General features: G+C 37.1%; 3 protein-coding genes across 8 annotated transcripts; all 3 read left to right on the top strand.

The window, feature by feature from the left end:
- Window positions 1–23,400: 23,400 nt before the first annotated feature.
- Window positions 23,401–73,858, top strand: LOC308659060 (mdm2-binding protein-like; the record flags this gene model as incomplete). Its single annotated transcript, XM_081312056.1, has 13 exons — window positions 23,401–23,407; window positions 25,469–25,613; window positions 26,573–26,690; window positions 28,484–28,618; window positions 30,407–30,501; window positions 33,371–33,443; window positions 37,591–37,708; window positions 52,766–52,939; window positions 54,867–54,974; window positions 62,774–62,935; window positions 67,514–67,631; window positions 73,276–73,431; window positions 73,759–73,858. The coding sequence occupies 13 exons, from the start codon at window positions 23,401–23,403 to the stop codon at window positions 73,856–73,858; spliced, it is 1,509 nt and encodes a 502-aa protein (XP_081168182.1).
- A 3,199-nt stretch (window positions 73,859–77,057) lies between these two features.
- On the top strand, window positions 77,058–127,635 carry LOC308658981 (transport and Golgi organization protein 1 homolog). 6 transcript variants are annotated; one of them, XM_081311934.1, is made up of 24 exons: window positions 77,058–77,257; window positions 79,430–79,533; window positions 95,227–95,358; window positions 97,620–97,641; window positions 98,566–98,654; window positions 99,262–99,339; window positions 99,440–99,538; window positions 113,681–113,752; window positions 113,932–114,036; window positions 114,670–114,792; window positions 114,891–114,996; window positions 116,016–116,071; window positions 116,160–116,250; window positions 116,422–116,560; window positions 121,327–121,428; window positions 122,275–122,335; window positions 122,452–122,487; window positions 122,565–122,632; window positions 122,752–122,852; window positions 123,034–123,171; window positions 124,144–124,220; window positions 124,348–124,419; window positions 125,829–125,991; window positions 127,002–127,633. In XM_081311934.1, exons 1-24 carry the CDS (start codon window positions 77,206–77,208, stop codon window positions 127,319–127,321), a joined length of 2,406 nt encoding a protein of 801 aa, XP_081168060.1. In that variant the 5' UTR covers window positions 77,058–77,205; the 3' UTR covers window positions 127,322–127,633. The 6 variants fall into 6 exon arrangements, with proteins under 6 accessions (XP_081168060.1, XP_081168062.1, XP_081168061.1 ...); XM_081311936.1 differs by lacking the exon at window positions 121,327–121,428 and having other exon boundaries at window positions 99,428–99,538; window positions 127,002–127,635; XM_081311935.1 differs by lacking the exon at window positions 124,348–124,419 and having other exon boundaries at window positions 99,428–99,538; window positions 127,002–127,634.
- On the top strand, window positions 100,690–110,828 carry LOC308658489 (A-kinase anchor protein 9-like; the record flags this gene model as incomplete). The annotated part of the gene is made up of 7 exons (XM_081311209.1): window positions 100,690–100,968; window positions 101,359–101,422; window positions 101,555–101,676; window positions 102,507–102,698; window positions 102,920–103,108; window positions 106,548–106,692; window positions 110,557–110,828. The coding sequence occupies 7 exons, from the start codon at window positions 100,690–100,692 to the stop codon at window positions 110,826–110,828; spliced, it is 1,263 nt and encodes a 420-aa protein (XP_081167335.1).
- Window positions 127,636–144,179: the final 16,544 nt, after the last annotated feature.

Raw genomic sequence — 144,179 nt, 5'->3', positions numbered from 1 at the left:
CTGGCGTGGGGACAGCAGCTTCTCTCAGCTTATCCCTCAGCTCATCCTGAGTCCTTCCCCTGCCTTGAGCCCCCAGGTGTCCTTCTCCCTGGGGAAGGACGGCTCAACCCACCAAGGGCACCCCCAAGTCCATCTTGCCCACCGAGCTCCATCTGCTTCCCAGGAAGCCACAGCGATGTGACGCCAACCCTCAGCTAACCGGAGTCTCCCTTCTCCTGTCTCTAGGGGACAGAAAGGAACACAAGGAGTGAGGACCACTTCACGTTCCTCTGCTCCTGGGGGGCATTCTGAGCTCCTCCTGCACCCCGACCCAGAGCCAGCTCTGGGTTACAGAGGGCAACGTCACGTCACCTACCTACACCCTCGGAGGTCCAGGAATCCAGACGGGGAAGCTGTTCTGCCCTCCATTTGCCAAAGCAGCCTTGCCCTCCAGGGGATTCTCTCAGAGGAAGACGCTGGGAGACATGGGGCGCTAGGCAGCATGGGAAGCTATCTGTCCTGCTCATCCCAGCCAAGGGGTGGGGAAGCGACATGGCAAGGTAGGAGGACAAGAAGGAGTCTGCGGGGACTGGAATCGAGGTCGCAGGGAATCCAAGAATGATTCTGCGTGTCCCCACAAAGGGTCACTGTGGCAATCAGCCAGGGAAGTCATTGCACGCACTATAAAATGTGGGTGCATGCTTAGGTAAAGAGGTGCTGAACTCACGCAGCCTCTGTAGGGAAGAGTTAGCCTATGGGTGGAGGTGCCATCGCAGAGTGACTTCTCCCCCTTAACCACTGCTTGCCAAATCTCTTCTTCCTTCCCAACTCCAATAAAATAATAAATGCACCAATAAAAAATGTGAAATTGCTGTGAATTGAATCAACATCACGGGGCTCTTGATGATCAGTTATCAAACTGTTGAATGGGGTGTGGTGACACACACCTGTAACCCCAGTGTCTCAGGGGCTGAGGCAGGAAGATTGCAAATTCAAAGCCAGCCTCAGTAACTTTACGAGGCCATAAGCAGCTCAGGAAGACCCTGTCTCTAAATAAAATATTAAAAAGGGCCGGGGATGTGGCTCAGTGTTTAAATGTCCTTGGGTTCAATCCTCAGTATTTAAAAAAAAAACCTGTTGACCCATGAGGGCCCTGGGAGGGCCCTTATCTTGGGAACAGCAGGCAGGCACTGCTAGGGGTGCCAGGTGCTAGGGGAAGCTGAATGTTTAATGTGCTTCCTGGATACAAACTTTCAAAGCACTTCTCTGAATACCTCTTTCACAAAGTGGCTAGTCTTGCACCCGCTGACCAGTGAGCCAAGACTAACCATTCAAGGGGAGATGGGAGCTCAGCTTGGGCCAGCAGTGTTCACCCCTGCAAATCATTAGCCTTTCCTGGGCCTTTACAAAAAATCCAGAAGTCCCAGCCCCATCAGAAAGAGCCAAACTAGATTTTCTGGCAAAGGGACCCTGACATCAATATTTATTTTCAAAAGTTACCTTCCCAGGTGATTTTAATGCAAAGTTAGAATCAAGAACAATGGCTCTGGATTCCAGGCCAGAGCCTGGAACTTGGAGCCAGGCAACTTGGAGAGAAGCTTGATGAACAAATCAGCTGTCCATGAGGAACTAACTGGATCTCTGCAGCTTCCTCCCAGGACAGAGGAGGCTGAGATGCCAGAGGAGGCAGTTGGGAAGAGTCACTGTAGGAAGCGCATTCTATCAGAGCAAAGGAAGCTGATGGCCACGGCCTTGCAGGACCACCAAGCACAAAGGTCCCATGTCACAAGCAGGCGAGGCCATGCGGCAAAGTCTGTGACCTGGGCTTTGAGACCAGAAGTGTGAGTGGGTGTCCAGTATGCACCCTGCAGCCCAGGGCTGCCCTCTCCGCAGGGTGCTGGGGGTACTTCGTGCCTTGCGTTCTCTGCCAGGGGCTAGGAGTCGTGTAACTTGGGGCCTGGTGGGGTACCAGGGATCCCCTGGAGGAAGCAGCAGCAGGGATGGTGGAGCTGCTCAAGGAAGGAGCCAAGTCCCCAGTGGAGCAGCTGTTCCAGCCAAGGACAGCCCAGCCGATGGTTGCATGAGACGTAAACTCCGCCTGGTTTGCATCACAGTTATGTTTGGAGTCAGTCAGAGCCACCGACCCTGTATTCCAATAAATAGTCAGCTTAACCCTCCGTGACCAGGAAGTTGGCTTTGTGCAACCCGCCCTCACGGTGCAGGGCATACTGGGTAAGACAAGGGCCATCTTAGACTGCACGGTGCTGAGGGTGACTGCCACTTGCAGAGTGCTGCCTGCTCCTCCTGACCCCCCCCCCAGAGAAATGCCCAGTGTGACATCTCGCCTGACATCCTGCCTTGGCCTGTGAGCCCCAATGGGGCAAGGACATGGCAGAAATCAGAGGCTCAAGGATTTGCCTCCACGCGGCCTCCCCGGCTGCCCTCTCCCACCCTCTTCCCAATGCAGCCCAGAGCAGCCTGGCGACCCTGAGCAAGGCAGGAGCATGAGCTGCGCTGCTGACCTGCCAGCCGGCTCATATCTGAAGGGCCCCTCCTGGTCGCCTCCTCCAGCGAGCACCGGTCCCCCAGTCTGCGCTCCAAGGCAGGCCTACAGGGATGGCTGTCCCGGCCCCTGCCCACTGTGGCGGGAGCTGCCCTCCTCCCCTCCACTGGATGCAGGCCCCACAGGCAAGACCAGGCTTCCTCAGCCAGGCCAGGCTTACCATGGTGTCCAATAACTGCTACAGGTTGGAATAAGGCCAGGGGTGACCGACCGGTCGGTGCCCGGGTACAGACTCACCAACGAGCCGGCAACGTGAAAAGTGATCTAATCACCTCAGGAGCTACCTCTTGTGAATATGTACCTCTGAAAATGTGTGTGTGGAAAAGGAACAGATAACATTATTCTAACAACGAGGACGACAAACACGATTAACACAAATCAGACATTGTCCATCTGCCGCAAGATTTTTCTGCTTTTCTGTCTTATCATTCCTTACCACCCAGGTGGATATGTGTAATTATCTCAGTTGAAGACAGTGATGTGCTGAGAGGTTAAGTAACTTGCTCTGGATCACACAACCTAGACCCAGGGGCCCAGGATTGTGATGGTCTACCCCATGGCAGTCTATACAGGACGGAAGGATCCAGTGGAGTGAGAAGCAAGAGTTTGGCAGGAACTGACTCCTTCTCTGGTTTGCACCATCCCCCAACTGCCACTTGGTTCAGAGGAGTTTGGGCCAAAGGGTACATCACCTGTGGGCTGCTGGGCCCAATAGAAGCACCTGTCCCCCCACAGGCTATTTCCTGATTCAGAACTTATCTGGTGAGACTCTAAGTCGCTTTATAAGTGGAGATCATAAAATACACACGGTGGACAGACTGTTACCCTTGGCGGAAATAACCTTTGGTAACACAGGAACTGCCCAGGGCAGGTGTCTGGGAGGACACAGACCAGGCCCGGCCTGAGCCTGTGCTTCGGGGCTCACAGAAACACCCATGCATTTGTGGCTGTGCAGAAGTGGTCAGGGCTCCTGCGTGTCCAACGCCTGCAGGCTCCTCCAGGGGTAAACCCGGGAGCCTAGTTCTCACGGCACAGTGGCGAGCATCACCAGATCCAGGAGGTTCGTGGATGCACCTGCCCCACTGCCCGCAGGGGACAACTCTTGGCTGACATGTCTAGTGCCAGCTTTACACAGTGTGTCCACGTTCTCTAGCAAAGCAGGGGGAGGCCGGGCATTGGAGCCGGCCAGGGCATGCATTTCTCTTAACTTCGGCCACTGCCCTCCTTTCTAGGCAAGGGCTCCCGGCTGGGAGGGGCTGCTGTCCTCTGCTCCATGCAGACAGAAAAGGCCCAGTCAGCTTTAATCAGGGCAATAGACACCCTGGGCCGCGAGGCCAAAGTCCAGCTGGAGTCCATGTGCCGTGCGTTACAGGACACAGAGCCTGACCCCCTGTCCCTATGCCTCTCCGCTCCTGGCCATGCTGAGAGAGGAAGGGACTTCGAAGGGTGCAGGCATGCAAATTCAAGTTCAAATTTCATCTCTGCTGCTTAGACTCTGCAGCCTTAGGCAAATGTCCTGTGGCCCGAGCCTGAGCCTCTACGCTCTTCCCTCTGGTCACCCGGCTCCTGCCTGCTCTGAGGTCAGGCAGGTGTGGCCGCCTGGTCTAGAGCAGAGTGGAGCAGATGCCGGCAAATGGGGGCCACTTCTCCCCACAGAGATGCTCAGAGGGAAACGGGCAGGTTGAGTACCTTCCTCGGGATGTGGGGGGGCTGGGACCTGAACCCCAGGACTCACACTGCCAATGCCCACACCCCCTCTGCCTGTAGCACCCCAACTCAGCCCTCTGGGGGTGTCCACGTATCCCAAGGAGAACAGAAGCAGCTCACAGGTGGCTGAACACAGGTGGAACACGGGTACAAGCCACCAGCTATGGGGGTCCTAAGAGAAGTCAGCGCCATGTAGAGCAGGGCCCAGGTCTCCAGGAGGTGGAGGCCACTCAGGACTGGCCAGGACAATGGGCAGAGCAGAGGTGTCGGGTGCTAGGTCTGGCAAGTGGGAGCCTTGCGGAGGCTTGGCAAGGGGATGACCCTGCAGTCAGCCTGGGAGAGGTCAGCCCGGCTGGACTGGAGCTCTGTGCTCCTCCCCCTCCCAGCTCCTCAGTCCTCCTGCCCCGCACAGCTGACCCCGAGTGACCCTGCATTGGTAGGGAAGCCGATTGGGCACCTCTTGGCTAGGCACTGATAGACAGGGTCTAAACAAAGCCCCGCAGGGCAAAGGTCAGGAGTTGAAGAGTTGCCTGGAGTCCTGGGGAGGGTAGGAAGGAGCCCCAGAGCCTGGACTCCATCCATCTGGGATTCCCAGCCCAGCCTCCCACTGTTCAGACACACTCCCTTGAAAACCAAAGCAGGTGGAGCGGCAGGACCCCCTAAGCAGCACAGGGGACCCTCAGTGGCTAACTGCAAATGCCTGTCAAGTGCGTGTTACGTAGCAGGCACCCCTCAAAGGGGCTTCAATATTTTAACTTAGTTCTCACTGCCTCTGCTCTATAAGGGAGGCACCATGATTATAAGCTTCTATTTCACCCCGGGAAATGGATAGAGTATAAGTGGCTTGTCTAAGGTCACCTGATTAATGGGACTTAAAGGTTGGATTGTAGTCTGGGCAGCTGGGTTCCAGCTTACTGCCCTAACTAGAATGTGTGAGATTGTTTAGGCTGCACACTGCACAAGGACACCTGGCTGGAATTCTGAAATCCAGTTGGGATTCTGTTCTTTGATATGCATGTGCTGACACAGGGCTGCTCAGAAGAAGGGGGCACGGATGTGTCACTTGGACACAGGACCTCCAGGACAAGCTGGCCTCCTAGGAAGCTCAGCAAACCACAGCTATTGTTTGCTTGTTTTTTGTTTTCAAACCATGACCTTCTCAGAACCATCTAAGAGCACAGATAAAAATGCAAAATGCCTGAGTCTGTGACATGGAGCCCTGCCACCAGCCCCAGTGGGAACGGCCTGGAGCCAACCCTGCCCCTCCCAGGTGGTGGAGGTGAGCCCTGGGATGTTGCCCGAGGGTGCCTGGGCAGGTCTCCCAGCTAGGCCTTGCAGACCCTCAGCCAGCCAGCCTTCTTCTGGGAATCAGTCCTGCAGAGATGCTTGGCAGCCTCTGCCCAGAACTCATTGGAAACATTGTTGCAAGAGCAGAAAACTGGAAACCACCCATGAACCATGGGAAGGAGATAGGCAGAGTCAACTGTGGCCTGCTGACACTCCAGGGCCCACCTTGAAGAGAAGCAAAGCTTCCCTTGCAACAGTGAAGCAGTCCCATCCACCTGCAGCAGGGCCGAGTCACCCTGAGAACACCGCAGTGGACAGATCTCAGTGCAGGGCACATTGTGTGGATGGTGGGGGAGCCGGGACTGAGTTCAGTGCTCTAGAGAGGCCGCCTGATGCTCACCCTGGCCCCCACCTTAGCTGATGGCTACAGATGAGTCCTTTGACTTGACTCATGTCTGGGGGTCAGGACTCAGGGCAGGATCCAGGGGTCTTGGGTGTGAATCCTGGCTGGCCACCTCCTTCCCACGTGTCTGGCTTGTGACTTGTGACTTGTCCTTGCTGGGTCATTATCCCCTATAAGAGGGACTCGCAGGCAGTGCTTGCTCTGAGCAGCAGGCATAAGGACCAAAGAAGAAAGCCTGTGCTGTTTGCTGTTTGCTCAAGGCCAGGAGCACTGGGCGCCCGAAGGGTGCTAGTTCTCCTGAGCTGGAAGAAAACTGCGCTAGAGAAACTTGTGCTCTCTCAGGACTCACCCAGTTCGTAGCATTTGATGTTTTTGAAAGGAAGAATGAATTGCTCTTGCAGTCAGGAAAACAAGTCTGTGTGTGGTATCAAAACAATGGCTTTGGAAATGACCGTCTTGGAGAGGTCCACTCCCTAGAATAAAGGGTGAAGGGACCTAGGATTCAGGTTCCCAGGCAGCTGTCTCTGTGTCCCCTGCCCCAATCCCTTGCCCTATCCCCTGGCCTGGCTGTTGTCACTAATCTTCCCCAGGCTGTCCCCTTGCAGGGCAGCCACCCCACAGTCCCTGCCTTTCCAGGACCGGGTTCAGCACCAGGCACACAGTGGTGCTCAATAAAGACCTGCTGAGTGCTTGAACATGCAGGTGCACCCCAGGGCTTATGGAAGGAAGTGACTTCCACAGCCCGACAGTAAACATGCTCCCTCTGACCCTCCCGGAACGCCCTTGGCTCTCGTCCCCAAGTCAGGCCCTCAACGAACACTGTGTGAATCACACGATGAAACAACACATTCCAGACTCCACCTTGGGCAGCTGACCCTCCAGGCTGCCATGCGGTCAGCTGGCCAAAGGCAGCCCAGGATCCCAGGGGAAGGGACCTCCAGCCCCCGCAATAGCCACCAGGCCTCAGAGAGAGCTGGAGGACCATGGGGAGGAGGGGTGAGGCCACAGTCACGGCTCACTGTGTGTTAAACAGGGTTTCAATCTCCACAGAGCAGGGGACCCACGGCCCCTAACAATCACAGCAACACAGACAAGATGGAAATGGGGGGAGGGGAGGGGGGAGGGGAGGAGGGAGGGAGAATGGCGGGGAGAGGCCCCCACACACTCTAGCGAGAGGTGGCATAAGAGTTTTGCCTTTCCTGTAAAACTCACCAGAATGCGTGTGGACCAGGTGGCCACGTCACACTCAAGGCAGAGGGAGCAGGAGGCTGCAGAGCAGGGTCCCCCACACAGGTCCCTCCAGCCACGTCTGCCCCAACAGCTTCCCCTTTTCAAATATCAGCCAGAGAGCTGGGGGTTTTCACTCAAAACACTCGGACATCTGTTTATCATATCGTGGTTATATGGGGTGGGGGTCCTTGTAAGAATGGGACACACAACTCTGACTGTGGCTGGGGGAGCCCAGGAGCTCGCTGCTGCACCCTCCTCATCTCACAGGCCTGGAGACCAAGGGAGTGTCTGGTGGAGGTTTCTGGTCTCTCAGCCCAGACCCCGTCTTTCTCGGCCCCCTGTGGCCCGGGGTCTGTGCACCTGAGGCCTGTGTGCTCAGGGAGAGGTCCCTCCTCTGGCTACGTCCTCCTCAGGGCTTGCACATCAAGTGCCCTTTCAACAGCGCCCAAGTCAGGCTTCCAGCCCCGGGAGGAGTCCTCAGGTGAGGGCCTGTGAGAGACCCTGGGGGTTGGGAGCTGAGCCTCTGACATCCCAGGTCAAGGGCAGGAAAAGATGACGGCCTTGGAGCTGGGGAAGCTGAGCTGGACTCCGGGCTTTCCCCCTCCCAGCTGGGTGAGTCTGAGCAAGAGACAGAAACACCCGGCCTTGCTATACTCAGGTTTAGAATGGACTAGCACCCAAAGCTGGGTGCAATTTTAAGTTCATATCAACAGAGCTGCTGGCCCCAAGCAGGTGCCCCTTGGTACGAAATTTCTGTCCCAGCTGGGCTTGGCTTCTATAGGAGTCCTGTGGATAGTCAGCTCTTGGTTTCTGACCAGCACCGGGAAAGTGCCATTCTTCTTCACGTTAAGACAAAGAAAGACCAGCTCAAGGCTCACAAACTCAGCTCCCCCAAAGTGCAAGGAGGGGAAGTCGTGTGGGGAAGGGAGGCTTCAGGCCAGGGTGGGATGAACACAGGCCATTAGTCATGTCTCTACTCAATTAGCTGTGTGATTTTGGGAAAGTCACTTAAACTCTTTGAAATTGTTATCAGAACCCTAGCAGGGGAAACAGTATCTTGTAGGCTGCTTGAGAAGAGTACCAAGCATGCACAATGCCTATGTGACTCTCAGGGCCCCACTCTGCCAATACAACAGGTTGAGGATCCCTTATTCACAATGCTTGGGACCAGAAGTGTTTCAGATTTGGGATTCCCCCATATTGGAATATTTACGTATGTATAATGAGTCATCTTGGGGAAGGACCCAAGTCTGAGTCCTAAATGCATTTGTCTTATTTGTATCTTTTTTTTTAAATTTTTAGTTGTAGATGGACACAATACCTTTATTTTATTTATTTATTTTGAGGTGGTGCTGAGGATCGAACTCAGTGCCTCACATGCGGTAGGCAAGTGCTCTGCCCCTGAGCCCCAGCCCCAGCCCTCGTTTGTATCTTATTCTCAGAGCTGAAGGTAATTTCACACCATCTTTTTGATGTACCAACATGTTGTCTGTGACCTGTCACATGAAGTCACTTTCCACTTGTGGAGCCCTGTTGGTGTGTGACGTTTCAGAGCCAGTGACCAGCCTGGGGGGGACTTGTCAGATGCTCACGTGGCTACCCCCGACTGTGCATCCACATGACACGGTTCTCCTGGTCTCCAGAAATGCCCCTAGGTGTGCCCTTGTTTTGACATTACAGATTTTACAGCCAAGGCCCAGAGATGTGAACTTACCTCCCCAGAGTCACTCGGCATCAAGAGGCTGAGCAAGAGTTAATCCTGATGTCCTTGGTCATTTAGTCACCGTCTGCAGGGACTGCCATTTCTAGCTTCAAAACGCCCCATCCCGGGGCCATGGGTGTGGTTCAGTGATGGAGCACTTGACTGGCACATGCGAGGACCCAGGTTGGACCCCAGCACTGCAGAGCAAAACCAAAGCCACCCAGGCGCAGCACCCCATCCCACCATCCTGTCCAGCTCCCCACTAGTGTTTCCCCTCTCCATGATTCCCCACCGTCTCTCCCCCTCCACTCGGAGGCCTGCTCCTTGCTTTGGCCCTTGTGCCTTGAACTCTAGTCCCCATCTGTCAGGAGGATCTTTTTGCAAAGTAAATCTGGCGCCTTAACCCTCAGCTCATACCCTCTGCTGGCCTCATACAAAGTAAGAGCCAGGCCGAGGCTCCAGCTGGGCTCCCCGGGCCTCCAAGCCCTGTCTCTGAGGGTCGCACGGAAGCCCCAGTTTCCTCTGTTGAAATCCTAGCCCCAGCCTCAGAACACGGCTGCATTTGGGGACAGGACCTTGAAAGAGCTGGTTAGGGTAAAAGGAGGTCATTAGAGTGGCACTAATCCAATCTGAACAGTGTGCTCATGGGAGAAGGTGATCAGGACACTGGGGTTGTGGGAGGACCAAGTGGAGACACAGGGCACCGCCTACCTCCAAGGAGGCTCCAGGAGGAACCAGACCCCACAGCTTGGTTCAGACACCTCTCAGGTGTCCCAAGACACCTCCTTGGTTCAGACACCTCCCAGAGAATGCATTTTTATTGTTTAGGCCACCTGATCTGTGGTACTGGAGACCCCTGTTTCTATGTTACCCGTGGTCAGTGGTCCACTGCAGTCTAAAAATATAGAGGGAAAATTCTGGAAGTAAAAAGTTATGAGATTTGCATTGCCCAGGGCTCTGAGAAGTGTGAGGAAACCCCGAACATTCTCACCTGCTCTGACCCGCCGGACGTGAGTCACTCCCCCGCCCAGCTTATCCACGCACCCACGCTGACTGCCTGTGGGTCACCAGCAGCCGCCTGTTATCAGTTAGTGTGCCAGTGTCACGGTGCTGGTGTTCAGGTAGCACTTTCTGAATCACTCCTGGCCTCAGAGCACAAGAGCAGTGGTGAGCAACCGTTCCGGCGGCGTGTTCTTAGAATTCTCCTGTCTTACTAGTTGCCATTCATCTCTAACCGAGACTCATTTATTAATTGAATTTAGTCACAGGTGTGTGTGTGGCAGAGAAGATGGCGTGTTTAGAGTTCAGTACCCTCTGCAGTTTCAGGCAACCTTGGGGTCTTGGAACGTCACTTACGGCAGCCCAAGTGATGGACACCTGTCCTCAGCTCCTCTCCACTCTCTGCTGGAGCCACACTGGCCTCCTCCCAGTTGCTCAGGCTGGAGACGCCCCTGCACACCCACAGAAAGGCAGCTCTGGGGTACCTTAGCCTCTGCTCCCCTGGGGCCCTGCGCTGAGCCAGCTCTGGGGCTGGCTGCAGAGATGAATAAAGAAGCTGCCACCTCCTGGGGATAGAACCTGGTGGGGGGGGGATGGGGGGTCATGGAATCCTTTAGACTTAGAGGCTGCTGGAGTAGAGATTTTGCAATTGGGTAGGAAAGAAAAAAGGACCAAGATACCTTCATGAATGGAATGTGTCCACCCCAAAATGTCATGTCACAGCGGTAATCTACTGTGACAGTGTTTAAAGGAGGGGACTGTGGATGCTGATGAGGGTTTGAGGAGTTCATGAGGGTGGGCCCTCATGATACAATTATATCTGTGGAGTGACAGCAAGCAACCTGAGACCACTCTCTCCTCCACAGGAGGACACAGAAAGATGTGGCCATCCGAGACCAGAGATGGCCTCAGTGGGCTCCAGTTGGGGGCACAGGAACCTGCCCTGGGGGGTGGAGGTTTGCGGGGCAAGCAGCCTCGTGGGTGTTCCTGCTACAGCAGCCAAGCTTCCTGGCATGGGGGGTGCAGCCCCAGCTGGGGTCAGGGGACTGGCTGGCACCTCTCTTCAGCTAAGGCCTTGCTAAGGTGGGACTTCCCTTCTCTGGCCCGTTTCCTCATCTCTGGACAAGAGATGAAAAGCCTTATTGCTAAGGGCTTCTGGCCTCGGAGCAGAACCCCTGTGTGTCTCAGCTGGCCAGTGCCCTGGACTGGACGGGAGCTGCGGGGGGGACCACATGCGGAGCTGGGGCAGGGCCAGTGGCAGGAGGAAACCCCACGCAGCACTTTTCTGGAACACCTGAGGTCATTGCTGGGGCTGAGTCCACAGCTCTGGGGAAGCGCAGGACTGACCTGTCCCCTCTCTGGTTAAATATTTGCCTGCTCTGGCCCCATTTCCAGAGGACACTCACAGCCAGCTTGGCGAATCTATGTGGACCTGGCCGGGGTACACGTGGGCTCCGGGCTTAAACAGCACTTTTGTCATTGGGTTTTTATTTAACCAGAAAAGAAAAAAGTAGGTACACAGTCCCTGCCTCCTATCATCCCCACCCCCCCGCTGACCTCGGCCCCTCTCAGGCCCACAGTAGCCCAGGGCGGCTGAGGCCAGCCCCACGAGGACCATAGCAGCAGGCTCCCCACAGAGAACGTGGACACCAGATCCTCCTTGGCTCTGAGGTGGAGCATCGCTAACTATCCCTTGACCTCCCTGAGCATTGAGGGCACCCTGCAAAACCAGGGAGCCGTTTCTAGGCCCCAGTCCCTGGGGTCTCTGTCCCTGGTACACCCTGCCCTGCTCGGCTAGACACCCTACAGTTCTACCTGCTCTGGGCCTCAGGTCCCTGCCTCTCTGCTGGGCCCCTCCCTGGCTGTGACAGTGAGGCCTGCTGCAGGTGACCGCGCTCCAGAGGGGGCGCCTGGGCTCAGATGTCACTGTACCTTTTTCTTATTGGGGGAAGGTACCTAACCTTTCTCCACAGGACGTCCGGTTGGTAACCTGGGGGCCAAGAATGAGAGGGGGGGCTCCTGGGGGGAGGAGGGGAGCTACAGTTGCCCTACTGTTGGGGGAAGGGCTTGGTAGAGACCAGCACTGCTCTCTGCTCTTCGCCATCCCACCCTGGCCCCAGCCGGCTCACATCCCTGCCTGTACCACCCTTCCTCTCCCTTCCCTGCCCTGGGTGGGGTGCAGTGCTGGGCTTGCATTCTCCAGAGCCACCCCCCCTTTTCTGTGAAGCACCTGGTGGGCCGGGCATTTAGCACCATGTTGGTGCAGGTGGTAGTGAGTGCTGAGCCCAGGGGCCAGTCTCGCTGACCCTCCAACCCCAGGTCAACAGGCAAGTGGTCACAGAGATTTTCTAAATGAATGAATAAATAAACTCCCAGTGACCTTCCAGCCCCAAGGGGGAAGTGCTCCTGGTCTCTATCAATCAATAATCATCCATGACCCCATTTCCAAGCCACGCCCTCGAGAATGATTCCAGCCTTCAGATTCCTGACTGTGCTCACTGGAGCAGATGGCCTGGCAGGGTGGAACGGGAGGTCAGGGAGGTCATGTCGGCCAGGCCCCGCTGTGGATGCCTCACCAGGGCATAGGACATGGTGCACACAAATCCTGCCCTCATTAAACCCACCCAGGTGGCCGCCCCTGCTCCCCAGGCCCAGAAGCATGCCGCTCTCATCTGCGGCTCCCTGGGTGAAGTTTTATGCTGCACAAGGTCTGGAGTTCAGATCCCTCAAAGGAGAACGCACCCCTTCCACACCCAGACCCTGGGGGAGCGGCCACCAACCCACTGAGACACTCACCCTGGTGTGGCCTGCACCCCAAAATACTGGAGGGAGCCTGGTACCTTCTTAAGGGTCCCAGAACACCAAGACAGGAGTCAAGGAGACGGAACCTCAAAGTCTGAACGTCACAGATCACCAGCAGACGTCCTTTTCCCTGTGCGTCTGCACTTTAACTTTTCCAGGATACATTTCCAGAGGTTGGCAAGGAGCCAGGCACTAGGCTGTATGCTCGTGTGCACAAGCTGATGGCCAGGAGCCCTCTCCTTGGGCAAGGTGGCTGGGGACAGCCCAGGGAGGACAAGCTGCCCTGGGAACTGCCTGGACACTGCTATATAGGGGCCTCTCCTCTGGGCCACATCTTCCCAGTCCCCCTGCCAGGTGGGTGGGATGGATGCAGCTCTTCCACCAGGAAACCGAGGCTCAGGGAGCTTAAGTCACGCCCAGCTTCACCCTGGGAACACACGGCCAGGCCCCTAGGAGCTCACGTCCCGGCCTGTTTGACTCCAAAGTCCAAGGCCTGGACCTGTGTGCCCTGCAGTGAAGGAGGGCTGCAGGGGGCAGGGACGCCGACTGCTGTTGCAGGGACAGAGAATTTCCACAGCAAAGCCAGGGCGGGGAATCTCCCACAACCCTCCCGCAGGATAGCACCTGGTGCTGGTGTTCTCGGGACACTGGGGGCTGCTGGGGTGGTGTGCAGTAGAGCGGCCTTCATCTTAGGTGCCGGCTGCACCACTGCCAGGGTGACCAAGGACAGGTGGGTCGGTGTGTCGCCACCTCGCCCCCTTCCCCTAGAGCATTGGCATTGGTCCTTGGAATTGGACCACTTGGAACTGGGGACTGGCTGCTTGCTATGGTCTCCATCTTAAATGCCCCCAAGGGACATGTGTTAAAGACTTGTCGTCAGCTATGGCGCTGTCGGGGAAGCTGGGCCTCCTGGAAGGAAGCTGGGTCACTGTGGCTGGCCCTGGAGGGAACCTTGGCCCCTTCCTCTCTCTCTGCTTCTCGGCCATCAGGAGGTGACAGCTCTGCTCTGTCACATGCTGCGGCTATGAGGTCCCCCTCACCACAGGCCCCAAGTGATGGATCCAGTTGATCATGAATTGACACCTCCAAGACTAGGAGTCAAGGTAAATCTTTCCTCCTCCTAATTGCTTATCTCAGGCGCATTTTTTTTTACAGCAACAGAAATTGAACACACTGCTGTCCTAGTGTGCTTGGTCCACCACTCACAAAGTCCTAGAGATTTAAACAACACAGACAATTTTATCATGATTCTGGAGTCGGAGTCCAGTCGGAGGCGTCCCAGGACTGGTTTCTTTGGAGGCCTCTCCTTGGCTGGCAGATGGCTGCTCTCTCCAGGCGTCTGCGTGGCCCCTCCACGTCCAACTCCATCTCTTCCTCTCCTGATGACTCCCCTCTACCCTAGGCCCCTGTGGGACTGGGGTCCATCCAGATGAGCTCATTGCAGCTTACTGACCTCCTAACGCAGTCACGTCCTGAGGTTCTAGGAGTCAGAATTTGAACACGTGACCTTGGGGATGAGGAGGTGATGACTCCCACCCCAGAGCATCGCTCAACCCACACCGCAGGCAGGCACCTTCCTGGGCCATTGAGTGAGCACAGCTAATGGCAGGAGATTGACCTCACCGACAGCCTGGACCAGAACACAGACTCACCGTCCCACTGTGGGATGAATGACCCAGAGAAGCCACAGGCTCTTACAGACTGGGGCAGGGTGGCCCACCCAGGCTGGAGGTGTAATGAGAGAGAAGCACACTTCCTTTTCCTAAGCCAGAGATTGGAGGCACAATGCCTACTCACTCTGGTCTCATGGAGAGACAGTCCCTGTTTGTAAAGACACACCAGCCAGACCTTCCTCACTGTCCCCTGAGACCATTAAGACCCTTAAAGTGAGGTTAGCACAGGACCCATTAGCATTAGTGCCTCCCTGGGGAGACAGCAGGCCACTGGGCATCTCTGCTGAGCTCAGGCTCAGGAGCCTGGGTTCAGCTGGGTCCTGCAGCCACTCCTTGGCCCGCGCGGCACCTGGCATCAGACCTGCCCTCTAAGGAACACGGGGTCTACCTGGAAGGCTCCCAGGGGCTCCAGCCTGCTCTCTCCCCTGAAGACCGGACCAGCCCAGCCTGCTCCCCGCTCCCCGAACTCGGCTCCTGCAGCAGTCCTGACGCCCTACCACGGGTCACACATGGAGGCAGGGATGGGACGCCTCGAAAACCCCAGTCAGGAAAAGAAAAAAGCAAAAGCAAAATCCACCCAACGGTGATGCCTCTATAGCAACAGAACCGGAAAGCTGGGGTGGGTCAGCTGGGAGCAGGCCAAGGGGGTGCTGAGAGAGGAACTCCCTCAGTCCCACTTTGATGCCGCTGGGTTGGAGTCAGCCGCTTCCTCTACTTCTCAGTTTCATCCTCTTTAAAATGGGTATATTTTCAGTTACAAAGGAGATGGTTTGCATGACCTAATTTTTTTTAAAATGTTTCCCATGGATGAGTTGACACACAGATCATTTGCCAAGTAACCAACAAGAAACTACTAGTAACATACAAATTCACTTTTTTTTTTGTACTGGGGATTGGATCCAATGGCTTAACTCCTGAGCCACATGCCCAGTCCTTTTTGATATTTTATTTAGAGACAGGGTCTCACTGTCCTTGAACTCACGAACCTCCTGCCTCAGCCTCCTGAGCCATTGGGCAAATCCACAGTTTTGTTTTATCTGTCCACAGAGTTAGAGTCCCAATGCACAGAGCAGAAACCATACCACGTGTCCCCTGCAGTGCCCCCTCCTCCTGACACATGAAGGGCCATGCTTCCCAGTCCCCCTGTTGTCATGTTGGGGTCATGTGGCCAAATGCTGGACAATGGATGGGCTGGAATGTACCTGCCTCTTCACAGGGTGGCTGAGGAAGTCCCCAGGAGACCATGGTGTCCTCTTTACCTGCTGTGGTGACTATGGTAGCCAGATGTCCAGTTGGTGATGGCACAAATTTTGGAGGGAACTGGAGAACTGGAGGCTGGAAGACCTCCCAGGAGACAATTGCCCTGACAGCTGTCTGGCCCACATCAGGCTTTGCTTGTGCAAGAAGCAAACACTTGTGTTCAGCCCTGAGATTTGTGGGCTCATTTGTTCTTCCAGCATAGCTTAGCACAAACTGACTAAAAGGCCCTGGGTATGTTTTAATGACTTTCCTCCACATATTACTCACTTTGCATTGTTTTATGTTATTTTAAACCCCACTCATGTAGGGTAGGCAATCACTTAGGGATTTAAAATGCAGAAGCAGACAGGTTGGGCTTCTGCTCTCAGCTTTCCAATGTAGAATTATGTGTTTCTCCTATGCCTCGAGCAAGTTCCTCACGCTTCTCTGAAACATACTTTCATGATCTATAAAAAGGGAACAATGAGGATATTAGTAAGTACTTCATACTTCTTGTGTAAAGAGTAAACCGCATAATGCACATGGGATGGGGAACACTGGGTTAAAATACCTGAAAAATCTTGACTCTCCAGATTGCTCTCAGGTGTCCCAGGCAGCTGCTTGGCCTCTCTACACCAGCAAAGGCCGACAAGCCAAGGGCTAAAGGTCTGTCTTGCTTCCTGACTGGATCACCAAGGTGTTTCCAAAGCTGAACCACTTTTCCCTTTGTGCAGAAGGCCAATCACTGACATGACAATTTCAAATTTTGCAAGGGATTCTTCATATATGAGGAGGTGGGAGTCACAAATATGACTCCCTAAGGATAGGATTCGGGAATATTTATCAGAAAAAGAAGCAGGTTGAAACAAGGCATGGGGAAAGGCCATAGGAAGTGACATATTGAGTGGCCTGTGCATGTGTTATCAATCTTTGTGACCCCCTCATGGGACACATATTCAGATAATGGCAGTATTAGTCTGAGGGGAGAGTTTCTGGTCCCCTGATGTCAAAGAGATTACCCCCAGGCCCAAACGAAGAGTTAGTAGTTATAACAAAAGCAGCTTCGAATCCTGAAAAGTAACCTAGGCAGCTGGTATCCTCATAATGCATGTGTCAGATGTGTTGTCTACAGCAATAATAAGTTTTGCTCAGCCGCAGGACCTCCTAAATTAGTGATTTTTAAAGTCAACTAAAAGCAAGTGAAGCTAGAGGATTTATTCAGAGTTCCCCTCACACTAAGTGGTGATCTTAGCTTGTTTTGGAAGTTCCCACTTAATCTTCTGCCACTGTTTTTATTTATTTATTATTTATTATTTATTTATTTGTGGGGGAAGGGTACTGGGGATTTAACTCAGGGGCCCTCGACCACTGAGCCACATCACAGCCCTATTTTGTATTTAGAGACAGGGTCTCACTTAGTTGCTTAGTGCCTGGCTTTTGCTGAGGCTGGCTTTGAACTTGGAGATCCTCCTGCCTCAGCCTCCTGAGCCACTGGGCTTACAGGAGTATGCCACCATGACTGGCTGGGGATGGTGTTTTTACACAACAGCATCACTGCCAGTTTCTCCCTCTCTGATCCTGCTTTCTTCCCTACCTTTGCACTGATGTTGATCCCAACTATACTCATTAATAAACTTCTTAAACACTCACCTTTGACTCAGGGCCTACTTTTCATGGAAACAAACATGAAATATTTGATGTCAGGAAAGGTCCAAGAAAGCAGATATTGGTTGGATTTTGGAGTTGGTCACCTGTTTTGTCCAGCAATGAATCAGTGGTGTCAGGTGCAACATAGGTAACATAAGCAAGCAGGGAACTGATCCTGTGCTGGGAAAACCACAGGGTATACAGCAAAACTGGGTGCAGTGTCCTCAAGTACAGGGAAAGGAGTAACTATAAAGGGACTGGAGTTTGATGCTATTGCTAAGTAGAATTGAGAGAGACAATGAAAGCCTTAGAGTGATTAGAGCTAAGTATGAAAATGAGAAGCCCTTCTGAGGAGCAAGGAAGGCAGAGAAAACTGAGGCACAGTGTCAGGACTTACATGTAATAGTAGCCAAGCGTGGTGGCTGGAAGATCCCAAGTTCAGAGCTAGCCTCAGCAACTTAGCTAGACCCTGTCTCAAAATAAAAATAAAAGTAAAAAGGGCTGGGGATGTGACTCAGTTGTTAAGCATGGCCCTGGGTTCAATCACTGGTACCAAAAAACAAACCCCAAAAAACAACCACCACCACCATAAAAGCAACTTAAACATGATAGTAGCAAAAGATTGCCAGGTGTGGTGGTCCATGCCTGTAATCCCATGTCTCTTTTCTCAAAAAGCCTTCCCTCATTCTCAATCTGTAATCCCAGTAGCTCAGGAGGCTGAGGCAGGAGGATCGTGACTTCAAAGCCAGCCTCAGCAATGGTGAATTCCTAAGCAATTCAGTGTGACGCTGTCTCTAAATAAAAAATACAAAACAGGGCTTGGGGTGTGGTTTAGGGGTCAAGTGCCCCTGAGTTCAATCCCTGGTGCCCTTCCCACACACAAAAAAGAAAACCAACAAAATACCATCCCCAGTACCTGGGCAGTAACTCCTAAACTTGTAGAATTTCCTGAGTGATATCTTCATTTTATGGTGGGCCCTTGGGCCCCACCTGATTGACTCTAACCAGGGATGGGGAGCTAGTCATGCCAGAAAGACCAACCACATGATTTTAAAGGGTTGAAGCTTTGAGCCACATATCAGCCCAAACCTCCTGACCTTTAAGGAGGTGAAGGGGGTTAGAAATTGAATTCAGTCTTGGGACAAGTGATTCAGACAATCACAGCCATTATAATGAAACTCCAGTTAAAATTCCAGACACTGAAACTCAGTGGAGCTTCATGGTTTGTGAGAACACAGATGTGTGGGAGGGTCACATGTCCTAATGTCAAGGGGACACGGAGGCTCTGATTTGTATCCTTTATAATAAGTACAGTGCTTTTCTCGGTTCCACAAGTCATTCTAGCAAATTATCATATATGATGGAATTGGGGGAAACCCTGATTTTGTAAACTTTATAGAAGTACTGCTGGTTTGTGGGCCCCGGAATTTGTGGATGCTCTGATGTGAGGGTATCTTCAATCTTGTTAGGGACTCTTGTCTTTTAACTTGTGGGGTCTGAGGTAGCTCTGGAAGGTTAATGGCCAAATTGCCATTGTGGGCCACAGATGCCACCATAAGAAAGGACACAGCTGATTCCCCAGGGAGCTCAGATTCTCCAACACACAACTGCCTGGAGTTTGGGAGTGGGGCCAAGTCTTCACACCTCTGTCATGTGTTCTGGCTGCCCTTGGCATAGCAGCTCTCTTTAACCAAGAGGTTTTCTGAACACAGCTGACAGCTGGGGGCTGTCTGTGGGCAGCACTGTGGGTTGCTGAGCCGAGTCTCATTCTCAAGTGGGATTTCACTGCAAGTCAGAGCGCCCACTATATTTTGTAACTATTTCTATCTCTTAAATAGTAGAGAGGATACGGTGATTAAAAATAGTACTGAAAATTATTTCAAATTTGTTAGCATTTTGTAACTAAAGATAACTCAAGAGAGGGAGATTGGTGGGTTGATCCTGGCAAGTCTTTGTGAGTGATCATATTGTCTTCCCACTTAAATCATTTTGCTGTCTTCCAATTGTTCAGGGATCGTGTCTTACATCTTCAGCAGGGCTCCCTGGGCTCTGCAGGACGTAGCTCTTCCTTGCATCTGGAGGACCACATTTTCCTCAACTCATGGCACACAGGGCATTCTCTCCATGGGTTGCACATGACTTTTTGAAATTTCAGGCCTCTGCTTGGAATGTTTGTTTCCCTCTTGGCCTAGCAATTTCTTTTCCCTCCCTCCCTCCCTCCCTCCCTCCCTCCCTCCCTCCCTTCCTTCCTCCCTCCCTCCCTCCCTCCCTCCCTCCCCACCCTCCTTCAATGTCTCTTTTCTCAAAAAGCCTTCCCTCATTCTCAGTCTAGATCAAGGCCACCTGCTACACTTGCTCATGGTGCCTGTCCTCTATAGATGGCCATAGCTCTACCAACAAAGAGACTAGCTAATTACTGTCTATGTCTCTCTCCCTCCAACAAGTTTCATGAAGGCAGGAACTGTGGCTATATTGTTCTTTTTTCTCAGCACTTAACTCAGTGTTAAGTGCCTAAACATTGGAGCTTAAAAAGTATTTGTTGCATCAACAAATAAATCAAGAAATTAAGGGACGGCAACGACAATTCAGTGTAGTGGTTAAATGTGTGGGTTCTGAAGTCAGACTGGGTTCTAATCCCCCAAATATTGACTCATCTACTGAGAACTCTCAATATTAATTCTCCACTTGGACAATACTGTCAATTCACATTGACGATATCAGACTGGGAGAATTCATGTTCAATAACCATATCTTAGTAGAATAATGTAGAATGAGAATATCTACTTAGCAGGCAGCAGCTCAGCACAGCAGTTAATCTCACATACTACTGGGCTGAATCCCAGAGCTGTCTGTTTGGTTGCAATACTTAGCCTCTCTGTGCATCAGTTTCCTCACTTGTGAGTAAAACTCACAGTACCTAACTATGAAAAGAGGATCAAATATGCAAGGAAGGGTGTCTGGTTCACTAATTTAGGTTAGGACACCTCTGGCTTGAAACCTGGAGCTCATAAGCAGCACAGAACATTTCTATCAGGTGACTAAGTTCAAATAATAGATCAGAGGGTTGTCTAGTAGATAGCAGGAGTACAGGAAATAGAATATACTCTGGAAATTTTCCAGCAAGCTGGGGCAGAGCATGGTGGGAGGCTCTTCTCTACTCTAAGGATAATTATACCTAAAAATCCAGTATGGTTTATTTAGTCCTGGGACTCTGCCCCTTCTCCCAAGGAGTGTGAATATCCTGGCAGACTCTGGACCTCTGTACCTTTTAAATTATGGATTTCAGAAAGACCACTGTCCTTTCTTCAATCATTCAGGTTACAACACAATTGGTTAGGATACTTTTCTTTAGACAAGCCCAAGGTCCAAGGGAAAAATCTCATTCTTGATTTCTGTCCCCCTTTTACCAAGTCTCCTTGTACATTATTGAGAGGCTGATTCTCTTATGTTGGGGAATATCTGCAGGTAGAATTCTTCATTATTCTCCTATTTCTCCACATTTTAGAGCACTTTATAGCAGCTCCCAAACAGAACCTGGAACCTGGGACTAGACTAGTTAGTATGAAATCTGGATATTGATTCTGTCTTTGACACTAATTGGCTATGAGAACATGGTATTACCAAGAAGATTGCAGGTTCTCTCACTGGTAAAAATAGGGCAGAAAATCAGCTGGTAACTTTTGCAGGATTACAATCCAGTGATTATTCATCATAATCTCTGACAAAAGACAATACATGTAGTCAATGTAGATGTAGGGTGGAAAGCTGTACTGAATATTTTATAAGTTAAAAAAAAGGATATTCACTTTTCTTTGTGCCAATTTTGGTAGGTGGATTTGGTGTAAAAATAAAAGTCCTCTTATCAGTTTCAGTTGTATTTATCTTAGCTAGTTCAGTTCTGAGAATTTGCTGAGAACCAGAGTAACAGTCTTCAGGGGAGCAATCAAATAGGCTCCTGTGAAACACAGAGACTGTGGCTGGGGATGCAGCTCAATTGATAACAGTGTTCAGCTAACATGCACAAAGCCCTAGTTTTGATCCCTGGCACAGCAAAAAATTAAAAGTTTAAAAAAAATTATAAGGGTTAACTCTGCTTGGGTTAGTCCATAGACCTTTTTCTCTTCTTTGAGAATGAATGCAATGAGCAAAGCAGACAGATTCTCCCCTCAAGTCTTAAGGGTCATCCTGCCCCACCAATTTGCTCTCTTTAGGGGCAGCCATAATGGCTGTGTGATTTATTGATCTCCCTTAGCGTTAACACGTCCTTGTCTATGAAATACCTTGCAGGGTTGCTGTACAAAATGAGGACGGAGGTAGGGCTAACGCTGTGAAAGTGCATAAAAGGCACACAGGGAAAAAAAAAAGTAAAATAAAGCGAATAGTGACCCTATAGATAACTTTCTAGTAAAAACATCTATCTACAGCTTGCATACATGTCTGTACTAGGTTAAAACAGGACAAAGTGAATTATGGCAAGTCTTAACTCTCTTTTCACCTCAGTTTTCTCATTGCAATTAATGTCTGGTGCAAGCCTGCAAGTTCTAGGTCTGGAGTTATTAAATAGTTGTGTTCCAATTCTGCCTTTGCCACTTATTGGCTGTTTGGTCATCATCAGTTTCTCAGCCTCCTCGGATCTCAGATTTCCCTAAATCTAGGAGATACAGATGGGTAAGCCTTCCTAACTAGGACTGTACTTTTTCAACTTCCCAAATGAGAGGTTGAAATGGAGTGTCAAGGCCACCAGGCGCATCCCCGCCCTAGCAGCGGCTCCGACTGGCTCAAAGCTCGGGGAGGAGGGACAGGGCGGGAGGAGAGGAGCTATTCTGACCAATCCTGTGGCTGGCGGGACCGCAGTTCCCGCCTCTGGGTGGCGTGGGCGTGCATCACGCACGCACGCTCAGCACGCACGCTGCGGAAGCGCGCGCGCAGGCCCAGCCCTCGTGGCCGCCGCCATTTTAGCTCCTGGTTCCGGCCGCACGGTGTGGACCGCGAAGATGTCCAAGCGGCACCGGTTGGACCTGGGGGAGGATTACCCCTGCGGCAAGAAGCGTGCGGGGACCGATGGGTAAGCCAGGCCTGGGGCGCGAGGCAGCGGCTCGGGCTTTGTTGGGGTCCGGGCGGGGAGCGGGCCGCGGGCCGCGACCGGCGTGGCCGAGCAGGTCGCGGAGCCCGAGCCTTTGTTTTCTTTGGGGCTCCGTTCAGCGGCGGTCCGGGCGGAGCGGCGCCGGTTCGGCCCGGCAAGGGCGCCGCGGATGTTGGCGGGGCGGGGTCGGGAGGTGGAGAGGCCTGTGGCGGCCACCAGGGCGCCGCCTCCGCCAGGCCCAGCCTGCCAGAGCCATTTTGGACGGAGCGGGAGCGGAGCGCGGACCTCGTGGCTTCGGCTCCCGACTGAGGCCTGGCGAGGGTGGGGGAGGGCGCGGCGAGCGTTCGCGCCCAAGGGCACCGGGTTCCGGGCCGAGGGCCGGGAGAGGGCCTGGGAAGGGGACGGCGCCGGGCCGCGAGGGCGGGGAGCGCGTGGGTTCTCGTGTGGGCTGCGGCGGGGGTGGCGGGAGTTGAGCGCGGAGTCGGGGGCAGGGGGAGCGGAGGCCTGCGGGAGGAAGGCACCGGAAGGCTGCCTGGTGGGCTGGGGCCTCGTCCCGGAGCCTAGGGGCGCATCGTGGCGGGAGAGCGCGTTCCTCCGTCCATTCAAACACTTCAGAGTAGACGGCAGGCAAACTTCCGTCTGCCGCCCACTCTCCCGCCATCTCCTTTATTTCCTGCTTTGGTGAAGACGGTGCTAGGGCTAGGAGTTGGCAGGCATACTTTTCCCCCCTAAGTTTTTATTTGAAGGGGCTTTTGAAATACGGAGACTTATTCAAGAAGTGGTTTTCATGCTCATGGCAAAATATCGCCATGTGGAGGTTGAGAAATACAAGATTCATAGGGTTCCGGATTCCTTTTCCTTAGCCATTCTCTAAAGGTACCGAGGAATTTAGCAATTAACTTGAGGAATTGTATCACAGTCATTTTTTGGTCCAGTCAGTGTGTGTTTTCACTCTTGAAGAGCAGAATTCTCTGGGTAATAGGCAAAAAGAAAAACCTCAAACAAAAGTTCGAATGTCCAAATACCTTGCATAATTTCATCAGTTTTCCACGTAATCTTTACTGTCAAGGTGGAGTATAAATCAGAATGGGATGTACTTTTTGATACCTAACGTATATTTAATTGTAAATACAGAAATATTTATGCTGTTTTATTTTTGTAGGTTTTTTAGAAATTATGATATTAGGTATAGTAATCATACAATAACATAATAACATAGCATCTTAGACTGCTCCCTCAAAAAACATGAGCACGTTTAAGCTCTGTCACAGACCCTTAGAGTTGGAAACAACTTTCAAAAGAGTATAATCAACTCCATTCAAGAAATGAGAAATGGAGACTCAAGAAATGAGAAATGCAGACGGGGTGGAGTTAAGTGGATTGTGCAAGTTAACAGTTTTATAGTGGAATCTGGAATGCTGCTTTTTGAATTTCCACTCTCTGACACACAGTCTGATACAATCTTGCCACTGTTCACCATTGTTTTTCAGAATGTGTTCTATAGAACACTAACCGTATAAAAAAAACTCTTGGAAAAATAGCTTCTTTAACCTAGATATTTTGGATAACATTTTTTTATGGTGAAGTTAGTATACATACTATCAAATGGAATATTGTGCAATAAAAGAATCTCTTTGCTCAGCATTTTTTGTAGAAGCTATTTTTTTCCTATAATGGAAAACATATTTTGTGAAGTACTGTATTGCATTATTTTTAAAACTGTTTTTAGTCCTGAACCAACCTTTTTTTGTGTTCATCAAGTGGCTGTCATCTAAAATTTGGTAGAATGTGGCATCATATACTTTTGAAGGGCTTTCTTTTCTGAATGTGTCATTTTTGAAGGTCTTTTACTAGGCAGATATTTATGAGGTGTGTATTATATATCAAGCATTGTTCTAGGGGCTGAGTATATAACAAGCAGTAAAACATAGATAGTGACCATTAAAGATTTTTTTAATGCACATTTTTAGGTGGGGCTTATATTACATACTGGTGTATAATATTAGGACTAATCTACTTTTATGAATTTTAAGAAGTCAGATCACATATCCAAGATTCAATGCAGAGGACTTAGTATATTGGTATATACAAATAATATAGACATGAACCTTAAAAACAAATATAAAATACATTTTTGGAAAATGAATCTCATTTTAATATATTTAGGATATTTGCTACTCAAATAATTCCTATGGTAAATATTTCTTTTAAAATAATAGTAAAACTATGAGTGATAATCTATTAATTTTACACATCTATTTTTAAACAAATTCTTATTGACACCAAAAATCATAAAGCATGACAGTCCAATCCTTATATTCAAGGAGATCTTATTTTAGTGCAGAAAGTCCCACATAGAAAATAACTGCATGTATTGATAAGTAAACATCATATTTTGTGGGGTTTTTTTTGTGTGTGTGTGCTGGGGATTAAACCCAGAACCTTGCATACATGCTAAGCACCCAACTCCTCAATTTTTTAAATGAAATATGTCAGGTTTAAAATATGCATTGAAATATTACACAATTGCTGTTTGAGCAGTTAAAGAACTTTCATTATCACTCTCTATTTGGCTTCTGTTTCATTTAGATTTTTCATGTCCTTCAGTAAATTTATAGTTTTATAAATTTAGACTGATATGAAGTTAGCCTTCTTAGAATCTAATGATGTTCTCAGTATAATTGGTTTTCCTGAGTGTTTTATTGTCCCTTAAAGAGAAATAATTTATTTGAGCATCACAATTTAAAACTAATTCATTTCCTTTTGGATAACAAAATTAAGTGTAGAAAAGTATAATGAGATTGTGCAGGTTTTTTCCTCTGTTGAGTACAACAATAGCATTGATGATCTCCAGGAGGTGATGTATATAATTTACCACTGCTACATAATTGACAAGTAATTATGATATAGTTCATTGTTTTCTAGCATATGCTAGCTATTTTGAGATAACTTAGCTTTAAATCTAAGGTTGAACATTTAAAATTTTTGAACTCCTAAATAATGTGTATTGTTTTGAAGAATTTTGTGAAAGTAAAGTTAAAATATTCCTTTATCTTCTCAATAAACCTAGCATTCAACTGTTCAGGGTACTATTTTAAGACTTTCCAGATCTAACATATTTAAAAATTATGAAAATGTTTCTCTCTCTTTCTAGGTAGAGCACTGATAGACATAATACTATTGCCCTCTGACAAAGATCCTCTTCAGCTGAAAGACTGTTTGCCTGCTGTAGGAGCATTAAAACATTTGAGGGAATGGCATTCAGCAAAAATTACTGTAGTGGCACAACACTGTGAAATGTAAGCTTCTTTGGTCATAGTTATTATTGTTTATGTTATCCGAACATACTAATCTCTGTTTAATATACTCCTCATTTCAAAATTATTTTAATGTAACAAGGTAAAGTTTTATGTTTACTTTGAGTTACATCTAGAGAATAATTGAGATTTTTTTTCATTATACCCAGGATGTTTAATTTTTTAGTAAATATAATTAGTGATGACTTATAATCACTATTGAACATTGATTTTCCAGACTCATTGTGTACTTTTAAATAGGCTTATGTTTTCCAGCAAGCAGCATGATGTATGTATGTAGGTGTACTCCAGTTGTAATATCATATTTTTTTTTTGTTTTGTGCCAGTATGGAAATAATTATACAGTGCTATCTTTTATGATATTTTACTATTGATGAATTGTGTATTCTAATTTTGATGCTTAAATTACTATTCAGATTGGATTTATTAACTTCATGATTATTAGACAGTGCTTATTGAAATTTACTTCATGTCAAGCACAGCAATATATGCTGATGAGTTAAGAAAGTGAGAAAATATGGTCTTTTTCATGAAAGTGTGGGGAGAAACAGGAATACTAACAAGAGATAAATGAGATAAATCGTAAAATTTTGTGCAAAGCCACATGGGAACAATTTTAGAATAGTCCTGTTTCAGAGGTAGGTAACAGATGTTAAGCTCTGTGTGTCTGTGTATGCATTTGACACATTAAAGCAACATAAGGGAAATATCTATTTCTTCATCCTTAGTAATAGAGATAGTCTATGAGGATGTGGCATTAAATTAATATGTGACAGATCTTACTCAGAGACTGAATAATAGGAATTCCATGGTATTAGTAGGAAAAAAAAAACAGTGATATAAATTTTGCAATTTTGCCTGTCTTATAGGTAAACTGTAACCATGAAATATAAGCAAAACATAAAGCTGTGTATTTAATTATCATAATCTTTTTTTAATAGAAATTGTCAGAAAATTGTAGAATACCTTTCTGCTCATGTTATATCTTTAGAAGAGCTCAGAAATGCTATTGACTCAAAGGAATTATGGAGGGGAAAGATTCAGATATGGGAAAGAAAGGTAAATGGATTTCTTAATTATTAAGCAACTTTATTTTTAACATAGGTACTTTAAATAAGTCTTATTTTAAATGTATTCTATAAGATGTTTTACACAAACACTGTAGAATTTTCTGTGACAATAAAAGTGTTCAGTTATCTGTGATATGTCCACTAGCCACATTGCTATTGAGCAGTTTATTTATTTATTTTATTTGTAATTAAGCACCTTATAAATGACTAGTCATCTGATGAACTGGTTTTTACTTTAGTTCATTTAATTTAGTTTCAATGAAAGTAGTCATTGTGATTAAGTTTTGGAACCTACAATTCTAGAATACAACACTTTAAAAACAGAATTTAACATTAGTCAAATTCATGTTGTTTACCCAAGTTGCTTTATTTTATTGCATGTGTGATCTATTAGAAACATTGCTTAGAGCAGTACTGTGGTACCATCTTGGGTAATCTCTGCTTTCTACTAACCAGGTCTCTAATTTTAAACAATTTTCTTTTAATCTTATCAGACCCCATTTTCTCAACTACAGAATGAGAATACTAGGTTAGTTGGATTCCTTTGCTCCTAAATTTCTATAAGTTTCCAATTCCATTTTGGTGTCTTATCATGAAACAATATGGTGGGTTTTATAAGTTGTTTCCATTGTAAAATAGGTGTTTCTATTAATTTATGTATTTTTTAGCTAGGCAAAATTAAAACAAGGAGTTTCTCAGTGCTTGTTCCAGGTGGTATCAGAGCATGAATAAGCCCTTGTATTTCTCCTAAGATTTTTGGCAATAATCATTAAACTATTTTTCCCTTTATAATTCATACTTACTTGTGACTTAATAAAAGCTGTAATTAAGATAGTAAGAATTAATGTGCCAGATCTGTCTTACTGATTTGCATCTTGGTTCATTCTAATCTCAGGAAGGTTTAATCTTCAGGTAAACCATCTTAACAGGAAAAAACATACAGCTAAGTAGTAGAGTGGAAACTCTGATTATCTAGGACAATTGCTTTTGTACACATTTTCTAAAACTGCATATTTAGATTCAGGCAGAAAATGGCAGAGTTTTTTCTTTGTGATTCATTTCTTATTACTAGGAAATTAAATGTCTATAAACCCACAGCATACATTTCCATCTTGAATGTAATCACTTTTTTAGTGGAGAATATCTTTCAGCTAAGAGGCATTATAATGATAAAGGACATGGATTCTAGAGTTATAGTGTCTGCACTATAATTTCAACTCTCTTTTCTGTAAGACAGACATAGTAGTTCCAGTTCACAGGTTTTTATAAGATTTACATTAAAGCACAAAATAACCACTGAGTGTTTACTGTCATTTTTGTTGCTGCCATTACTATTATTAGCACCATTATCGTTACTTCTGTAATAATTGATTGTCTTATCAACAACACATATTGAAGGAAAAACTGTGTGTGAGGCACTGTACTAATATCCAGTAGTAAGACTGACATCTTCTGCCTTTGCGTAATTTACAGACTGGTAGGAAGCCAGATATTGAACAAGTGTATGCAAAGGAGATCATCTGGTCCTGTGGTTGCATAGAATGGGCTTAGTGTACTCTTGCTGGCTAATTAAGGGTCAATGGGAGGTTTGCATGAAAAATTGATGTTTAAGTTAAAACAGAAGGGTGTGTATGAAAGTGGAAACTACCTTTTGAGCTAAGGAATCAAAAATAAATTTATACATGGATTTCCTCTTAACTTTTCATTGTAATAAGATGTATTAATCTTCATAATATTATTCATGATGCCTATATTTGTGTTTTTTCTCTTGATTCTTTTCAGTTTGGATTTGAAATTAGTTTTCCTGAGTTTTGTTTAAAGGGAGTAACACCTACAAATTTTAATACATCCAATTTAAATAATTGCTTTCTTGACAAAAAGACAATACCATTAAAGGATAAGAATATTTTGCCAAAGGTAATTGTGTATTTAACATTTTTTTGCTATCATTCATTTGTGAATATTTTTGTTTGCATAATATATGTTTTAATCTTGAATTATTGTTACTAATGTATGTGCTTAAGTTGTGCTCACTTGCATAATTTTTAAAATTCTTACCATTAAGTGCATGAATTAAATGTTGGTGAAACTATGAATGTTATAGATTTTAAAATGTGATGATCCTATTTAAATCATTATAGGCCTGAAACTGCCTTTGGTTCAGACTTTGCTACATGAATTAATTTCCCAATATTGTTTATCATTGCTTACTATAAAAAATTTACTATGATATCCTTTCACAGGAATTTTATGTTCTTTGTTAAAGATTAGCATAATAAGAATGATAATTTCAGACTTTCTCTTTGTAGTACAACATTCATGTATGATAATTTGGGGTTAATTGTCTGATTTTGAGGTACTATTTGCAATGATCTTAGGGTACAACTTCCTCAGTAACGCAAACATCCCTCAGTGTATGTATGCACATTTTGTGAGTGTGTGTGTCTGTGCGCGCTCGCGCATGCCCGCATGCATGCATGCATGCATGCATGTAAAAAAGGAGAGAAAGAGGAGGGGCTTTAATGGTAAATAAACCCAGTTTTTGAAACTTTATCACCTATTAGGTATTGTATATAAACATATTTACGTACGCAAATATATGTTTATGTATTTCATATTTATGTGTTTTATATATGTATATATGTGGAAAGAGTGAAAGATATGTATCTACACATATATACAACACACATACACAAAATCACATATGGTGAAATCACTCTGCTTTTTATTTTTGGTAGTACTAGGGATCAACCTCAGGGCCTTGCACATGTTAGGCAAGCACTCTCACTGAGCTACATCCTCTGCCTTTAAAATGTAATACTAATTTCTCCAGGATGTAATCTCTTTTCTTTGTCTTTCTTTATCTCCAGCTATTGAAATAACTGTCCTTTTCTAGTCCACTCTAATTTAGTTTCAGGTCCTACCCAAAGAAATACTGAAATATTATTTCTGTGAGTGGGGCTTTCTCTCTTAATTCACACCTATTGCCTTCACTCTTTGTCTAATTTCTACAGTCTTTCCTCCAGAATGTTTTTTTTTTCTTTCATCTTGGCAGACCACTGAACACAAGTTCCCCCAGAATATCTTTTTTTTCTCCTTTTCATTCCTGCAGATTCTCTCTTCACAGGTAGATTTTTTTTCTTCTTCAATCTTGGATCACCTGTTCTGCTGAAATTACATAACAGTAGTTGAGAACTCTTGTCATTGCTGCAGACTTCTTTCCATACTTATTTTCTCCTATTAAAATTCTTGTCACTTGCTGGGCACGGTGGTGCATGCCTGTAATCCTAGCAGTTCGGGAGGCTGAGGCAGGAGGATTGTGAGATCAAAGCCAGCCAGAGCAAAAAGAGAGGCACTAAGAAACTCGGTGAGACTTTGTCTCTAAATAAAATACAAAATAGGCTGGGGATGTGGCTCAGTGACTGAGTGCCCCTGAGTTTGATCCCTGATACCTACCCCCAACCCCCCAAAAAAATTCTTGTTAATTACTAAGGAGTCTCCATGTCTGTCTACTTTGAAATATAGAATTGAAATGGAAGACATTCTTGTCTGTTATAGAGGATTACATTTGGGTTGCCAATCTTTTTTTAAAAAGTTGTTTTTTAATATCTATTTTGTAAAGTTTTAAACTCCAAATCACTAATTTGTTTACTTTTATTTTCTTCATAGTATTTATAGTATTAGCAATTCGAATTTCTTTTCTAGGTTTTCCATTACTATGGCCCTGCTTTAGAATTTGTTCAGATGGTACAATTATCAGATCTACCCTCCTGCTATGTGTCAGACATTGAATTTGAGTTGTATCCTTTCACTTGCGGGTTCATTTAAGATTACATTTTCTCTGTGTTAGAATATTCTGGTGTAAACATTTAGTATATGTTTATTTTTATTTCATTGTACTCAGTGTTTTAGTGGTGACACACAAGTAGGACTCCTCATTGTTGAAGTGCTAGGGAAGGAAAAGGAAATTCTTCTTTGTTCACGTCCTGAATTCTGTATTTTTCCAATCAGAAATCTTTCTCTCTAGGCAAGCACTTTTGTTTTCATTCAGTGTTTATTATTTTCTGTTGGTAGGGTTATAGAAGTAATACAGAAGTCATTGAGCCTTACTTCTTCAATGCAGTTATACTGTTCTGTGCCTGAATACAGGCCAGATCTGCTCTCTCACACAGAGTAACATTAACTGAAACTCTGTCTTTCCCATACTCTGTCCAAACACCCCACATACATATTGTGTATGGTTGGTTACTTTTGTTGTTATTTTACTTAATGTTTAATACTTCCTAAAAATAACTACCTGCAGGTCATGGTGGTCTATGTCTGTAATCCCAGCAACTCAGGAGTCTGAGACAGGAGCATCACGAGTTCATCACCCTGGGCAACTAAGGTAGACCCTGTATCAAAATAAAAAAATAAAAGGCTGGGATTGTAGCCTAGTGATAGAGCATCCTTGGGATCAAACCCCAGTGCCACAAAAACAAAATCAAAAACCACTTCTCTTTTTTTAAATTCAGGATGCATTTCCATGACTTCTGTTTTTCTGCTGATGAAATCTGTAAATGCTGTAAATTATAATACATAGTAGCCACTCATAAACATTGTAAAATGAATGGCATTTTATTTTGTTAGCCCCTGCCAAAATTTTCGTTATTTTCTTTCAGATTCCTTTCTGCAGAAAGATAACAGAAATGAGGGCATCAGAGAACCTTACCCAGCTGTTTGTCATCTGGCAGTACCAAATAACGTGGTTTTTATTTGTAGTTTTTTATTTTTTGTTGTTGTTTTTGAAGGGTTTTTGTTAGTTTGGTTTTGATGAGGGGTTGTTAAAAGATCAGGCTGGAGAGCCTTTTCAGATTGATCAAATCCTAAAAGACCTCCTCTGCCATATTTAGGAGTTAAATTTTGTTCTAAAGATGATGAGGAACCATAGAAGGATTATGAACCAGGGGGCAGTTTAATCAGAAATCAACTTTACTATTATTATTATTATTATTATTTTGATACCTGGGATCAAACTCAGAGGTTCTTAACCACTAAGCCACATCCCCAGCCCTATTTATTTATTTAATTTTAACACAGGGTTTCACTAAGTTCTTTAGGCCTCACTAAGTTGCCAAGGCTGACCTAGAACTTTGGATCCTCCTCTCTTAGCCTCATAAGTTGAACCACTACACCTGTCTGGAAATAAATTTTAGATCTACTTTTAGTATTTTAGAAAACTGTGGAGCTTGATCTAACAAAGTAACTTTTGCAATGGAGAGCCAGGTTAAAGTATAGAATGTATTAAGAATGTAAAACAGAATATCATGATCTGCTACATGCTTGTAAAGTGAGGAGGCTGGATAAGAATTGGATGATTCCCTATGTTGATGTAGATGCCACTGATTGAGATAACAAGGAAAGAGAAGCAAGTTTCATAGAGGAAGAGTAACTCAAGATTGGGTAATAGTTTGAATAGTAATGGGTAGTTACACAATGGGTAGTTGTTAAAATTTTTATTCATTTTTACAGGCATGATTGTATAGAACCACGTAGTCAGTACCTCCCTGCCTGGCATTGTGACTGAGGGAGGTACTTTCAGATATAATGTGTTACCAATGTTGCTTTTATCTCTTAGCACCTGTTAGGTCAGAAGCTAGGTAGCATTTGACATATTTGTCTCATGTTTGATCCTTGCTTTTTGCCAGTGGTTTTTAAAATGTTTTCCATTGAAAATCTGGGGATTAAGAGAAAGCTTTCCTGAGTAGTGGTATTGGAAGATAAGTTGAGTGGACAAGGCTCTTGGCCCTCTCCTACTTTAGCCAGAGCAGCTGGCTGTTCTAAATGTTGACTTTCCAGATCTCACATGCAAAAAGTTATCGGCACCCAAAAGGTTTGAAAAGCACAATTTAAATTGTTTTTATGGTTCCACCCCCCACATTTAAACATTAGAACTTTTTTTTTCTAATAATATGCAATATATTTTTTTCATTTTCCTGGTTTTAAGAAAAGTTCTACAACTTGAAAAAGAAAATCCTTAAGTACTGTATTCATGATTCCAGAAAAGGCAGAGGATTCCTAGTTTTGCTACTCATTACTTATTAGGTAGGGAAGAGGGAAGAATGTTATCAATACGTGGGGAAAAGCAGACGAATTTATATATTCTTGAAATGTTCAAGTTTTCTTCCTGCCATTTTTGACATTATTGATGTATAAACACTAGTTGGCTGATGTATCTTTGTATACACTTAGAAAAATACATATGCTATCACATATATTCACAAATAAAAATATTAAATAATAATAAAAATTCTAAGAATTTTTAGAAATATACTTAAGAAATGGATATTGTATATAAAAAATATTGATTAGGTACGGAATACTACCTGTGTTCTTACATTTTTATTCACAAATTTTTACAAATTTCTTGTTTTTAATTGATTTTATTTTTAAAATACATGCCAGCAGAATATATAAATTTCTTGTTCTTAGTTTATAGTAAAAATATTCAGAACAAATTATCTGAAAAACAGTCTTTAAAGAAAGGAGTAATTGTTAATTTCTGTACTAGGAATTTTTAATAAATGAATTTAAACAACTTGGGGTAGAGTTGAAATAATCAAACTTATTTTATAGAGTAGAATTATTTCACAGTTACTATTCCCTTATTTCTTTAACTCTGTGGTACAGAGGATTGACAGGAAATAACACCAAGCAGAATTCCATGTTGCTGTTGGAGCAGATTTCTTCTCTGTGTGGCAAGGTATAGTAGAGAATTTTTATGGTGCTTGGTTTTTATGCTTAACATTTTAGGATGTGTAATAAAAATTAATATAGCTTGTTAATCTATTTTTGCTTGATAACTTTTTTTTTTAATGTAAGAACATAATTTTGTCCCTAATTCATGTTAAAAAAATTTGGACTTTTCACAGTAATATACTTTGCAGACAAAGTGATGTTTTGATTTTAGAAGAAATTTCAGAAAGAAACTTCATAACTGGCAATTGTTTTAAAATTTCAAAATTTTAGAATGCATTATCGTTAACCTACTCTTTAAGGCAATATCTCATTTCAATTCTGTGGAAGACATTCACATTTACTATATTATCTTTTTTATGGTAGGGCAGGGGTGGAAGTGAGGAAAAGTTTTAAAACTTCACTGAATTATTATTTGTAAATTTCAGTTTTTCCTTAATTCCAATGATATCAAGTAGATTTTAGCAATTTTAATATAGATATGTGTGCATCTCTTTCTCTGCAAACACACACAGGCACACACACAGACTCACATACATATAATAATGTGCCAGAGTTGGTATATTTTTAACCTTTTTAAAATTAACTACTTTAATATAAATATGTGTATATTTCTATGTATATATATATATATATATATATATATATATATATAATGATATACTAGAGTTGGTATATTTTTAATCTTTAAAACTATAATATAAAGAATTCTAAGTGGAATTATGTATCTAAAGTGAAAGTACAATTTTTAAGAAGAAAAAAAAAGTTTGGATTTGTTTCTGGTTATTTATCCAACTATTATGTTTCTATGAAAATGATTTTAATGCACAAGCTATTGACCATTATATGCATAACATTTTCTTATCATTTTAACAACAAATGGCCTATAGCAAACACTCCTGAAGGGAGAAACTGATTATTGTAATTATAACATTTTTCCCCATGGTGCTATAATCAAATCTTGATTATAATTGCCTTAGAAAATTGATACAGAAAAAAAAAATATATGATTTTGGATTTAAGATGCTTGACTAGAAATACTGGGGAATGATAGGGGCCAAAGTATGTTGTTACAGTGTGTGCATGTATGAATATGTAACAACTATAATGCACCAATAAAAAATATGGGAAAAAAGATGCTTGACTATATGATAACTTAATTTTTGACGTCCAGCCTCATTTTCCTATAAATTTAATAATGTTTTGAATAATGTATCAAAGTATTTATTTGATGAACTGGTCTTTGCATGAATATTTCAAGTAATAGTCAGAAACATATCTATAATTTGTTTAATACACATATAAAATGATCCTGAAATAATTATTGGAGATAGGCAACACTAATTTTAGGTGCAAGCTAAACTATTATTATTTATTATCAAATTTTCAGTTGTTTTGTTTTAAATTTCTTATATTAGATTGTCATTTTTATTGCTTTCTTGAACTATAGCTATGAAATGTTAGGATATACTTTATCAGTATATAGGACCTTATAAATCGGTTCTCACTTTAATGAAACAAAAATGATAATATTTGGAAGCATATTATGTACTTTAGGTAACAGATTTCTAAATTTTAAGCACTTTATTTTTCTTTAACATTGAGTCATAATTTTCATTTACATTTTTTAAAAAAATAGATGTTTTTCTTTTTTTTTACACTGCCTATTGTGTGCCAGTTATTTGTTAGGTATTGGAGACAATTAGATAGCTTGGGAAGCTTTCATGTTGCTTAAGTTCTAATGGTTTATGTGATAACTCAGTAAATGTCTGTCTGAGCTTATTTATCTTTCCATCTGATTAGCCCCTAAATATAAATGAAAGCTTCTTGGAGTAAATTGCATTTTCTTAGTTTAGGAAAAGGAAAGATTAGGATTATTTAGAATCTGACATACACTAATTTTATGGCCAGGGAATATGTTTTTCATAGAGAGGAATTTCCAAAGCTGTAAGTGTGATTTCTGTAGTGACTGCTTGTTAGGGAGAACCTCCTGAAATGATGGAATTACAGTTTTGAAATGTTGCTTGACCTTTAAATTCTGGAGATAAAATGAGCCCCTAAAAGGATCACACTCAGATCTCTTAGAGCTATTTAATGATTAGTATATGGGTGAGAACAAGCTGTCAGAGACCAAGTTCATTATGAATGAAGTATAGACAGCTGACATGTTTATTTGGTAGGGAATTAAATCTTGTGAGATTTAGATGTTTATTTTTATTTTTGTAGCAAATGTTTAATAAAAATTAGGCCATCTCAAAGGAGTGACCAATTCTTTATTTGCTGGGTCATGACACGTTTATATGGAGCTATGAGGTACTAATTGAACTGCATTTAGCATCCCTAAGATGTTGAGAAAGCTGCAGCTGTGCCTGATATGGCATATTCACATTACAGCCTCCCTGACTTTTTGGACCATACAGTCTTGTCATATATTCTGGGCTATGAAGTCTTATTTATGCAAGAAAGAATTAGGATTTAATGTTTGGGAAATTAGATGTATCTTTTATATTTGATTATGTTCTGTGTCTAAATATTTTAATCTTAATTACTAACACTTGACTATGTAAATTGTATTTGATGTAAAAAGATGGCTAGTTACCTTAGTAAAGACAAAAAGCATATTTATTTTTACCTTTCTATTGTGTTCCTAAAATATTTATTTTTATTCCTGTTAAATAAGAATGCATAAGTAAAAATAGTAAATAGCAACATAATTAGCACATTAAAGTACTAATTGAGCCAGGCATAGTAGTACCACAGCCTGTAATCCCTGCATTTTACTGAGGAGTCTGAGGCAGGAGGGTCAAAAGTTCAAGGCTAGCCTTGATGAATTAGTGAGACCCTGTCTCAAAATTAAAAAAAAAGCAGGGGTGGGGCTGGGGATGTAGCTCAGTGGTAGAGCATCCCTGGTTTCAAGTCTCAACATTGCAAAAACAAAACAACCCACCTGCCCAATCTAAACATTTATACCTTTTTAAACATTTATCATTTCTTTATGGCATAATGTTCAAAATTAGTTTTTTGAAGTGTATTTTAGTTACATATGTAGTCACCCTAATGTGTAATAGTTCCATTCTTAATATGTAGTTTAAAGATGAGAAAAATGATCTGAAGAAGAGTATACCTCCCCTAGATGTTTGTATTGTTTGAAAAGTTGCTTTTAAGAATCATTATTTATATAAATAGATTTTAATGTACTTTGGTTTTGTCCCTGCCATGAATATTTGCACATTTTAAAGAAAAATTACAAATGTAGGATTATGAAAATAGATAACAGTAAGTTCATATGGCATTTAAAAAAAAACCCCAAATCAAATTGTCACATATCTTATATAACCAATCCATCCATTTAGATCATTTTTTGACTAATGCCTTGCCTAGATTTTTCCAAAATTGTTTTTTTTAATAGTGTTTTTTACTGGGATGTGCTGGTTGATGTAGCTGCGTTTCTAAAATAGCTTTTAGAATTGTAATTTGTTTTATTTAGTCCTTTATCAAGCAATTTACCTAAGTTATTATGATTTTTTTTTAGCAAATACTTAAAAAGCATCTGTATGCCCAACCCTGGGAATACAACAATGAATAGATTGACTTTGCTCAGAAATATGTCTGAGACCGCTGTATGTTTTCTAGGATACAATTCATTATCTTCTCTGAGGTTTTTACCTATTAGCATTAAATCTCTGATTTTTGGGAACAAAAGTTGCTGTATTGCTTTTAGATGTATTGTAATTTTGAAGCCAGAACAACAATCCATCCAAAGTTCTAAAATTATGGTTGGATAAGTAAGACATATTTTCTAGTGCTAGAACTCTCAGTCTCTCATTATTTTGCAGATCCACAAAGAAATTCTACCCACATCTGAATATAAAATAAACAGTATGAATAACAAGGTTTTCAGAGATGTGTACCTAAGTGGAAAAGGGAGGATCAAGGTTTTGAATGCCTTTCCCCATTTTAATTTGTTTGCTTTCTTCTTCTTTTTTTTTTTTTTTTAGACAGTGGGACATTATTTTTTTAACTTTTTGCAGTGAAGTTGTTGATGGAGAAATACATGTTAAATAGGTGAAATATGAGGAGAAAGTTGTTATATGGCACTCTTTGAAGAGTGGATTCCAGTCTGCAATCAATAAATATATGTTCTGCTTTTCCAGGTTGGTGCTCTTTTTGTATTGCCGTGCACAATTAGTAACATACTTATTCCACCTCCCAACCAACTTAGTTCAAGAAAATGGAAAGAATATATTGCTAAAAAGCCTAAGACAATCAGTGGTAAGTAGTAAATCTTTATTATCTTTACCATACAACACAGATAGTATATTTATCAAATTTGAAATGAAGTTAATATTTCTTTATTGGAATATAATATTTAATTATTTTTAACCATTAAAAATATATCAGTGATCAAAAGGCAGAACTTTTGTTTAATTAGATAGCTAATTATGTTGGTTTCTTAGAGACATTTCAGAAACCAAATAAATAAAATACAGTAGCTCACTTATATGGTGCATTAAAAAAGTGAACCTGTGGTGTCAATTTTCTGAAGAAATTAGAACTTACTTATTTAATAGTTTAACCATCTGCTGTGCAGTGTTCAAGGTGCTTTAAAAATTAAGTGATTCACTTCTAACTTTATAAGAGAAATAATTCATTGAACATAATAGAATATTAGAAAGGCAACAGAGTATAATATGGCCCAGTTTTAAGTCCTTGGAGAAATTACAGAACTGTTAACTCACAAAGTCAGGATTTACATAAAGATTTTTGTCAATTAACAATTCTTTAACTTTTCCAAGTTTCAATTTCCTCATCTGTAAAGTGGGGATAAAAACACATCCATACCATTATTGTAAAAATTAAATTAATCATTTAAGTCTAAATCATTTAATTCTAATCATTTAATTAGGAATGTTGAAAAAGAAAAGACACATAAACACAACATAGCTATAGAAGAGACCCAGTATAGGGTCTTTGGAAATAACTACATTTAGATAAAAGTGGAGAAAAAGTTAGGAGATGATTTAATAAAGATGTTGGAAGTCCCTAGTAAATTATAATCCTTAACATTAGTATCATAATACCATTTATTGCATTATATAAGGTATTGAAAGAAGTATGAGAAATAAAATGAGAGTCAAACTGTATCTTGAGTGGACCTTTGTGAAATTTGTAGTCAAGTGAGGAATGTATTTTAAAAAGCAATCATAAAGCTGTTTAGCCAGTGGTGTGAGGTAAAGAGAAGGTCACTTCCAGAGTGAGTGACCTGGCATATCCTTAGTAGCTCCAGGGAGGCTTCCAGGAGGAAAAACCGTTACTACACCACAGTGCAGTTTTAAACCTTCCCACCTACTCACATGGAAAATGTATATCTGGGGATTTTAGAAGATGCTGAAACAAAATCAGAAATAAATTTCCTAAGTGCCAATTATAGTTAATTTTCTTAGGCTTCATGAAATTATGGGATAATATCCATTTCTCAGCATTGCATATACAGAAGCATGATACTATAAATTGAATGTTAACATCTAAATAAATTGAGTATATCCTTGATAACCCATCTCTTATTTTTTTCTTGTAACTTTCTACAACTTCAAATAGCTACTTTTTTTGAGGTTTTAATTTTAAGGCAATTTATTGAAGCCAAGTGTGTTGACTGTAGTCCCAGTGACTTAAGAGGCTAAGGCAGGAGGATCACAAGTACAAGGTCAGCCTCAGCAACTTAGCAAGGTCCTAAGCAACTTAGTGTGATCCTGTCTCAAAATAAAAAAATAAAAAGGGCTGATGTGACTCAGTGATAAAGCACCCCTGGGTCAAATCTCCAATACTAAAACAAAATAAAAAAAAGATAATTTATTGATTTAGAATTTACTCAGGTTTTTTTTGGGGGGGCATGATTTTTATTGCAACTTGAAGAAAATATTATGTGGCTTGGTTTCATTTTTTCTTTAAATTATTGCTTCTTGAAATCTACAGATTAATAGTTGTAACTTCTGAATAATAATAAGACATAGATCACATGATATTCTTTGAAGCCAAGTTGTTGATTACTGATTAGGCTGGATCATTAAGGGTTGATTAAACTGACACTTTACTGTATTTTTTTTTTAAATCATAGAAGTAGCAACAAAATCAAATTTGATAGCTGATTAAGTTCTGTTCTACCTGTAACCCTTTCTGAAGGGGAAATTTATTGCTTATCACTTTAATAGAACTCCTTTTGTAAAAAGAGAGAAACTAAGTTTTAGTATAAAAGTTTCAATAACTCTTGCATCCAGAAAATTTTAAATCCTTTCCCTTATCCCACTAATAGTAGCTCTCACTATCCCAAATAATATATCAAATCTCAGATCATTCCCCTAAATCATAGCAGTTTCTCCATAACCTACAGAATTATGCCCAACTATACTGTATTGTTACACTATATATTGCGGAGTCACCTAACCAAACCCTGTACTCTTTCCTAAAACTATTTTCTGTTTTTATTGCTTTGTGCTTTTGCTACTGATTCTTTCATTCATTGACTGATTCATTCAATATGTCATTCATACCTTCCATTAATTATTTGAATATGAATCAGATATTGTATATCACTTATGATACTGTAATCTGGGGTTGCTGCTCAAGGAGGTAGACTTTATCTTCTTGCCATGGAATTTATACTATAACATAGAAAATTGGTATTGCAAAGAAATTATAAATCCTATTGCAACATTGTATTTGGTAGTAACTGACTAGGAACAATCACTAAAGCATATCGCATGGAAAAAAGGAGTATAATGGTGTTGCTACCGTTTGTGGTTAAAAAAAAACCCTCTATGTGTAATGAGCATTAACACATTTTTATATGCATTAAATATTCATGTTTTCAGTAGATATTTTTACTGAGCACCTACACTATACTAGGCACTGTTTTATATGCTAGACCCAGCAGTAAACAGAACAAAGTCCTTTCATTCATGGAGCTTATAGTGGAGGTTCTTGTTTTGCTTCTTTCCCCAGATAGCCATATAGCTATGTCTCTCAATTTTTTCAGGCCTTTAATCCATAGTCATTTTCTCATTCAGGAACCATTTTGCTATGGCATCTAAAATTGCAAATTAAATCTTCTTGTATTATACCCAGCTTTGTTATTAGTATACCAAATATGTGTCTGCCTTACAGAAAAATTTGTTTAAAAATAAGTGAAATATACCGTATATTTTCAGGTAATAACTGCTGTTGCAATAAATAGGGAAAGGCTTTGAATGGACTCCATCTATGCAGTGTGAGCCAAAGTTCATGCCTTGGTTTTTATTAGTTCCTTAGGTTTTATCCCTTATAAAGTATGTACTAATGTATTAATTTGGGCTATGTGATATTGCTGTTTTTCATATGTCAGAATCACTAAATATCAGCAACTTCCTATGGTTTAAAATAAACAGTGATCAATTTGAAGTATGTTTAAATTACAATAGCAGAAGAGTGCTTTTTAAAAGTGATATTTAGTGATATATTCAGAAATTGTTATATATGAACATTTTTTCATATATTTTTTGACCATTGTCATGTATATCTTAAAAGAACAAATAATAAAAAAGAAATTGTTACATGAGAAATATACTAAAGAAATGTGAACTAATGAAATTATCTAACTTATCTAAAGAAAGACTTCTTTAATGGTATATAATTAAATATAATGAAAAATGTCTAACTTACACAGACATTTATGAATGTCATAAAAATTTAATGATTATCTGCAAATTCTCATAAATATGTAATAAAAATATTATCTACCAATGTTGAAAATGTATTCCATCCCAAATACTTTGCATTCATTGTCTCCAATTCTCAGAACAATAATGAAATGTAAATTTTTTACAATCTTTGTATTACAAATGAGAAAACTCAGGGTCAGGGAAAGTAAGAAATTTTTCTAATAACACAGGGAAGAATCATAATTTCCACCCAATTCTGAAAGTATCTAAAAGCCATGCATGATCCTTTTTGTTAAATAATTTAGAAGTATTTTGAAAACAATTTTTAAAACTTATTCTTTTCTTCTATATTGGCCCTTGACATGTATGGAAGTTTTTTATTCCCAGGTAGGAAAATAGGGTCTGATAATTTTGTAATTTTATAATTTATAATTCTGTTTATTTATAATCCTGCATTTGTTGTTGCCTTATTTTTTTTAAACTGTAACTCTTTTGGAATGAAAATTGTTTAAAGTACTCTTGAAGAAAAATCATGCCTTTTTGTTTTTTGACCATACAAATGTTCCAATAACAATATAAAGAGGCTGAAGAAATGTTTTGAAATGATAAGCATGCCCCTTCTTAGTATTCAGATAACATGACATATATGTTTCAAAATAATGGGCTGGAATTAATAAGGTTAAAATGATACTACATAACTGATTTATAAATAATTTCAATCTTTAGAAACAAAGCACTCTGGTAAAGATTTTTGGCAATAAACTTTAGAGGGAGAATCAAGATAATCTTTCAGTCAGTAACATTTTTTATGATGGGCCATATATATATATTCTACTTCATGATGAGTCTCAGTAAATATAAAAGAAAAGAACTAATGCATAGTATGTTCTCCAGTTACAATGAAATTAAGTTAGAAATCAACAAATCTGGGATATTCTATATGTATTTGGAAATTAACATACTTGTAAATAACCTATAGGACAAAGAAGAATTAAAAAGGAAACTAAAAAATAATTCTAACTGAATAAAAATAAAATCTAACATCAAACTTAAGGAAAATAGTAAAAGCAGTATTAAGAAGATCTTAAATGTTTATTATAGAATGGAAGAAAAATCTAAGATCAGTAATTTTAAGTTATCAACTTCAAGAAGCTAGAAGACCTAAATCCAAGTGAATAGAAGGAAGAAAGGAATAAATAAAATATTGTTAAATATATCTAACAAGAGATGTACAAGAGATGACTGAGAATAATTAAAGAGGCTATACAAAATGGAGAGATATACCATATTCGTAGACTGGAAAATTCATTATTAGTACTATAGTTTGGATCTGGAATGTTTCTGAAAGGCCCATGTGTTAAAAGCCTTTGTCCCCAGCTCAGGGTTTATTGGGAGGTAGTGGAACCTGTAAGAGATGGGGCCTAGTTGGAGATGACCTATCTCTCTTTGCTTCCGGCTGCCATGAGGTGGGTCAGCATGACCTGAAACTTCCAAAACTCTGTGTCAAAATAAACCTTTCCACCTTTTAAGGCAATTATCTCAGGTGTTTTATCACAGAGCAAGAAGCTGACTAGTACAATTAATAAGATGACAGTGTTCTCCAAATTGAATTAAATATTTAGTCCCATCTCTATTAAAATTCCAGCAGAACTTTCCATAGAAATTGATAAATGGATCCTCTATTTATATGGAATTGAAAAGGGTTTAGAAGTGCCAAGCCAATTTTTAAAATTTTTGAGGCTTTACACTGTCTGATTTTATGACTGTAAAGCCATACCATTCAAGACAGGTGGTATTAGAGTAAGAATATACATAGATCAAAGAACAGAATAAATACAAAGATGTCAGTGGAAAATGAGTTGTCTCTTCAACATAATGCTGGAAGAATCAAATATCATTTATAAAAAATACATATTTAAATTTTTTAGACTATATATACATTTTTTACTTTATTAATAGAATAACATAGATACCAAAAACATAATGCATGAAATGGAAAAAATTATATAAATTAGAATCTGCCAAGATTTAAAAGGTCCACATTTTGAAAAATGCTGTTAAGAAAATTAAACAAGTTCTTCATTGAGAGAAAATAGTTCTAATCATTTATCTGACAAAGGACATATATGAAAAAATTCTTAAAACCCAATAATAAAACATTCCTATTCTTAAGTGAATCAGACTTGAATAGATATTCCATTTGTTACATGAATGGCCAATAAAGCACATGAAAAGATGTGCTTTGGATACGCAAACTAAAGCTAAAATGTGGTACTACAATACTGTCACTAGAATGACAATAATTAAAAACAGTGACTATCAGATGTTGATGAGGATGTAGAGAAATCTCACCCATTATTGGTGGGAAAGTATAATAGAACTGATACTATAGAAAACAGTGTGGCTTGCCTATCCAACCCAGCACTTTCATTCCTAGGTATCTATCCAAGAGAAATAAGAACACATGTTCACATAAATACTTGTGAGCAAATGTTTATAAAAGCATTATTCATAATAGCTAAGAATTGGAAACTATGCAAATATCCATCAATTGGCGAATAGATAAATTTTTTTAATACAGTATAATACTCAACAGTAAAAGAGGAATGAAAAATTTGGGATGATCTGAAAATATTATGCTAAATTTATAGATAAAGTTAGACAAGATTATGTATTGTTTGTTTATTTAGGAAATCTCTATGAAAGGCAAAAGTAGACTGCAAGGTCTGTCGTTGAGGCCATGGGTAGGAAGAGAGATAGATCTACCACAAGGGTATAATGGGAGTTTTCCAAAACTAGGTTATAATGATAGATGGACAATTGTATAAACTCCTCTATTTTATAAAGTTATCTTTTAATATGTGCTTGTGTGGAGTGTAGATGTATATACATGTATGCATAAATTATACCTCATTAAGGATTTATATATTTGAAGAATCACTTAAAGTTCCTTTAACCTAAATGTAGAGTTCTGTTCCTTTCCCTAGTTCAGTGATTCCTAATACCATTTACTCATTAGAATCACCCTGATAGTGATTTTTAAAAGTCAAGCTGCATCCCACCTGAAAATAAATCAATCCAAATATCTGGGGTGAACCCAGGAACCACTAATGTGTAAAAAAGCCCATTAAGTGATTCAGATGTGCAACCAGGAGTGAGAACCTCTGCCCTCTGTGTTGCCCTTTTCAACCCTGGATTAGGATGTCACTGCAACTGAAGAGAGTCCTGCATGTATTCTTGAGCAGAGGAAGGCATTTATGCCTTACCTGCAAAGCAGGATAATAACACTTGTTTAATATATTTCAGACATGTTTGAATCAAATTGGTAGTGGAGGTAAACACTTTGTAACCTCTGCAGTAGCTTTTTGTTATTCTGCCCTATCTTACATGCTTTTCGTGTCTGTAGAACAATAAAGAAGTCATTGTTGTTCATAATAATGAGGAAGATCTTGAAATATCTTCTAAATAGCTTCTCTATTCATTGTTGCTTTCAAATTGTACATTTTGCTCTATTGTAATGGAGAAGAAATGTGTACATTTGTGATCCTAATGTTATTTGTTTAAAAATAGTCATGGTAGAATCTATAAATCCTGCATTTTACAACTTGACAGTAGAAGGCTTCATACAACTACTTCAACAACCACTCAAATCTAAAATGACTTAAAGTCATTTTAGGTTTCTTCTAGAATTTAGTTTCATTTTCTTAGACAATCTCAGTGGCAACGAAGTTTCATGATAAATTTTTCAGAGCTTAGTCGGATGACTAAGGTGAGGATCAAATGAGATAATATATATTTTTGAAAATACTTTATGAATATAAAGTAATTAGATTCCTTTTATTCTTATGCCTCCCCACCTGGCCCTAAAACCTTTTTCAAAAGTCTAAACCAAGTGTCATGGTACATACTTATAATCCCAGCAACTCAGGAGACTAGGCAGGAGGACCTTGAGTTCCAGGCCAGTCTGGGCAATGTAGTGAAACTGTCTCAAAAGAAAAAATAACAAGGGCTAGGGATGGAGCTCAGTAAAGCACCCCTGAGTTTGGCTCTTTGTCCTGGGGGAGAAATATGTTGGGTCTAAAATTGAGCAGTGATATTGTTGGAAAGAGTGAGCTTCCTAAGATACCTACATTGAAAACTAGATATTATGTTAGTATTTGATTTCTGGCATTATTATTAAAAATTACATTATATTGCCATTTCTTAAGTATATATATATAATAATTAAGTATATATATATAATAATTATCAGTAAGTCAGAATATTCACTTAATTAGAATATCCTTTTCCCTAGTTGTTTGGTGGATATTTTTATTTATATCATATGCACTGTTATTTCCCTTTCAGATGAATATGATTTTTTTTCATATTGTTGAACTACTAAAATAGTATAAAGCAAGGGTGTCAGAAGGTTTTTAAAACCACTAAGAAAAAAGGAAAGAAATGTGGGGGGAGGCTGGATTTCGTCATAATTGAAGGGAGATCATAATTGAAGGGAGGGTAGAGGGATGGGACCGTGGGAAAGGAGGAGAGGAGGGAAAGAGGAAATACTGCGGGATGATATTGGCCAACGTATATTGTTGTATTGTGGGCATGTAGGAATATGTAACAACAAATCTCACCATAACATACTACTGTAATGCACTAATACAAAATATGAAAAAAAGCAAACTAAGAAACCTCTTGTTATAGAGTTAAAACTTAAAAAACAGGAATATCAGTGTTTTAAAAGCTACCAAGAAACTTACTGATGTCGAATATGAATTGATTTTTATGCTAATGAAATACTAAAAATGACATATGCCTTCATTATAGTTCATATGTTAATTTGTATACTTTGATGTAAGTAATAGACACTTCGTAGTTTCTGCTTCTCCCATTTATCTGTAGTGTAACAAAATGTATGTATGTTCTTGATGAAGGGACATGCAAGCCAAACACCTCATTCTTGTTTGATAATGTAAATATAGCATTTGAAAATAGAAATTTTCACTTATAATCTTTTTTTCCTTATTTCTTGAAGACGAGTGATGAGAATTGAGTAACTACGTTTATTATAAATCTGTTACTCTTGGCAGTATTACATACAGATTATTTAATAATAATTATAAGTGTTCAGTTAACATTTGCCAAATCTGGAACAACACTTTTTAAGTGACTACATAGTCTTTATGGTTAGGGAAGTTCTTTTAAGTAAATATTTTTCTTTTGAGGAAAGTGAGATTATTATAATCGCAAGCTTCAGCATTTAAAAAACTATAGAAAGGATGTCTTAGATTGAAGAGACACACAGCTTGAGTTGGCAGAGTACTAAGATCATAAATGAGTTAAGGTGATTGAATTTTTTGGTAGAATTTAGTTTCAAATAAAACTGGTAACAGGTATATTTATTTTAATAACCTTAATTAAATTTTCTATAATTGCTATTTATGAATAGAATATATGTCTCTTACAATCTTACTGAAAAAATTTCATATACATTATAATTGTTTGAGGATAGGCTTTACCCAAGGTTTGTTCATATTTGTGAAATGTTATAATAAAATGACACTATTGTTCTGTTCTTAGCATTTCTGGATGTATGAATGTGTGAATTCACAGTATCCTATAGACTATATGAAAGATCTTGTGTATGTTGTGTGGTCATATACTGTAGAGAACTTTTGTTTTGTGAGCAGAACTTTATAATTCCCAAGGTAAAGATAGATTTTAAAGCTTCATTGAGATAAAATTCACATATCATACATTATATGCCTATTTAAAATATGCAGTTTCACAGTTTTTGTATAATCACAGAGTTGTGCAGGCATCACTCCAATCAATCTTAGGACATTTACATCTCACCAGAAGAAAACTACAGATCTGTTAGCAATTATTCCCCATTCCTGCCAGTTATCCCTCCCCTGTGCTCTACCCTCTGTCTGTGTGGAGTTGACTATTTGGGGCATTTTCTTTTAAGTTAACTGTGTAAGTGTAGTCTTTAATGACTGTCTTTTTCCACTTAGCATAGTTCTTTCAAAGTTCAGCTATGTCGTAGCAAGTGCCAGTACTGCCTCCTTTCGTTACTGAGTAATATTCCATTTTTTTGGGTATATCACATTTTATTTATACATCAGCTTATTGGCATTTGGGCTGCTTTGAGGTTTTATGAATAATAATGCTAGGAATATACATGTATAGAGTTTAAATTGTTGTGAGTATAAATTAAAAAGTGAGCATGCTGAGTTCCTCTCTTTTTTTCAGTATCATGAAATAGAAATTTAGGTTGATTGAAATCTTTTTTAATGAAAATATTCTTAACCAGAAATTTCTTTCTAAACATTCCTTTAGCTATATTCTATAAAATTTAGTATATTGTATATTTGCTTTCATTCATTCTAGGGTTCAGTTAAATTGTCCTGTGATTTTTCTTTGACCTATTTGTTACTTAGTGCCATGTTGTTTAATTTCCACATATTTGTTAATTTTCCAATTTTCTATTATTAGTTTCTAATTTCACTATATTGTGATAGGAATACATACTTTTTTTCTGAGGTTAGCCCTTTTAAGTTTGTTGTACTTTTTCACTCCAATATTTGCATCTGGTATTTTTATTAGCTATATTTTTTATAGTGTCTATTTGCTGAGACATTTTTCTTTAAGCATGGTTTCCTTTAGTTCTTTGAACATATTTATAGTATTTACCTTGAATTCTTTGTTATAGCTGACATTTGGGCCCTTATCTCATAAGTATTTTCTGTTGCCTGCTTTTTTCTCTCTGTAGATATCAAACATTCCTATTTCTTTAAATGTCTCAAAATCTTTTTTTGATGAAAGTGGCATTTTAGGTCTTCCCACCCTTTTATTAGGATTGTTTTTGTTGTTTGCTTGTTTGTTTGGTGAGTAGCTGGGCTATTTTAATGAAATCTGTTTTCTCTCTCAGTGTCAATGTTTTGCTGTCACTTTTCAGAGGTTGTAGCCATCAGTGGGGTGTATTCTCCCTGGGAGTAAGGTGTTTTTTGCAGGTCTTTCAATTCCTGATTTCTTACTTGTCTTCCTCATTTGGACAAACTTCCTTACCCAGCTGTTAGATTCTGATTTCCAGCTTATTGTTTTATTGTGGCTTACATAACTCTGTAGTAAGTTGCTGATCCAGTTAATTTGGAATAATTTTTGAAGTTAGTCTTTGCATTGGATTCTAACTCCCTGGTGCTTTTTCTTAGCTTTCCTGGTTTTCTCTGGTGAACTAGATCTTTGATTTTCTGCCCTGTAAGTGAGCTGGGGTGATGGCAGTGTAGTGCCCATTATTGTCAGATTGCCTATCCTGGAGTAGAGCCTCTACTTTGAGCAGAGGCTAAGGGGAGGATGGGAGTCCCTGAAATCTCATTCTCATTAGGAATTCAGCCTCTTCAACTTGGAATTGAGGAGCTGAGTGCTGACAGCTGGCCCCTCCTCATGATACACCATAACCCTTGACTGGAGCTGAGGGCAAAAGGACATTCATCTTCTTGGCCATGCCTACTTTAATGGGATATTCAGTCTAGCTGCATTCAGGGGAACAGGCTGGTCATGGTTAAAATGCTATAAACTCACAATTTTTATCCAATTTTAGTTCTTTTCCTCAGGAAACCTTTCTTCGTTTACTGTATGGTGAAATTTGGGGATAATTTTCCCAATTATATTGCTGGAGAATAGTTCTGCAGATGTCCACATGCTTCCATCTCAATAGCCCCTAAAATAAACTTAAGGGAAAAAGGGACATGGGTATATTGCTTTGAATGGTATAGTCAGTCCGGAGCAAATATAATTACCCAGGGAGAATATTTGACTGCAAGGAAATGAGACAAGGGCAAATTTGCAATGTATGAAGGTTTAGAGGAACTAGTAAAGAAGATTGAAAAGGCATGATCAGAGTGGAAGTTGGGAGGCCATATTCAATGAGGGAAAGCTTTTCAATAGGATACATTGCCTAGGGAAAGAGCCAAACAAACCCATATTAAACATTTCCCTGAAGTTGGGCCACAGTTGACTCTGGTAGTCTATACTTATTTTGCAGTCCTTTCAGGTCTCTTCATTCCTTGCGGTCTCTTCTATCTCTGCAGTTCTTTAGTTTTACTACACTATCACTTGCAGATCATTGTCCTTCTAAGGAGTATTCCAAATGTTTTCTCTTATCACAACTCATACTATTGTGCCACTTAAGTTTTTTACATGTAATGTAAAAATTTTCTATTGACTTACCATTATGGAATATAAAGATTGTAGCCTCTTTCATGTTGTTTCAATCTCTTTTTTTCCCCCATCTTTACAAATCAGTTAACAATTCTTGAATATTTCCTACATGCTAAGTACCAAAGCTGTTAGGGCTATGAAGTTGAACATTGATGTAGCCCTTAGTGTAAAACAAAACAAAACAAAACAAAAACTTATAGTGTTCTAATTAATTTATTTCTTATTGTTTTATGTGATGTGCTTTCCACATTTTCTTCTTTTTCTTAATTCCTGACTCTAGCATTCTGTTGATTGACATCTATTGTCATAATTCTTTGGAACTTTTTTGTGAGTAACCCTTATCATCACCTCAGTAACTCACCTTTAGTATTAATTCTCACCCTCCCACCACCCCCAGAACTGGGGGTTGAGCCCAGTGACACAGGGACTCTACCACTGAGTACATCCCCAACCCTATTTATTTAGGGACAGGACCTCACTAAGTTGCCCAGACTGGCTCAAATTTACGATTCTCCTGCCTCAGCCTCCTGAGTCACTAGGATTACAGATGTGTACTGTCACACCCAGTTAGTATCAGTTTTGATCTTGTTGTTAGCTATGGTTTTTATGTACAGATATGAATATGGCAATGTAAGAACTAAACATTGATTGTTTCATGGTGGTATATGCTACTCCATTATTTACACAACTTCTATCCTTTAGTATAGCTGGTAAGTAAATTAAATTTTGAGTGCTAATTTTTTTGTGTTTAGTTCTTTTTATTTGCTCAAAGTCATGTACATAAAGTCAAGTATATTATCTCAACAGGTTGTAAAATTTGATTTGAAGCAATTGGTTAATGTTAATAGATATGGGGTTACCCTTATTTAAGGGAATAAAAATATTCTAAAATTAGACTGGTGGTAATGGTTGCATAATTGAATATACTAAAAAACTGTTGAATTGTAGACTTTGAGTGAATTGTATCTCAGACACACACACACATACACATGCATCTCAAAAGTTTTGGTTTTTTTTTTAAATACTTGGTCCTATCACTTCCCTTTCCATTTGTTCTTCAGAAGCAACCATTTTCAACTCCAAATTTGTAAGTTAATTGCTTAGATTGCCACTGAAATTTTTTATATGTAATATGTTTTCTGTTGATTTACCATTATGGATTATAAGGATTTTAGCCTCTTTATTTCTTTGTCCTTACCATACCCTCACGTTCTTCTCATTTCCCTTTCTTCCAAGGATGGTCATATAGTCATTTTATATTAGTATTCATTGTTTTTATTATTATGGTTATGTAAGCACTATTCACAATGGAATCATGTAGCATAGTATCCTGCCAATCATATAAGAAACCTGTCCTCAAGGATTGGTTGATTTCACCCTCTAGATCTGTTCCATAGCTTTGTGGTGTGAGACTATCTTTTCTTCATCATGGAGATTGCTTTGGGATCCTTTGTCCTCCTATTTCTTCATTTACTGCCCCATTTTGTTGGAACACAACCTCTAGTATTTTCCTCTGAAAGAGCATAGGTGAAAAAATTTTGAGACCCTGTATGCCTAGAAATGTTTTTATTCTACTCTCTTCTCTCATGTATTAGTTCTTATATGTTTACATTATTTTAAAAATCTCTATTCTCACTTAATGAAATTTCAGAAGATAGTGAAAATAAATGGTTTTGTTCAATTTATAACCCTCAACAAAAAGGATTCTACTTCTGTTTTTACTCCCAAAGACTTCCTAGTTCTTCTTCAACCTTCACTGTAACCCTCTCTTGATTTGTTTTTAAAATATAGTTGAAGCTGTCTTTACTGACCTTGACATAACTAGCATACCAGATTAATGAATGCTCTCTATTTCCTCTCTAAAATACATAAGGATGCTCACTGCAAGAAACAAAATATTACTATTCTTCAGTACAGTCTTCTCTTTGCCATGGGGATTTGGTTCCAGGACCTTCACAGATACCAAAATCTAAGGGTCCTTAAGTCCCTTATGGGCAAATGGCCTAGTCTTTGTATAGAACATACACATATCTTCTCATATACTTTAAATCATCTCTAGATTACTTACAGCACCTAATACAATATAAATAAAACTATGTTAATGGTTGTTTTACTGTATTACTTAGGGAATAATGGCAAGAACTACCAATGCAGGTTTTTTTTTTCCAGGTATTTTTAATCTGCTTGGTTAAATCCAGGGATACAGAATCTGAATGTGGAGGGGCAACTGTTTATCTGTACACTTCTACTCTCACCATTTGAGTTGTGTGTGCTTGCAGAAGTCAGTTTATTTCACTTTAAAGAAATAGAATTTGGAAATAGAAGATCTCATATGAGTGTGGCCATAAAAGAAAAATATTATAGAACTCTTGTAAATGACATCAAAAGAATGAATATGCAGTTTTAACTTTATAAAACTATAGGTTTATGCTTTGTGTTATTTTTATGATTCTTTGCTTTAATAGCTTTCTCAATTAAGTGAAAAACTACTGGCTTCAAAAATGTTGAATTCAGGTCTGGGTATAGAGCTTAGTTGGAAGAGCACTTGCCTTGCATGCACAAGGCCCTGAGTTCACTCCCCACCACACACACACACACACACACACACACACACACACACACACAGATGTTGAATTCAACAGCTTGTTTTTTTTTATTGGTTGTTCAAAACATTACAAAGCTCATGATATATCATCTTTCATACATTTGAGTCAATTGGGTTATGAACTCCCATTTTTACCCCACATACAAATTGCAGAATCACATCGGTTACACAGTCACGTTTTTACATAATGGCATATTAGTGACTGTTGTATTCTGCTACCTTTCCTATCCCCTACTATCCCCCTCCCCTCCCCTCCCATCTTCCCTCTCTACCTCATCTGCTGTTGTTCAATTCTCTCCCTTGTTTCCCCCCCTTTCCCCTCACAACTTCTTATATGTAATTTTGTGTAACATTGAGGGTCTCCTACCATTTCCATATGCTTTCCCTTCTCTCTCCCTTTCTCTCCCCCCACTCGTCTCTGTTTAATGTTAATCTTTTCCTCATGCTCCTCCTCCCTCTTCTGTTCTTAGTTGCTCTCTTTATATCAAAGAAGACATTTGGCATTTGTTTTTTAAGGATTGGCTAGCTTCACTTAGCATAATCTGTTCTAATGCCATCCATTTCCCTGCAAATTCTATGATTTTGTCATTTTTTAGTGCAGCGTAATACTCCATTGTGTATAGATGCCACATTTTTTTTTTATCCATTCATCTATTGAAGGGCATCTAGGTTGGTTCCACAGTCTAGCTATTGTGAATTGTGCCGCTATGCTTGTTTTAAAATAACATGGAAACTTTATTATATTCCTTTTGGGCTTCATGATTGCCCCATTACATGTTGCATTTTTGCATACTTGCTGAGATTATTGCTTTTCTTTAGTTCCAGATGTTGAAGTAAAAGGAGAGTATTCTAGCTATTATCTCTTGGTACAAGGTAATGGCAGTAGAAGATGTAAAGCCACAATGCTTCACTCGGCCAACCAGATAAATGGCTCCTTTGCCCTCACTTTAATTCATGGAAAGATGAAAACAAAGACGGAAGAAGCCAAATTGAGTAAGTGTTAACCTAAGTAGAAAAAAAAATTCTACATTTGTTTGTATGTAAATAGTCTTGTGATTTTAAGTAGAAGAAATATTAGATATTTAATGACCTTATTTTCCTTAAACTCTTTCACTATTTACTTTTTGTTTCACTACATTTTTACAATTTTTTTTTTTAAAGAGAGAGTGAGAGAGGAGAGAGAGAGAGAGAGAGAGAGAGAGAGAGAATTTTTTTTTTAATATTATTTTTTAGTTCTCGGCGGACACAACATCTTTGTTGGCATGTGGTGCTGAGGATCGAACCCGGGCCGCACGCATGCCAGGCGAGCGCGCTACCGCTTGAGCCACATCCCCAGCCCACATTTTTACAATTTAAAGTGAAGAGAACTCATTCCTTTTACAATATGCATACTAAAATTTAGTAGATCAGTCTTCAATCAACTAAAAAATGTTTTTACTTTAAACACATATTATTTTTTATAATTTATTTTATTTTTTATTTTCATTTGCTTTCTCTCAGGCCTTTTCTGGTTTTTGCCCTTCTTCTTTTTTTTTCCCCCAAGTTCTATATTTTGGTTACCTGATAACTATATAACAGACTACCTTAAATTTAGCAAGAAGATATTATATTATCTCTCATGGTCTGGTGTGTTAAGTGGGTTCAGCTGTATGCTTTTGAGTTTCCACATATGATTATAGTTACATACAGCTGGGGCTTCAGTCATTTGAGGATCCCACAGGAATTGCTGTCTAGGATAGCTTCTTTATCCCCATGTTTGGTACTTGGACTAGGATGGATGGTTTTCTCTCCATGTTCCCTTCTCCACAGGCTGCTTGGGCTTCCTTATAGCATCAGGTTCTCAGAATAGTCTGACTTCTTATATGGTTGCTGACTTGTCTTAGAGAAATTGTTCTAAGAAACTGCCAGGTCTTCTGTGACCTAGCATAGAAGACATTCAGTGACACTTTTACCACTGGATTTGTGATTATGTAACAATTTTGGTAATTACCAACCATAAGGAAAGAAAAGACTCCCGTGGCGTGGAGAATAACATTATCAGTGTGCCAACCACCAGGAATAGGAATAAGGAATGTAAATGCTTCTGCCCACTTTATCCTGAGCTACTGTTTAGGTCCTCCATGCTCTGTTAATCAGTTTGTCTTAGTCTGTGAGATAGGACATGCTTATATAAGTTATATGAAGTGGGTATATTATTTACCAGTAGGCAGTACAGGATAGAAGAAGCCTAGTATCTCCTGTGAGGTGGTCCCTCAAGGCTTAAGAAAGCTGCCTGGGGTAGTTGGAGTCTTTTACCACAGCTGAGGGACCCTGAAAGGCAACAGACCCTGGGGTATGTACTTCAAGGCCCATATGACTCACTGGGCTAAACACTGAAGGGCATCTCCTTGTAGGAAGGAGGGGAACAAAGCCTGAGCTGTCTTGAACACTAACTTCCTCCCTATCTCAGGATAGTACATTCCTAGCATGTTCCACAGTTTTTTGAGGACTATTGGCAGGAAGATAAGGGGAAGAGATTGGGTCAGCCCAGACTACCCTGGAACCATCACGCATAGGTGGAGCCCAGATTCATTGTGGAAAGGACTGCACAAGGAGGAATAACAGGGTGTAGTTTGTTATAGGAAGGATTGGACATGCTATCTTCAGAGACTAGGGACGATATTTCATCTATTTTATGAGTAGGCAGAAGAAAATAATGATATAGGAATTCTACTCTGGTTCCTAAAGTCTCCCAAAGAATTAAGAATCGGTTCAAAGTTTAAAATGCAAAACTATCTAGTATACTTGTTTTCTCCTGCTTAATTGTTACTTTGAAATATGTAAGATCAAGAGAGTGATTAGCTTTTTTAAAAAATCAGTTTTAGGAACTGAATATTAATTAATAGAATATCTTCAGTGTTGATTCTTTTCTGTTTCCCAGGCTTCCCTTTTGACTTATTATCACTTCCATGTTTTTCTGAGGAACAAGTTGTACAGAGAGAGAAACAGTTAGCTAACGTGCAAGTTTTGGCTTTGAAAGAATGCCTGAGTAAGTATCAAATTTTACTTTTTTATTCTACTGTAAGAATGTTGATTTGTTTAGACATAAGCTTTCTATATTTGCACACTTGTTTTAAATACTTTGTCTTTTAGGTATGACACACATTTATAAAACTATTCTTTATGTAGACGATGTAGAATAGAAGAGGTATGCAACTTTAATTTTAATCAGATTCAGAAAGTTTCTACTATTTGTACATAACTGTTAATAGTTTAAAAATATTTTGCTGAGTAAATTTTGTATTTTAAATTTGGTTTTAACTATATATTAGAAAAGATACCAAAGTTTATTATCCTAGTTAATATATATATATAATAACTTTTATATATTTTTGAAACAGAATAGAGACTACAAGTAGAAGAAAATGTAATTCCAGAGAAATTAATAAGTTAATCTGAGAATGGATTCTGACTTTAATCATGACTCTCAAAAATAACTAAGCAAATTTCAGACACTGAATGAAGTTGGTGTTACAGATTTTCCTTAATCAGGAAATTAACATTTTTTCATGAATCTTAATTTAAGAGTTTTCTTCTATTATTGTTAACTTGGTTATCAGTATTTTTTATAAATACTAAGCATGCATTTTTGCCTAATATGAACTTATTTTAAGAAAATCATTGATATATAATTTCTAAGAAATTCATTAAAATCATAAGACTGCCTTAATTACACATAGAACAATATTAGAATTATGTATTTTATGAAATCAAATTATCATTATTTTATTTAAAACATTTTTAAAACATCTTATATTCAGTAGCCTGTTTGTTCAATAGAAGATAATTTTAAAGTATTTAGTTTCAATTATTTATGTAAGGATTTCAAACCTTTTCAGTTGTATAAAGCCAGGGTAATTGTAAATTGATTATTTTTTTAACCAAGAAAATGATGTTTGTTCAAGGAAAACATAATTAGAAAGGCAAATAAGTTTCCATAAAAGGTAGTAGGTGCTAAAATCTAGAAAAAAATATATATTGAAATAACAGTTTGTGATGGTAAAATGTGTATTTCAGACATCAGCTGGCAGTGTTGTTCACTTCTTGACTTTGTTCTGTTGCTGCCAGGCCCTCTTCAGGTGCTGATTTTCTTGCCATAACCCTCCTGCAGCTTTTTATACTCAGCCTTTTCAGCATCTCTGCTCTTATATCTTCATCTCTCTTCCTCAACTCTCCCAACTGGGAACGCTAAGAGTGACCACCCCTCCTTTGAAGATGGAGAAGAGCGAATACAGGAGGGCCAGCCCTCCTGGATGGGGAAGGGAAATACCAACTTCTAGAGCTGGGTTGTTGCCTAGGGGTGTGAGTGAAAGCTCCCAGATGGGAGAGCAGTTGGGGACCGGGGTATGGAAGTGCTAAACAGATGTGCAGGTATAAGGGTGCCACAGCACTAGGCAGAGGACAGGTGCAGGACCTACAATTGAAGAAAGCCTTAGAGCTAGTAGCTGCTGGAGAAGCCAACTCTGGAAGTATCTATGAAATGGCCAGTTTGCAATCTGAAGCATTAAATCTTGGTTCAGATTAATGATCCACTTAATCCACATAGGATGAAAATACTGAATAAATCCCTTCAATACCCAGAAAGTTAATATTGCATTAAAACGTTGGTAACAAAAGTAACAAAGATGCATCTGTATAGAATTCCTGTATTTTAAAATAAGGCAGAGAAAAATGACAGCAAAACAATTTCTAGTGTAAGCATGACATGTCTGATTATCAACTTCAGTGATTTTCAAATATGTGAAATGTGAACAGAAAAGTGTTTAAACATATAATTAATTCACTTATACTTATGAAATCTAAAGAATGCAATGGAAACAGCTTTCTTTGAAAAAAATCTAGAGTTTAATATTGATTCAGAAATTGTAGACTTTGCAGAAAAACAAAACTTGTTCAGAAAGATTTCTTCATATTAAACAAACAGAAATAAACATCACTGTTTTTTTCAATATTTTTCAGACTAGTATTAATAAAAAAATAAAAAACTAAACAAAAACAGCTGGAAAAGTTTCCACAAAGGTGCATTCAGCAATGATACTACTAAAGCACATTTTTTTAATAGTACAAAACTCAAATAAAATTCTGTTAGAGCTTAATTTTAAAAAATAAATTCTAATTTATTTTACTTGTGAATTATGTCTAATACTATGTTATGAGAAGTTGTGATATAAAACATAATTTTAGCCAGTCACAGCCTTGTACAGCTATAGTCCCAGCCACTTGGAAGGCTGAGGCAGGAGGATCACGAGTTCAAAGAAAGCCTCAGCAAAAGCAAATCAGTGAGAACCTGTCTCTAAATAAAATACAAAATAGAGCTGGGGATGTGGCTCAGTGGCTGAGTGTCTCTATAAGTTCAATCCCTGGTACCCCCTCTAAGACAAAAAAACAAAAAAAACTTATAATTTTATAATTTATATTTTACCTTATATTTTTATAATTTATAACTTTTTGTACATGGAAGGATATTTAATACTACCTTGTTTTAGTGATTCTTCAAGAAAAATTTAAGACTGCTTAAATAGTTTTATTAAATAAGAAACTGTTCAGTATGATGCAAAATAAATATAAAAACAATATTATAATTTTGCTCCAATATTACAGTCATAACTCTGAGCTTCTCACATCTTTTTAAAATTTACAGAACCCATTATAAACCTGATTGGTGCTCATTCTGCTGATACTTGTAGATATTCTACATTTCACTTTAATAATTACTATGTTTTTAGGAATAAGGCATTCTTTGATCACTCATTCAGATTTTATTAGTTTTCTCCCAGATATTTCCTTTTCAAATATATATAGACTCATTTATGTAGAGATTATTTTTGTCTATGTAAATTATCCTGCTTGTAATTCTGTTAAACTTCATGTATTTTCCCTGTTTCTCAGTCATTATGGTCAATATGAATTCTTACCATGATCTCTAAATTGTAATATTATTGATAGTTTTAATAAGTAGAGGTGAGGCTTGTACTTTGAGTAATTTTTTTGTTGTTGTTTTCGAATGACTTTCAGCAGATTGTGCAGAAAGTAAAAAACCTTTTATTTCTCACTTAGAAGATGTAATAGAAACAATATATTATAACTCTTTACCAAACTAATATTCTTGACTATAGAAACCCGTGTTAATTTTCAAATCTGGAAGGACCTGCCAATATCCATGTTGGTGAAGTGGGTTTTTATGGAGGTGTATATCATAAAGCTGAGGCTCTAAAGTGGAGCCTTGAGACTGGTTGCTTCTTTCCCTGGACTGCCTTGCCTTGTTAACATTCTCACCTTGCTTACTGTGTGTAGTGTGCTTTAACCCTCTGTGTCTAAGGGCACAGCATGGTACTTTACAGGCAGTAGGTTCTTGATGTTTGTTGAATTGAATTCTCTGTGGATTTATAGGTTACCATTTTATTATGGAAGAAAATTTTACTAGTTTGGAAGTGTTTAAAGGTGAAATATTTTTTTAATCAAAGTAATACATAAGTACAATTAGAAAAATTCAGATGATACTGAAAAATTTTAAATGGAAAATGGCAGTTCCTTCCCTATCCCTCCTTATCTTTCAACCTCTGTATCCATATGTATTTATCCTCTGTCCTTCCATCTGGTTCTCCTGACATTTTTTTTTTTTCTGTTTTCTGAACAGTGGATGTATGCTTCTGTTTCTTGATTTCAGGCATTCTTCACTGAAAGGCAACACTTAACTATGGTTGATAAAGATTTAGTGTTTCCATATCACTTTCACTTCTTCTTACAGTGACCCTTTCAGTGAAGTCCTAATTTTTTCCAAATCAGTGGTTAGTTTAACATTAGTATAACTATATAAATAAGTTTACTGCTGAGCCATGTAATTCATGATGATGATCAAATCACCTGTGTTAGTCAGCTTTGCATTGCTGTGACAAATAAACCTGACAGGAACAATTCAGAGGAGGAAAAATTTACTTTGGCTCCTGGTTTTAGAGATTGAGTTCATGGTTGGCTCACTCTGTTGCTCTGGGCCCATGGTGAGGCAGCTTACCATAGCAGAAGGTCATAGCAGAAGAAAGTTGCTCAGCTCAAGGCATCCAGAAAGCAGAGAAACCTTGAGCACTAGGAGTCAGAGATAATATAATCTCCAAGGACATGCCCCCAGTGACCTGTTTTCCTCTAGCTACACCCTTCCTGCTCAAGCCACCACCCATTAATCCATTCAAATAACCAAACCATCCAAGTGGATTAATTCACTCATCATGTTATAGCTCTCATAATCTAATAATTTCACCACTGAGCATTCTTGCATTGTCTCATATGAGCTTTGGGGGGACACCTCATATCTAAACCATAGCATCACCTTACTTTTAATTTGATTACTCTTGTGTACAGACAAAATATTATGTTTTTCTATAGGTTCCAACATTTCTGCCACACTTTTAACATTAGCCTTCATTGTTGATCAAACACACCAGTTCTTTTTTATTTTTGTATGTTTTTTGGGAGCGTTTCATATTTTCCTCAACTCTGGACTGCTTACTTAAAATCTTTTGACAGCTTGGAGATTTCTTTTTTGGATTTTTTTTCAACTACTTTTTTTCTCCCTTAGATTATTTTCTTGTTCTGTAGAGGCATGTCTTCTGGGAACTTCTTGAGTAAAAGTTCATGATGTGCAAAAATTTTAATTCTTGCATTTCTGAAAGTATCTTGGCTTGATTTATAATTCATTTAGAATTTGAGGTTGAAAATCATTTACCCTAATTTTGAAGACATTGCTTCATTACAAACTGCTTTCCTGTATTCTTGTTGAAAAATCAAATACCATTCTGACTCTTTGTAGTCTTCTTTAGATCTCCCCAACCCACCTCCATCAACACCCATTCCTGAAAACTTTGTGTGGAAGCTTTGTTCTGAATCATGGTTTATCTCCCACCATCTACCCCTCTCCCATTTATTTTATTTTTAAAAAATATTTTTTAATAATTATTTTTTAGTTTTAGGTGGACACAGTATCTTTATTTTATTTCTATGTTGTGCTGAGGATCGAACCCAGTGCCTCTTTATGCTAGACACTCACAATACCACTGAGCCACAACCCATCCCCAACCCCTCTCCCATTTATTGAGCTGTGTGCTTGATGGGTCCATTTCAACAGAAGATTTACATCCTTCAGTCTGATAATTTTTATTAATTTATCTCTTTAAAAATTTTCTTTCAGTTTCTTTTTTTTCTCTCTAGAACTCTTATTAATTATATACCAACTTATCTGAACTTAATTTTTATTACTGTTTCCGTATCATCTTTTAATTCTGGTTTCCGAGGGACATCTTCTGTTTCATTTTACAGCTCTTTTATGGAGGTTAAATTTTTTTAGCTCTCATTTGCTTAATTGTAGAAGTCCTTTCTTATTCATTCATTGTTCTTTTATCAAAGCAAGTACTTGTTCCAGTATCTGATCTATGAGAATATTAATTAGCATGACATTTCTTTTGTTCTCTGCAACATTTTTTTTCCCTGTAGAGCTCCTTTTTTTCTCTTTGTTTGCTTTAAATCTCTCTTTCATATTGGATTTCCATGTTTAGTTTGAGGGATCCCAATAATACTTTCTTCCTCTCCCAAAGTTGGAGCCAATATAGAAAAAAATGAAACATACAGATGTAGATAACTTATAGGTGAAAATGATATGGTAATTTGGAATCATGGCCAGGAATCCTTTCTTATATATACATCCAAACTCAAACTTGAATAGCTCTCGGCTAGGCAACTACAGACCAGACCTGCAAGGGAAGTGTTTTAGTCAGCTTTTGAGTCATTGTGATGCAATATACCTAACCATGAACAAGAAGAGGAGGAAAAGTTTATTTTGTTTCACGGTTTCAGAGGTTTAGTCCACAGCCAACTTCATAGCTCTGGGCCAGAGGTAAGATAGAATATCATGGCAGAAGGGCATGGCAGAGGAAAGCAGCTCAGGATATGGCAGTAAGGAAGCAGAGACAAAATATAAACCAGGGACAAAATATAAATCTCAAAGTCAAGCTGCCTCCTTCCTGGCCTACCTCCTGCAGCCACACCCTACCTGTTACTACCTAGTTAATCTGAATCAGTGGACTGACTGATCTACTGATTAGGTTTCAACTTTCATAATCATTTTACCTGAATTTTCTTGTGTTGTCTCACATATGAGCTTCTGGGGGGGACACCTCATATCCAAACCATAATAGGAAGGTACTTTGCCATACTATACAGAGTATGAATCCTAAAAACCAGTGAGCAGAAAAGAAAAGAAAAGAAGGGTTTATTAAAACATGCCTGGTTCATGATTTACTCATTGGATGATGGAGGCAGAAGGGAGCTGAATGTTTTACTTAGTTCTTACATGTATAAACATGGGGCCTGGGAAATGGAGAGCCCCTCTCCCCTCAACACTTTTCCTTAGATGTCTGATGATTCTTTTCTATCATGCTGTCTTAAATTTCACTTTATTGGCCTATGTCTAATGTAGTCTCCGGCAAAATTCACTAGAGAGTGAAAATTGCCCAATCTGTCCCTACACCAATATTAGTATCTGGACCTTTTTTCTCTGAGAGTGTTCAGTTTTTCTAAGGTGATCCTTTAACTTTCTAGTGGGGTAGTAAAGCTACTAGCATCAGGGCTCAGAGTCTAACCTTTCAGAGCTATATAGACTTTCATTATGTCTTATATTCTATAGTCTGGGACAAAAAAGAAAAAAGGAAAGCAGCCAGATGCACTGGTGCAAGCCTATAATCCCAGAGACTCAGCAGGCTGAGGCAAAGCATTTCAAGTTCAAAACTAGTCTCAGCAACTTTGCAAAGCCTTAAGCAACTTAGTGAGACCTTGTTCCAAAATTTTTTTTAAAAGGGGGACCAGGGAGGTCGCTAAGTGGTTAAGCACCATTGTACCAAAAATGAAAGCAGAGTTGCCTGGCTCTGAGTGCTGGAGGATCAACTTGGGGATCTGTCTGACTACTCCCTATATACCCAGTCCTACTGCAGGCACACCTCACCACCATCTGCCTCATACTCCTTGGTGGTGCCTCTTTGCAGAAACCCAAGGTCATACCTCTTCTGCTGTGCTGACTCAGTTATCATTCCACTGTCATTTCTGTCTTCCAAATTTGTGGAGAAATATCATTTTTTTAATCATTTTTTTTTCTTTTATTTTCCCATTGTATTCCTTTGTTATATGTTTTTAGGTTTGGAAAGGTCAAGATATTGAAGGGCCAAGCTCCCATATTTAACTGAAGGTCAACAAGTTTTATTTTCACATAAATACTGACATAAGGCCATTTTTAATGCTTTGCAATATTTCTAAAACTTTTGTAAACTTGGGGCTGGGGATGTGGCTCAAGCGGTAGCGCGCTCGCCTGGCATGCGTGCGACCTGGGTTCGATCCTCAGCACCACATACCAACAAAGATGTTGTGTCCGCCGAGAACTAAAAAATAAATATTAAAAATTCATTCTCTCTCTCTCTCTCTCTCTCTCTCTCTCTCTCTCTCTCTCTCTCTCTCCCCTCTCTCACTCTCTCTTTAAAAAAAAAAAAAAAAACTTTTGTAAACTTGCCTTTACTGTTTTATCAATTTTTGGTGTTAACAAATTATGCTTGTTCTCTTTATCTCATAGAACTAGGAATTCTACCATTGTCTGCAAATAAGAGTAAGATGAAAGGGTGGTTTATTGGAGAAATTTGCTTGTTTGAGTTTTGAAGATGTTTTTCATCTTGTATGTATATGGACTTGTATGTATATGGGCACCAGAGAGACTTGAAAAAAAGTCATGGTTAATTATATTGATTTGTCTTGCAGAAAGGAGAAAGTTGGCAAAGCAGCCTGAAGCAATTTCTGCTGATGAATTTAAAAGTCTGTTAGTACTCACAAGGGAACGCTTTTTACATCATTTTGATGCTCTTATTCCTAAAATAGTTGTAAGACCAACTGACAAAATTAAAACCTCCAATATGTTAAATGGTAAGTTCTTTGTTATACTTTATTCTTTCTCTGTGTGTGTGGTGTCTACAGTAGCTATTATTTCTTATTATAACTTAAAAGATGTATTGGTCAAGTCAAAATGTATTTTATAAATTTAAATAATGATATATATTTATACATTTATGTACATATGACTTAACTATACTAAACCTTTTGGTAACATCTTTTATTGAGCCGAGGGAGAAGCATTATTAGATGATCCTTGTTAGTTTTACTGAACTGCTAAAATCCTGTAATAGGATTTCTGTTAAGCTATATTGTCAGAAAGTGAAGAAAGTAAAATCTACACATTAACTTTAACAGAGGTAAAACTTCACATGTTATAATACTTCATGTTTTCCATTCATTAGGGCTGGAATAGTCACCAAACTTCACTGAAGGAGCACCGACCTCCTTCTATGTTTAACTGGATTTCTGTCTGTTTTCCCGGATTCTGTTGTGATGAATTTGAATACAGTGAAACCTTTCAGTATCTAGAAAGAAAGCATTTGAAGATATCTTGACAGAATGTTAAATATAGAAGACATTTTTGTTTGTATTCTGAGAAAATCATTTTGATTACTTTGGTTAATGAGAAAATGATCACAGAATCAAGTTAGCAATAATGTTTGTTGAGTGCCTTATCTGTTTAATATCGTGAAGGTGCACAAAGAAGTGAAAATGCAGAAAATCTTGAAAAACAGGATTGCAATTAATTGGAAAGCTAGATATAGAAACAGCATATAGTGCTATGTTGAAAAGCAGATTCTATCAGGGTTCAAATATTAGATTTGTCACTTGTTTGCTGAATGTCTTTGGATAAATTATTTCACCTCTATACCTTTGTTTCCTCATGATTAAAATGGGAATAATAATATAGCCCACTCTCTAGGGTTCTTATGGGGATTAAATGACTTGATTCCTATAAAACACTTAGAACACAGTAGGTGCCAAAAAAGTATTAGTGTCATTTGTATTGTCATTGTACCATATCAGTACCAAACTTAAATATTGGTGCAAAGTAATCGGAAAGGTGCTGGAGACATTATTAATGGAGGATGTGTTGAATAAATAAGAGCATGGCTTCACGGCTGCGACGTGGGCTTTGGAGCAAGCTGAATGGTTGAGTGAGCTTGGCACTGGCCCTGCTGTGTGACTGTGGGCATGTTTCCTAACCTCTTTGAGCTTCATTTTCTTTGTCTTTAAATTAGAAGATTAAATTAATTATTTGTGAGTTGCTTAGGAAGTTACTAGTGTGAACTAAATGCTATATATGTGTTGGTTGAGTGAGTCAGTGTGACTGACTGTAATCATGCAAGATTTGTTAGGAGTTCAAGGACTCAATGGAGAATTCTATGTACAGAGAGAAGAGAAAATAGAATTTTCTAAGGAGAAGCAGCAGCATACCAGTCATGGACGTAAGAAAAGGGAAACTGAGAGAAGTTGACTAACCAGAGTATTTACAAAGGAGCTAGGTAAGGGTTGAAAGTTAGGAGATGTGAGAAGTAATTGCTAGGGCTTTTAAAATAAGTTTAGGGCAATGTATCTTAAAGTTATCTGTACAGAATCAAGTGCTAGGACATTCTTAACACTGAGCTATAGGAGTGCCCATCCTTAATAGGAGTCAGATTATATCACTCCTTTGCTCAGACCTTTCTGATGGCTTCCAGTTGCTGGGAATGTCTTGCCCTTAATATGGCCCATAAAATCCTGAAATCATATCTGGCGTCATGCTCATTCTAGCCTTCCAGTGTCCCATCCGTTTCCTGCCTACCACAGACTTCTTCTATTCCTTAGACATGTTACATTATTGCTTTCCACCTACACAGAGTCCTGTGCTGTAGCCTTTTCCCCCAGCTTTTCCCTGATTAACTGATAGTCATTCTTTAGATGTCTATTTAAATGTAATTTTCTCATAGAGATTTTTCTGGACCTTGTTAATTTGTTTCCTGATATATTCACTCCCTATATTTTTCCTTCAAACTATTTATCATGTTTTAACATTGTCTCATTTATAGGTTACTATTAATATTTATCTTCTTTCTGAACTGTTCTCTGAGGGTAAAGAATGTGCCTATTATGTTCTCTCTAGTATCCCCTGAGCCTGACGGAGTAGGAGCTCCCGCAAATACTTGAACAAATGCAAGAAACACTAAAGGTTTCAGAACCTCAAGTGAAATTTGACAGACTATTCATTTGAACATAACTTGTAGTGTTCTTGTAGCTTTGATTTGAATGATTCCACATGTAAACTATATTACATGTAGAAACAGTAAGGCCAATAATCATGTTTCATATTCTGACCCATTATTGCAACTATGCACATTAGAAGTTATTTGCAGTTGGTAGGGTTACTTAATCTGCTCATTGTTTTAAAAAACTCTAGCATGTGTAACAAGTGACGTCATTAAGTTGAAAATACCTTATTCTAACTATCTTGTTTACTGTTTTCATGAAGTTGCTAAAGATTTTCACAGAGCCAAATGTGATGCCTCAACTCATAATATAATGACTCTGTCCTTTACCTGGGACCATTGGGGCATGTGAAAGCACTACCTAAAAGAATTCACTAGGTAATTATGTGAGATAATACATTTATTGTTTCAAACAGTCTATATAATTCTGGCTTTATCAGACAGATTATATCAATTATACTATAACCTTTCTCTGTGATTCATTCATATTTGGGCATATAAGATTACCATGGTTTGTATTCATTAACTGCATATTGTTATCAGTGTCATTACTTTGTGTTCACTGTGATTTTTTATTTTGTAGGGCAGTTTCCCATATTTCCATTTTGTATTGATTCTATTTCTTTGTTTCTTCTGTAAAATAAGATACTTTTTTTTTTTTAAAAGTCATTGATTTCTCAGAGATCTTTTTTTTTTTTTTTTTAAGAGAGAGTGAGAGAGGAGAGAGAGAGAATTTTTAATATTTATTTTTTAGTTGGCGGACACAACATCTTTGTTGGTATGTGGTGCTGAGGATCGAACCCGGGCCGCACGCATGCCAGGCGAGCGTGCTACCGCTTCTCAGAGATCTTTTTGGTACTCTTTGGTTATTGGTGTGGCATGTGATAGCCCTATCACATAAATAAAACACTGTATTTTATTTTACTGTAAGAATTATATAAGTCGTTCCTCAAAAGACATGATGTTTATGAATGTTTGTCCACCCATTCTTTAATATTTAGCCTGTCATTTATATTTATTAGATTGTATTTTCCAAGTTAATAATTAATTGTATTGTAATATTTAGGGACAATTTAATGACTATTTTTTAAAGATGGCTTGCATTATTTTATGAACTCAGCATGCAACTGTACAGAACTGCTATTGATTTTCATTCTTTATACTTTCAGTGGAAAGCCATGTCTCCATTAAGAAGTATGTTATTTCATTATTGTGCTCCTTGCTCTATAAAATAGTATTTTACCTTTTATTTATAAACAGAAAATGGTGTATTTATATGGTGTTTGTGAGTGCATTCCAATATAGATGTTGAAAATGTTTTACACATTCAAGCTTAAATAGTTTTATAAGTAAAACGAAAAGTATTCAGTTGGTTTCCATTTTCATTTCTTAAAATTTGTTTAAAATTATCCATACTGAATCATCATTTTATGATTTCTCCCAAATATAAAATGAATATATTTGTTATCATTGATGGTTAAACACCTAATGTCCAATGCATTCCATTCCATTTATTAGAATAATGTATAATATTTAAAAATAGAAGCAGATAGTTTAAAATCAAAAAAAAAAAAAATAGTAAGTAATTTTGCCAGTGTTAAAGTAGTTTGGATGCACTTATATTTCTGATGAGAACAGAAGCTGAACCTCTAGGTTTTCTTAGAGTCTTGATGCAGTTCAGTGCAGCAAATTAGCTAGAAAGACAAATACACTTTTTACCTATATTTTATAAGTAGGAAAATAGCATTCACTATTAGCAATTTGAGGATGTATATGTTAAGGCATGTTATATTAACAGATAAGCAAGAATTATTTCTGAGTAACCTTTACCTGAGAATATCAAAAATTATTTGTTATTTTATTATTGTGCTTTTGAGAATAAGATAATCTCTTTTTAAAGATAAGGAATTTTTTAGTTTATTTGTACTAAACCTGTATTTATTATGAAAATCTTGTAGTATATCTAATGTGTTCTTTACAGAGCTGCCTGTGAAGTTTCATTGAGAACTAATTTCACTAAAAATAGCAAAATTGTGTCTTTGTTCCATAAGCTAATAGTTCTAATTCAGTTTTATGAATCCTAGCTCGTAACTTTTGTTTTGAGGAAACATTTATTTTCATCTCTGGCAAACTTCAACAAACTTCTCATGGCATTTTCTACAGTTCAGGCCATCAGAGAGGTCTTTGATGAATGCCTAATGTAAGTACTCTAAAACTAACCCAGTCTGGCTTTATACATACACAGATTTATGTTTGCGTTAGTATATACATATGCATAAAAATGTGTGTATAGCAAAATTTATCCATGTATACATATGTGCATGTGTACAAATTTCAATATGGTGATACTTTTTAGTATTTATGTGTACTTCTTTCTCTTTAGCTGCCTGTCCAGTAAAATCTGATTCTTCAAATCTAATGGAAGCCAGTTCTCTGGAATGGCCAGAAAGATATGTTCTTCACAACTTAGAAACTTTTGAAAAAGCTAAGCAAAAAATGAGGTAATATTTGAGTTCATAGTAAAGCATGTCTAGCTTATTATTTTTAAATGGACTTTTTCTTTTTATTTTTATTTTTTTTAGTTATAGATGGAAACAATACCTTTATTTAATTTATTTGTGTGGTACTGAGGATTGAACCCAGTGCCTCACCCCAGCCTCAACTTTTTCTTAATGCTTTAATATTTTTATGACATATAAATACTTTATAGTTTCATTATAAAAGAATACATGTGCTGGGCTCAGTGGCACATACTTGTAATCCCAGTGGCTCCAGAGACTGAGGCAGGAGGATACATGAGTTTAAAGCCAGCCTCAGCAACTTATTGAGACCCTAAGCAACTCTATGAGACCCTGTCTCTAAATAAAATACAAAAAGGAGTGGGGTCATGGCTTGGTGATTAAGTGACCCTGAGTTTATTCCCTGGTACCAAAAAAATTAGAAATAATCAAATAAAAATAAAAGAATACATGCTTTCCATAAATAGATAATCAACAGAGTAATAAATCAATTCAAAGGGAAATGTTGTTCTTCCTCTGCCTTTTATTTGTACTTTTCAGGATTATATAACCACAGTGAGCATTTTGATATGTAGCTTTCCAGACCATCTTCTGTAAACACTTAAATATGAATATATAAGAAAAATTTAATACAGGAACATTGAAACAAAAGTAAAATGAAGGGAAAATGAAGTAGAAGTACTCTCTTCATTTGAGCCACTTCTTTAGCTGTTCCATTTATGTTCACATAGTACTACTGACTCCTGGAGGCAGGGAGAGCTCTCACTTAAAGTGCACCCTGGTGGATAAATGGGTGAAGCACATTTGCTTGTAGAGGACCAAATAGGTTATCATACAGAGTTTGGACTTCATTATAAATACATTGGTTAGCTTTTGGAAGATTTTATACCAAAAACTGGTGGGATTTGATTTTGTAAAAAATTGGCTCTTTTGTGGCAAACTGATTTCAGGAGGGAAAGAGTAGAGGCAGAAAGATCTGTAAGATGCCTCTTTTTATTTGCAGGTTGAGAGATAACTGATCTCAAACTAGGGTAGTGATGAACAAATTTGTGATATATTTTGATGGTAAGCTAGTAAATAAAAACTTCCTATGATGGATTGGTTGTAGAGAGTAAAAGAGAAGCATTCATGATAATTTAGTTTTCTAGCTTTAACAGTACAGGGTAGTGTTCTTATATATAAGGTGGGAGAGACAGATGGGGAGTTAGGGTAAGGACAGATTTGGAGAAAAAAAATCAGTGCTTTGGGGATGCTAAATTTGATCTATGAATTATCCAAATGGAAATGTCAGGTGGACTGGAAGAGGGATTTAAACTCAGTTTGAAGTTATCATTAAACTCAGGGTCACTACAATAGTAGATGAGGTCAATTGATGAGACCATGAGGAAAAAAGAGATAGGGCCTAAGACCATTCCCTGAGGATCTCTGGTGTTTACAGTTTAGGGAAAAGATGACTGAGAAAGAAGAGTGGGAAAAGAACAGATTATTCAATTTCTTGCCCACCAATTTTAGATGATATCTTTTCATTTCCCACAAAGATAAAGTTAATGTACCAATTTTTCTTCCCTTTTTATCCTTCTTATTTATTTGTAGTGGATAATTCTTCTCTTTTTAAAAAATATTTATTTTTTAGTTGGACACAATATCTTTATTTATTTATTTTCATGTGGTGCTGAGGATCGAACCCAGGGCCTCACACATGCTGGGTGAGTGCTCTACCACTGAGCCACAACTCCAGCCCTAATTCTTCTCATTTTATAGCTATTTTTCTTTCTCCTCTCTGACTTCCCATTCTAACCTGGCCAGACCCCTTTTACCTACACAGCTGTTACCATGGAATTTCTTTTGATCATTTTCCTAGATAAGTTTCTTATTACTTTGGATCTCATATCTTACCAGATCAGCTTTTGTTCCTTGATAGATATTTGATTCTGTCCCTAAAACTTTTAATTTTTTTTTTTATTTAGGGTTTTGAAATATGAGACAATAGTAAGGAATGTTTTGGTCTCAAGATTTGTCTTTTTTAGCTCTGAGAAGTATTCTATCATTTCTTCAGAATGTTCTTCATTTTCTTCTTATTCTTCTTTCTCTGAAATACCTGTTTTAATTAATGTTAAATTTACTGGATCATTGTTTTAATTCTAATTTGATTTTTCTCTCGATAATCTTTTCTTGACTTGAAAGGCTGAGGCAGGAGGATCACAACTTTGAGGCCTCCTCAGCAAATTAGCTAGATGCTATCTCAAAATAAAATTAAAAAGGTCTGGGCATGTGGCTCAATGGTAAAATACTCCTGGTTTCAATCTCTTATATAAAAATAAAGAAAGTCTATCCTTTTTTTGCTGCATGTCCTCATGTATTTCTTCATCACTGCTTTTATATTTTCTGTTAAAAATTGTAGTAGTCATATTTTAAATACCTAATATTTTTTCTTGTATTTCTGTCCTCTTTTTTCAGTAGCAACCTATCCTTCTTTTAATAGTATTGAGATTTGAGATGAGAGGTAAGGATATTAATTAGAATTTCCTGTATTCATTTTAACTGTTCCTTTGATGGTCTCAATTCCTTGTGGTGGTGGTTTCTTTTTTCTTTTATATATATATATATATATTTTTTTTATTGTTTATTTAAAGCATTACATAGCTCATGATATATCATCTTTCATACATTTGACTCAAATTGTGTTTTGAACTCCCATTTTCACCCCAAATACAGATTGCAGAATCACATCTGTTACTTATTCACATTTTTACATAATGCCATATTAGTGGCTGTTGTATTCTGCTACCTTTCCTATCCCCTACTATCCCCCCTCCCCTCCCCTCCCCTCCCATCTTCCCTCTCTACCTCCCCCGCTGTTGTTCAATTCTCTCCCTTTTTTTCCCTCCCCCTTGCCCCTCATAACCTCTTATAATTTTATGTATCATTGATGGTCTCCTACCATTTCCATATGCTTTCCCTTCTCTCTCCGTTTCTCTCCCCCCATTCGTCTTTTCTATAGTTTTTCTGTAGTGTCTTGGTTGTCTTTCCACAGCTAAAAGCTTAGGGCTAGGTTGGTTTTTACAGATGATTGGCCTGTGCTTTTTCTCCAAATGTCTACTCCTATCCCCAGCTGCTTTCACCTGGGTTAATATTGGGTAAGGAGCTGCAAGGCGGGGCATGTGTGGTAGGATTTACTATAGGGTATACTTTAAGGTAAGAGTAGGCAAGCCACCTTGGCTTTTCACCCAGCACTAAATTGGGCTGGAGGTCTTAATTCTGAGCCATCAACACTGACCCTAGGAGAGGCACTTGGTTCTATTATTTTTAAAGAATTTGTTTTTAGAGATAAAAAGCACAAGGGTGAGGTGTATGGTATAGGACAGTAGTACTTGCACCACTCTTCTGAGAATTTATAGTTCTTAAAATTTGTCACCTTGATTTGTGCCCATTGTCATTCTGTGACCCCAAAATTATTGTCTCATTGTGGCTTCCTGAGAAAAGAAGACCAAATTTACACCTTTTTTTATACGTGTCCCCCTAGTTCTTGTGGAGGTGCTTGTGTAGTGTATCCTATTTTGAAATTCATTGAATTCTTTGGTCCACTATTTTTACTTTCTTCCTTTTCTTAACATCCATTATTCATTTAATTTCCGGTACTTCACCATTGTGATTTCATTTTGCTTGAGTGGAGAACTTAATGTGTATGTTTAATCTCATCTTGAGCTAGCAGTAATTTTGGCGTTCAAGGTCCATCTTTCTCTTAAGCCTCCTGTAAACCCTGGAACTCTGTTATATATTTCTTCTGTAAACAAGTAAGTATACTACCTTCCTACTTTGTTCGTAAAACTCCTTTTCTTATACCTTTTTGTAACTCATTCTACATTGATATATTTATCTTTTCCCCTCATTTCTCCTATCTTAAGTCAGACCTTTACAGTAAATTTTACATGTAGTAATTATGATTATTGGTCTAGAGATTATAGTGGACTCTTTTATTATGTCATAATGATATTTGTAAAGTAAATATTCAATAAATACTTGTGGGACTTCAAAAGATTTGGAGACACTGTCACCTTGGGGCAAGTTGTGGCATATATTTTCAAAATTTGTTTTGTGTTAAAACAGATTTAACTAGACAGTATAGGATCATTAGATAGTAAATGTCCAAATTCATAATTTGGTTTTAGACCCACTCTATCACCTGTTGTGTGATTTTGTTGCCTCATCTTTAGGATGAGGATAAAAACTTCATTCTACTTGAAAGTTGTGAAAATTTAATGAGAGAATATATGGGGGAAAATAACTATAAATTTGAAAACACTGAACAGAATAAGGTATTGTCAACATTGTTATTTATTTTATTTATTTTTTTAGCCTAAGACATCTCAGTAGTATAATTCAAAGCTTCTAATTGCTTTGATATGCTTGTATGTTGTGTTCTGTATAAAAGCAAATTATGCATTTTCCCATTGCATCTAGCCTGTAATATTAGAGTGATATTCATTAAGAAAACTTTGTAAGTCACTATTAGTAGCTACGTAGAAGTTCAATTAAACTCATAATGCAATTCCTGCCCTTCTGAAGTATGATGTTCAGAGAAAATATTTGAGTGTTTTTCTGTTTGACTTTTTTTAAGATTTATACTTTCAATTTTAAAGTACAGAGAATGGAATAGAATGGAAGGGGTATTTCAGTATGTGAGTAATCCTTAATGTATAGAAATGTAAGTCTAAAACCATAATGTCATTATTTTAATCATGTAATTATCAGAAAAATGCTTAATGTGAGTAATAGGGAATAAATTAATATGAAGTTGGTAAATTAATTTTCTAAATATAATTTTCTATGAACTTTTATTGGTTTTTGTTTTGATAGAGTATTTGGAGTTAGTCTAGTCCTGTCATTTTAAATAGCTGAATCACCCTGCATCTGTAATATAACCTATTGTGTGTTAGAATCTTTAGCTGAAAAATAGGAATAATGATTTTTTTAGGCTTGATTTTCACTTTATAAAGGACTTATTTTTAGGTGTTACTTCATTTTAAAATAAGATCTATTCCATCTTTTTTCAAGGGAATTTGTTATTATATGTAAAGCGGTTTGAAAAGTATAAAGTCCTGCACATATTTCAGATGTAGTAATGATTCAGTGTATATTCATAATGTCAGAATCCTGGCTAGAGGAGACCTTGGAGAAAATTCCTATTACTATCTCATTTCATGGTTGTGCTTTAAGTAATCTTTCAAGTTCATAGAAAATTGGAACGTTCAATTCTTGCCTTTAGAAATTTATAATTTTATGGAGTTTCAGAATATACAGGAGTTTGGATTTAAAATTTATAGAATTGGAAACTTCACACTACTGAATAATGAATATATAATCTTTTATAAATAACATAATTATGTTCATTTAAGTAGTAGAATTTTTGACATGGGAACTGAAATTTTCAATGTAACCTACATATTTTTAAAAAATATAGTTTAAAATGAAGTGATTTACAAATATTTTACTTTATGGTCTTCCCTAAAAGTGATTCTTTAATTTTCTTAGTGTATTTCTCTGGTTTATGCTTATATCACCTTTTCCTGACTATGGTGAATTCAAATACACCTTTAATAAATGTATGTAACATTATTTTTTCCAGAACTGGTTCATTACCTCGTTCATCAGAACAGTTGCTGGGCCACAAAGAAGGTCCACGGGATACAATCACATTATTGGATGCTAAAGAATTGCTGAAGTACTTCACCTCAGATGGATTCCCAGTGGGAGATCTTCAACCTTTACAGATTCAAAGGGGGTAAGTTATAAACTTACAGTTTCCAAAAATCATTTTTAGATACTATTGCCTTGCATTTCCTTAATGAATTAATGCCCTATGCTACTTACATGATATTTACAAGTATACTTCCTGCATTTATCATTTAGCCTTAATCCTACTCACCTTTTACCTTAGCCGAATGTCCTACACTTTTGTGGTATTAAATATAAAGGAAAAAGGAATAATAAAAGCAACCTCAGAGTATTCCCTATATTAATCAGTACATTCTAATTTATATAGGAAGGACAGTACATTTTTTCTGCCACTACCCTATCTTAAATACAAATGCAAACTGTTTTATTTCAGAGAAAAGAGTTTTGTTTTGACACCAGAACTTAGTCCTCGGAAACTTCAGGTCTTACCTTTTGAAAAAGCCTCAGTATGTCATTATCATGGAATTGAGTAAGTTTTTATTTACATTTTACTCTCCTACATGTTGTTAACTAGTGTCTTTTATGTGAATGTGAAGGGTGACTATAATAAAACAATATAAATTGAGACAGAGCCAAAGAAAAAAATGTTAAAAACCTCAAAAAAAGAAAAAAAAAGTGTTGGGGGAGCTGTACATACACGAACAGTTTGTCTCCTGTTGAAAAATGCTATTTGATGATTAACCAGTTTAACATCATTTAAGTATCCTCTTATTAGTTATTAAATATTTTAATCAAAAATATTTTTGTGTCTGCATTATTCATGTGTATTTGCACTGTGGGTCTCATCAATGTTGCCTGGTCACTAATTATGTTGTAATTGCTTAGAAGCTATTCGTTGAAATGTGTTTCTGTTTTTAACATGTTAATTATATTAGCTTTTTAGAATTTTAATTGACCATTTTGATGATTCTCTTGCTTGATGTATTGGTTTGGGGGGTTATGTTCATATCTACCAGTTTCACAGGGACAGGAAATGGAAGATTTTATATTTTACCATGAATTTTCAAGATCTTGGTGATTGAAATGTTTCATAGTTTTAAAGCAAATTATTGCTTTTATGTTAATTTTCCATCAATTAAATTAGTAGAAAGCTTGCTTATTCATAGGTATTCATAGGGTTACAGATTCTAGGAAGCAGAAGTAGCAGTGTTGTACAACTACTTCTAATAAGTACTACTGTTGTAATAAATATGAAGAACATTGTTGACATGCCAGAGAATCTCAAGATCTTAGCCCAAAGACTAATGTCCATCTCTCTGCCCCCACCTGTCCCCGCCTTAAAAAATAAAGCAGGCCACTGTCTCCAGTTTACACCCTCACTCACAGTTCCATTCACCTTCCCCTTTCCTAATCAGAGGGATCTTGGGGTGGGGCTTCAAGGAACCTTTAGGAGTTTGAAGGGGAGGGAGCCTGGAACCATAGACTAGCTATGACAAGTCAGGGGTGGGATTTGGTAGTTCAGAAAAGGAGGTACCAGACCAGGAATGGGGGATGGGAGTGATGGTGGAGTGGGCTAGTTCAGGATGGACCAGAAATGAGATGTTGAGGAAAGCCAGAAAGGACCTGTTGGCGGAGTGGGGGGGGGGGATGGGTGGGTGACCAGTAGAATCACAAGGAGGGTCGCTTGTGAGGTCACAGAAGCAAAGGCAGGTGATTGGACGAGAAGGAGAGTCCTAGTTGCCAAGGCAGCGACTAGAGGAGAAGGTCTTCAGTCGAGGAGAAGTCTCCACTAGAGAAGGTTGGAGCTCTGGCTCCTTGCGTTCTCCAGTAGAGTCTGTGGATCGACCCCCAGATATCCCTGCTGACGTGTCACCCGGGAAAGGCTTAAGCCTTCCCGGGCGCCACCCCTCCGCGCTTCGCTACCCACCCGCCCCCTGAGCCCCGCCTCCGGTGCCACCTGCCCACGCCTGCTGCAGCCTACTCCACCGCGTCACCGGCTCCCGAGGTGACCACAACATGGCTGTGGTGCGGGGGCTGCTCTTCTGGCTGTTCCTGCTCTGTCCTACCTGGCGAGTGCTGGGCCAACCGGACCCGAAGCACAAACTCTGTGCAGACGACGAATGCAGCAGTGAGTGCGCAGGCGGGCGGGCGGCCCGGGGTCTCCGCGGTGGCTCTTTGGGGCCGCATGGGGCTCCGATCCCCTGGTCCCCAGCCCCGCGGGCTGGGCTAGGGGGTCGCAGGATGATGGGTGGGGCGCAGGAGTGACAGAGCCTCGGGACCCTGCGTGTGTCCCCTCCGGCTCTGCCGGAGCCCCGGCCAGCCCGCTCGGGTTGCGGGGGGCTTCGACTCCCACTTGTTGCCAGCATTTTATGTTTCTCTACTGTCTGAGGCGGGGTTGAGAAAGATATAAATGAGAAACTAATGCACAAAAGTAGACCTGTTAACAGTACACATTTTATGTTAAAATTATAAAAGGGCTTTATTAAACATAATTTCTTAATCATAAAATACCTGTACTAGATCATGTGGGTGTGGAGTGACTAGCATAACCTTTTTTTTTTTTAGAATTTAATCTCTTTTTATGTGGTGCTGAGGATCAAACCAAGTGCCTCACCTGCACTAGGCAAGTGCTCTACCACTCAACCCTAGCCCTAGAATAACTTTTAATGGATAGCTTGCCTGAATTCCCCTCCCCAGCATTTATCTTTTGTGGATACCATGCTATTTCCAGTCTCTTGGGGGAGAGGTCACTTATTCTGGATTTACTCCACTGGGTTCTAAGGTCCTTGCATTCATATTAATCAAGGATGGAACCAGGATGACAAGCCTTGTAATGTAGTGCTTGACGCATAGAAGCCTTTCAATTAAATATTTGTCAAACTGACAATGAGCCAATATCCTGATAAAAGCTTTCTGTTTCCTGGTTTCATATTTGATCATCTCTATCCATTGTTTTTCAAAATGAAATATTTCAACTGAGAGTATATGATAAGAATTCCAGAAGGACATAAAGCCATTGGAAAATTTACTTCCCAAGAGTACTAATTTTACCTGATAATTGGGGAAAGAAAACAGTTGTACATTTAATCAAAGCAGATATATTTTGGATAAGAATGCAAAGTGCAAGTGAATGTTCAGGGTAGAATATTAAGCTGTAAAGAGATAATCTTTGCTCTGGATCCTATTGGTCTATGTCCTGAGCTCAGGAAGGAGATAGGTTCACCATTTGGCTCCTAGGTTACTTTGAACATATTTGAAAGGCACATTAAGCAAGCTAGACTTATGGAATTCCCTTCTCTATACTGGCTCGTTGAGACCAGCACACTTTTAGATGACAGAGTTCCTGTTATTTCTGAGCAGAATAGACATTTCACATTTTGTTCTGGACCAGAATTCTCTTCTGCACATTTATTCATGTGGGTGTATGTTGGTTTGCCAAGGGAAGGTAAGTTATTGAAGCCTCTATCATAAATGTATTTGTTTATAAATTCTTTGGATTAAAGGCTTCTTTATAAATTTGACTGTATAGTTCAGTCATCCTTTAAATGGGATGAAAACAATTAACCCTCCCGTATCCTTGCCCAGTTGTTCTCATGGGCGCATGCCAGGACATGGAGGGCAGTGTTGAGGTATCTGGAGCTGTGTGCTGAGGGGGAGTGCTGATCATTGGGCTTAAGTGGGGGTAGATAGTATCATCCATCTGATTAATGCATTCTTCTCCCTTGTAGAGATGCAGCCACCCCATGAAGATGATTTTCCTAAAGAGAACACAAATCATCTTAATAGAAATCTTCATGAAGAGCCTCGCCTCCTGAATCATCATTTTAATGTGAACCATCCTGAAGAGCCCAGCCTCTTGAGTCAACCTGTGACTGAGGACATGGGTGTCTCAGAAGTGTCTCAGATCCCAAATACTGAGAAAGTAGACCCAGGTAAAGCTTGCCAATTTTTCTCTACAAAGTAGAGGCATTATCATAATGAAGGCTTTCAAGGATATTTGTTGCCAAAGGTACGAAATAGAGCAGAGAGTGGTATAGGTACATGTGAGTTTAAAAAAAATCTCTTAAGTGAGAGAAAAGCAAGAATAAAGATGACTAGAAATCAAAAATAGGCCAGAGACTGTAATTCACCTACAAGCAAATGTTTAGCTATGACTAGCTTGTGTAAACCATTTACAACTAAAATATTATTCTTCAAAGGCCTTATGCTCTAAAACTGTAGTTTTCAACCAGACCAACAGCACCAGAAACTCTGGGGGTGGGACCCACAATCTGTGTTTAGCAGGCCTTCCAGGAAAGTCTGGCCTGGTACAAGTTAGCTTGAATAATCACTGTTCATAGTCTCATAGATTCTGTGTTTTTTCCCTTTTCTTCTAAATGGAATGTAATATAGCTCAAGTCCTGTTTTGACTTGTTTCCTGGACATGGTAATTAAACTTCTTCAAATGCAGTCAATGGTCCAGATCTTTATACTATATACTTACAGGAAACAGTACAGAACGGCAATCCATTTTAGACTGACACTTATGAATACTTCATCATAGTGCACAGTATCCAGTGGGAGATGAGAAACAATTTTTTCAAAAAAATCCCCAATGATGGCATCAACAGCATTCTACTTTTGTGTTGCTCACTCTCATTTTATCAGTAAATTAGATGATGACTAATTGTTTTATTTTATCCATCCAGTATGGTGCTATAAAGCCATAATTACTGTATTTTGTGTTTTTAAAGGTTCTGGTCTGTAAGCATAGCTATAGCATTATCCTGCACCAGTGAAGGGCTTAGCAGCACTGATCTGAACCCCCCCCACCACCATCTGCACACACAGAGTGTAGGAGAACTCATAGCAAGGGGGGGGGGTTCAGTTAATTTGAGAAGGAATAACATATCAGTTCTCCCATTTTCCAGAAGACATTGCATCCATATATGAACACTACTGACTTCTGAACTGTCTTTAACTCCATAAGGTTCTGAAAATGAATCACGCACCATTAAGATTTGTTATTTTCATGCTCCAAAACTTTCAAGATTAGGGAAAACTTGGCTTACAAAATTAAGAATGAATTATTTCCCTGGCCTTTTAGGTTCCACCACAAAATGATGTCAATGACCTTTATAGGTAAAATCTTCCCAAATGTCATTTAATGTGTCTCAGGTGCTGAGATGCTGAGCCAATGGGGCAGACTTCACCAGCAGTCAAATTCATAGACCAATAGTGAATGGAGGGCCTGGGGTTGTAGCTCAGTGGTAGAGCGCTTGTCTAACATGTGAGGCACTGGGTTTGATTCTCAGCACTGCATACAAATAAATAAAATAAAGGTCCATCAAAAACTAAAAAAAAAAAAAAATAGGCAAAAGCTTAAAAAAATAGTAGTGAATGGAATCTCAGGGTTGAGAAAGACCTTAGAGGCAACTGGTCCAACTTCTTAATAACTGCATGTTGGACTCCTGCTGTTTAATCAAACATACCCCAGGCTCATGTAACTCATACTGAAATTCCACCCCTACAAGCTCTCAGGTCTAACTGGAATTCTACCTCATTCACAGAGCCTCAATGCAGGTCTGTACCCAATTCCCTTTAGTCTCTCTTGGTATTACTGTGTTCTTTTTAAATAGCTGTCATCTGTCCATTCAATAAATAATTGTTGAGTATCTCTGCCAGGTGCCAGATACTGTGTTAAGCCTTGGCTCATTCCACCTGCAAATCTACAAACCAAGACTCCCTCTCTTTTAGCTTTCCTAAAATTTTAAACACAAAGTTTCACCAGCACTAAATCCATGTTTGTTGAATGTGACCCTGTTTATATATCTCTGGTTTTAAAAATTTTCCTTGAGTAAATATTGTTCTGGTAGCAGTTGTATGGCCATGGAAGTAGTGGAGAGTAGACTGGAGATTGTTCATTTTATAATTGAAGGGTCTGAAAGCTCTAATTAGGATTTTGAAGTTTTCTTCTCTGTGTTAATTGTCTTTAGGAGAGCCACATATTCCAGGCACTGTGACTCATATATTTAGTGAAACACTCGAAGAATATTGAAACTGAAGAGAGACAATTCTTATTCTATAGCATAAAATAAAATAGCCATTTCCCCTTTCAATTTTAGAGCTATTTATAACAGAAGGTACGGTGGAAGAGCCAGCAGATGCCACCCTTTTGGACAACATACTTTTCTTGTTATATTCATTCTTGCTTTATTTGTCTAAGATGGTAAGTTTGACATAGTTTCTTCAATTAGAATGTTGATTATTTATTAGTTTTTAAGTGGCTTCTGGTCATGAAGTGAAGAACTTAAAATGTCTTTATGAAAATGACTCCTGACCCTTTGAGTAGATAGCTCCTGAAACAAAAGCCATAGGGGTGTGGCTTTAATGGCTACTTGGTTTAGCACATGAGGAAGATTTGCTGTCTACCAAGGCTGGACATTTGCACACCTGTAAAAACTTGGTTCTTCCCCTCAGAACCTTTCATTCTGGCAGGGAGATAACAGCATTCACTTGAAACACAGTAAGATAATGGCAGAAAGAGAGGTATTTATTCGATGGTAGAACATTATTGTCCATAAATGCATTTATTATGGTTGGAAGGGTGATCAATAAGGTCAGAAAGTAGTTGAGATGTGTTTGAAACACAGGCAAAGGGCAAACAAGAGTCTGACATGTGGTTTGTTGTTGATTAGACAGGCTGGGGTGGAGGGTGGTGGGGGAAGCTGGCAGTCAGAAGAAATGTGTTCAGAGAAATGGAAACATGAAGAAAAGGATATTTGGGGAGGGCAGGAGAATGTGAATAGGTGGTGTTGTAAAGTGTGAAGTTGGAGGGGGATGGGCCTGTTGGAGAGATCAGCAAATCTTAAAGGAAGTCATGAGCCAAAGTAGCATTAGACCATTAATAGTGGGGATCCTTAGAAAGTTTTAAGAATGAAAGGAATTAGGTTAGATCTGTTTTTTAGAAAGAGTCCCTTAAGGCTGATCTTTCTAAAGAAAATCATGATCCAAACAAGACATTTAATCTGTCTAGAAGCTTATCTAAGCATTTTAGGACTTACCTCCCCCCCATTGGTATTTGTTGATATTGGACTTTTAGAGTTTAATTATAGGAATGAGAAAGCTTTTAGAGGTTGGAGGATAAGATGGTCCTAGGGCCATTGTGACAGTAATCCTCCTCAACTGAAGTTGTTTCCTGTAGGTTGTGTTATTTCAAGGCTTGTGTAAGAAAGATGTTCATGTTTTCCTTGTAAAATGTATAGATTTTGAAGCCAGGTAGATCTGGTTTCAAATCCCAAGGTTATCATTTAGAAGTTTGGGCAAATAACTAAACTTTTGAAAAAAGTTTTCCTCATCTGAACAATGTAGATAATGCTTACTCCAATAATAAGAATTAAATGATTTGACAAGGTAAAATGTCTGGTGAGGTCTGGCATTTTGAAGGGTTTTATCCCCACACACCCCCTAATTCTCATGTAGGCAGTCAGAAGGTGGTATAAAGACAATGAATACCTGGGGAGGAAAGACCACCAGGGTGGAAAAGATGTGGTGGGGAGAAACAAATCATTTTTCAGTTGGCTCCATGTTTGTTCATGATGGTGGCAGCCACCTGGGTAAGGGGTATGTACAAGCCAGGCAGTTAGAATAATGATATTTCCAGTGATTAAAGCAGTCTTCCACAGTCATAATTTGATTATCAGAATGAATCAGCATCACTTGGAAAGTTAACAGCCTCACGATATGGGAAGGATTTCTTTATTCATATTTTTAGGTATGCACAGAGCCCTCCTCTAGGTCTAGGTCGGGGGACACGAATGTGGTGCAGGTATGGTCAGTGATTGTACGGTGATAGGTAAGACATAGACGTGAGTGGCAAAGAAGAGGCAGAATGTTATGAGACTGATTTGAAAGGAGATTTCAAAAAGGCATTTTGATGGCCCAGTATATACAGGACATTGTTCGAGGACTAAAAGAGTCTAACAGGTGTAAGGCATGATTGTGATTTTTGAAAGCCTTAAGAAAAGGACTTAACAAATATATGCAAAAATTATGAACAAGTCAATGTAAAATCTTAAACAAGTAGTATGATATCTGATAGGACTGGAGAGTAATAGGCTCTGATGTGTTTGGGAGATGTGCACCAATCAGATTCATTGATCAATGGAATCTTAGTAGAATCTTAGTGTTAGAAGAAACCTTGGAAGGCTGTTTCTCACTCATTGCTAGTTATTTTCTTTACTGTGGCCCTGACGAGTAGTTATGAGGCCTGTACACCAGTATTTCCTAGCATGAGTCACTCTCTTACAAGACTATCTGTTCTTCTGTTGTCTAGTTCATCCTTGTATTGACTCCAAATTTTTCTCCACATGATTTCCTCTATAAAATTGAATTCTTTTCTACATAGAAATCCTTTAAATATTTGAAGTTATATCTTAATTTAAAAATTATTTTTAGTATTTTTATCATGGAAACTTTCAAATAAGAGCAGAGAGAATAGTAGGGGACTATAGGTAACCATAACATACTGTATATTTTAGAATAATAGAAAAAAAGATTGTGAAAGTTTTACCATAGAGAAATGATGTTTGAGGAGGTAGATATATTTAACTGATTTAAACGTTACATAGTGTATACATGCATCAAAATGTCATGTTACCTACTTCAATAATTATAATGTTTGTTTCTATGTACTAGTTAAAAAATAAATTTTAAAGCTTTAAAGAAAAGCATAGAGAATAGTATAATGAACCCACGGGCCATCACCCAACTTAACAGTAATTCCTTGATAGCCAATATCAGTGAGTTTTTTTTAATTTGTTCTAATTGGTTATACATGATAGCAGAATGCATTTCGATTCATTGTATATAAATGGAACAAAACTTTTCCTAGTTGTACACAACACATGTGTAGTCCTACATGTACCTCGGGTAATGAGGTTCATCTCATTCCACCATCTTTCCTATCCCTATGCCCCCTCACCTGTCCTACCTCCCCTTTGCCCAGTCAAAGTTCCTCCATTCTTTCCATGCCCCTTACCACCCACCTCACCCCCATTATGGGTCAGCATCCACTTTAAGAGAGAACATACAGCTTTTGGTTTTTGGGATTGGCTTACTTCCCTTAACCTGATATTCCCATTCACCCACAGATGCCATAATTTTTTTCTCTTTTAATGCTATAAGTAATATTCCATTTCATATATGTACCACAGTTTCTTTATCCATTCATCTACTGAAGGGTTGGTTCCACAAAACTATGGAATGCTTCACAAATGTGGGTGTCATCCTCGCTCAGGGACCATGCTAATTTTTTCTGTATTGTTCCAATTTTAGTATATGTGCTGCCAAAGCAAGCACACTCTGAGTTTTAACAAATGTAGATAGCCATGTAAAAACTACCATAATCAAGATATAGAACAGTTTTTTCACAGAAAAGGGGTTTCCTTGGGATCCTTCCCAGTGAGTTCCTTCACCACCTGTTCCAGGCAACCACTGATAACTTTTTTTTTTTTAAACTAGATTCATTTTTCCTACAGTACTATTTCATATATATGCCACTATAAGTGGACTCATATCTGGGAGTGCAATTGCCTCCTACGTTTAATGTATGTTTTTATCTTATGTGATACTGTCAAGCCATGCTAAAAAATGACCACAATCATTTTATACTTCCACCAGCAATTTAGGAGACTTCCACTTGACTTCATCTTCACTAGCACTTGGGCCATTCTAGTGGGTATGTCTTTGTGAGTTTATTTCCTGATAATTAATGATATTGAGTGAACTTTTTTTTTCTTTTGAGATAGAGTCTCACTGACTTGCTTAGGCCCTTGATAAGTTGCCAGCCTCAAACTTGGGATCCTCCTGCCTCAACCTTCTGAGTTGCTGGGATTACAGACATGTGCCATGATGCCTGGATCAAATGCTTCTTAATGAGCTTGTTGACCATACTGTTTGTGTATGTCAACTCTCTCTGGCTAGCTGGAATCCAGACTTCTCCCAGCTCAGTGCCAACTGTGGGATTGGTTAGCTTATAGTTGTTCTTGGCCCTCGCAGGTACTGCTTAGAATGTAGCCCCGAACTGAAGACCACCTCCATGCAGATTTCTGGAACTCTTTTTCTTTGTTGCTCCCATCTTTCTGGTAGTTTTCTCTACATATTTTTGGCTGCTTAATCTCCTGGAACTCTGGTCTCTCTCTCCTCAGTGAGACTGTTATGCCCCATTTGGGTTCCCCTTCCCCAAACTGAGGTCTAGAGGGTGCCTCCAGGTAGAATGCTCACCTATTTGTTCTCCTGCTCTTAGGGGTGACAGTTGCATGTCCCTTGTGGCTTTCTATCTGAAAAATAGCTTTTTAAAAATATATTTTGACTGGGCATGGTGGCACATGCCTTAATCCTAGTGGCTCGGGAGGCTGAGACAGGAGGATCACGAGTTCAAAGCCAAAAGTGAGGTGCTAAGTAACTCAGTGAGACCCTGTCTCTAAATAAAATACAAAATGGGGCTGAGACTGGGGATGTGGCTCAGTGATCAAGTGCTCCTGAGTTCAATCCCTGGTACCAAAAAAAAAAAAAAAGTATATATATATATATATATATATATATATATATATATATATATATATATATTCCAACTTTCTGGTTGCTTTCAGTGGGAGAACAAGTCTCATATAAGTTACTCTCTACTGATTTCTCCTTTTGTTGTAACTTTTTGCAATAATTGAAAAAAATATGTTTGTGGGACTTCTAGGATATATTGTAGTTTGGGTGAATAAATGACATCCCCCTGGTACAACAATTTAACCTGTTTTCTCTATTGCCTTTTTTTTTTTTTTTTTTGGTGGTGCTGGGGATTGAACCTCGGGCTCCATGCATTCTAGGCAAGTGCTGAGCTAACAACCTCAGCCTCTCTCTGTTGCTTCATATTTCTTGGAAATTGGTAGTCAGGTTTAGGTTCAATTCTGTTTCTTATGAAAACTTAATAGGAAATATTGCATTGACATCTGCATGTCCTCTCCTTTGATGTTGACTACTAGTCAACAGTGACCTTGGTGAGATTTGCTAATATATTACAGGTTGCAAAATAGCAATGGTCTGAGTTGCTGGGATTTTTCTTTCTTCATTTAAAGGCTGGGATGCCTATACAAATAAAAATTTATGATTGATTATTCTTTCTTTCTTTTTTTTTTTTTTGGTACTGGGGATTAAACTCAAGGGCACTTGGCTAGTGAGCCATATCCCCAGCCCTATTTTGTATTTTATTTATATACAGGGTCTCACTGAGTTGCTTAGCAATTCGCTTTTGCTGAGGCTGACTTTGAACTTGCTATCTTCCCTCCTCAGCCTCCCAAGCTACTGGGATTACAAGTGTGTGCCAGGGCGCCTGGCTATGATTGATTATTCTTTACACAGATATTTGGTTTGTATAGTTAAGTCAGGAGATAAACATTTGATTCCTTTTCTTCATTTAAACACTTTTCAGAATAGTAAGGTATTATTCTAGCATTATCAAATGATACCCAAAGGGGCTTTTGAAAGCTTTTTAACTTTTATTTAAGAGTCAGTATGATGTCATGCATTTAAAAATATTTGGTGTGTTTAATCTAGTTAGGAATAGTAATTGTTCTTACCTGATGCTCAATTTCTCGCCCTTTTGCCTTGTAGAAGCCTCTTTATCTTGGCTCCTGGGACCCTTTGCCACCACCTAGTGGTCATTGTTACCTATTTCCCTTGCTTTTGAACTATGAGAGATGTTCCAAGTTCATCTTAAACATTCCCTGTCCAAACCTTGAAGGAACTATTTCTCTAAAAGAACTTTGGTTCCTTTCAATAGGAAATTATATTTAGAGGCTACATTCCAAGTACTAAGATTGCTTATTGCTCAAATTGACTGTCATTTGTAGGCCTTTTTAGTGAACAAAGCTCAGAAATATATGGGGATTTTTCATCATGTCATTTAGATAATTCCCATGAAAATTCAGGATGCTAGAGAGATTTTACTTCACTTCATCTATCTTAGATTTGTGTTTTCTTTCTCTGATGTTGGAGTTCCAGTTTTCAATGACATCAATATAATTGTTTACAGTCTTGTGCCACTTAATGACATTTTGTTCATTAGTGCATAATGAGCTAAAAAATTCTTGTCACCTAGTATTTTTAATATCTTTTTTGTGTTTTGATATGTTTAGATATATAAACATTTACAATGTTACAATTGTCTACAGAATTCAGTATAATAATAATATCTTATAGGTTTTTATCCCCAAAGCGATGATATACCATATATGAATACCTACGTGTGGAAATGGCTATATTTTCTAGGTTTGTATAAGTATACTCAATGATGTTTACACACTAAAATTGCCTAAGATGTGTTTCTCAGAATTTATTCCCATCATTAAGCAACACACGACTATATTTATGTTATTTAAAATACTTTCAGGAATGTATTCCTGAAATGAAATGAAATTCTCTTGTCTTTAAGCTATATCCCACTAAGGTATGTTTGAAATAATTCATTTCTGTGGTTTGTCACCAACATGATATCACAGGTTGTTTCATTTTTGCTTTCAATATTTAGGTGTTACTTTTTAAAGATTTTTTTGTTTATTTTACAATTATTTAAATATTTAGAAGAGCCAAAGTTAATTTGTAAAAATAAGATGTTTCTGTTTTCTGGTACTGGTGATTGAACCCAGGGCTCCTATCCACTGAGCCACATACCTAGCCTCTTTATTTTTTATTTAGAGATAGTTCTCACTAAGTTGCGTAGGGACTTGCTAAGTTGCTGAGGCTAGCTTTGAACTTGTGATTCTCCTGCCTGATTTTGAAAGAACTCTAGCTTTTGTCCCAGTTCTGTCTACCCTGATGTTACTCTCTTTTATAGTTAACTTTTAAAATTTATTTCATTATGTATTCTGCTATTAAAAAAATAAGCAAATGAGAAAAGGGATATGTAGCTCAGTGGTAGAGCACTTGCCTACCATACATGAGGCCATGTGTTCAATCCCCAGCACCATAAAAAGAAAAAGAAAAGCAAATGATTTTTACATCTAGCCATGATAGCTTTATATAGGTACTGGCTTCACCTTCCCAACTGAAACAACTAAAATAAATATGAAAAAACCCCACAAACAGATAAAATTTGAAGATCCAGCAACATCGAAGATCAAGCAACAAAGAATGATTCTGGAAACATAAGGAACAAATGCTGTGAGCTCTTTAGTAGTCCCAGCTTTTACTATGTTAAGAGATTCCCAAGCCATGACAAAGAAGGGGAAGTCAGGCAGAACCAGAGGATACCATGAATTGAGAGATGGTGCTGAGATTCCAGGAAAACCAAAGTGACTAGAATTCACAGGGTGGAGTACCAAAAGAAGGTTGCTACATTGAGAGACAATTCTGGAAATCTGTGAAAGGCTCTCTTAGTGTTCAGCAGGGTATTGATCTGCACATAAGTGTGATGAAACTGCTTAGCAAGTCAGAGAAACAATCTTAAGTGATTAGAAGGAACAGGTCCTAACACAGGGACCAGAATAGCACCTGGAAAAAACTATCTAAGGAAGTTGGGTAGAATAATCAGAAGGGTGTTACCTCGGACTGACTATTACAATTTATGTCATACCTAACAAATATTCAGACCCAAGAGAATCAAATTGTTTCCAGTAATTTAATTGTATACGAAATATTAAGAATAGTAATTCGTAATGTATGGCATCGAATCAAAGCTTACCAGGCATGCAAAGAAGCAAGAAAAATATAATCCACAATGATGAGGAGAAGAATCATCCAATCAAAGCCAACTGAGAACTGGCGGAGATGTTAGAATGAGGTAATGGCATTTTTTTTAAAATTATTACTACTATATTTCGTGTATTAAAAAGGTAAAAAGAGATATAGAAGATATATTTTAAGAAAATCAGACTTCTAGAGTTGAAAATATATGATAAACACAGGGGATGGGATTAATGCCAGAATAAGCATTGTGATGAAATTGTTAGTGAACTTGAGGACATAGCAGGAGAAGTACCCCAAATGAAACACAGGGAAAACTTCTTCTGTTAAAGAAAAGTGAACCAGAGCATCAGTGAGCTGTGGGACAGTTTCAAGTTGAGCGATGAGAGGTATTCAGAAAAATATTTTAAGAAATGATGGCCAAAAATTTTCAAAAATTTGTGAAAACTGTACATCTGCAGATCCAAGATATTAAATGGAACTAGAGTACAAAAAGCATGAATAAAGCTATATCAAGGTATATTATATCATAAATAAATTGCTCAAAACCAGTGATAAAGAGCAATCTTAGCAGTTAGAGAAGACATTTATGTAGAGAAGAACTAAGGATGACATCAGATTTCTTGTCAGAAATTAGGCATAAGAGAATATAGTGGAGTGATACCTTTAATATATTTGAAGAGTAATAATGTTGGCCGATAATATCATGCCCAGTGAAATATCTTTCTAAAATGAAGACTTGTACTGACATACAAGCTGAAAGAATTCACCCTACACTTGCACGAAGACAGCAGATGGAAATAATGGAATAAAGGAGTAAAGAACACTGAAAATGGTGACTGTGTGCATAAATATTTAAAATAATTTTTCTTATTTGAACATTTTAAAAAGTCATTGACTGTTTAAAGACAAATGTCAGTGTAGTATGGGACTTAGAAAACATGTAAAGTAAAATACATGACAACAGTATAAATCTCAGAAGGGTAGTAACTATTGTAACATTCTTATTGAATATGTGAAGTAATATAGTATCATCTGAAGGTAGATTGTGACAAATTAAAGATGTATATTCTAAACCCTGAAGCACTAAGATTAGAAAACAGAGTTATAGCTTAATAAGCCAATAGAGGAATCACTAAAAATACCGATAGTGGTATTTCTGCAAAAGAAGACAGAAAGAAAAGAGAAAGAACAAAGAACAGAAGGAACAAATAGAAGATTATATTAAGCTTACACCTATGCACAGCAGTAATCCTATTAAGTGGAAAGTATCTAAATACATCAGTTAAAAACAGAGATTGTCATATTGCCTAAAGAAGCAAGACCCAAATAGATGTCTAAGGGAATAACACTGTAAATAGAAAGGTATCTCATGTTAAACACTAGTCAAAGGAAATCTGGAGTAGCTACATTAAACCAAAAGAGGTTGTGGGGCAAAATATATCATCAGGACTAAAGAAAGTTATTTCCTAATGATAAACTAATCAGTCAAGATTATATAATAAGCCTAAATGCTTGTACTTTTAATATTAGACCTTCAAAATACATGAAGTATAAAAATTGATAGAATTATGAGGAAAATGATGAATCCTATAGATTACATTTAGAGATTTCAATATCCTCTCCTCAGCAATTGGCATAAAACGAAAAATAAAAGTAAGGTTGTAGAAAGTGTGAATGACATAATCAATCCATCCATTTGAAATTAATTGACATTTATAGAAAACCCCCAAGGAGCTTAGTACACATGGAACATTTACCAAGATAAACTATATTCTGGATCTTAAAAAAATTATCAGTAAATATAAAAGTATTCAAAGTCAGGCAAAGCTTATTCTCTGAACACAATAAAATGAGAAATCAATAATGGAAAAATCTGGAAAATTCTCAAATATTTGAAAACTTAAGTGCCAGGCTGCTAAATACACACACACACACATATATATATATATATAAATGAACAACACAGTACATTTATTTTTATGTGGTGCTGGGGATCGAACCCAGTGCCTCACACATGTGAGGCAAGCACTTTACCACTGAGCTACAACCTTAGCCCCCACTGCTAAATAATTTTTGAGTCAAATAAATCAGAGAAGAAATTCATATTTTGAGTTGAATAAAACTGAAAACAACATATCCATTTGTGCAATGTCACTAAAGTGTTATTGGAAAATTTATAGCACTACCAGGCCCAAGATAGCTTTATTAAAAAAGAAGTCTCCAGTCATTGACTTTAGTTCCTACTATGAGAAACTAGAAAAGGAAAAATAAGTTAATCTCCAAGTAAGCAAGAAAAAAAGATATAATAAAGACCATAAGTCAGTAAAATTTTAAAAAAGGAAAATAAGAGAAAATCAATGAAACCCAAAGCTAGTTCTTTAAGATGAATAAAATTGATCAACATCTAGTGAGGGAAATAAAAGAGGAGACACAGATTACCAATATCCGCAATCAGAGAAGGGATATAGCTACAGATTTCACAGATACTAGACTGATAATGGGGATATTATGAACAGTTTATGTTAATTAACTTGACAATTTAGATGAAATGAAGAAATTCTATTTAAGCCACAAATTGCAAAAGTTCACTCAAGAAAAACAATTTCATAAACCTTGTTGACTATTAAAGAAATTGAAGGTATAGGTAAAAACCTTTCTACAAAGAAAAAAATATAAGACCCAGATAGCTTTATTAGTGATCCAATTAAACCTGTAAGGAAGAAATGATACTAATTCCTAATAGTATTAGTAATACTAAACCCTTGTAGAATATTAAAGCAAGGAAATATTTCTCCTATGAAGCCAGTGTTATCACTACACCAAACCAAGACAAAGATATAACAAGAAACGGAAACCACATACCTCTCATGGGATCTCCAATGAATCTGTACAGAAATTCTAAACAAAAATTTAAGTCAAATACAATATGTAAAAGGAAAATACATCATAGACAAAAACTAGACTGATGATGGGGATTTATGTCAAGAATCCAAAATTTATTTAACATTTGAAAATCAATGAAATTTACCACATTGATGTACCTAAAAGCACAGTCTTTGTGTTTAGCTCAAGAGATACAAAACAAGCATTTAAAAAATATAGCAGAGGGGGGAAATGTTGGGGAGTAATATTGGCCAAATTATATTGTTATTTTGTGTGCATGTACAAGTAGGTGACAATAAATCCCATCGACATGTAAAAAAAAATCAGCCCTGATTATTATTTAAAAATTTTTTTTAGATGTTGATTGACTTTTATTTGATTCACTTATTTATATGCGGTGCTGAGAATCAAACCCAATGCCTCTCACATGCTAGGCAAGTGCTCTACCACTGAGTATCAACCCCAGCCCCTCAGCATTGATTATTGATGTTGAAAAACAAACAACAAACTAGGAATGGAAGGGAGCTTAAAACATCCTCTGAAAAAATGCAGCTAACCTCATACTTAATGGTTGATAATTGAATACTTTTCCCCAAGATCAGAAACCAAACAGAGATGTCCACTCTCATTACATCTATTCAGCATTGTACTGGGGTGCAGTAAGGAAAAAGCTAGTATACTAAGGCAAGAAAAAGAAATAAAATGCACTCAGATTGGAAAGGAAGAAATAAAATTCTCTTTATTTTCAGATAACATGAATATATATAGATACAATCTGGTATGATCTAGAAAAAAGCTATTGTAAGGTTGACAGATAAAATTTACATCTAAAAGCAATTATATTTTCTATATATTAACAATGAATAATTAGAAATTGAAATTTTAAAGATTTCCATGTAAAATAGAATAAAAATATGAAGTATTTAAACATAAACGTGGCAAAAACTAAAATGTATATATTAAAAACTATAAAATATTGCTGATAGAAATTAAAGAGAACCTAAATGGAGAGAGATACCTAATTTATGAGTCAGAAGACTAAGGTGTCCATTCATCCCAGTTTAATCACCAGAGTCAACATTATTCCAATCAAAATCCCTGCAGAGTTTTGTAGAAAATGACAAGCTGATTGCAACAGACCTAGAATACGTGGCTTCAAGACTTAATCTAGGGCTGGGGATGTAGCTCAGTGGTAGAGCGCTTGCCTAGCATATGCAAGGTCCTGTGTTCAATCCCTAGTACCATACGAAGAGGAAAAAAAGAAAAAAAAATATTCTAAAGCCACAGTAATCAGGATTGCAGACAAAACATTGGAACAGAGCCAAGAATTCAGAGATAGATACACAATATATATGGCAACAGTCATTGACAAAGATGGAAAGACAAGTAGAGAATGGAAAGTTTTTTCAGCAAATGGTACTGAAATTACTGCAGATTTATATGCAAAATATTGATCCATGCCTTGCTTTAGACACCTGAATTAACTCACAGACTTAAATATTAAACTCAAAACTACAAAACCTCTAGGAAAAAAATAAGAGAAAAAATTTTGTTGAACTTAGATTCGGCAAAGATTTCTTAAATTTGACAACAAAAGCATTAAAAAGGATTTGACAATGTGGGATTCATGAAACTAAAACCTCTGTAATTCAAAATACACTTTGAAGTGAATGAAATAGACAAAACACAAGCTGGGAGGAAATTACTGTAAAGTATTTATCAAGACTTGCATCAAGAATATATGAAGAACTCTTAGAACTCATTAGAAAAAATATAGTCCTGTAAAATAACACTTCATCAAAGAAGATAAACAGATAGTAAATACATTAAAAATGCTTGACATAATTATCAGGGAAATGCAATTTTGAAGCATAAGAGTTACCACTACACACTTATTAAATATCTAATATTAAAGACAATTGTGCTGAGTGGTTGGAGAAGAGATGGAGGAACTGGATGGGTACACAGCTGGTGGGGATATAAAGTGGTAGAATCCACCAGTCATATCCAACCATTCTTTTCCAAAGAAAAGATAAGTTATATAGCAATAGGAGGAATTTTATATCAGTGTTCTTGGCTATTTTATTTGTAAAAGCCCCAAACTGGAAAAAAATCCAAATGTCTATCAATAGATGATAGACAAATTGTGGTACATACATATAATGAAATGCTACTCAGCAATAAAAATAGATGATAGATAAACTGATGTAGATGAATCTCAAATTATGCTGAATAAGAGAAGCCATAGAAAATACAATATATTATCCCATACACATAAAACTTGAGGAATACAAAGCAATCTATTAAGATAGACATTTTGCTGGAGGAATGGGAAAGTGGGGGGCAAGAAGGAAGGGTGACAAAGGGCAGAATTACCTAGAGAATGAGAATATTTTTGGACGTAAAGGATGTGTATATTGATTATAATGGTGATTTCATAATTTCATGTTAAAATTTATCAAATTGCACACTTTAAATACATGTAATTTATTGCATGTCAATTTTACCTCAAAGCTATAAGAAATAATATATTCATCTTTTTTCACTTTCTAAGATACAAATAGTATTCTATAAATATTTTTCTCTACTTCATTTTAAAAAAAATGTATTCTGGAAACCAGCTTTTAGCAGTATTTAAAATTATTTTCTTTCTTCTTTGGTTTATTCAACAACTTTCATTGATGACGGTTGTTTTAGCCTTTTGTGACCATCTTGTATTATTATAATTAATGCTTGAATAACATAGTTTTGTAAATACAAGTTTTAAACATTTGTTGTTGTATTCCCAGTATCTTTAGAAGTTAGGGCTGGGGGACTATAGCTCAGCAGTAGAGCACTTGCCCTAGATACCCTTCCCCAGCACTGAAAAAGTTAAAAAAAAAAAGTGGGGCTGGGGATTTCACCCAATATTTTCTAGTACTTGTTTATTTTCTATTTTTACATTCATGTTTCTTATCCATTTGTAGTTTATCTTTTGAATAAGTAGAGAAAAATCCAATTTTATAATTTTTCATGTGGTAACGCTACTTATTAGAAGTCTATTTCCGCCCAAACTAACTTTTATTGTACCCCAAATGTCCAGTTGGTTCTGTTTCTGGATTCTCTATTCTGTCCCACAATCTCTATGTATTCCTGGGCTTGGACGAGGGTACATGAATTAATTATATAGTCTGCCCTCCCTGTACCCTTCATTGCTCTTCTTTTTCAGTGCTTTCCTGCTTATTCTTGTTCTTTTGAATTGACTATATTCAACTTGACGACAGATTTTTAAAGATCCACAGATGTTCATTCCCTCCCCAAGTTAAACGTCCCCAGTTTCTTCAATTTTTAGCACGTGCTTTTCGGGGGCTATTCATGATTCTGTTCTTTTCCACAAGTCATGCAACCTTAAAATGTGGCATCCAGAAATGAAGCCACCGGCGTGGGGTGATAATGACATGATTCCTTAGGGTAAGGCTTTTTAAAAAGAGTGTCATCCACAATTGGAGAAAGTAACAGGACTGGAGTGAGCAGGGAAGGAAAGCCCAGTCCGAGCAATAGTCCTTTAGAAGGGAGCAGGAGAAGCTTCTCCTCTTCTGTCTGCACTTTTGGGGCAGGTACCTGGTGTCTCAACACATTGACAAAAGGGTTTTGCTCTGGGAAGGGCTGGGAGGCCTGACTTTCTCCTTTTTCCTAGTCTCTGCCTATAATCCCCTTCTGCTAGTTCCCTGGCTTCCTCCAGGGCCTTCTAAATCGCCGGTCCTCTCCCAGTTCAGGGGACAGGTGAGCCTCTTTCCTTCTGGAGTCCTTTCATTTGGACTCTTCCGCTCCTCCTGCTGTCCCCCGCCGGGCTCCGCAGTTGGTTCTTTCCGCTCCCGGCCCCGCCCCTTGGCATCCTTCCTCTGCTCACTGCAGTCCGCCCAGGGGCTTCTTCTGATGATGCGTTTTACCTGCATTGGGCGGAAAGCACTGAGGTGGAGGAAGGCAAAGTTCACTCCCAGTACCCGCCCCCTGCACTGGGTCCTACCGAAGTAGGAAACGGCGAAAGAGAGGGTCCTGTGCTGTTCTGCAGGGAAGCGTCGCTTCCGCTCAGCTGTCCCTACACCATGGACTCAGTACCTGCCACTGTGCCTTCTGTCACTGCTTCCCCGGGGGACCCGGAGCTCCTGGGACCCCTGTCGGTGCTCTACGCAGCCCTCATAGCCAAGCTACTGGAGGTGACGGTCCTATTTCCAGGGAGGGACCCCAGCTCTGGCAGGCAGGTGGCTGAGTTCTGGCAGAGTGGGTGCACTGACTGTCGCGGCGACGGAGAAATGGAGTGTGTCAGGCCCAAGGCAGGCAGGACGTGACTGTATTGTTAAGTGAGGCCGGTGAGAGTGTACTTGAGCTTTCCCCACTTGCACTTTTTTTTTTTTTTTTTTTGACGGAATAGAGGTGACAACCTCATGGTATGTTCCGAAACGCAGCCAACAATCCAAACAGCTAACGTTACTAGAGGTCTTTTCCCTACGGAGACTGCTGGGGAATTGGGCCCAAATGACAGTTATCTCCTATTACTTGTAGAGGACGGTGAAAACAGGGAAGAGTAGGCAGGTGTTTACTGCACTGCCTTTGAGCAACCATTTAAAATTAGGCTTTGAATTTTATAGAAGGATGTTAAATTCAGAGAAGTTTATCTAAGCCAGTTGTCAAGAGTTGTCTGAAATCACATGTCACTTATGTGTTTATATAAGAGTGGAATGGAAGTAAGATTTAAAATCTTATACATATATCATCATTGTTTTTATTTGTTGCCATAAAATTAATTAGTTCTTTCATATATTTAAGTATTTGTCTTAAATGAATTTTTTAAATTATAAAAACCAGGTTATCTAAGAGAAAAGAATGATCCAGAGGGATTCTAGCCAGGTGTTAGACAATGTGATGATATAGGGCCTGTTACAAACTGGAAATGTATGCTCAATTTAAAGTATTTAGATTTGGGCTGGGGTTGTGGTTCAGTGGTAGAGCGCTTGCATAGCATGCATGAGGCACTGGGTTCGATCCTAAGCACCATATAAAAAACAAAATAATGTGTCCACCTAAAACTAAAGATACATAAATAAATATTTTTTAAAAAGTATTTAGATTCATTATACTTGAAAACACTACAAGCAAACAAAAAATATGAGACTGCCAGTATCCTCTCTCTTGAAGAAGCTATTGGAAAATATTGAGGAGGTGGATTTCTGATGAGGAGGTTGGTTTAGAATTGCCATGATTCTTTGTGACTGTTTTGTTATAAATTTAAGGTTTCCCATTTCTTCTAATTTGTCTGTTTCAGCTGTTTACTACATTGCCTGATGATACTCAACCTGGAACTGATTTTTATGGACTACCATGGAAGCCTGTAGTTTTCACTGTTTACTTTGGGATTGTATCCTTTGTCATTTTCTTTTGGAGAACTGCTCTTGTTGTGAGTAAATTAACTTACTTATACCTTAGCACATAAGCACAAGGATTATTTTATATAGTCACTGCCCCCCCTTTTTTTCTTTTTCAGTTGCTAAAACACAAATTAGTGGTTTAAGTCAAACTAACCTTATAAAATAATTTAGTGTGGGTGCATTTGGTAGAACTGGTAATTCTTACAGCCATCCTGACCAGTAGTTTCATATGTATCAGAAGTCTTAAAAGTGGGATAAAAGGTGGGATAGGTTAGATAAATATCCTTTTATGTAGCATATATGTCTAGTAATCTATCTTAAAGAAATAACTATGCTTTGAAGATTTTGGTAATGTTTTTCAATGGAACAGTGTATTAGATTGAAGACTTAGCACAACATAATTCATTTAGGGGTTATTGTATGTTCGATTAATGGAATAGTAGGCAGATTTATTTATTTCAAAGCTTTGAGGTACAGAAAATGCTCACAATTAAATGTGAAGTGGGAAAAAAAAGCAGAAACTAAGATTTAAATGTTGATGAACTGTATGTTAATATAAACACATATAAACGGGGAAATGCTGCAAAGAAATACAGTAAAATGAGAAAAAGGAGATGAGATAATTTTTCCAGTCTTTTATATAAATTTTTCCCAGATTTTATGATTTGATCATATGTTCAGAAAATACCTTTTTATTTGGAAGTATAGATTATGTGTTGTCCAAAAATCCATTAAATGTTTTGTTCATTAAGTTTTTTTTTTCCTGAGCAGAATTAGTCTATCTCTGTGTATGTGTGTACATATATGTATAAGTGTGTGTGTGGTGTGTGTGTGTGTGTGTGTGTGTGTGTGTATATATATATATATATATATGCGCTTATACATACTTATGTTTGTACTGTAGGTCATTCTGTTTCATAGTTATTTAACATAATTGGAAGAAAATTATTTTAGGTAAATGGACTTTGCATATGAAAAGCCTAACAGTTAAAGAGGCCAAAACCATTGGATACAAATCTTTTCAAATCTGAGTGTTCTTTTTCTGATTTCTTAATTATTTTAGACATATCATTGTTAAGATAAGTTTCCTCTCCTTGTACAATTGAGTGTAAAATCTCTTAAAAAGTATTCCCTTCTTAAATAGAAGAATCGTTTGCCTGGATTCCTGTGAGGAATTTTCTAATCTCATTGAACTTTTTCTCAGCTAAAAGGAAAAAGGAAATAGGATAAAGAGAAGGGAAAAACAGGAAAACGTTTTATATTTCTCTCTCTTGTTTCTTTCATTTCAAGAACCCCGGTACCTGTTTCTCTTTTCACTAGGTTATGTGGGATCTGGTTCCTAGCTTTTTGTTCCTCAGTTTCAGCATTTGACTTTGGAACTTTAGTTCCTACCTTAGATGACTGCTTTTATGCTACTTCCCATTTTCCTCTGTTGTCATTTTGAGTAAAAGGTTAGCAAGGCTATGAAATTAAAGAAATGTTCATTTCTTTCTGTGTTGAAGTTTTCTGAATGCAATTTCCTATTACGAAGATCCCATGGATGATCCATGGACACATCTGAGTATCCCATCACCATTTATAACATTTGAAAGTAATATGCTAAGTTACAAAGAAATTTAGTGATGTTTTAAAAAAAATTTCTGCTTAGGTTTTATTATCAGGCAGTTTATTGCTGTCTTTTGGAAATGATTGTTTTTGTCCTTTCCAGAATATGTTAATTGTCATTTCTCTTTTTGCTTGTACATTTTCTTCTAGCAGTCTTCCCTTTCAGATTTCTTGCTATATATTTAGTGGTTTGCAGAAATAAGATGATGTAGCCTCTTAGTTTCTAAATTCAGCCAATAGCCAAATTTAAATTGGAGTTCTAAGATGTTTTCTGGTGAGTGAAAGTGGCATATCTTAGTACAAAGATTATGCCTTTAATATTGTTTCCTCGGATTCCTTTTGAATAGTCATTGTTTCTAGACTTTATCCTGGTTATTTAGAATTGTCAAGTAAATGATTTTGAGTACACACACACACACACATACACATACACACACACATCTTTACTGTGAAATAAGGTACATATCTTAGTGTTTTTATGTCAGAGGCTATTTATGAAATATCACTACCAATTAAATTTAAAAGGCTTGTTAACCTTTACTTATTTTTAATCCTATAAATTATTATCCTGAACCAGAATGTTATTAAATTCTCACTTGGTTATGATTCTGACTGTTGTTTTAGGAATGCTGTTTCTATTGAGCAGATGTTTGACATCAAATTTAATCTTTTTTCTCTCTTCTAGGTAAAAGATAGAGTATATCAAGGTAAATTTTTAGGTTTCTTAAACTTGTAATAACCCTTTGTATTGGTGTTTGATGTGTGTTTTATGTATGTTAGAAGTAGATACAGTGACTTTTAATGTCTATTATCTTTTTTACCTCCTGAAAATTTTACTATTCCTAGGTTGCTAGCATGGATAATAGAGTGGATGATGATGGTTCCAGCTCTGAGATAGGAGATAAAGAGGAGGAACAAATTGTGGATAGGGAGATGATGATAAGTTTTAATTTGGGGCAGATTAACTTTTGAATATTGATGTAATGCAGATGTATTACATTTGAAGAGTATTTCTATGCTAATGATTTAATCATGCATTAAGTAATTGAGTAGATAATTTAAAGAACGGTAATGTGAATCAGTATGTTTTCATTTCTGTTTTTCTTTGCAAAGAATTAAATGATTCCATTTTCTGAAAAGAAAGTATTTTGAGAAGGGAGGAATATCAAGCTACAACACTTTACTGTATTTCCCATCTGTGAAATAAGCTTAAATTGAAATATCATTTTGGATGGGAGGGGTACCTGGGATTGAACTCTGGGGCACTCTACTGAGCCACATCCCCAACCCCCTATATTTAGAGACCAAGTCTCACTTAGTTGCTTAGTGTCTCGCTCTTGCTGAGGCTGGCTTTGAACTTGGGATCCTTCTAGCTCAGCCTCCTGAGCCACTGGGATTACAGGTGTGCACCACTGCGCCCAGCAAAATATCATTGTTCTTATATTTTTCTTAAATTTTAATAATTTTTATACTCTTATTGCTAATAAGCATAGATTGCTTTTTAAAAGCATAATAGTTATGCTAAGAAGTATTTCCTCATAGTACCATATAACATGTCTTTGCTTTTAGTAGATTGAGTAATTGAATTTCATTTAGTGATTCTAATAATCTTGTGTATTTCCCCCTTTTAGTCAATGAACAGCAAATTTCCAAAAAGGTGAACAATTTCATGAAAGAAAATGAAGAACTAATGCAGAAATTGTCAAATTATGAACAGAAGGTATAATTATTTTTTTGTTTCTTTCTCCCTTGGTTCTAGCTTGAATCATTTCTACCTGTTTTAATTTAAAAATAATATTTTAAAATTTTAGTTTCATTATTTCCTACAAATCATCCAAATTCTAAGCAGTCATATGTGTTGAGAGCCACAGCCAAAGGGGCCCCAGCAAACTTCCAGCTGCCAGCAACTAGCTGCCAGCTGATGATTGGCTCACAGCGGCCCCAGCAACATCTAGCTGATTGGCTCCTCTGCGGTGATGTTCATTGGACTGTTTCCCTGCCCTTCAGACTGCCAGCTGATGATTGGCTCACAGCGGCCCCAGCAACATCTAGCTGATTGGCTCCTCCACGGAGCTGCTCATTGGGGGACTTCTTTGGCTCCGCCCACGCAACCCAGCCAATCTAATTTGTAGTTCTAAAAATAATTTGTAGTTCTAAAAATAAAGTTAGTTTCTTTTGACAAGTGGCTCCTGAATTGTGCCCAGCCAGACTGCGGCACATATGTATTAAGTACTGCTTTCTTCTAGAAAGGGTCACTTGTCTGGAAGTAACTTGTATAGTAGCACTATAATTTGTGTATCTTAATTCTGAATGCTTTATTTACATAGATAAAGGAATCAAAGAAACAGGTCCAAGAGATCATGAAACAAAATATGATTCTTTCTGATGAAGCAAATAAATATAAGGTAAAAATCTCTTCTTTGGGGGGAATTACATTCTAAACTCAAAAGTAAATGTAATGAATGAGTAATCTTGACACCTTTTTTTTTCCAGGATAAAATGAAGCTTCTTGAAAAAGTTAAAGAACTTCTGGATGAGAAAGCTAAAAATCTTCATGTTATGTTAGAATCTGAGAGAAAACAGAAAGCTAAGAATCAGGACTTGGTAAGAGTTTTGCTGCTAAGTGTTACTGCAATTTGGCTTTTGAAATATTTTGTAAAATTGGTTAAGTTGAACTTAGTCCAGCTGTTAACTAAAGTAAGATTAGGAGTCAAGGAAGTTGAACCCACTTCTGCCCATTTTGTGGAACTTTTAAGTATTGATACAACAAATTATTTTTATGGGCCTAGGAAATATTTTTATTCTCACTATTTGTTGAAAGAGCATTTATCACTAAAACCCCTAGGCAGTCAGTCTTGGAAAAGCTTCATTAGAATGTGTAAATGCTTTGAACTTAGCTTTTTTTTTTTAAAAAAAATGGTGTATTTCTTATGTTTTCTACTGTTATCCAGACAACTACTAAGTTAATAAATGCCAATGGAGAAAGTGGATTTTTTGAAGAACTTGAGGCTCTTAGAATCGAGTTGGTAGCTACCAAAGAAGAACTTGCCACTTTCAAAGAAAGGACAGAAAAACTTCAAAAAGAGCTTTTGGTAAGACAAGTAACATAACTCCTAATTCATTCATTTCTACCCATCTTAATTCCCTTTCAAAATGTCCTATAGAAACAAGTCCAGAGCCATAACTTAAACTAAATTTACAAGTCTTTTTGAAAAATTCCATTGTTATAAATCTATTCACCATCTCCTTGCTTGTTTTGCTAGGAATCTTTATGTTAGAAGAATGCTTTTAATCTCTAGTCTTTTAGTAAAGGAAGCGAAAAACTGCTGTTAAAGAGAACTTAAATCCCTTGAGAAACAAAAGTAAAGGCTAATAAAATTATTTCAATTTTGTAGTAACCTGTGACCATACATACATGCGAAAGTATATATGTATTACAGTTTCCAAAGTGTTTTTCCTATTATTCTGAGGCAAGTGAACATATAAATGAAATTATACTCTTTCCCTCTCCACTGTAAGATTTTCAACTTAATTTATCTGTGTTTCAGGTAAAAGAGACAAATATGGCATCTCTTCAGAGAGATTTAAGCCAAGTTAAGAATCAACTTGATGAGGAAAAAAAGAAATTATCCCACTTCTTAATAAAAGAGGATAAGTCTGAAGTACCAACAAACAGAAACATCTGCTTAGAGCCACTTCCTATTGAAGTAGATAAAAACACTGCATCCCAAACGGACCAAATACTCAAGGTCAACATGAGCAACCAGACTCCACAAATTCTTGTTAAAAACGCAGGAATTCAAATTGATATACAGACTAGCTGTTCCTCAGAAAAAGTCTCTGAAATAATTAGGCAATTTACTGAAATAATTGAACACATACAAGAACTTCATGCCGCTGAAATTTTGGATATGGAATCCAGACATATTTCAGAAACTGAAACTTTAAAGAGGGAACATTATGTTGCTGTTGAGTTACTGACAGAGGAGTGTGGTACATTGAAGGCAGTGATACAGTGTCTGAGACCTAAAGAGGTATTTATTTTGTTGTTTTCATGTGGGGGGAGTTTCCACTGTTGTCAACAATCTGTTTTTAAGCAAAAATTTTAAAAGAAATTTGGGAAATATCTCTTCTTAAATTTCCCCATTGTATTAGATAATAGAGTTCTTATGTAAATTTGCAACTTGTTATGGTTCTTAAATAATAACTATCTCTTCTTACTATGGTAAAATCCATAAGGAAAAAATTATAGACTTGTTATAAATCATAGATAGTTTCATTTCAAGTATGCTTAGATTGAGTTTTTTTCTTTTTCTTTCCTTTTTTTTTTCTTTTTACAGCATTATAACAGCAAAATAGTTCCTTGGGTTCTGTTTTTATTAAAACAAAAATATTTATGTATGTTGTTTCTTTTTTCTAATTAGGGATCCTTGATACCTGAATTAACGTATTCTAATGCTTACCAAACTAGAGAAATATATTCCAGTGGTAAGTTATATAAAATTCTGGAATGTTTATAGTATTTGATTAAAACGTGTTATTTTTGTTTGGAGAGGGTATGTTTTTTTATTTTTGTTTGTTTCTTTGTTTAACAACAAATGATTGTTTTCTTTATTTTAGATTCTGGATCAGACTGGAGTCAGGGAGTTTATCTTACACAAAATCAGGGATTTGACACAGCATCAGAAGGACGAGGAGAAGAAGGTGAAAATTTAACAGAATCATTTCCAAAGAAAATAAAGGTATATATTTTAATAAACTTAGCCTGTATAATTTCTATGTTGAACATTGTAGTTTATTTAAAGTTATATACTGGATCTCTGAAAAAACTTGTATAGCAAGAAAGATTGAAGGAAGGGAGAGAGAGAGGGAGAAAATATGCTGCCCTCCACACCCTCCTTTCTTCCAGGATTAGTGAGTGACCAGATCTTTTTGTCAATTCTCTGTTAACTAGATATTGAGGAAAAAGGATGTTGGAAGTAGCATCCCTGGTTGCTCAAACAAAGTCTAGTACAGTCTACCCATCAAATAGAAGCAAAGAGTAGCACTCACCTCATGCTTCAAATGAAAACAGGCTAAAATAAATGACTTAAAAGAAAAAAAAATCCATGAGAATCTATTTCATTTTATTCCCATATTCCACAGATAATAAAATACAATATATTAAATAATTATGTTATGAAGATTTTAAAAAATAATTTTTATTATTGGTGTTTTTGTTTGCCAAAATTATAAAAGTAGTCTCAAGGAATGGAAGTTTTTCTCACAGTATTTTTTTTGGTCAAATCAATGGCTAATCATTAAATCTGGGAAGAGTACATTAGCTAAACTGAAGGAACTTAAGAGATGAAAGCTATGGAAATCATAGACCATCTATTGCAATTGACTTAGCTCTCCACAGGAAGAAGGCATTTAGTAAAGGTGCCTGGAGTTTCTTTTCTGCAGTTGCTTTTCTAAATCTATTTTGCTTCATAATGCTATATTGCTTAATATTTATTTTTCTTTGTAGCTCTCATTTTTTCAGTATTTGGAGGAGTTGTCATAACTTTGGCTTTTGGATTTTGGTTTCTAGGGATTACTGAGAGCTGTTCATAATGAGGGCATGCAGGTGCTTTCTCTTACTGAGTCACCATGTGGTGATGGAGAAGATCATTCTATTCAACAGGTTTCAGAATTTTGGCTAGAAGAGAGAAGAGCTTACCTTAAGATCATCTCATCTCTTAAGGATTTAATTACCAAAATACAAGTGCAAAGGGAATCTGAGGTACCCAAAGAATATTATATTCTATGTAGCATTGTTATTTTTAATGACAATAATGAACTTTGTAAATTAAATTCTTTTTTATATGAATTTTCACATAAATTATTGTATGTATTTTTGAGTCTGAAAATACATACGTTCTTTTAAATACCTATTTTGGTTAGTGGAATGTTTTAAAAACATGCTTATTTGAAACCTAACTTTTGTTATTTGTACTCTGCTAGGTTTATGATAATTCTCAATCTCATGAGAGCCTCCCGGACTGGCGAGGGGAATTTCTACTTGCTCTCCAACATGTTTTCTTAAAGGAGCGCAATGTTTTGCTAGCTGCATTTCAGACTGAACTGACAGCTCTAGGTACTAAAGATGCAGTTGGATTATTAAAGTGTTTCGAACAGCGAATACAAGAACAGGTATCAAAACAAAATTTTATTTTAAAGAATACTATTTTTAATAGTAATAAGAAAATCAGTTGCTGATTTGTTTTAGAGTCTTAATTTAAGTATGAAGATTAGCATTTTTAACAGGGGTCACTAGGAGTATTAAGGAGAAGAACATTACCTTTTGTCTTATATTAGAAAGTAAGAAAAACTTAAAATTAATGAGCTAGTCCTCAAACGTGGAAAGTTAAAAAGAACAGTAAAACCTAAAGAAAAGAGAAGGAATAAGATACAGTCGCTTCTCATTATTTGCAGTAGTTATATTTTATAAACCTACAAGGAGTCATTGCTCCTGTGGGAAATACAGGAATAGATTACTGCAAGCCTCAATCACAATATTTTCACCAACCAGTCAATACATGATCTTATTTTCTGTGTGGTTGTGTTTAAAGAAATCTTATATGGGGAGGGGAGAAGAGATGTATCTCAGTGGTAGAATGCTTGCCTAGCATACTCTTGGCCCTGGGCTCAGTACTCAGTGCCATTAAAAAAAGAAAAAAAATACTTTCTGTGTTGTATATTATTCATTAATGTTTAACACGGCAAAGAGCAATCATACAGAAGCTTATCTAACACAATTTTCTCCTTAAAGCACATCACAGATTTCTTGCACTTAGGAACACCAAGCCCTTCACTTGTGGGCCATTTAAAACCATGAAATCACAAATAAAAAGCACAATATGGAAAAACAAGTTACTAAACAGGACATTTGTGTACAATATGAGAGCTAAAATACAAAGGTAGAGTATGCCCTTGTTTAACTCAGCCAGGAACATGTGCATGAGGAAATTTAAATTTTTTACTACTCTAACTATGTGTGACAAAGCAATACAAGTATTGATTTGAGGGTTACAAAAACTTTTTATCAAGTAGACAAATCTGAAAACACAGGATCCATTAATAATGAGGATTAACTATAATAAAGTATAACCAGTACAATATAGAGGATAAAACATTAAAAATTGGTTCCTTGAAAATGCTAATAAGAAAATCTTTTCTGGAGAATTCATTATGATTTTTAAATGTTATAAATGAAGATGAGATCATAATTAAACATGCAACAAATAAAATAACAAAATATTATAAATTATTTTATTTATAAAAATAAAAAAAATTGAGGTGAAATTTTTAAAAAATCACTTATCAAAATTCATGCAGGAAGAAATAAAATACCTGAAAAGACCTACAACAGAATCAAATCAGTAGTTAAAAATCTTCTCACAGGGCTGGGGTTGCAACTCAGTGTACATTGATGGATTAGATCCTTAGCACCACATATAAATAAATTAATTAATTAAAGGTTTTTGGACTGGGGATGTGGCTCAAGCGGTAGCGCGCTCGCCTGGCATGTGTGCGGCCCGGGTTCGATCCTCAGCACCACATACAAACAAAGATGTTGTGTCCGCCGAGAACTAAAAAATAAATATTAAAAATTCTTTCTCTCTCTCTCCCCCCCTCTCTCACTCTCTCTTTAAAAAAAAAAGTTAAAGGTTTTGTGTCCATCTACAACTAAAACAAAAATTTTTTAAATCTTCTCACAATACTTAGTACCCAGGACTTGTTTTTTTTAAATATATTATCCATTTAAAAGAATTAGGAATCCTTTTGAATCTGGTGATTCCAAGAATAGAGTAGGAAGACAATAAGGTAAACCTGGAATCCCTCATTTTGCCAGCATGTAAAGAATTATTCAAAGAAATAAGGGAATATGACAGAAGGTCACAGAAGCTTGTTGAAGGTTCCCTCACTGGCCAAAGTTAGAAAATTAAAAGATCAAACAAAATGAAAGTGACAGATTTTAAAGTTAAGAGTAAAATAAGAATTCATGATCTCATATAGATGGATATATATTATCACAGTTGAATGCCAGCTATTAAATGTAGAAGGAACAAAGGAATTATAAGATCATACTTTATTCAACAATATAGTAACGATCAATTCAGCAATAATCAACAGTGGATGCTAAAACTAATGTGAAAAAGTTGATAAGAAAAGTAAAATTCCTAAAAGAGCATTTTTAACTACAAAAGGAAAAACAGTAACTTTACACTGAAGAAACCTTGCAAACCCCACCCAAATGATCAGAATCAATATTACCAGTAATGAGGAAAGAAAGACATCAAGTACTTCCTAATACGAAGGAATTAATTTGTTGTACTTCTATGAAATGCATAATCAGAATCCACTTGGGGAAATATGAGACCACAACCAACTGAGGCCACCATGCATCTATTAGACTGGGCACAATAAAAAATAGTGACTCCACCAAGTGCTGGTAAAGAGGGAGAGAAACTGCATGTCACATACATTGCTGGTAAGCAGTGTAAAGTAGGACTGCCACTCTGGAAACTAAATCTGGCAGTGTCTTGTAAAGGTAAACGTACATCTGTTACACAGCCTAGCAGTCACACTTGTAGATATTTAATCAACAGAAATGAAAACTTGTGTCTATTTATGAACCTATTTATGAATGTTCACAGTAATTTTCTTTGTAATAATCAAATACTTGAAACAACCCAGATGTCTTCCAGTAAGTGAATGGATGGAGAAACTGTGATATATTCATACAATGAAATACTATTCACCAATTCAAAAAGGAACAATCAATACCCTAAACTTCCTGTGTGTTATGTAACTTCTAAAAATGACAAAATTATAGTGATAGAGAACATATCAGTAGTTGCCAGAGGTTAGGATTAGGGAGAGAGGGTAGGACTACAGAGTAGTCTCCGTGGTGATTGAAATAATTTGTACCCTTATTGTGGTACATATATATGAACCTGTTCAAGTGATGAAATTTCATAGTACTGTATGCCAAGAGAAAAAATGAGTACATGTAAACAAATGAAATTTTATTAAAACCTATAGTTTAAATAGAATTTTATCCATGTCAGTTTCTTAGTTTTGATAATGTGCTCTGATTATATAAGCTATTATTGGGGAAAGCTGGCTGAACCCCTCAAGTACTTTGACTTACATTAGTCCAAAAAAGTTTTTTTAAATTAATGGACATGTAACAAAATAACCTGTCTGTACTCTTTAAAAAATTTAAGATCACAAAAGACAAAGGAATGAATCACTTTTTTTTTCTTAAAGAACTTTTGGCAAAATTTGAATTAAACTCTCTATACCAGATAATATTATGATAAGTTAATTACTCTTTTGATCATTGTACTGCAGTTATGTAAAAGAATGCTCTTATTTTTAGGAAATACACTACAGTATTTAGAGGTAAAGAAGCATCTATCTGCAAGAAATCTTCCCACATTTTAGACAAGAAAAATAATGAAATTTTTAAAAGAAAAAAACTTTAGCATGTGTGGTTCATTTATTCTTCAGACTTCTGGTTGTTAATTTTATTATCTTTACAACTCTCTTCACTTGATTTTTTCTTTTCCTTTGTTACAAAAAGGGTATTGAATATCAAGCAGCTATGGAATATCTCCAAAAAATAGACAGAAGAAGCTTATTATCTGAAATTGAAGTACTACGTGCTCAAATTAATGACAAGAAAATGACCTTGAAAGGAGAACAAGAAAATGATAAACCAAACCTAGGTATGTTACAAAACAGACTCATATAATTACACAAATGGGTGAAAATGTTTCACTTTACATTATTATTACTCAGTTAAAACATTTCCTTTTAGTGGTATTGATTTCTCATTTTCATAACATTAATTATATTGATTACTGTAGTGGCTAGAGGATTGTCAAATTGGTTTTAAACAACTGTATCTAATTTTAAATACAGTAGCCTTACCTTGACCAAGTTAAACAAATTAATTTCATGGTCTCTTTTTGCTTGTTTGTTTTAATTAGTTATACAGAACAGTAGAATTCATTTATGCACTTTGATATATCATGCATAGATGGGATATAATTTCTCATTTTTCTGAGTATACATGTTGAAGAATCATATTGGTCATGTAGTCACATATATACATACAGTAATAATATCTGTTTCATTCTACTATCTTTCCTATCCCCAAATTTCCTCCCCTCTTCTCCCATCACTTCCCTCTACCTAATCTAAGGTAACCCTATTCTTTCCTACTAACCCCCACCTTATTGTGAATTAGCATTCACAAATTAGAGAAAACATTTGGCCTTTAGTTTTATGGGATTGGCTTATTTTGCTTACCATGATATTCTCCTACTCCAACCATTTTCTGGCAAATGCCATAATTTCACTCTTCTTTAAAGCTCTGAGTAATATTCCATTGAGTATATATACCACATTTTCTTTATCCATTCATCTGTTGATTGACACCTAGGTTGGTTCCATAGATAAGCTATTGTGAATTGAGCTGCTATAAACATTGATACAGCTGCACCACTATAGTGTGCTGATTTTAAGTCCTTTGGGTATATAAACCAAGGAATGGGGTAGCTGGGTCAAAGGGTGGTTCCATTCCCAGTTTTCTGAGGAATCTCCATACTGCTTTCCATAGTGGTTGCACCAATTTGCAGTCCCTCCAGCAATGTATGAGTGTATGCCTTTTCCACCACATCCTCGCCAACATTTGTTGTTGCCTGTATTCTTGATGATTGATTGCCATTCTGACAGGAGTAAGATGAAATCTTAGAGTAGTTTTGATTTGCATTTCTCTAATTGCTAGAGATGTTGAACTCTCTTAAAGCTGTACATTAAGAAAGGTGTTTTACATACTAGAGGATAACTACCTAAAGGAAAAGGAAATCCATAATGAAAGTAGCCATTTCTTTTTTAATCCCTCTTTTTAAAAATTTAACTATAACAACATATAGAAAAGTGAACAATTCAACTCTTCAGTATGACATTATTTTTTAAAAATTTTTTAATATTTATTTTTTAGTTGTAGTTGGACTTAATACCTTTTTTTAAATTTATTTATTTTTATGTGGTGCTGAGGATTGAACCCAGGGCCTCGCACATGCTAGGCGAGCACTCTACTGCTGAGCCACAACTCCAGCCCCAGTATAACATTATTATATGAATGTCTGTGGAGGAGACATTGCTTGTGTTAAGAAGTAGAACATTGCCCACGTCCTAAAGCCGCCCCCTCTTTAGTAACTTAGAGGTTATCCTGATTTTTCTTTAGTTTTATTACTAATTTATATATTCCAAAATCATATATGTTAGTTTTTCTATTTTTGAACTTTATCTGTATATTTTATGTCTTGCTTCTGTCACCTTCCTGAATTATCCCAACTTACTGCATTTATCTATAGTTCATTTTTGTTACCATATAGAATTCTCTTGTTTGGATATTCTACAACTTATATAATATTTCATTCTGTGGTTGATTAGATTTGGATTGTTTCTGCTTTTTAGCTATTAGAGTCAATGCTGTTGTGGACACTGTTGCAAAGTGTTTCTAATGCAGTTGTGCTTATGTCTTTCTAGGAGTGAAATTGCTGGGTCATAGGATTCATATCTTTAAATTTATTAGAGAACACCAAACTATTTTAAAGAGTAGTTTTGTTAGGGGCTGCGGTTGTGGCTCACAGGTAGAGTGCTCACCTAGCACATTGGAGGCCCTGGGTTTGATCCTCAGCACCACATAAAAATAAATAAAATAAAGATATTGTGCCCAACTACAACTAAAAAATAAATATTTTTTTAAAAAGTAGTTTTGTCAATTTGTGCATGCACTAGCAGTATGTGAGAGTTATGTTATATACAACTTTGCCAACTTTCCAATCCGTTTGGTGTGCAGTACATAATTGTAGTTTTAATTGATTTTAATTATTCAAGTGGCTTAGTGCTTTTTCATATGATTATCAACTATTTGGATTATTGTTTTTGTGATACGCTTGCTTGGATCTTTTCCCCACTTTCTGATAAAAGTCTATTTAATTTAACTATAAATGGAAATCGTTATTAAATTCTTATCGTATCTATTGAGGACACATGCATCTTTAGTAACTGTTTCATGTAGTGATGATAGAAACACCTGTGCTTTTGCAGACTTTAAAATCACAACACAAGCTCAAAATTTGTCATTGAAAAGCTGAATCATGTTAAAATTCTTCAGAGAAAACAGGTATAATAAGTTAAATTAAACATATCCCTGTAGACAAAGGCTTAATTGAAAAGTTTTAAAGGTAATTAATATTGTTTATATAGAATGCTATTGAAGTCTTATCTCTGTAGATTCATGTTTATATGTGTAAATTATTAACCTCTACCCCTAAGAAATAGTTTTAAAAGCTAAATTGACATGATTATCATCTAAAGTCAATGTTATGTCCTTCTTGTAATATCATTCTTACTAATTGTAATGTCTATTGATGAACTTTGCTAGAATTTTAAGTAAAAACTTTTCTTATTAAATATGTAGTGTTACATATTTATGGTGGGATAGAAAAACAAGAGAGTAAAAATCACATCTTGAGTCACATAAATCCTAAAATAATGACTATTTAACACCCAAGTAAATATGTCTACAGACCTTTTCAATGTCCATATGTACATAAGTATATTTTTTGTCATAAAAACAGGATCCTGATGCATATTTTGTAACCTGTTCTTATTTAACATGTATAAGATTTTAGTTGGGGGATTGAACTCAACCACTCTTTTATATTTTATGTAAAGACAGAGTCTCACTGAGTTGCTTAGCACCTCACCATTCCTGAGGCTGGCTTTGAACTCATGATCCTCCTGCGCCACTAGGATTACAGGCTTGCACTACACACCTGGCCGAGATTTAAATTCTTGAGTTTGTTTTCATTGTAACAAATGTGTATTATGGAAGTTTTGGTTCGCTTTTATTGAAAAAAACAAGATCTCAACTGGAGTTTGGACTTCCATTTCTGGAACAATTATAAAAGTAAAGTTCCTAAGGACTGTCTGCAAAGAGAAGCCAAACAAAAGAAGCAACCATTATAGTCATAGATACATGAATGACTCCTACAAGTACTATGTGCGATTTTCAAAAGTTCTTGGAGGGCTGGGGTTGTGGCTAACTGTGTGAGGCACTGGGTTCAATCCCCAGTACCACATAAAAATAAATAAATAAAAGTATTGTGTCCAACTACAACTAAAATTAATAAATAAAGAAATTGTTTTTTTATTTTTTTATATATTTTAGTTTTAGGTGGACACAATATCTTTGTTTTTACATTTACGTGGTGCTGAGGATAAAACCCAGTGCCTCATGCATGCTAGACAAGCACTCTACCACTGAGCCACAACCCCAGCCCCTGTTGTTAAACTTTTATTATTTTCATAAATACTTCTGAAATCTTGGCCACTACCACTATGAGGAAAACATGCATAAAGTTTATTTGTATTAAACTTTGGGGACTGTAATCCTTTCATGATTGCTTTGCAGTTATCTCCTATGCTACAAATCAGTTCTTATCAATAAAATATTTATAAACCAAATAGGAGTTACTAGGTTAAATTATAAATATTGATCATTTTTTCTTTAGAACTTTTGGAATATACTGTGCAGCAGAAGCAGTCTCAAATTCTGGAGATGCAAGTGGAGCTCAGCAATATGAAAGACAAAGCAAGTGAACTTCAAGAACACCTGAGTTCAGAAAAAATGGTAGTTGCTGAACTAAAAAATGAACTTGCGCAAACGGAATCGGAACTTGAAACAAAACTCAAGGCACAGCATAAGCATCTAAAGGAATTAGAAGCATTCAGGTATACCACACTTCCTTATTACAAACGTGTATTAGTGAAGGAATTGGAGTAAATTTGTCATAAATATTATGCAGATATTATAAAAATAAAATACATGTTGTTTAAGTAGCATGTGATTTTGTTATTCATAGGAAAAAACTACAGTAGAGGGTGAAAATCCCCAATTTTTCCAAATTATAAGTTTAAGATTGTTTTGGCCCAATCTGTATTGTGGCCCTCAGTTCTATTTGAGACTTGTATAAGATATACTTGTGATCTTTATTTTACCTGCAGCCAATATGAACTTAACCTTTATGATCTCAATATGTTTCAGAATTTAGTTAGCTAAAATACACAGTATTTGAAGATATAACGCTTATGAAAATGATATATTTGTTGGTGTAAATACCAAGGTATTTCGTTTGTAAAAATGCATGACAATTCCCATGTTCAGTAAAAGACAAGGGAAATGTTTTGTTAATATTCTTTTCTAGAAACAGATTGGATAATTGTTACATTGGTAAATAATGGTAGTTGTACTACTAGGAACAGGTAATTTGAAATAAACCACAGTTAATCCTTAATCTCTTAATAGTTTATATTTTTCTATTAGGTAGTTTATAATATGCCTCAGCCCTTTAGTGAAAATGTTGCCTGTTTCTCTCAATACATAGAATAGTTTTATGAAAGTTCATTTATTCATTTTATTTAGATTGGAAGTAAAAGACAAGACCGATGAACTACGTTTACTTAATGAAACACTAGCAAGTGAACAGAAAAAATCAAGAGAGCTCCAGTGGGCCTTAGAGAAGGAAAAAGCCAAATTGGGACGCAATGAAGAGAGAGATAAAGAACAACTTGAGGTATTCTCTTTGCCCTTCTATTTTTGGAAAATCTAAACTCTTGAGATTTTTCTCTGTCTAAAATGTCAACCTTAATCGCTGGGATTGTGGCTCAGTGGTAGAGCGCTTGCCTAGCATGTGTGAGGCACTGAGTTCAAACCTCAGCACCACGTAAAAATAAATAAATAAAGGTATTCTGTCCCTCTATAACTAAAAAGATATTTTTTAAAAAATGACAACCTTAGACTCTTGTATGTGTTGAATATTGTTGTAGTGTTATCTAAACTGAATTATGAAGAAATGTTAATGGTACGATAAATTTTTGTTACATCCAAGGAAGCAGACAGATTGCTCTGCTGCACCATATTTTTGGGATATGAATTAGTACACACACATTTTGATAAATAGGGCAGTTATGTCGGTTTAATACTAAAGTAGTTTTTTGGTTCCTGTTTCCTCTTAAAGAAGAGTAAAAAGAATACTTTCCTGGTACCAGGAGCCCTTCTGTTATACTTCAAGAAGATTTAAAATGAACATTGGGGGCTGGAGCTGGGGCTGGGGCTCATGTGGTAGAGTGCTCACCTAGCATGCGTGAGGCACTGGATTCGATTATCAGCACCACATTAAAAAAATAAAACAAAGGTATTGTGTCCACCTATAAATATATATAAATATATTTTTAAAAAACTAAAAAAAGAACAACATTAGGCTTTTTCAGAAACTTATTCATACAGAAGTACTTAACAATAAAAAAACACTATTAATATAGTGAAACTGTGAAGCAAAAACACATTTTTAAAGGTTGTTATTTGGAGAAATGTTCCCTGCTTCATATTTAACTATGTAAGATTAATATTTAAGATTAAAAGTGTTATTATTTTACCAAGCTTTTTCGGGGGGGGTGCATTGTAACAACAATAGTGAGATTCATTATGCCACATTTGTACATGTACGTAACATAATTTGATCAGTCTTATTCCCCAGTAGCTCCCCTTTCACCCTCCTCTTCTCCTCTGACTCCCTTCCTCTACTGGTCTGCCTTCTATTATTTTTTTAATTAGTACATTATAATTGTATGTAAAAGTGAGATTCATTGTGTTATATATGTACATGAACAGAGCATAATTGATTAGATTTCATTCCCCAGTACTTCTCTATGGCCTCCCTTTCTCTCTCCATCTTGATGCCTTTCTTCTACTAGTCTTCTTTCTGTTTTCATGAGATTCCTTCCCCCCTGCCCCCTCTCCTCCTGTCTCTCTAGCTTCCACAAATGAGAGAAAATTTAATAAACTGAACAAAAGTTTTATTTTCTATTACCAAATGCTACCAATTTAATATTAATAAAGGTGTAATCATGTACTTACAAAGCTTTTGGGGGGGGGGAGTGGGGGATGCTGGGGATCAAACCCAGAGCCTTGTATATGCAAGGCAAGTATTCCACAACTGAGCTACATTCCCAGCCACTACAAAACATTTTTAATGAATCAAGTTATTTCTCTCACAAGGACTTGAAATTTTCACTTGAGGATCAAAAACAGAGAAATATTCAACTAAACCTACTTTTGGAAGAGCAGAGACAACTACTAAATGAATCACAGCAGAAAACATCTGTATGTAAAGTACAATTTTTACTTCAGATAAGAAAATTTTAAAAATGATCTTGGGAATTTTTTTTCTCTATCACTAGAAAAAAAATTACTAATTTGAACTGGTTTACTTGAAACAGTAATTAATTAGTTAATTTTCTATGCTTTAAAACATTTTATTTGCTTATTGCATTATGATTTTCTATACTTTGACCTTTTTTTCTGGTTATCTCATAAACAGTAAGGTTGTGGATGCCATGAAATATTTATGACTTCATTTCCCTCATCTCTTTCAGTTCTTGATTTTTTGCTTAGTCCAAAGCTGGATCCCCTGCATTTACCTGAAATGTAATGGGATGGCTTGACAAAAATTTTGTTGTGTTTATCTTTTTTAGTATATATATGTGTGTGTGTGTGTACACACACACACATATATATATATCAGTATTTCTACTGAAATCATAATGCATATTTTGTGTTCTGTTTTCACCTGGCAGATAATGGAAAATAAGAAATCTATAGAGAAGCTTAAATATGTCATTTCAGTGAATACTTCTGAACTTTCAGAGGTAAAGCTGCCAACTCTTGCTAACGGATATTAATACTACATCTTATTTTTGTTGCAGACCAAAAATTTGAGGTGTGCTAAAATGTGCAAAAAATGAGAACTATATGATGTCTGGTTTGGGAAAGTATAACTTTGTTTTTTCTTTGGAATTAGTTCACTAACTGTAGTGTTTTGCATTAGCTTCAAATTGTCCTTAATGAAGCTAAGCTTCGTGAAGAGAAGGTGAAGTTGGAATGCTGTCAGCTTCAGAAAGAAAATACCATTCTTAAGAAGAAGAATGAACAGGTAAAGAAAATTTGATGTCATACATAATGTAAACTAGAGAAGTGAATATCATTATCTTTGTATCTTTCTTGGATCTGTTTCTGAGGTAAGGAATATTCATGTAGGACCTTTTCTAGATATGCAATGCTCCCCAAATTGAGTGCATATATATGGTCTCCATCTGTTTTGGATTTTTGGATTATTGCTTTTCTTATCAAATGTCAATCAGTTATTAACTTGCATAGCCTCAAAGAAACTTTTTAAACCAGAAAATTAAGTATTTTATGATCCTCTTTTGAGTAGTTACTGATTCACCGGCCAAGGGAAGATTACATGATAAGGAATCTAAATTTAGGAGACAGTCATATGTGCCCAGCCATTCCTGCTGGAGGTAAATTATTTGAATTGGCAGCAATTTTCTGGGGAATGCAATAAACAGGGTCAACTTCCTGATAGCTCTGATGTTCTTACTGCAGCTGTGAGAGTTGGGGCCACTCTGCCCTCTTCCTTAACCAAGGTCTCAACCCCCTCGATTGAGGCAGGCCACTGAGGAGTATGGCTCTCTATTTCTTTGTCTAAGTCTTGTAGTCCTGATATATCCAGTGCAGAAACCCCTCCCTAACCCATAGGAATTCATGTGTTTTGACTTTTCAGTTGCAGCAGGAAGTCAAAGACTGGAGTACATCACACGCTGAGCTCAGTGAACAAATGAAATCATTTGAGAAGTCCCAGAAAGATTTACAAGTAGCTCTTAGTCACAAAGATGATACTATTAATGTAAGTTTATACTCCAAATACATGTTTCATCTCATGAATTCTCCTGAAATCTTCTGAATTAAAATTGAGAGTCTTCCAACCTTTTGCTTCTTTTCTAGGCTTTGACTAATTGCATCACACAGTTGAATTGGTTACAATGTGAATCTGAATCTGAGGATCAAAGTAGAGATGAGTCAGATGAATTAACCAATGGAGAGGTAGCAGGTAAGATCAGTCTCAGGGAGGTTGAATCCTTTTTTGCTTTCCTGTCTTTAATTAAGTATACAGATGCTACTTTTCAGCTGGCTGAATTTCTTCTTAAGCTTCAGGGTTGTAGACACATATCACTGGATCTATAGATATGTCTGTTGCATTGGCAGAGGTGGGTTGCTGGGGTATAATGTAGCAATAGGCATGTGAAGAACATTGACTTTTTCTATCCCATTGAAAACTAGTAAGTACACTGCAGCTACAATAGTCACATCCTATACCTCTAAGTATTGAACATTGTACAGTAAGAGAAATTTATTTCTTAACTTATTCAGATGATACTTGATTTTGATACTCATCATCTCTATGGCTCTGTGGTTTTAAGGTCCACAGTCAGTCTTAAGAGTCCGGAGGTAGTTGGAACCATAAACTAAGGCTGTGAGAACAGAGGCTAGAGACTATCAGAAAGCTAGAGAGGGAGTGTAACAGTGTTTACTGATGAGGAAAATATTTCCAGATGTTTTCTCCCAAGTTGGATATTGCTTACATAGCAAGTATTTCAAACCACACCTGGTAGTAGATTCAGGGAGAAAATAGAGGATTGAATCTTTCTAAACAAAACACTTACTTGCCCAGGTGAAGATAGATCTCAGAGAGAAGAAAAGCTTTTATCTTACAAGAATAGCATAGATAACATTTTAGTTGTGCATACTAGAAATTCACCTTTTTTTTTTAAGACAGACACAGTACTTTTATTTATTTTTATGCTGAGGATCAAACTCAGTGCCTCACACATGCTAGGTGAGCACTCCACCACTGAGCCACAACCCCAGTCTGAAATTCACCTCTCTCTTTTTTTCTTTTTTAAATCTAAGCTTGCAATTCTCTTAAGTCATTAGTCTAATCAGTTTAATTATTTAATTGATTTTTTTTTCTTCTGGTGTTTGAACACAATCATTCTTTAGTTTGGGGAAGGTAGGAGAATATAGAGTTAAAAGTAAGGAAAGAAAAAGCTAAAGTCTTTTGTTTTTTAGGTGATCGGAACGAGAAGATCAAAGATCAAATTAAGCAGATGATGGATGTCTCTCGGGTATAGTTCTTTGTAAGAGTCCCATAGTGCCTGTGAATTCTTCCTGTGCCTCACTTTTAAGAATACCTCTCTTTTCTGCAATTTTTAGACACAAACTACAATATCAGTAGTTGAAGAGGATCTAAAACTTGTACAACTTAAGCTAACAGCCTCGATGTCCACAAAATATAATCTAGAAGGTGGGTTCTTCTTGAGAAGAAATTGCCATGTTGGAAAGACTTAAAATTTTATTGGAAAGATAAAGAATGGCTTCTTGCTTTCATGCTTCTTACTTTTCTTGGCACTACTCCCTCAAACAAGTTCTTAAGTCCTTGTACACATATAGAGATAAGCTGTTTTATCCTTTACAGACCAAAAAAAGAAATTAGAAAGTGACTGCAATTCACTAGGGTCTTCTGAAGTTGTACTGGAAGAGGAATGCAAAACTCTTAGGCAGAAAGTGGAGATTTTAAATGAACTCTACCAGCAAAATGAGATGGCATTACAAAAGTAAGATTTTCATTGTTATTGTTATCACCGTGTGAACTAACAGATAATTTTATCTTTTCTTAAGATTATTTACAATTTCTTCTAGTTGTAATAAGTAGAGATTTGTCTTTTTTCCTTTGTGTTTTGTTTCCTATAAGTTGCATTTTTCTTTCCATCGTCAGTCTTAAGAGTCCTGAGGTAGTTGGAACCATAAACTAAGGCTGTGAGGACATCGTAATCAATTGTCAAATTCATATGAAGGCAGGAAGTGGTAAACTGGTATTAACAGTCACTGATGTGGAGATACCTCTCAAAGATCTAGACCCTTTCTATGATCCCACTATTTATTTTAATTACCTTTCATTGTGATCAGTTATGTAATTCTAATGTTTTGAACTTGTATCTCTAACTCTGGACCTTTAAAAATACTGAGTGATTTGGAATGACATGTTTTAGTAGAATAAAAACTTCAAAAAGGAATAATATTTACTTATTGATGGTACAAGTTTTGGACTTGAATATCTCAGATGTTCACACTAAAAATTGAACTGTGGCAAGGACCTTAGGAGTTATGATTACAGAAGTACTTGTTTGTAGTATATATTTATATATTAATCTTCTCAGTGTGGAGCTAGTTATTTTTTGAAAGGTCATTTGAAGTTTTTAATCCCCAAAAATACTTGAATTCTCTAAAAATAGGTTTTTTGTGTCATATTTTATTTGTTTGCACCTGATTTTACTCTTCGGCATATATATATATATATATATATATATATATATATATATATATATATATATATAATCTTGTTAAAGCAAAGACAGACCTTCTTACAGACCTAAATATTTTTAGGTATTTTGACTTCTGTTGCCTAATTAATGTGTTAAATATTGAAACCTTTCCATTAACTTTTCTAAAATTCTTTGATCTCCAAGCGACCTTTTTAGAATCTTGAATTTTTGTTCACGCCAGTTCTAAATGCCTGGCCTGTTTCAAAGAAACATTTCTCATTTTATCACTTTTTTTTTAAAAAGAACACTTGTTTTCTCTGTCCCTACTAGTAATATGAATGACCTAAATGGCAATTAATTTTCTTTGTAATGCAGTTAAATTGTAGCACTATTTTCCTCAACTCCTCCAAAATTCATTCAGTCATCATCTGTGGTTTGTACTCTTTTTACTCATCCCCAGGTACTATGTTAGTTCATGCCTGTGTCATCTTTTCTGTTTCTAACCTAGGTGATCTGTCTTCATTCTCCGTTATTTATATTTTTATATAATTTATTTCAAATTCTTAGTAATTTTCTCTATAGCCGCTTGAGTGGACTTTCTAAAATATAAGTCTGTCCATGTCAATATGTGCCTGTGGTTTATGAAGAATTTGCTTTCTATTTGATGACCTGTTCTTTTTTCTTCCTTGTATCTTTTTAATAGTTTAAATATTTTTAATCATTTTCCTCATCCCCTGTATAAGCTTGATGTAATCATAAATTATAATGGAATTATAATTATATAATTATAATTTTATTCATCTTCTCATAATTTAAAGGCCATGGTATATATTCTGGATTTAATAAAAACCTGACATAGATTAATAGGTTTATTATTTTTTTTTATGGGCTTTAAGTAGCTCCTGAATCAGATAACTGTTGTGGCATTGTATGTTAATACTTCATATACTGTGAACTCCACAAGACATTCATTCAATTTATACACATATTTAAAGTTTCTGTAGTTCTGCATTCTACACTGTTGGTTTCTTATTTGAAATTATTTTCATTCTATCTGAACATTGTCCTTTAATGATAGATTTGATTAGTGTATCAAAGGTAGTACAAGGATAAACAGAGAATAGTATTTTATCCACTAAATATTGCTACCTTTATAATCTGTATTAGGTTGACATGAACTTCATGATTAGAGCTAAAACCAGTTTCCATTTTTGAAGGATCTTTCTTTTGGCTACTGAATTTTGACTGTTACTTAGTTTTAGCAATTTAAAAATATCCAATTAATTACCATCTGTTTTAAATTTTTTCTTTAAGGAGTCCATTATCATTGTTGTTTGGTCTTATCCCTCCCCTAGTTCCTGTAGTCATTTCTCTGTTTTTTTAACAGTTGTATTGGGAAGTGCCTAGGTGTAGTTTTCCCCACCCCACCCACATTTTCCTCTTGCAGTTATGTTGCTTGGGACCATTAAACATTTCTTGAATTTTTGAGTCTTTTTCTAAATGTTGATTTTACCTCATTCTCTCTTCTGATTATAATAATGCATATTAGAATTTGATTTCCCCTGCCTCCTACATTCTGGATTTATTTCTTCTGGATATTTTCTTCTGACCTGTCTTAAAAGTGCTAGGATTTATTTTACTTCCCAAATCTGCTGCTAAAATCATTCATTGAGTTTAGGATTTTAAAAAGTTCAGGGTTTAAAATATTATTTTAGTTGTAGATGGACATAATATTTTATTTTTATAGGATTTTTTAAGAGAGAGAGAAAGAGAGAATCTTAATATTTATTTTTTAGTTTTTGGTGGACACAACATCTTTGTATGTGGTGCTGAGGATTGAACCCGGGCTGCACGCATGCCAGGCGAGTGCGCTAACGCTTGAGCCACATCCCCAGCCCGACACAATATTTTATTTATTTTATGTGGTGTTGAGGACTGATCCCAGTGCCCCGCACGTGCTTCACCACTGAGCCACAACCCCAGTCCTATTTCAGTACTACAGCTCAAACCCAGGACCTTGAGCCATGTGCTCTACTATTGAGCCACCTCCCCAGACTCCTTGCTCTTTCTCATAAGGGACTAGTGTCTTACTGCTTTCCAAGCTATCTTTAATCTCATCATTCTGCCTCTGCCTCCTGAGTATCTTCGACTATAGGTAGGTCACCACACCCAACTATTTCTTGGTTTTATAGTTTCTAATCCTTTGACAAAATTCATAATCTTTTTTTTCCCTCTTTTGTGGTGCTGGGGTTTGAACTCAGAGTCTTGTGCATGCAAGGCAGCACTCTACCAACTAAACTATATTCCCAGCCCTGAAATTCATAATCTTGACTTTACTTTTTTGACTATATAAAGCACAGTGATTTTAAAACATGTGCGGATAACCCCATTAGGTGGTTTCCTTTTCTGTGGGATTTTTTCTCACAGAATTTTGTCTTATGGAGTGCCTGGTCAGTTTTGATTGGCTAACATTGTTGTGATAATTATAGATGAAATTTGATTATAGATGAAATTTGAGGACTAAGATGAAGTTATCTTCTTATAGAAAAGTGTTGAGATTACTTGAGTAAGATTGTCACTTTAAACTTAGCAATTAAGATAATTCAAAAATGACTTGTCTTTTCAATGTTTCAGTATTGTTCCTTTTGGATTTTTTGCCTGTTCATCACTTAAGTGTGCAGTACTTTCTAATCTAAACTCAAAGGCTAGGGCTTTTATTAAGGGTCCCTTTATTTGTAGCCCCAAACACTTATTTTTTCCTCTAAGCCCAGGAATTTGATGAAGGCTTAGTTCAGACTCATTATATCTTTGTGTTATCTTCAATATGTGGGTAAACCTAGGAGAAAAGTACCATAAAGTGCCAGCCTTACTTGTAATTCTGAGATTCCTTTTTCTAATGGATCTTGGCCACATACATATATCTTCACTGCCTTTTTAGCTTGGATCCTTTCAAACACAATTTTATATTCTTATAAAGATGTTTTAAATGTTCTTAGTGCTCTCAGACTAACTCTTTGATAATTGGAAACAAAATTCTCTCTGTCCTTCAAGATTCAGTTTTCTCCATATTCCTTCTTAAGCCAGTGGGGAAAATTATTATATTCCTTTAGGCGTCATTTATACCTGAAACAGTGAGCTCTTTTATTCTTTAGCATCTTACAAGGTAACTAGTATATTATAGCCACTCATAAAATACTTGCTGAAGAATTAAATGAGAAGCTATATAAGAATATATAATCCCCTTTTTCTATTTGGTATCAATAATCCTTTTTTACTATAATTCTTCTGATTTATGGAAAATTAAGTTTCAAGTTAATTATCTTTTGAACTGGAACTATAGCTAAAGTAGTACAAGGATAGCAGAAAATAGTATTTTTTAAATCATTAAATGTGGCTACCTTTGTCTCAGTAGATGAACATCTTGAGTTTCATGATCAGAGTTAAATCTTGTCAGTAGATAATACTCTGATCGTGGGTCAGTTTGGCTTCTTTTTCTGGTTGACAGACATTATCAAAACTCAGATTTGTCTTTTTGCTTAATTGCAATTCTTTTGAAATAGATATCTAAAGTGTGAAAAATGTTCTGTGGTTAATTGCATAGCTAAAAGACATATTCTAGAAGATTTTTTTCTTTGACTGATTATATCTTTATTATGGTACCAGTCTTGGATTGAGAAAAGAGTTCCTCCATGACAAAGATATACTTAGTGTCCTACCCAAGGCAGAAACGAGAAAAGAATTATCCCCTGCTTTATCCTAATATGTTTAATGATGTTAGGTTGATCAGTCCTGATCTTCCACATTGAAGTAAAGTGAGTTTTTATTATCTTACACACAGGATACTTGCCCTTGGGGCACATGTTGTTTTCACATTTATTTATTTACTGGTAAGTAGAGAATTAAGAGGAGAAGTTAGAAAATGTAAGTGATTTGCCAGAGTTTGATTTACAAAATTGCAGGTTTGAATTCCTATTTTATGTGCTTAAGCATTTTATAGAATTGTGGGAAGTGATATTCACAGAGAGAAACTTTTGATTTGATAACTGGCTTTATTTTAGGAAACTAATCCAAGAAGAATATGAGAGACTAGAAAAAGAGCAGTGGCTGTCAGCTGCAGATGAAAAGGTGGTTTCCACTGTACAGGAAGTTAAAAATTACAAGTGAGTTCAGTTTCTAAAGGAGGGTGTCAATGTCTAATGAACTAGTGTTAGCTTTCTTTTTTAATCTTTTTTTACATTATGTAGATAGAAGAAAATAGCATGGAAGTATAAATAATGAGAGGATATGAATACATTCAATTCACACAGGAGAAAAAATAAATTTCAACTTTACAAATGAAAAATGTTAACAAAAATTTACTTATACCCAATGGGCAAGACCATAGGGAACTTGGTCAATGCAAACAGTTCTGAGGGTTTTGTATGTTGTAGTAATTCTTTAAGAAATCAGTTTGCTGTGTGATGTATCAAGACCCACAAAAGTGTGGCATTTGATAGACCTTGGAAATCTTCTATGGATATAATTTGAAAAAAAGAAAAAAGTTTTAAGGAGGAAGATATTTCTAGCAGAATTACTTGAGAACACACTGATAAACAGTTAAGGAAATTATAATTTATCATTCAGAATCTCTAGCAATTAAATGATAAAGAAGTTATTAGTATTAGGTTTTTATTTTATTTATTTATTTATTTTTGGTGCTTTACTACTAAGCTAAATCCTTGGACCTTTTTTTTACTTTGAGACAGGGTCTCAGTTGCATAGGTTCCCACTTAATTGCTGAGACTGACCTCGAACTTGTGATCCTCCTGCCTCAGCTTCCCAATCATTGGGATTACTGGCATGTGGCATTGCACCTGGCCTGTAGTATTAGTTTTGATCACACTGGATTCATATAACTATAGAAATGTTTTTCTTATGTATGATAAAGTCTTTAAAAGTATAGCTGATGGAATAAAGGGAAAATGGTCAGAATGTTTCAGATGTTATTCAATTGTTGTAATTCTTAGGCGGAGAATTGAAGAGATGGAAGAAGAATTACAGAAAACCGAGCGCTCATTTAAAAACCAGGTAGTAATTAATACTGTCCTGTAGTTGCAGAATTCTTTGATATCTAATACAGACAATTATAGGCTATTATAATGAGTCCCTAAAAACATATTTTTTTAATGTGTTGTCCTTTTCAGATTGCTATGAGTGAGAAGAAAGCTCATGATAACTGGGTAAGATTTTTTTCCCCCTTTTCTTTATTTTGTGCATAGCCTACCGCAACTGAATTTGAATATTTTCTCTTTAATAGCTCAAAGCTCGGTCTGCCGAAAGAGCTCTAGCTGCAGAGAAAATGGAAGCTGCTAATTTGAGACAGAAGTATGTGATTTTGGTATCTTACTATATGTTTTATAGTGTTTTAAGGTTATGCTAGATATTATCTATGAAGGAATAGATTGCTGTTTCATAATTCAGCCCATTCTTTCTCAATATTCAAGACTATTGGAAATGGCCCAAAAGATGGCACTGCGGCAATATGAACCCGTGATTGTAAAACCTATGCCGGGAAGACCAAATTTACAAAATCCTCCTCGGAGAGGTAGGGGACACTTTGTAAAAGGAGCTATTTTATTTCTTGGTGCAGAATGTATGTAAATTACTTTTTATTTCTGTGTGTAATGGTTATGAAATAATCTGAATGATTTGCTAAAGCGGGAGGTGAGGGTTGGTGTCAGGGAGAAGGCTGCCTTAAAGTAGTAACATGGCATTGTTGTCTTTAGGCCCACTGAGCCATAATGGCTCTTTTGGTCCATCCCCCATGAGTGGTGGAGAATGTTCCCCTCCACTGATAACAGAGCCAGCTGGGAGACCTCCTTCTGCTACTCTTAATCGAAAGGATACGCCTAGAAACGGATTTGGTGAGCATTCACATGTTGCTTTATAGTAAACTGCTTCAAGGTTTTGTTTTTTTTCCCCTTTTGAATATTCTAATGAAAACATAGAATTTGGGCCTGAACAATATATAGAAGATAATTTTGTACTTTATCTTAGTGAATGTTTTCTGTAAAATCTGTTCTAGAATAGAAAACATTTTTTTTTTCCTGGAGGTCCCTGTATTGTTTTTTTCTTTTAAATTTTACACTGTGAAGTGTAAACCTTTATCTTTAAATTAAATCTCTATGGTGTTCCTTTCCCAGATATTATAAAAGTAGTCTTAAACTTTATGTAGCATACATATTTCCAACATGAAATACTGAGTCTTATTTCCAATTCTAAACAGGACTGTAGTCTTGGTAAGATTGGAAGGCAGGTTATACAGACTAAAGAAAAGCCAGCCTATACATACTTCAAGTCTATAGCTTAAAGTTTAGGACCAGTACTTATTAATCTGCTGTTCTATCAACCCAAGGCAGTTCTTTATTTTACTTAAGTCTCTTCATAAATTGTGATTTACGTATTGGGCAACCCATTTTTTAAAAAAAAAAATATTTTTAATTGTAGATGGACATGATATCTTTATTTATTTTTTAAATGTGTGCTGAGAATCAAACCCAGTGCCTCACACATGCTAGGCAAACACTCTACAACTGAGCTATGACCCCAACCCCTGGGAAACCCATGTTTCATGTTGCTTTCTAGTTATTGTTGAACCCTGACCTGTCCACCAGTGGTTTATTTCTTCTGAAAAATACATACAAGGGCTCTGATCTTTCTTTCCCAAGGGTCAATGGATGGACCTTTACCTCGTACTGGTCTTCTGAGGCATCTGGGAAACCCGTTGCCTCTGGTAAAGGGACCAAGTAATTTCAAAGAATCTGTAATTGTGGATGGAGGATTTTTATTCTTTTCATGTTAGAATAAGTCTGAATCCATTCTTTGATCTCTAACAGACCCAGGATGTGGTCCAGCTCACGTGAACAACAGCTCCAGAAGTTCTTCTCCAGCTAAGGTGACAAATGAGGGCAAGGTAAGTTCTGTAGTTACTGTGAATCATGTGGTCATGCAGGAACATGTAGCTTTCCTACAGTACTTGCTCTTTGCTTTATCCTTCTTTGTGTTCTATTTGTACTATCCCATTTGTTTTTTTAAAAAAGCAAACTGTTCCCCAAGAACCTGAGACCCCCTCAGTCTCCACCATTACTTCTTTGACTGAGCATCCAGTTGGAGTAAGTACTTAGAGGTTGAGAACTGAATTGGGTTTTATTCTGTGCATTTCTGGGAAGGATATTCAGAGCATGACACTGATCTTGTTTGCTTTAAACTGCATGCAATATTGAGCTTACTTTTCTCCTTCACTTGGGAATGTTGCTTAACTGTGTACAACTATAATGAACTACAGAATGTGAAAAGTTATCACTCTAACTTTATATGGTGTTTTGTGTTGAATGTTCTAAGGCAAAGTAAATTCATTATAAATTACATAATTCATCATTTTTATTTTTGTTTGGAAGAATGTTATTTAAGAATTCCTCCATTTGTGCAAACCCTATTTTGAGTGATTTGAATTAGACTGGTATCAGATTTTCTGAAAGTGAAATACTGTTTCAGTGAAACAATGATAATCTGAAATGACCTCTTGAGCCAGTCCCAAGAAATGGTCTCATTTGTTCACATAAGTGTATTCTCTTGTAACTGTGTTGCTATTATATCTGGTAGGTCTTCTGCAGCTCTATAATAAAATAAATTTTTAATTGTTTAGTTTCAAACCCACTACTCATAGGAAATGATAAATCAATATCTCAAATGGTGTACAGTAAATGAAAGTAAATATTAAAGCCTTGTCTTCCTAATTTGTGTATATAGCACTGTGATGGAAAATACTTCTCAAGTTCCAGTGTATATATATTCCAGGAATATACATCTCTGGAGAAATCTAAGGGCAGCTTAGATTAGACCCCAAACCCCTTTGTAGTAGAAGATTTAAAAGAGAGCAAAGACCCATTGTTAGAGAGGAGTAGAGGTGGGAAAAGCATGGCTTGGAGTCAAACCTGGGATTGAGTTCCTTTAATATGCAGTGTGGCCTTCAACAAATTATGATATTCCATTTGCTTTTGTTCCCTCTTATTTAAAACAAGACAGTCTACTTTAAAGATCTCAGAGGTTGAATAATATATGAAAGACTTACTGAAGATACTCTGAATAGTAGCTATTATTACATGGGTAGAGAATGGATTTTTCATTTTATTCTGTTCATTCTTAATATGGAAATAATGAGCTATTGTGATGAAAGGGAAGTGATGGGGAGGGGGGGACTCCCTTTGAAATAGATTGTAGTGAACACAGCATGACATACTGGTCAGAAATCACCTCTGTTAATAACCTCTGCCAGTTCTCTTGCCTTTCCCTTTCCTGTGCAGATATAATCAGTAACAAACTGCTCCCTCTTGTGGCATCCTTCCAACTTCTGTAAGCTGTCAGGGGGAATACACAGGAGGGGTGGGTAGAGTTTTGTTGCACTGATGGTGTTCTCTGGACAGGTGCCTGTTTTGGGTTTTAGCTTTTATCGGTGTTGGTACTTTGTCTTAATATATAGGAATTTTAAAACTTTTAACTGCTTTCAAATCTTAAATTGCAGGTTCATATGGCTATGAAAGGGCCCCCTCCTTTCTCAGGGGTACCCTTCATGGGCCCCCCAATGGGCCCCCCGATGGGACGGCCTCCACCACCTCCCATTTGGTATGGACCGCCACTTCAGCTCGTTGGGCCTTTTGGGCCTCGGCCAATTCCTCCACCATTTGGTATGATAATCTGAACAGTAGTGATTGACTTGTAAATCACATTCATCTTTCATTTCTATTGCTTGCTAAAACGGTTGCTATCTCAGGTCTTAACAATGAAAGGATAAAGCTGAGTACATTTTAACTTTTCCTCCAGTTTTCTGGGACATATGGGACACTACATAATCTTATACTGAGATAGGCAATAGCTATCTCTCATAGACAAGGATAAGGGGCTATATACAGAAAAGCCAGAAATATTACTTCTGCAGATGTTTGTTGAAAATCTGTAGATATGCACTGCAATAGATGGAAAGGTGGATGAGACACATGTCATAACTTAAAATTTTGTCACAGATATGAAAATCCTATAACATAAAGTTTGTAATCACCCATAATGGAAGCATAAGCAGTAGGTTATAGAATATAGAAAAGGAAAAGTCAAACCCTCCTTACCTTGAGAAAAGTCAGAGGGAAGTGTTAAAGAGGAGGATTTAACAGTGACCTAATAAATGTTGCTGATTTAATTAGGTGGCTGTGGAAGGCCTTTTCCAGGAGGGCATGCACCTTGATTCTGATGGCATGTGTAAAGTCCATGCTGAAATACTTCATGAATTTTTAATGGATACAGTAATAAATAGTGGGATTTCCTTTTATCAAAATTTCTTTGATGTAGTAAAGTTCTTATTTCATAATCTATCATCTTGTCATGGTAATATAGTACTTACAAATATAAATGGAGCTCTTGTGAGATAGAAATAATTCTGCAATTATATAGTAGGGAAAGAAAAAAGACAAGCCTGGAGCTAGGTAGAGCCATGTTTAAATCCTTAATATGTTGCTTCATGGCTGGTTGGTCAAAGGCTATAACCTAAACTTGTTCCATCTCAGTTTGCCTCATCTAGCAAGTCAGGATGTTCACCAGTTGATGTTCTAGGCTTGGGAGACATTAAAGACTATATTAACATACTTGAAATCACCCTAGTTCAGAAATTTCTGGGTATTTACATAACTTCCTTTTTATTTTCCAGGTCCTGGTATGCGTCCACCAATAGGCTTCAGACAATATGCACCAGGTGTTCCACCTGGAAAACAGGATTTGCCTTTTGACCCTCTTGATTTTTTTCCAGGACCCGCACCAGCACCATTTAGACCTTTAGGCTCATTTGGCCCAAGAGAGTACTTCATTCCTGGTGCCCCATTACCACCTCCAACTCATGGTCCCCAAGACTATGGGCCATCACCTGCTGCAAAAGACTTAATGGCTTCAGGCTTTAAAGATGAACCTCCACCTACACCTAATTCTCAGAGTAGTGAGGGCCGTTCACAGGAGTTAAAACAGGGCCCATAAAATTAACCTCTGACACTTAGTCAGAAAATGGACTATGAACTATTCATCAAGTTAAAGGATTATTGGCTTCAAAATATAAAAGTTTATTTTAAATGGTTTATGTTTTTAGAATGAAGCTGCCTTGGCGCAGTATACATTTTGAGCCAAAATATTTTCCCCCTAAATATCCCCCACTTAAGCTAGAGTATCCTTCCAAGTTTAAAATGTGCAATAAGGAATACCTTTGTTTTAGTTAATGTAGCATATACAATTGCTAAATGATTTAGAATGTCATAATTATGGACATTTCCTGTGGAAATGCTTTAAGAACATGTATTTCCATTATCCTATGTTTAGTGTATTCCAGTTGATAACAGAGAAATGGTGTTTTATAAGCTTGATTTTTTTTCTCTTTCAATATCTGGTCAAAGAGACTATTACACTAAAAATGTTTACTCAAAGATCATACACTTCATTCTCCTTCTTGCTGAAGTTCTTTGTTGTAATAGTTCATAAAAAATTGTTTATTAATATTTCCCAAGTGTCTGTTGATTCATTGGATCGTCATGAGACTTTGTGCCATTGGGGAAGCATGTAAACTCACTCTCAGAACTGAAGATGGTGACTTGACAGCATATTCCCTGTTGCTCACTGTTAAGGAGGCTGGACCTTGGTCAACTGTGGACTTCTACACAGGATTTCTTTTACTTGTGAGAAGTCTTGTGGCTCTATTTTTGTAGCACATTCATGTACTTTTTTCTAACCACTGTCCATGTGAGAATGGTTTTCTGAGAATGAGTTTACATTAGTAGCAAGAGTTGTTTGACCTGAAGTTCTACTGCTTTTGCCATTATTGCATTATAACAGTAAAATATAAGGTGGTATGTTGTGTCTATATGAAATAAGGAAATTTCTTTTTAAAATGTACACAACACACTCTTCTCTTTCCCATACCTTGCCACTGATTTTCAAGGAATATGATAAAAAAATTAGAAAAGTATAATCCTCTAAGAATGAATGAAACTCTAAGGCTTATAATGTCTTTAATCAGCAACTATGGGCTGAATTAAATTCTTGTTTTTGATAGATACTCAAATATATATTATTTAAAAATCAATTAAAGCAAGTCCTGAATCTGTAACTACTGTCTTTAAAACAATGTTTCTAAGAACTAGCTCTCCAGAACTGTAATTTTAATTACGGCAATTTTAACAGTACATTTTAAGAGGTTTAAGATTTAAATAAAATTATAAAAGCCTGGTACTTTTGTTTACTGCTAGACCATATTCTTCCATTCTTTTAAATTCTAGAAAGTAATAGGATTGTTGAAACCTAGAACATAACATATCATTGTTCTTTTTATGTCCCCTAAGTATTCTCAAAATAGGGGCAAAAGCTTCAGTGTGAAACAAAATCTCTGTGAAACAAAATCTCTAAACTACTGAAGATAACTCAGAATCAAAAAGAATTTGAGTCCTTTAGGAAGAATTCAATCTACATAACCTCCATTTAATATTAGAAGCAGCAGCTGTAAGAGGAAAACCATATAATAGCTTATGCCATTTTTAACCATGTAAAATAAAATTTAAGTCACAAACACATTTTGAATGTATCTTTCAACCTCTACAGGACACAAGGCAATGCTGAAGTTACTATAACTTCTAATTTTAAAATAGCATTTAAATAAAGGTGATGTCAGCTAGGAAGATAGATTTTCAAGGAAAGGCAGATTTATTATTTTATTCAAAGCAACAGTAGTTTTCCCTCTAAAGCCTTTTTTGTATTTATTCTATTAGTAAGTTATAATGCGTTCTACGTAGTTTATCTGAGCAGTTCTGAACCCACCCATAGTTGCCTCTCCTTACATCCATCTGATTGTACCACTTCTGTAGCAAAGCCCAAGGTAGCTGCCCATATACAGGTTGTGTAGAGAATACTGTCCCTTGATTCAATTATACTTTTGTATCTCAAAAGTTTTAGAAGTCCTCTCCAGCAAATTGTGTTTGAGTTTAGTTACTAAAATCATTTCATTTGTGAAGCAGTAGTGTTTCAACCTGAAAGTATTACTGCTATAGTTGTAATTATTGTCCAGTGACTCATCCCCTCCCACACTAGAAAGTAAATTTAAACAACTAATTTGTGAGATACAGATTGCTTTGTGTTAATTGCTTCAAGATAAAATCACCTTTTTTGCGGGGGGGAGGTTTGGTCATTCAGGTCTGAATTAAAGCTAAGCTGATGACAATGTTCAATTTAAGTTTGTTTAATGCTGATGAAAGACATTCATACAAAGCATCCTCTTTTTTTTCATATAACCCCATTCTTTGGTGGCAGCTGGGGTTGTGGCTCGGTGGTAGAGTACTTGCCTAGCACAGGCAAAGCCTTGGGTTTAATCCTCAGCACCACATAAATGAATAGAGGTTAAAAAAAAGCATTCTTATGTGAAGGATGCTAAATGTTTCTTCATATAAATTATCACTTTGAGGGACTGGGGTTGCATGTGAGGCACTGGGTTTGATCCTCAGCACCACATATAAATATAAAGGTACTGTGTCCATCGACAACCAAAAAAAAAGTTTTTTTTAAAAATTATCACTTTGATATACATGTTTTATAGTATGAGAAGACAGAACAATGTATCAGTTTTGCTACATTTTAATAGTAGATTTTAAGGGAGCAACATCAAACATCAGTAACATCAAACAAAAAGGTACTGAGTACTCCACAGGGTACAGAGTGCTGCCAAGCACCTTGGAAAGTTTACATGACATGGAGAAGATGAGGCCCTTCTCTTGAGAAGTTTACAGTCTGGAAATTTTGACTACTCAGAGTTTCAGTTGAGTGAACATTTTATTAAGGCAAATTCTTCATTTCCTAGAACTACTGTAGACTGAACTATTTTTGCACTTGTGAATTAACCCAATCCAGATGAAAGAAAAGACTAAATTTGGTTGATAATTCTTTCAGGCTCATATAGTTTTATTAACATTCATCTAGTAAACAAAACTGACCTAACAGACAACTGAAAAATTAAAGACTAGATCTCTTGAAGTGCAAGGGCTAAAATAACTGTTATTCGTTTTAAAAAGCAAACAGATGGTATGATTAGGGTTTACACTAGTTTAAAAATAGGCCAAATATTGCATTCCCTTCATGCATTGTTCATTTAAAATAGTGAACATTAAAATACGTGGGTTCTACATGTAACCCACAAAAAAGCTCCTCACAAATCTTTATGTTCTGTGTATCAAATATCCACCTATGAAAGTTTTATTTGTCTCATCATTAAGTTAAAAGTAATGTAAATAGTGAAATTATAATAGGCTAATGACCTGCATATTTTCATATGAATGTCAATATATCTAAATAGGAAATAAATGGCAGTTGTATCTACCTATATTAAAAAAATAGAATATCTTTCCAGATTTTGCATACTCATCACTTTATAAAGACAAGGTATGCAGGTTTTAAGGTTTCACAATCAGTTGTCAGAAAAACAGCAGTTGTTCCTGCAGTATCTCATTAGCATCTGACTCAATTATTTTTAGATGACATGATTTAGAAGACGTAAATCCACCCAAAAATTTGTAATTATTCTGAGATGGTTTTAATATTAACCCTAGAATCATTAATGTTAACCGTAGACAATAGCAATGTGATGTAGAACAACTAATCAACATGACTAAAAATATGCTCACTTTCAGAAAAACAATCTGGTCATCTGGAAAAAAATCACAGCTACAACCTGGGGAACACTCCCATATAAGATATTGATCTGGTCAAGGCACACTATTTCTAAGTAGAACTATCAGATGAGGGTGAATTTAGGCCAGCTCTAAGGAACAGCCTATAAGACAGACCATAACTGATCCAATTTCCTTTCAAAGCAATCTGGTACTATCCTACCCACTTCAATTCAAAAGTTTAAAGTTAATTCAAATCAAAAGACCATATTGGAGCAAATGTGTAAACTCTAGCACATTCTTATTGCTGTATTAAGTTTGAAGATGAGCATACCTACCACAGCAGTATTGTTCCAGGAAGCAAGGTAGGAACAGTGGTAAATTAGGAAACACACTATTAATTGCACAATTAATAGAAAAGTAAAAAAAAAAGTTTCAAAATCTACAATAAACCTGTATCCAAAGGAGTCATAACAATGAGGTGCTGGACTTTAGTTCTGTGGTACAGCTTTGCAATGGACTCACTGGTCTATAGGTACGGCTCACTTCCTGCCTCCTGAAGGATGAATATGCTACACAGAGCTATGATGGTTTCTACTGAGTGGTAAAATTCACAGAAATTCCATATTACTCATGTCAGAATCATTCCTTGTTCAAAGTTTTATGTAGATGAAGATAAAGTGGTTTCTTGGTCAATAACTGCAATTTCTTTCTTTTAAAGTCAGTGGGTTTCTTGTACCTGTAACCACAATAGAAAGATCATTGTTTAAAATACTTTGATGATTGATCTACTCCAATGTTATATTCTAGATGAGAGGGACTAAGAAGAAACATGAACTAGTAACCATTAGACCAGTATGAATCCTATTATGTATATCACTTACAGTTCTATTACAATTGGCCCAGGATTAATCTCATCCATCTTCATGAAAGCAAAACACTTGGTGCTGGTAAACCTTTTTTTAGGCTTGCAGTGTTTGAATTCAAAGAAGATAGCTGCACCTAAGGAATTAAAACAAACCACATAAGCCAGAGACCACACATTTCTTATGTGTCACCAGAAGCCTGTGATTTTACAAAGTAACATGTGTCAAACAGTCTGATGAGACAACTGTTGATAACTCACTGTGGCTGTCACTCCAAGCTCTTCTACCATGCCTGAGTGACATTTCTCCATATCATTTAATTCTACAAAGTACAACAAAATTGTATAGCAAGAATGTAAGTTATGTACACAGGTAGAATCATAAACTACCAAAGAATATAAAATATTAAATACCACAAGAAAAACAGAAGTTACTTAAGTATCAGCAGTACCTATAGAAATGGTTTCAATAAGCACCTATATTAGATAGAATAGAAATTTAAAAGAGTTCCTTTTAAAAAAAAAATTCTAGCTTATATCATTTCTCTCCCTCCTGAAACCACCATGCCCAGATTGTCCTTTCCATATTCTTACAAACTAACTGCCAGTTATAGTATCTTTTTACCCAATGCATCTTATTGAAAGAAAAAATAATAATTCTTTAACTTAGTAATCATTAGGTTCCTAAAAAGACTTAAGGTAATTATTAGGGAACCTTCTTCCTTAAGTCTGTATTATGAGAAAAACTTCCCTATCAAATAATATTTAACCACATTATTACACAACTAGATAATGCAACTGCTAATTCTCATATTTAAAAAAAAATGATTTGACTTTTTTTTTAAACAGAGTGAGAGAGGAGAGAGAGAGAGAGAGAGAATTTTTAATATTTATTTTTAGTTCTCGGCGGACACAACATCCTTGTTGGTATGTGGTGCTGAGGATCGAACCCGGGCCGCACGCATGCGAGGCGAGCGCACTACCGCTGAGCCATATCCCCAGCCCTGATTTGACTTTCTTTAAGTCAATATTCATAACTATGTGACGTAAGATCTTGTGTTAAGTACACTATGAACACAAACCCAGGTAAGTACTGTGTCATTAAGAAGTCAGTAACTGATAATTACAAACCTTTGGTTAATTTTTCAATATGCTTCTGGAGCTCAATGTCCACATTAAAATTAACATATGTATCTTCTTTTCTTGAAGCCACAGGAGTTAAATCTATGCCATTCAGATCTGGAGAAACAAATAAGTTTCTGCTTATGAGCATTCACATATACAGATAGAAAATCTAGAAACTGCAAAGGTTACACTTCCTAAAGAGGCATAGAAAGAGCTGAGAGGAGATTCTCAGGCTAAGAGATTCCTATTTGGTGTGAGCAAGTATGTGAGAGTTATTGAAGTTCATGGGGTATGTGGAGAGAATTGAATATAGACTGAATAGGAGACCTCATGAAGGGGACAAGGAAGCCTTTACATGGCCAAGTGGACAAAACTTGATCTTCATAGTGAAGTGGTAAAAAGAACAAACATGTTTTCCTTAGGGAATAGCCCACTATATTTTTCTATGCAAAAAAAAATATGGAGTATATAATTTGCCACAATGGAGCTCTGCCACCAATTTCTAACTTTGATCAAGTATATGACTTATTTAGAAAAGCCTTTAAACCTAACCTTATCATAATTTCCCTGTTAAGAACAAAAAATGGATGAGAACAGCCAACAAAAACCCTTTTGTTAATGAATAATTTTTCATATATATTATCTAAATTCTGGTTATACTGTTTACAACATACCCTGAATTTACAACAACCAGATGGTACGTTATATATAGTTTTAATTTTCCGGGTTTTAAAATCAAATTCAACAAGGACTTTTTTTAATAACTCCTCAGTGTTTATGTGTTATTCATTTATGTGTCTCAAAAAGCTCAAAAACAATTTAGTATATTTAATAATTAAAAATATTTACATAAAAATATTTCAGTTTAACATGCAAAGGTAATTTAACATTTACAACATCATTGAATATTTTTGTGTATTAAGTATACTTTCTGAATGAGTATGCAGTTTTACAAATGGCCTATCAAACAATGTAAATATTTTCCAGTACACTATATATTTGATAACTGGTAACATCGTACCAGTATTATTGCTGTGGATTATGTTCTTTAAATAAATGTTTTTCTTTGTGGTCATATTTTTCTTTTAATTAGCACTAATGAACCCATGGATCTGACTTTATTTCTGCAATTGATAAAAGTTCCTCCATTTAACTTCAGCACCGATCTGTTCCTTTGGTGCAAAACTACAGGTTAAAATAAGCCCTTTGTACTAACTATAGTTATTTCTGTAAAATGGTATAATTTATTCCTTAATCACATCATCATCCCACGGGATTGCATTCAGGGCATGGATGTTATGGACGCACCCTACTTCCCTGTCCCCTGATTTTCATCTGCCTCTGTAGGACTCACCTATGTAGATACCTCAGTAGCACAGGAAGAAGAGGGGCTGAAGCAGGAGAGATGGGAAAACAGGACATGGGGCTTTGTGTAGAAAACTACACACCCATGGAAGGTGAGGGGTGCTATTGTTAATCTACATCCTGAAGGCTGTAGCTGCTGTTAAGGACAATGTGTATGTTTAGTCCGCACGTTAGATGGAATCTGAAGAGCAAAAATCTCAAAAGCAAAAGTGAGTGTATAAGTAGGAAATATTTTTTGTAAGTCTTTCAGAACTAGGGGCTGGGGATGTGGCTCAAGCAGTAGCGCACTCGCCTGGCATGCGTGTGGCCCAGGTTCGATCCTCAGCACCACATACAAACAAAGATGTCGTGTCCACCGAAAACTAAAAAATAAATTAAAAAATAATAAAAAAATTTCAGTCTCTGGTATTTGGAATTTAGGCTGCAGTCCTTATTTAAAAAAAATCTGCAATCTGTATTTGGGGTAAAAATGGGAGTTCATAACCCACTTGAATCTAATGTATTAAATATATGTCAAGAGCTTTGTAATGTTTTGAACAACCAATAAAAAAAGTCTTTCAGAACTATGGTCTGTTATGATCTCTTCTAGGATTCTGCCTCATTATAGAATGCATTAAAGTAAGTTGTCACATATACAAGACCATCCCCTGTCAAAAAATTTTGTCCCATTTGAGAAAAAAACATAATGCAATTTGCCAGTTATTTGCCCTTTACACTAACTGTAATATAGGGATCGATGCACTGACCAGCGTCTTTCAGACCAATTTTCTCAATCCTGATAATGAGTAATGTCATTCCCGGTTCTGATGGCAACCTTGGTAATAAAGTACCTGGCAACAGAGAAACCTCAATAAAAGTTAGCTCCACCAATAATTCAGAGTAAATACTTTAACAGAAGATATAGCCTACCTCTTAGGAACTAGCTAGGCATTATGTATTTTTATTTCCAAAATTCATGAACATCTGATGTTATACTTTTTTAGAAAAATATTTAATTTTACACATAATATATCTGCATTTCCCAACCATACAATCACCTTTAAGCAGAAATAATAATTTCTATAATAATAGTGTATAGTATGTATAATAAAAGTTTGTTAAAAACATCACTTCAGGAAGCCCAATTATACATAATAGTATAATATGCTCATATATTTATATTCCATATGTACTTCTATATTATACTCAGCATCTTAATATGAAGTGGTAGAACAAAGACAAGAAAAGCTTTTAAAATACTTGTTGTACTCTTCTAAATTCTGAGACACTTAATATCAGAGTTGATCAATACATTCTTTCCTTTAGTTATTCCTAATAAAGAAAATAATTTACAATTTGATATTTATGTTTTAATTTAACTATATAGTCTAACTTCTATGCTTCATTCTATTTTGTATGATTTATTCTCTCAGAAATTAGTACTATACAGGCTGCCATATAAAAGGGCCTTTGTATAACTGAAAAATTTTCCCAAAACCAACTAAAATTTTTAAAACTAAAAACCCACCCAGAACAACATGACAACATTCACCCACCAAGAACATATTAAGGAAGAAATCAACCGTTCAGTATGTTCCCTTTTTTGAAACTACCAATAGAGAACAGATGCAAATAAGCTGATTTTAATCAAGTATGTATACAGAACCTCAAAATACACTTAACAAAAGATTTTGGTTGATGTTTTTCAAGTTTCTATTCAACAATGTGTTATGCTACTTTTAATGATGAGTTATTTGAAATACATGAAGCAATCAACACACTACATTTGAAAATACACATTTGATTGATGGCAAATGTGGCTTGAGGAAATTTTGGAAGGTGATGGGAATGTTCTGAACTTGTATAGTGATGACAGATGCAAAACTCTATAGAAGTGTCAAAAATCAATGAATTTTATACTTACAGAAGGGAAATGTTATGATATGCAAATTATACCTCAACAGTGCTGTTAAAAATGTATTACTTTCTAATTTAAACAAATATGAAGGCAATACAGACAAATGAAAGAATGGGAAGGCCTGGAGGCTGCATTTCACTGTTGCATTAACAAACCTAAATGGGCTCAGGCTGATATCATTAAATATATACATAATACCTTTTATGCATCTTCTTTGATTGACAAATGAGGGTACTTTTAGAAGAGGGGCTTGTACCTGGACATCTGGGATGAACTTCAGAGAATTAAGAAACACCTCTGAAATTTTATGAAAAATGTGAATATGTATACATTTATATACATATATATTCACATGTATGTATATCATATATGAATTTTTCTGCAGAAAAGTTCATTCTATTATGTAGTACATGGCTGTATAAATATGCTACAGTTTATGTACACATTCTTGTGTTGATAGATATTTGAATTACTTCAAGTGTTTGGATATAATTAACAAGGCTATTATAAATACTCTTCTGAACATCTTCTGGTGCCCATAAGCACCCATTTCTGAAACAGAGGAATCACTAAGTCACCTGGCATGTTACCTCCATACCTACTATGTAACGACAATCCATTTCCCAAGGTGGTTATGCCAATTTTTTATTCCTAGCCCAAGGGCAGTAGTGTTCCCATTGCTCCACATTCTCACTAGGTACTGTTTTCTCAGATTCTTCATGTTAGCCAATTTTGGTATAAAGAGATCAATCATTTTAATTTGCATTCCTCTGAAGATTAATAAGGCTGAGCACCTTTTAGAATAAATCAAATATATGATTTTCTCTTTTCTGAAGTGTGTTCAATTATTTTGCTCAATTTTTTTATTGAGATGTCTATCTTATTGAGCTGTAGGAGGTCTCTATTATTTTGCTGGACAAATGTTTTACAAATAGCTTCTTAGTAGTTTTCCTTTATAAAGACTTTTTGTTGAAGTAGAGCATATACATTTTAAAATGTACAAATTGTTAGTACAGTTTGCTGAACTTTCAAAAAGTGAATACACCTGTATAACTAGTATCAGATCTAGGAAAGATATGATCAGCCTCCTGGGAGTGTCCTTCCCCCAACCCTATCCAATTCACTCTTCCAAAAGATAGCAACCATTGCTAACTTCTAACACCAAGTATTAGTTTTGAATATTAAGAATGACTTCTCTCTGCCATGGTGTCTTCTGATTATGATAAATACTTACTGCTAGTAATATCAATTTTTTTAATATCTTCCTTTACAATCAGTGCTTTTTATGTCATATTTAAGAAAACTTACCCCACTCCAAAATCATAAAGGTATTATCTTGAAAGCATTTTATTGACATTAATTCTATATGTCACACAGAATTATTGTCTACGGTGTATGGTAGGAGCTTTAATTTTATTCAATTTCACATAAATACTCAATTGTCTCAGCACTACTCATTAAAAAGACTGACATTATCCACCACTGATCTGCAGTCCCACCTCAATCATAAATCATGTGGCAATCACTTTCTGAGTTTTCTATTCTGTCTTACCGGACTGTTTATCCTCTTACCACTAATACAGTATCTTAATTCTATAGCTGTGTTAAAGGTCCAGGAACTGCAATAAAAATTCAGATGAGTTTCAGAAAGAGTCTATCTTTATAAACTGCTTTGTCTAATTTATGAACTAGTATATATCTTTACATTTTAAAAATCATAACATTTATTTAATAGAACTTTATTTGACCTAAAAGCCTTAAGAAATAAAGACCTACAGATCCAGGGAAAACTCATGTTTTTATGTTTATGTTCCATGAAGAATAGATGGCCATGCAGAAATGACTGGAAAAGGGGGTGTGAGCTAATGGTAAAAGGCTGCCAGGGTCCTAGCAAGCCCTGTCTGGTCAGATTCTTCTTGGCCTCTCTGTATAGCCTTCTTTCCTTCTGGACCTAAGGCAGGTCCTGTCTGTAATTAGGGTTTTTAAGGGAGAGGTGAAGGGAGGGTAGGGGGACAGGGAGGAAAGGAAAGAGAGAGGGAAAGGGCGGGGAGAGAGAGAGAGAGAGAGAGAGAGAGAGATAGAGAGAGAGCGCTTTCTAGGTTTTATGACTGGCTTTGGGAGAGAAGGGTGAAGGACAGGAGGGCAGGAGGAGGGCAGAGGCTTTGCTGCTGAGGTTGCTTTTGGGATTCCAATCTCCTTCAGTTAGAAGTTCTCAGCAGGCCAAAACCCCACTCTTTGGGCTATCATATTCTGATCTGACCCTGCCCACCTTCCCCCTCTCCCTCCCTCCTCCTCCCTTTCTACTTTAAGAAGGGAATGTGTAGATCTTTCCATCTTATAATATCTTCTTTGATTTCTCTTTAGGGTTCTGTAGTTTTCATTGTATAGAACTTTGACTTCTTTTGTTGATTCTCAAGTATCTTTTTTTGAGTTTATTGTGAATGGAGTAGTTTTCCTCATTTCCTTCTCAGAGGTTTTGTCACTGATATACAGAAATGCCTTTGATTTATCGGTGTTGATTTATATCCTGCTCCTTTGCTGAATTCATTTACTATTTCTGGAAAGATCTAACTTGCTCTTGGATAGGCAGAATTAATATTATCAAAATGACCATACTACCAAAAGCACTCTATAGATTTAATGCAATTCCAATCAAAATCTCAATGGCATTCCTCATAGAAATAGAAAAAGCAATCCTGAAATTCATCTGGAAAAATAAGAGACCAAGAATAGCTAAAGAAATCCTTAGCAGGAAGAGTGAAGTAGGTGGTATCACTATATGAGACCTTAAACTATACTACAGAGCAATAGTAACAAAAAACAGCATGGTATTGGCACTAAAACAGACTGGTAGACCAATGGTACAGAATAGAGGACACAGAGACTAACCCACAAAATTACAATTATCTTATTTTAGACAAAGGTGCCAAAAACATGCACTGGAGAAAAGATAGCATTTTCAACAAATGGTGCTGGGAAAACTGAAAATCTATATGCAAGAAAATGAAATTAAACTCATAACTCTCACCATGCACAAAACTTAACACAAAATGGATCAAGGACCTAGGAATTAAGCCAGAGACTCTGCGTCTAACAGAAGAAAAAAGTAGGCCCTAATCTTCATCATGTGGGTTAGGCCCCAACTTCCTTAATAAGACTCCTTTGGCACAAGAATTAAAACCAGGAATCAATAAATGGGATGGATTCAAACTAAAAAGTTTTTTTCTCAGCAAAGGAACAATCCGTGAGGTGAACAGGGAGCCTACATCCTGGGAGAAAATCTTTACCCCTCACACATCAGATAGAGCACTACTCTCTAGGGTTTATAAAGAACTCGAAAAGCTAAGCACTGAAAAAACAAGTAACCCAATCAAAAAATGGGCCAAGGACTTGAGCAAACACTTCTCAGAAGAGGATATACAATCAATCAACAAATATATGAAAAAATTTTCAACATCTCTAGCAATCAGAGAAATGTAAATCAAAACTAAGATACAACTCCAGTCAGAATGGCAGCTATTATGAAGACAAACAACAATAAGTGTTGGCAAGGGTGTGGGGAAAAAGGCACACTCATACATTGCTGGTGGGACTGCAAATTGGTGCAGCCAATCTGGAAAGAAGTATGGAGATTCTTTGGTAATCTGGGAATGGAACCACCATTTGACTGAGCTATTCCTATCCTTGGACTATACCCAAAGGACTTAAAAACAACATACTACAGGGACACAGCCACATCAATGTTTATAGCAGCACAATTCACAATAGCTAAACTGTGGAGCCAACCTACATGCCCTTCAGTGGATGGATGGATTTTTAAAAATGTGGCATATATATATATATATATATATATACTCAATGAACTTTTTTAAAAGAGAATAAAATCACGGCATTTGCAGGTAAATGGATGGAGTTGGAGAAGATAATGCTAAGTGAAGTTAGCCAATCCCCAAAAAACAAATGCCAAATGTTTTCTCTGATATAAGGAGGCTGAATCATAATAGGGTAGGGAGGAGGAACATGGGATGAATAGATGGATTCTAGATAGGGAAGAGGGGAGTGAGGGAAAGGGAGGAGGCAGGGGATTAGCCTCCTAATGAATGTGGAATGAATGTGATGGACATCATTATCCAAAGTACATGTCTGAAGACACAAATTGGGTGTCAACCTACTTTATATACAAACAGAGATATGAAAAATTGTGGTTTATATGTGTAATAAGAATTGTAATGCAAAAAATCAAGTACATGTATAACGTGAATTGGCGTGAACATACTTTATACAAAGATATAAAAAATTGTGCTCTATATGTGTAATAAGAATTGTAATAGACTCCATTGTCATGTATTTAAAAAAAATAAAATCAATAAAAGAAAAAGAAGGGAATGGGGAGTGGGTAGGGAAAAACTGTGGAATAAACCCAAACTAACTTTCCAATGCACATATGTGAATATACTATAATGAAACTCATCATTTTGAATATCTATAAGATACTAATTTTAAAAAATGTAAATAGATCAGTAAAGTGGATGAAAGGGAACAGAGGGAGGGAGGATGGGGAAGGTGAAGGGACTGAATTGGAGCAAATTATATTCCATGCATTTATAATTAGTCCAAATAAATCTAATGTCAAGAATAACTATTATGAACAAATGAAAAAAAAAAGAATAATGACTTCACTGTTTTTATAAAATGCATTCTCATAAACAATTCAATCGAGAGAAATTTAAAAAGTAAAAGAGAATGTACAATTCAACATCTCACCAACCATAACAATTATTAAGTCACTCTTCCATCTTTTTCCCTAATTTCAAGATTGTTCCAGTTTCCTTTTCCTTTTGATATTCTTTTTTTTATTATTGGTTGTTCAAAACATTATAAAGCTCATGACATATCATCTTCCATACATTTGATTCGAGTGGGTTATGAACTCCCATTTTTCACCCCAAATACAGAATCACATCGGTTACACATCCACATTTTTACATAATACCATATTAATGATTGTTGTAATCTGCTACCTTTCCTGTCCCCTACTATCCCCCCTCCCCTTCCCTCTCATCTTCCCTCTCTACCTCATCTGCTGTTGTTTAATTCTGTCCCTTGTTTTTCCCCCTTTCCCCTCACAAATTCTTATATGTAATTTTGTGTAACAATGAGGGTCTCCTTCCATTTCCATACAGTTTCCCTTCTCTCTCCCTTTCTCTCCCCCCACTCGCCTCTGTTTAATGTTAATCATTTCCTCAAGCTCTTCTTCCCTGTTCTGATCTTAGTTGCTCTCTTTATATCAAAGAAGACATTTGGCATTTGTTTTTATAAGGATTGGCTAGCTTCACTTAGCATAATCTGCTCTAATGCCATCCATTTCCCTGCAAAATCCATGATTTTGTCGGTTTTTAGTGCTGCATAATACTCCATTGTGTATAAATGCCACATTTTTTAATCCATTTATCTATTGAAGGGCATCTAGGTTGATTCCAAAGTCTAGCTATTGTGAATTGTGCTGCTATGATCATTGATGTGGCAGTATCCCTATAGTATGCTCTTTTAAGGTCCTCAGGTAATAGACCGAGAAGAGTGATAGCTGGGTCAAATGGTGGTTCCATTCCCAGCTTTCCTAGGAATCTCCATACTGCTTTCCATATTGGCCGCACCAATTTGCAGTCCCACCAGCAATGTACAAGTGTACCCTTTTCCCCACATCCTCGCCAGCACTTATTGTTGCTTGACTTCATAATGGCTGCCAATCTTACTGGAGTGAGATGGTATCTTAGGGTGGTTTTGATTTGCATTTCTCTGACTGCTAGAGATGGTGAGCATTTTTTCATGTACTTATTGATTGATTGTATGTCCCCCTCTGAGAAGTGTCTGTCCAGGTCCTTGGCCCATTTGTTGATAGGGTTGTTTGTTATCTTATTGTTTAATTGTTTGAGTTCTTTGTATATTCTGGATATTAGGGCTCTATCTGAAGTGTGAGGAGTAAAAATTTGTTCCCAGGATGTAGGTTCCCTATTTACCTCTCTTATTGTTTCTCTTGCTGAGAAAAAAACTTTTTAGTTTAAGTAAGTCCCATTTGTTTATTCTTGTATTTAACTCTTGGGCTATGGGCGTCCTATTAAGGAATTTGGAGCCCGACCCCACAATATGTAGATCGGACCCAACTTTTTCTTCTATCAGGTGCAGAGTCTCTGATTTGATATCTAGCTCCTTGATCTATTTTGAATTAACTTTTGTGCATGGCAAGAGAAAGGGGTTCAGCTTCATTTTGTTGCATATGGATTTCCAGTTTTCCCAGCACCATTTGTTGAAGATGCTATCCTTTCTCCATTGCATGCTTTTAGCGCCTTTATCAAATATAAGAAAGTTGTAATTTTGTGGATTGGTCTCTGTGTCCTCTATTCTGTACCATTGGTCCACGTGCCTGTTTTGGTACCAGTACCATGCTGTTTTTGTTACTATTGCTCTGTAATATAGTTTGAAATCTGGTATCGCTATACCTCCCGATTCACACTTCTTACTTAGAATTGCTTTTGCTATTCTGGGTCTTTTGTTTTTCCATATGAATTTCATGATAGCTTTATCTATTTCTACAAGAAATGCCGTTGGGAATTTGATTCGCACTGCATTGAACCTGTAGAGAACTTTGGGTAATATCGCAATTTTGATGATGTTGGTTCTGCCTATCCATGAACTTGGTACATTTTTCCATCTTCTAAGATCTTCTTCTATCTCTCTCTTTAGGGTTCTGTAGTTTTCATTGTATAAATCTTTCACCTCTTTTGTTAGGTTGATTCCCAAGTATTTTATTTTATTTTTTTTGAGGATATTGTGAATGGGGTTGGTTTTCCTCATTTCCATTTCAGAAGTTTTGTTGCTGATATGCAGGAATGCCTTTGATTTATGCATGTTGATTTTATATCCTGCCACTTTGCTGAATTCATTTATTAGTTCTAGTAGTTTCTTTGTAGACCCTTTTGGGTCTTCTAGGTATAGGATCATATCGTCCGCAAATAGTGATAATTTAAGTTCTTCTTTTCCTATTTTTATGCCTTTAATTTCTTTTGTCTGTCTAATTGCTCTGGCTAGTATTTCAAGGACTAAATTAAATAGAAGTGGTGAGAGAGGGCATCCCTGTCTTGTTCCAGATTTTAGCGGGAATGCCTTCAGTTTTTCTCCATTTAGAATGATGCTAGCCTGAGGATTAGCATAGATTGCTTTTACAATGTTGAGGTAAGTTCCCGTTATCCCCAGTTTTTCTAGTGTTTTGAACATAAAAGGATGCTGTACTTTGTCGAATTCTTTTTCTGCATCTATCGAGACGATCATATGGTTCTTATCTTTAAGTCTATTGATGTGGTGAATAATATTTATTGATTTCCGTATATTGAACCAACCTTGCATCCCAGGGATGAATCCTACTTGATCATGGTGCACAATTTTTTTGATATGCTTTTGTATTCAATTCGCCAGGATTTTATTGAGAATTTTTGCATCTATGTTCATTAGAGATATTGGTCTGTAGTTTTCTTTCTTTGAAGTGTCTTTGTCTGGTTTTGGGATCAGGGTGATGTTGGCCTCATAGAATGAATTTGGAAGAGCTCCTTCTTTTTCTATTTCTTGAAATAGCTTGAAAAGTATTGGTATTAATTCTTCTTTAAAGGTTTTGTAAAACTCCGCTGTATACCCATCCGGTCCAGGGCTTTTCTTGGTTGGTAGTCTTTTGATGGCTTCTTCTATTTCTTCCTTTGTTATTGGTCTGTTTAAATTGTGTGTGTCTTCCTTGACTCAATCTGGGCAGCTCATATGACTTAAGAAATTTATCGATGTCTTCACTGTCTTCTATTTTATTAGAATATAGGGTTTCAAAATACTTTCTAATTATCTTCTGTATTTCTGTAGTGTCTGTTGTGATATTGCCTTTTTCATCCCATATGTTAGTAATTT

Source organism: Spermophilus citellus, assembly GCF_964194105.1.
Source record: "Spermophilus citellus genome assembly, chromosome: 10".
Classification (NCBI taxonomy): Eukaryota; Metazoa; Chordata; class Mammalia; order Rodentia; family Sciuridae; genus Spermophilus; species Spermophilus citellus.
The sequence above is the reverse complement of the archived record's forward strand: the minus strand, read 5'-3'. Positions and strand labels throughout refer to the sequence as shown.

Coding starts and splice junctions, on each gene's coding strand:
- LOC308658981 (XM_081311934.1), top strand. CDS start 77,206: ATGGGTGTCTCAGAAGTGTCTCAGATCCCAAATACTGAGAAAGTAGAC. Junction 114,793..114,890: donor ACAAAGATGATACTATTAAT/GTAAGTTTATAC, acceptor CTTCTTTTCTAG/GCTTTGACTAATTGCATCAC. Junction 123,172..124,143: donor TACGCCTAGAAACGGATTTG/GTGAGCATTCAC, acceptor GATCTCTAACAG/ACCCAGGATGTGGTCCAGCT.